The 139776-nt window shown below is 45.5% G+C and overlaps 1 long non-coding RNA gene across 1 annotated transcript; it reads left to right on the top strand.

The window, feature by feature from the left end:
• The first annotated feature begins 19860 nt into the window (after positions 1–19860).
• On the top strand, positions 19861–118110 carry LOC148138772 (uncharacterized). The gene is made up of 9 exons (XR_015753776.1): positions 19861–20008; positions 20958–21074; positions 49406–49532; positions 57089–57223; positions 73378–73489; positions 82941–83075; positions 97864–97972; positions 105574–105698; positions 117451–118110. It is a non-coding gene; the product is annotated as an uncharacterized LOC148138772 (long non-coding RNA).
• The last annotated feature ends 21666 nt before the right edge of the window (positions 118111–139776 follow it).

Here is a 139776-nt window from a genome sequence, read left to right as displayed (position 1 = left end):
TCCATCCCCCATCACGAAGGACTCAAAGCACTCCGCTTCTTCCTTTCCCGCCGTACCACCCAGTACTCTTCCACCGACACCCTCCTTCGACTGACCGAACTGGTCCTCACCCTGAACAACTTTTCTTTCCAATCCTCCCACTTTCTCCAAACAAAAGGAGTAGCCATGGGCACCCGCATGGGCCCCAGCTATGCCTGCCTCTTCGTAGGGTATGTGGAACAATCCATCTTCCGCAACTACACTGGCCCCACCCCCCATCTTTTCCTTCGCTACATTGATGACTGTATCGGCGCTACCTCGTGCTCCCACGAGGAGGTTGAACAGTTCATCCACGACACTGACACCTTCCACCCCGACCTCAAATTCACCTGGACAGTCTCGGACTCCTCCCTCCCCTTCCTAGACCTTTCTGTTTCTATCTCAGGCGACCGAATCAACACGGACATCTACTACAAACCAACCGACTCCCACAGCTACCTGGACTACACCTCCTCCCATCCTGCCCCCTGTAAAAACGCCATCCCATTCTCCCAATTCCATCGTCTCCGCCGCATCTGCTCCCAGGAGGACCAGTTCAAAATACGTACAACACAGATGGCCTCCTTCTTCAAGGACCGCAATTTCCCCCCTGACGTGGTCGACGGTGCCCTCCACCGCAACTCCTCCAATTCCCGCTCCTCCGCCCTTGAGCCCCGCCCCTCCAACCGCCACCAGGACAGAACCCCACTGGTCCTCACCTACCACCCCACCAATCTCCATGTACAGCGCATCATCCGCCGTCACTTCCGCCACCTCCAAACAGACCCCAGCACCAAGGATATATTTCCCTCCCCTCCCCTATCAGCTTTCCGTAGAGACCACTCCCTCCGCGACTCCCTTGTCAGATCCACACCCCCCACCGACCCAACCTCCACTCCCGGCACCTTCCCTTGCAACCGCAGGAGGTGCAACACTTGCGCCCACACCTCCCCCCTCACTTCTCTCCAAGGCCCCAAAGGAAACTTCCATATCCGCCACAGATTCACCTGCACCTCCACCCACATCATCTACTGCATCCGCTGCAGCCGGTGTGGCCTCTTCTATATTGGGGAGACAGGCCGCCTACTTGCGGAGCGATTCAGAGAGCACCTCTGGGCCACCCGGACGAACCAACCCAACCACCCTGTAGCACAGCATTTCAACTCCCCCTCCCACTCCACCGAGGATATGCAGGTTATTGGACTCATCCACCGCCAAACCACAACAACGCGACGGTCGGAGGAGGAGCGTCTTATCTTCCGACTGGGAACCCTCCAACCACAGGGGATGAACTTGGACTTCACCAGTTTCTTCATCCCCCCTCCCCCCACCTTGTCTCAGCCGAATCCCTCCAGCCCGGCACCGCCTTCCTGACCTGCAGTCTTCTTCTTGACCTCTCCGCCTCCATCCTACTCCGACCTATCACCCTCACCTTGACCTCTTTCCACCTATCACATTTCCAAAGCCCCTCCTCCAAGTCCCTCCTCCCTACCTTTTATCTTCTCCTGCTGAACACTCTCTGCTCATTCCTGAAGAAGGGCCTGTGCCCGAAACGTCGAATCTCCTGTTCCCTGGATGCTGCCTGACCTGCTGTGCTGTTCCAGCAATAAAGTTTCAACCTCAAGGAATCGGAGCAGGAGTAGGGCATTCATTCCCTTCAGCTTGTTCCCCCATTCTATCAGATCATGGCTTGGCCAACCCAGCCCTCAACACCTCTTTTATGCTTGATCTGCATAGCCCTCAACTGCTCAATATTTCAAAAATCTATCTGCCCTTTTTTAAAATAATTTGTGATTGAATCATAGATTCCCTACAGTGTGGAAACAAACAGGCCCTTCAGCCCAACAAGCCAGAACAACCCTCCAAAGAGGAACCCAACCATTCCCTCCCACATTTAATTTTCACAAAAGTTTGGGCGAGAAAATTCTAGCCATTCACTGAGAGAAAAAATTCTGTACTTTTTCTAAAATGAATGTTCCCTTATGTAATGTCCCCTGGTTTGAGACTTCACTGGTGCTAGAAGATCTAGTCAACATCCACCCTGTCAAACTCATCAGAATCTTGTTTCCATAAGATCACCCCTGCATATCTATTCTTGATAGGTGAACCCTTTTGTCCTCAAAGCAGCTAAGTGAATCTTATTTTGAATAGTCTCTGATGTTGGTTTATCCTTTATTAAATATGGGAGCTAACATTGTATACAGTACTTCAAGTGAGGAATCAACAACAGCCAGTGTGGTTAACCAATCCTCAGTCCATGCTAATACATTACCCTGATACCATGAGCTCCTAAATTGTGCAATTAACTTTTATGTAGCACCTTATCATTTGCATTTTTAAAATCCAAATACAGAACATCATTGGATTACCCTTTATCAGCCCTGCTTGTTATCTCCTCAATGAACTGTCGTAAATTTGTCAAATATAGTTTCTCTTTCACAAAACCCAGTCTACCATGTTTAATGATAAGCTTTTCTAAATGTCCTGCAATTTCTTACTTTAATATTCTGTAGATTCTTTCAGTAGATTTGCTAAGTATGATTCCTCTCTCTTAAATCCATGCGGACTCTGTCCAATCCTGTCACTGTTCAGTAAGAAACTTGACTGTACTCCAATATAGTTAGTAAATGTATCTGTATTTATTTTTAAAAATTGATTACTTATAAATGCTGGACCCATGCAATATCAATGAATTAGTGACTCTGAATTGGGGTTAGAATTTTTTTTTGTTAATTCCTTTTTGTACTGTGTTATGCAGACAGCACCAAGTGATCACTCTTAATTGTGAGTAACGTTAAAAATAATAGGTTAAAAATGACATCCGAAAATGCTGCCTCATTATTGTGCAATGACGATTTTGCATTCAATAGTTTGCAGATAAAATTGAACAGATTTTTGTTGCAATTTGGCCAGACTGCAGGTTACACCAAAGTGGCAACCCTGTTGTCAAATTCTTACTTGAAACTGCCCAAGGCGATACTGATGGGACTTCACTTTGCCATTCTTGTTCACCAGCTTTATTTCCAGGTTTAATTCTATAATCATTCTAGAGCTTGTAATTTTAGACAACTTCTCCTTTAGGTGCATATGTAAATATCATACTGAAATGTTGCACTGAATGGTATCAATTCTGAAATTAGTCTCTAATCTGATAGTAACATACTCTGACCCTTCTACATATGTATTGGCATAAGTCTATGCCAGTTATTTTTCTGTAGCCTGTGATTCCTGATGAAGGGCTTATGCCTGAAACATCAAGTCTCCTGCTTCTCGGATGTTGCCTGACCTGCTGTGCTTTTCCAGCATGACAGTTTTCATCTCTGATGTCCAGCTTCTTTGAGTAGATTAAACCAAGAATAAGTTTTGTTGATCACAGTGCAATAGGAACCAATTCATGAAATTCAGATATCTCACATTTACCTTAACTATGTGAAGGCTAAGACATTACTAAATTATTGTCAGTAATTGAAATTGTGCTGACAAACTTGTGCAGTATCAGTGCCTCACCTTGAGAGTGTTCCCAGATAACACTCAGCTGCAGTATTTTGTTTTGTGCTCAGCTATATGTTGTTCTCACTTGTTTCTTTGTGAAAGATTACAAAATTAACTTGGATGAATGAATTTATGATTTCTTAAACCAATGTTGGGAGAAAAAAAATGTCAGTATTTCAAGTGCTGATAAAGTAAAATAAACTGATAATCAGTAGAAAGGGTTTAAGATGGATATGGAACAAATGCTGGCAAATGGGACTAGATTAATTTAGGATATCTGGTCAGCATGGGCAAGTTGGACTGAAGGGTCTGATTTTGTGTTGTACAACTGTGACTTCATTCTCTCAGTTATTCAAGAAGTTGAATACTTTGAGGAGGAAAAGGAGAATTTATGCAGAGAATGCACTTGAAATGATGATTGAGGTATATCAAACTCACATTGTTTCATGACCTTTTCCTCTGGGTTCTTCAATGAACAAACTTGTTTTATTATCTGAATAACTATGTATCATGTGATTTGTTTCACACAAAATATTTCGTCAGGATCTGGTGAACTATTAAGAAGTGTTCATGTTTAAAATTTAGGCAGCGTGATTGTTAAGCAAGAAAAGGTTAGCATTTTACTCCCACTGAATCATTGCTCTATATAAGGTAACAAGCTTTTTATCTGTTCTGGGCACTGAATATATGGAAGTCAATTTTGAAGGAAAAAATCCTCGTCAGTAATGTTCCCACATTTGTGGAGTAATTGCTTCTGGTCACTCTTCAGGCGATAGAGGCTCGGAAAGAAATGAGTTGGCCAAAGTTAGCCACATCATTTCGATGGACTATGCTCATTGGGGTAACTTGCAGGATCTGTAGAAGGAACATGTGTTTCAGAGTGTATGCAATAAACCTGAACATTGTTATTTTTTCACAGAGCTTGAGACCCGACTGGAGCAGCAATGAAGCTCGTATTGTTTTTTAAATTTCCGAGTTTGCCAAATTATTGTTGGTAAATGCAGGTGACTTTATCAAAACACATTTCACATGCCCCAGCCAGGAATTTGGTCCCAATTCTGTCAGTCCATCCATTCATATGGATAACAGGTATTTTAAATGTGAACACTCCATTTAACTATTTGAATTGAATAATTCAGTGGTTACGTCCTCTTGGATTGTTAATTACTCAATGTGATTTTTTTGTCCCCCCTGAATTTGCCAAGCACTGGGCAGTTCTGGAATATTCCAAATATTTACAATAAATGCATTCACACTATTGAAGGCAACCTGGCAGATTTGAATACCATTCAGGTAGTCAACAACAATGCATAAGTAACTTTATGAATTGCTTACTGTACACCAACAACGCAAGCCAAGTATTAGTGAAACCACAGATTGTTTCCCATGGATTCCCAAATCTAAACAGTGCATTCCAGATGTTCTCACTATCACCATCTGGGAGCAGTCTCCCAAAGTGCTCCCAGAATTTAGAATGCGCATACACTGCCCTCCAAAGCTAAATCTGTTGTCACAGGCTTCACTCTTATTGTATACAATGACATTTATTGTCCAGTTCTTTAATGTGACAATGATTTTACAAACAATTTATAAAATACTTTAAATCCTGAAGAAATGTGATGTCAGCCCTTTGTAAAAGTGAATTGAAAGTGTGATGTTTGCTTGACCTTTGGCTCTATGTATCAGGCCAAACTGAAGCTTTAGCAAGATGTGGGATGTTTCCCACACTCTTTGTTGAAAAAAAGCAAAGATTATGCTCTGAGATTTAAATGTTCAATCAGGTTTAATAAAAATCCTTCCAAAAATTGAGAGTTTGACTTCAGCTCCTTTTAAGAGACATGCTCTTGGCCTTCAATTTTATGACATGTGATCATTCTTTGGTAAAGGTGGCTGTGTGCAACACTGCAGGATGTTGTGCTGAAGTGCCTCATTGGGTGGATGAGCTTTATTACTGGTGTAACTTGGCTAATTTTGAGATGGAATATTATTTTGAGTTAAATCTTGTTTTTAAACTGAGGCGTGCTTGTGTAACTCAAGTGTGGAAACTATGCTCATGTTTGCTATGAACCTTTCACTTTTGGAGATTAGTATTTTTCTGATCTGTTTGTAAATAAAGTTCAATATAGAAAGCACAATGCTGGAGAACCGCAGGCCCTGCAGCATCTTTGAGGGGGAAAACATTGTAAGCTCCAAGTCTCATGACCATTTGTCCGTTCAGACGAAGAGTCACTGAAATTGAAATGTAACATTTTTTCTCTTCACCGATGCCCTCAGAACGGCTAAGTTTCTCCAGCACTTTGTTTCTGGGGTTCAGATCTCCAGCACCTGCAGTTTATTGTTTTGTTATCGATCCTATGATTTGACTTGGGGAGCGAGAGGCAGCAACTGTGATCAACGAGGATAAAACTCCCCAACCATGAAAAAAAAGCATAGTTCTTTATACTTTGCAAAACACGATTGTAAATAAGAAATGCAATTAAGCTACGTGCAAGAAGGCAAACCACCTGCCTTGTCTCAAACTTGCTACTCATCTTTGAGGACTAATCTGTCAGAATTGTGTTTGCTCGCTTCCTTTAAGATCACAGTGCACAAATGTCCCAGTTCCAATTCCTGGGCCGGGCCCAGTTACCACATTGCAGTGGGGTGGGGAGCTTTGTGTCAGCCCAAAGTTTTTGTTAATAACAAATTGCAGATTGAAGTTGACGGTTTTGACAATATTGTGTCATCAAACTTGGAGGAAATCCTTCCGAATGTATTGATTAACTGGACTGAGCCTGTTTACATGCAGCCCTGTTAGTAGTGCTGTAATATTCTAAGTTAAGAATCACACAACACCAGGTTATAGTCCGACAGGTTTAATTGGAAGCACACTAGCTATCGGAGCGACGCTTCTTCATCAGGTGATTGTGGAGGGCACCATTCTAAGGCATAGAATTTATAGCAAAACTTTAGTGTGATGTCACTGAAATTATCCATTGAAAAATACCTTGATTGTCTGTTGAGTCTTTCATCTGTTCGAATACCACGATAGTTTCACTTCTTTCATGAGTAAATCACAAAACATTTTTTTAAAAGTTGCATTCCTGACAATGGCCCATCAAATCACTCATTGTATTAATCACTGCACAGTCTCAACGAAGGAATGAAACTGGATGGACCACATTACAGCTACCAATGCACTGGAAAATACAACAACACAATCTTTACCCTGCATCTTCTGTCTCACTGTGGGCCAAAACAGCAGCAGAACTGGACTCCAGCCCAATCTGAAATCTCATGGCCTGGTATATTCCCCATTCAACCATTAACATCAAGCCAAAGGATCAACCTTAGTTCAATGGAGAGTTCCGCAGGGCATGCCAGGAGCAATACCAGGCATACCTAAAAATGTGGTGCCAACCTGGTGAAGCTACCCAACCTACATGCCAAACAGCACAAGCAACACCAAATAGAACTATGTGATCCAACAACCAATGGATCAGATCTGAGCTCTGCAGTTCTGCCACACCTAGTCAGGAATGGTGATGGACAATTAAACAACTCACTGCAGGAAGCATCACAGATATCCCCACCCTTAATGATGGAGGGGTCTCACACATCCATGCAACAGACAAGATAACAGCATTTGCAGCAATCTTCTGCCAGCAGTGCCAAGTGGATGAGGCTTCTACATTGATCCCTGACATCACAGACGTGAATCAACTTGGTTGAAAACTTATTTCAAATCAGACCAAGAAATGGAGAAGTAGTGTAAAGGCTGTCGGCCCTACCAACATTGTGGCAACAATACTGATGGCTGTGCTCCAGAACTTGCTGCCCACCAAGACAAGTCCAGCACTGGCACCTACTGACATTGTGGAATATTTCCCAGGGATGTTCAACACAAAAACGCAGGACAGAGCCAACCCAGCCAATTTCCCTCCATCAGTCGACACTCGCTCAGCAGTGAAGTGATGGAAGGTGTCATCAACAGTACTGTCACGCAACTGCTCAGCAATAACCTTCTGTGACACCCAGTTTGGGTTCTGCCAGGGCCACTCAGTTCCTGATCTTGTTGCAGACTTGATTCACAAACTGACAAACAGCTGAATTCCAGAGGTGAGGTGAGGGTGATAGCCCAGTCCCACTCCAAGACCACTATTTCGACTTCAGTGATATCACCTGACCTCACCACAGTCTCAGCTCATTTACTGAAACTCTCATTCATTCATTTTGTTAACTCTAGATTTCATTATCTAAACCCACTCCTGGCCAGCATCCCACAATCACCCTCCCTATAATCTCCAGAATATTTAAAACTCTACCGCCCAAGTGCTCACTTGTACCAGAACTTGCTGATCCATCAAAAGGCTCCCATTTATAAGCAACAACAATTTACTTTCACATCCTTGACTTAATTCCTGGCTGTAATCATTCCTATCTTCCTGCAACACACACCCTTTCATATCTCAATAACTCATTTTAGTTTAGACTCCCAATGATGTGTTTATTATTGTGTTCAGCTGTGTGACTGTTTCTATAGATTCCAAGGCAACATGGTCTGGAATTCCCACCCTCTAAGATCTGCTTTCTTCCTTTAAGGCATTCCTGAAAAATTGCTTATTTGGCAATGGTTTTGGTCACTGGACATAATATTCTCCAGCTGTGGCCTTATGTCAAAAGTTTTCAATATTTTTGTGAAATTAAAAACATGTTGATTTGTACCAATATCTTCTACATTTCACTATCGCTGAGTGAATAATCTGTAATGTCTCTTACCCAACCACGTTGTGGGAGCGCCTTCACCATTCAACTGCAGCTGTACAAGGAAGTCAAACATCACCCTCTCCACAGGCAACAGGGCTTTGGCAATGATCACTGGTATCTGTGGAAGGAGAAATACACATCATGTTTCTGGGAGTGCAATATGAATTATAGGGAGTGAAAACGGTGCAGAATTTGACTCAGAAATGGAAGAAAAATCCACTCACTATTGGCAAAAATTCTTGACTGTCAAAGATATTGTGGAAAAAATAACCTGATAATGGAGCAGCATACGGTCAGGAGTCGGTCAGCAGTGGACAATCCATTTACAAAAAGATCTGTGAACGTAGGAGTAAAATACTAAACATGGCAAAAATACACATGTCAGACTGAGGAAGCTAGATAATGAACAAGTGGACATCAAGGAGCCCAGAGGTGAATCAGAGCAGTGTTCACTTTTATGATCCCACAGTCAGAGATGTCTAGCACAAAAACAGACTCTTCAGTCCAACCCATCTATGCAAACCAGATATTCTAACCTAAACTATTCCCATTTGCCAGCACTTGACCGACATCCGTCTGAACCCTTCCTATTAAATGCCTTTTAAATGTTACAATTTTAGTTGCCCTTCAGGCTCCTTTTGAATTTTCCCCTCTCACCCTAAACCTATATCCTCTATTTCTGGGCTCCACCACCACAGGGTAAACACCTTGTCTATTTACGCTATCCATGCCCCTCACGATTTTATAAACCTCTTCAACATCACACCTCAGCCTATGACATCCAGGGAAAATGGCCCCAGCCTATTATGCCTCTCCCTGCAACTCAAATCCTCCAACCCTGGCAACATCCTTAAAAAAATCAATTCTCAAACCTTTCATGTTTCAGTGCCTCTTTCTGATAAGAGGGAGACCAGAATTGCACACAATATTCCAAAAGTGGCCTAACCAATGTCCTGTACAGCTCCATTATTCAATGCTCTGACCAACAAAGGGAAGAATCCCAAACAATTTCTTCACTATCCTATCTACCTGTGACTCTACTTTCAAGGAACTGTGAACATGCATTCCAAGGTCTCTTTGTTCAGCAATACACTCCAAGACCTTACAATTCAGTGTGAGTTCTGCTCTGATTTGCTTTTCTAAAATGCAGCACCTCACATTTATCTAAATTAAACCCTATCTGCCACTCCGCAGCCCATTGGCCCATCTGATCAATATCCCATTGTATTCTGAGACAACCTTTATGACTGTCCACAATACCTCCAATTTTGGTGTCATCTGCAAACTTACGAACCGTACCGGCTCTGTTCACATCCAAATCATTTAAATGGATGAAGAAACAAATCCAGAAAAAAAACCATCAATTTCTCTGGGTTTGAATGTGCTCTGTGTCAATCCTGCCTATGACTCTCGACCAGGGAGGGCTGCACATTCACAACGCTCAACTTTGCCCCCGACAAAGCTGGCGGCCGCACACGTGTCCAGTGAATCTTTGCCCCGAATAAATATGGCGGCGATCACACGATGAGGTTATTTTCCAGTTTACTGCAAAAACGGGACTGTAAGTTTCAAATTTGTATTGTGGGATATAAATGAATTAATGTTATTTCTGCAAGTATAAATTCTGATACAGAATAGGAATGAGAAAATACATATTCAGCAAAAAGAAAGCATGAGACATGAATACAGAACAATGGTGGATATATGGGCAAACAGGAAAGCATCTGTTTCCCCTCCTCAAGACACAGGAACTAACCCTAATCAAAGAGGTCAAAGTGGCCTCTGGATGGAAATAGATGCTGATAGAAGAAAAGATATGCCTAATCAATAACCTACGGTAGACTGACGTCAAACACCCTTATGGGAGTCAGAGATAAGAGTTTGTCACGGACAAGACAGGATAAACAGAAGTTTTGTGATCAGTCTTAAGGAAATGAGTGACGTAAGCGAAGCAGGGAACAGACAATGGAATAAGGAAAAATATGGGGATTCAAACTGTATAAATTTCGAGAGTTTGTTGGATTTAGTGTGCATTTTGTCATTACCTTACCTGGTAATGAGACAAAGCACCCACCTATAGGTGTATAAATAAATGGCGGATTCAGATATTTGTCTCGGACTGAAATTATTAAAGTGAGTGAGCTTTTGTTTCTCACAGTATCTTCCGACGTGCACCAAATGTTTGTAAAATCTCTTAGCACATACCAACACCATTTCCCTCCCACTTCCTGCTGTTTATTTCTTTCCTTCCCAACAGTTCTCCATCCACACGCCCGCACATCCGCGCCCACCGTGAGGATGATCACGTGGTATAGTCTAGTCCCGTCCCTCATTTACTCTGATTGGTCGGAGGACCAAATGCCCCGCCAGGTCCTCCAGCTCTGCCCCTGCCTTTCCATTGGTCTTCCACTGACATCAACCACCAGGGGCCCATTGTTGCCTGGAGCATGCGCACTGCTTCGTGGCTTTTTTGCTGTTTATCATTACAAGAGTGAGATACAAAGTTAAAAATCACACAACCACCTGATGTAGAAGCTGCAAAGCGAGTGCTTCCAAATAAACCTGTTGGACTATAACCTGGTGTTCTGTGAATTTTAATTTTGTCCATCCTAATCCAACACCAGCACCTGAAAGTCAAGAGTGTGGGAGGAATGCAAAATATAACAACAAAAGAACTAGGAACAGGAGAAGGCCACCCTGCCCTTTGAGCTTGCTCTGCCATTCATTAAGATCATGGCTGATCATTTCGTGGGCGCACAACCATTTACCAACGTTCTCACCATATCCCTTAATTAATTAGTTATTTCTTTTAAAAAAAAAGTTACCTCAGCTTTAAAAATGTTTATTGAACTAGCATCAACTATGTCCCTGGGCAATGAATTCCATAGAGGTCAAGAAGTTGCTTCTCAATTCAGTCCTAAATTTGCTGCCTGTAATCTTGAGGTGATGCCCTCTTGTCCTGGGGCTTCATCTGCCAGTGGAAACATTCTCTCTACTTCTGTTTTATCCATTCCATTCATTATTTTATATGTTTCCCATTCTTCTGATTTCCAATGAATATAATCCCAATCTACTCAGTCTCTGTTAAGCCAACCCCCTCAACTCCGGAATCAACCTAGTTAACCTCCTCTGCACCCCCTCTAGTGCCAGTACATCCTTGAGCAAGTGAGGAGACAGAAACTACATGCAATACTCCAGGTGTGGCCTCATCAACACCCAATACAGCTGGAACATAACCTCTGCTTCTAAACACAATCCCTTCAGCAATGAAGGCCAAAATTCCATTTGCTTTCTGAATTGATTGTTGTACCTGGTGACCAACCTTCATGCAGAAGGTTACTCAGGTGACCCCTGCATAGCAAATGATGCAACTTTTAAAAAAGAGATTATTACTTCAATTTTAAATGTTACTCCAACCAAACAGTAGGACTTTACATTTATGAACATTCTATTCCAAATGCCAGACCATTGCCACTCACTCAATGTATTTATGTTCCTCTGCAAAGTTTCACAGTCCTCCGCACACTTTGTTCTGCTACTCATCTTAGTGTCATATGCAAACTTTGACACCCTACATGTGGTCGCCAACTCCAAATCATCTGTATCAATTCTAAATAATCGCAGTCCCAACACTGATCCCTGAGGCACACTATTAGTCACTGATTGCCAGTCAGAATAGTACTCATTTATCCTCACACTTTGCTTCCTGTTAGTTAACCAATCTTCTATCCATGCTAATACTCTACTCCTAACGCCATGCACCTTTATATTATGCAACAGCCTCTTGCACAGCTCCTTGTTGAAGGCCTTTTGGAATACCGGGTACACCAAATCCACTGGGTCCCCGTTGTCCACCTTGCTCGAAATTTCTTCATAGAATTCCAAAAGATTTGTGAAGCATGACCTGACCTACATGAACCCATGCTCTGTCTGTCCAATGGGACCATTTCTATTAAGATTCCCTGCTATTTCTTCCTTGATAATAGACCCAAGCATCTTTCCCACTACAGAGAATAAGCTAACTTGTGTATAATTCCCCACCTTTTGTCCACCTCCTTTTTAAAAAAGTGGCGTCACTTTTGCTGCGTTCCAATCTGCTGGGACTGCCACAGAGTCCAGTAAATTTTGGAAAATTACTGCATTTGCTATTTCTCCTGGCATCTCCTTTAGGGATGCATCCTGGGATGCATTCCTTCAGGGTCAGAAGACTTTTCTGTCATTATCTCAATTAACTCCAACAGTCCAACACTCGCTGTTCCGTAATAATGATAGTTTCCTAATCCTCACCTATCTTTGACTCTTTGCTAATTATTGGCAATATATTAGTTTCCTCCACTGTGATATCCCATAATTAAATGTTCCTTCTTATTTTCCAAAGGATCAACATTTACTTTAGCCACTCTTTTCTCATTCAGTATAACATTTTGCTATCTGTCTTTATAGTCTGTGCTAGTTTATTTTTCTCATGTTCTACCTTACTTTTCTTTATAGCTCTTCTGTGGCTTTCTGTTGACCTTTAAAGTTTTCCCAGTTCTAGTTTCAGGCTGTTTTTGGCCACTTTGCATGCCTTCTCTTTCAATTTGATCACTATCCTTAGATACCCATCGCAGAGTATGCCTTTTCTTACAGTCCTTCTTTTTCACTGGAATACACCATGGCTGAGCACTTTGTAAAGTGCCTTTGAAAATCTTCTACTGCTCATCAACTGTCCCACCATAAAACCTTTGTTTCCAGTCTACTTTATCCAGGTTCTCCCTCATTCTATTGTAGTTCCCCGTGTTGAAGCACAGGACCCAGGTATTAGATTTTATCTTCACACTCTCCATATGTATTCTAAATTCAACCATACAGTAATCACTTCTTTCAAGAGGATCCCTAACTCTGAGGTCATTAATTATTCCTGTCTCATTACACAGGGCCAGATGCTGGATAGATTGCTCCCTTGTCAGTTCTATTTCATACTGTTCAAGAAAACTATCATGGATACACTTAATAAACTCAAGGCTACCCTGACTGAGCTGGTTCGATCAATCTACATGTAGATTACAATCACCCATAATAATAGCCGTACCATTTTTACAGGCAATAGATATTTCTTTGTTTATTGCCCATCCCAATGTGATGTTATTATTTGGTGGCCTGCACACTACGCCTATCAGTGACTTGTTAGAATTTTGAATGCATCATTCCTGTTTCTCCTAATGTACAGCAATAACAACAACTACTTGCATTGTATGGAATCTTTCACAATGGCAAATCTCCGAAGGTGCTTCATGGATGATCAAAACGTTGATTAAAGAGAATGATTTTAAAATACATCTTAAAGGAGGATAGAGAAGGTTAGGGAGGGTATTCTACAGACTTCTGCTCTTGATAGCACCATTCGTGGAGTGATGCAGGTGAGGTGGGTTGGAAAGGGAATGTGCAAAGGGGAAATGGAGGAGCATAGGCAGTGCATAAGGTCTTAAGGACAGAGGAGGTTCCAGACTGAGTCTGTCTGTCAGAGAGTATGGCTGCCTCATGGAGTTTGAAGCTCTGCAATGGGTCCATGCATGTCATCTTAGTCGAGGAGAGTATAACGGTGGCTGAGAGAACTTTTGATGAGGACTAGTCTCCTGAGATAGTATGGGCTGAGGTTAGAAACAGAAGAGGAGAGGTTACACTGCTTGGAGGTTTTTTTTTTATAGGCCTCCGCAGAGTTCCAGGGAGGTGGAAGAGAGGATTAGCAAAATTATTCTGGATAGGAGTGAAAGTTACATGGTGGTCATTATGGGGGACTTTAAATGCCCCAAAATTGACTGGAAATGCTATAACTCTAGTACGTTGGATGAATCAGTTTTTATCCAATGTGTACAGGAGGGTTTCTCACACAGTATGTTGAAGGGACGACAAGAGGGGAGGCCACATTGGATCTGGTCCTTGGTAATGAACCAGACTAGGTTTTTGATTTAGTTGTAGGTGAGCACTTTGGAGAGAGTGACTATAATTCAGTTAAGTTTAGTTTAGCGATGGAAAGGAATAAGTACATGCCAAAGGTCAAGAGTTATTGATGGGGCAACGGCAATTATAATGCTATTAGGCAAGAATTAGATGCACAGAATGGGGTAGCAAAATGCAGGGGATGCAGAGAATGGAAATGTGGAGCTGGTTTAAGGAACAGATATTGCGTTTCCTTGATAGGTATGTCCCTGTCAGGCAGGAGGAAGTGATAAGGTAAGGGAACCTTGGTTTACTGCGGAAACTGCATCTCTTGTTACGAAGAAGAAAGAGGTTTAGGTGGTGATGAGGCAAGATGGTTCAGATGAGGCGATGGAGAATTACAGATCAGCTAAGAAGGATTTAAAGAGTGAGATAAAAAGAGCAAAGAGTGGACATGAGCAGTCTTCAACAAATAGAATAAAGGAGAACCCTAAAGCTTTCAATAGGTATGTGAGGAATAAAAAGATGATTAGGGTAGGAATAGGGCTAATCACAGACAGAATGGGAGGATGAGTGTTGACCCTGTGGAGATCGGAGTGATGCTAAATGAACATTTCTCATTGGTTTTCACTCAAGAAAAGGAGAATATTGTAGAGGAGGAGAATGAGGTATGAGATATTAGACGAGAAAGGATCGAGGTTAGTTACGAACAGGTGTTATCAATGCTGGAAGGAGTGAAAATAGACAAGTCCCCTGGGCTGGATGGGATTTATCCGAAGATTTTATGGGAAGCTAGGGAGAAGGTAGCATAGCCTTTGGCTTGGATATTTGAGTTGTCATTGTCTGCAGATTTGGTACCAGAGCACTGGAAGATTGCAAATGTTGTGCCCTTGTTCAAGAAGGGCAATGACCCAGGAAATTATACACCAGTGAACATTACTTCTATTGTAGGAAAGGTTTAGGAAAGGATTAAGAGATAAGATTTATAATCATCTGGCGAACATCAATTTGATTTCAGATAGTCAACTTGGTTTTGTCAAGGGCAGGTCATGTCTCACAAACCTCATTGAGTTTTTTGAGAAGGTCACCAAGCTTGTAGTTGAGGGTAGGGCATTTGACGTGGTACACATGGACAAAAGTAAAGTCTTTGACAAGGTTCCACATGGTAGGTTGTTGGAGAAAATGCAGAGGCATAGAATTGAGGGTGATTTAGCAGTTTGGATTAGAAACTTGCTTTCTGAAAGAAGGCAGCGAGTGGTGGTTGATGGAAAATATTCAGCCTGGAGTCCAGTTACTAGTCACGTGCCACCAGAATCTGTTTTGGGACCACTGCAGGTATAGGTGAATGGATTAGGAAATTTGCAGACGACATTAAAGTCAGTGTAGTGGTGGACAGTGTGGAAGAATGTTAAAGGTTGCAAGGGGATTTGGATAAACAGCAGAACTGGGCTGAGAGGTGGCAAATAGAGTTCAATGCAACTAAATGTGAGGTGATGCACTTTGAGAAGAATAACAGGAAGGCTGAATACTGGGTCAATGGAAAAATTATTGGTAGTGTGGTGTGCAGAGGGTCCACGTACATAGATCCCTGAAAGTTGCCACCCAGGTTGATAGTGCTGTTAAGAAGGCAAACGGTGTGTTAGGTTTCATTCGTGGAGGGATTGAGTTCCGAAGTTGAAATACCATACGGCAACTATACAAAACGCTGGTGCAGCCACACTTGGAATATTGTGTTCAGTTCTGGTGCCCATATTTCCGGAAGGATCTGGAAACATTGGAAAAGGTGCAGAGGAGATTTACCAGAACGTTGCCTGGTCTGGAGAGAAGGTCTTGTGAGGAAAGGCTGAGAGACTTGAAACTCTTCTCATTGGCAAGAATAAGGCTAGAGGGGATTTGATAGAGACATACAAGATGATCAGAGGATTAGAAAGGTAGACAATGGAAGTATTTTTCCTAGGATGATGACGTCAGCGTGGGAGGAATGGGGGTGGACCCCTGCTCATGACTCCACCTCCATTCCCCCCACTCCAGTTACAGGCTCTGCCCCACTCCCAGCTCCACACACACACCAGATCCCAGCTCCCAGCCCTGCTGAGTTTTCACCATCCCTCCAGACCTTCCCCTCACTGAGGATGAACGATCAGTTCTCAGCAAAGGCCTCACCTTCATCCCCCTCCATTGACGCATCAATGAATTTAATACACGCTGTGACGTCGAACAATTCTTCCGTTGCCTCCATCTCCGAGCTTACTTTCACAATCAGGACTCCTCCCCACCTTCCGAGGACCCCTTCGCCCACCTCCAACACACTGCATCCACCTGGACACCCCGCGCTGGCCTATTACCTGCCCTCGACGTCTTCATTTCCAACTGCCGATGGGACATTAACCACATCAACCTGTCTACCCCCTCTCCCACTCCAATCTCTCATCCTCACAAAGCGCAGCCCTCCAATCCCTCTGCTCCAATCCCAACCTCACCATTATACCAGCAGATAAAGGGGGCGCAGTGGTAGTCTGGCGCACTGACCTCTATACCACTGAAACCAAACACCAACTCGAGGACACCTCTTCCTACTGCCCCCTCGACCATGACCCCACCCCCCCATCACCAAACCATCACCTCCCAGACCATACAGAACCTCATCACCTCAGGAGATCTCCCACCCACAGCTTCCAACCTCACAGTCCGGGAACCCCGCACTGCCCGGTTCTACCTCCTTCCCAAGATCCACAAGCCTGACCACCCTGGCCGACCCATTGTCTCAGCATGCTCCTGCCCCACTGAACTCATCTCCACCTACCATGACACTGTCCTATCCCCCCAGTCCAGGAACTCCCCACATATGTTTGAGACACCACCCACACCTTCCACCTCCTCCAATACATCCGTTTCCCCGGCCCCCAATGCCTCATCTTCACCATGGATATCCAATCCCTCTACACCTCCATCCGCCATGACCAGGGCCTCCAAGCCCTCTGTTTCTTCATCTCCCGACATCCCCAACAGTACCCTTCCACCGACACTCTCATTTGTCTGGCTGAACTGGTCCTCACCCTTAACAATTTCTTCTTCGAATCCTCCCACTTCCTCCAGACCAAAGGGGTAGCTATGGGAACACGTATGGGCCCCAGCTATGCCTGTCTCTTTGTTGGCTATGTAGGACAGTCGATCTTCCGTAATTACACCGGCACCACTCCCCACCTCTTCCTCCGCTACATTGATGACTGCATTGGCGCCACCTCGTGCTCCCGCGATGAGGTTGAGCAATTCATCAACTTCACCAAAACATTCCACCCTGACCTTAAATTTACCTGGACCATCTCTGACACCACCCTCCCCTTCCTGGACCTCTCCATCTCCATTAATGATGACCGACTTGACACTGACATTTTCTACAAACCCATCGACTCCCACAGCTACCTGGATTACACCACTTCCCACCCTACCTCTTGCAAAAATGCCATCCTGTATTCCCAATTCCCCCACCGCTGCCGTATCTGCTCCCAGGAGGATCAGTTCCACCACAGAACACACCAGGTGGCCTCCTTCTTTAGAGACCGCAATTTCCCTTCCCACATGGTTAAAGATACCCTCCAATGCATCTCATCCACATCCCGCACCTCCGCACTCAGACTCCACCCCTCCAACCGTAACAAGGACAGAACGCCACTGGTGCTCACCTTCCACCCCACTAACCTTCGCATAAACCAAATCATCCGCCGACATTTCCGCCACCTCCAAACAGACCCCACCACCAGGGATATATATTCCCTCCCCACCCCTTTCTGCCTTCCGCAAAGACCGTTCCCTCTGTGACTACCTGGTCAGGTCCATGCCCCCCCACAACCCACTCTCCCAACCTGGCACCTTCCCCTGCCACCGCAGGAATTGCAAAACCTGCGCCCACACCTCCTCCCTCACCTCTGTCCAAGGCCCTAAATGAGCCTTCCATCAAAGTTTTACCTGCACATCCACTAATATCATTTACTGTATCCGTTGCTCCCAATGTGGTCTCCTCTACATTGGGGAGATTGGATACCTCCTAGCAGACCGCTTTCGGGAACATCTCCAGGACACCAGCACCAATCAACCCCACTGCCCTGTGGCCCAACATTTCAACTCTCCCTCCCACTCTGCGAGGACATGGAGACCCTGGGCCTCCTTCACCGCTGCTCCCTCACACCAGACGCCTGGAGGAAGAACGCCTCATCTTCCGCCCTGCAACACTTCAACCCCAGGGCATCAATGTGGACTTCAACAGTTTCCTCATTTCCCCTTCCCCCACCTCATCCCAGTTCCAAACTTCCAGCTCAGCACTGTCCCCTGTGACTTGTCCTACCTGCCTATCTTCTTTTCCACCTATCCACTCCATCCTCCGACTGCCCCCGACCTATCACCTTCATCTCCTCCCCCACTCACCTATTGTACTCTATGCTACTTTCTCCCCACCCCCACCCTCCTCTAGCTTATCTCTCCAAGCTTCAGGCTCTCTGCCTTTATTCCTGATGAAGGGCTTTTGCCCGAAACGTCGATTTTACTACTCCTCGGATGCAGCCTGAACTGCTGTGCTCTTTCAGCACCACTAATCCAGAATCTGTACCCCATCACATCACTTTGCCCCACAATCGTGGTATCTGGCTGTGCACAAGGAGGAGTGGCACGGTTTGTACTGGGATGCCCTGGGGCCCTGAAACACATGGTAAAGACTAAAATCACCAGAGCATTGAGAGCCCCACCACATTGTGTGCATGTTCTATTGTTTTTACTTAATAAAGTTGTTATTACACACACCTGAACAAGCTGTGAAATAAACTCAGGCCTCTCGATCCAAGATTCGGGATATTTTCACCACATCACAAGGCATCGACTCCAACTTCCCTTGTCCCTTAGCCTGCTGAGTCGCGCCTGAATCAACTCCGCAATTGGGAGGAAGGGGCGGAACAGGAGGACCGAGCAGCGGCCGGTCGTCTAACCAGAATGAGTGAGGAGCGGGGCCAAAGCATTCTCGGGGAGTGAACGCTTCAGGATTGGTCAGAAAGCAAACTATTTTGCAAGATTGATCATTCTAACGACATAGTGGAGCATTAAACCTCTCCTATGAATCAATGTGAGATTTTTAAGAAATAGTTGAGATGTAAATCTGATAACGTACATTAGGTAGATTTATACAATCCTTAGATAAACACATGGGTGATTTTGCAATAGCGTAGGGGACGAGCTGAGAATAATTCACAGGTCGGCGTGAGTAATTCACAGAGAGAAAGTGAGGGCTGCAGATCAGAGCTGAAAATATGTTGCTGGAAAAGCGCAGCAGGTCAGGCAGCATCCAAGGAACAGGAGAATCGACGTTTCGGGCATAAGCCCTTCTTCAGGAATAATTCACAGGTCGGTTTACACAACTCGAGTAAGAAACTTATTTTCAAACTCCCAGAACGATTGGTAATTTACATACCTTGCTAGTATGGTTAAGTTGGACCGAATAATCTATTTGCATAGTAATCATCTCAATGACTGTAACTCGACAGAGCAATTGTTAATGACTAATATTTCACCCATGATCCTGTGCAGATATGAATATTCTCTATAAACTCACCGGTAATCTCAGACGCACGCGCAGTTTGGTTTCTATGTGGAGCATGCGCAGTGTCACATTGATCAGAGGAGAGTGAGAGAGACATGGAGCTGCTTTCTCCGGCAGCGGCTGCGACCGGCTTCAGAGAGCGGCGCTCAGAGCCGGTGTGTGGGAGCCTCGCTGGAGAAAGGAGCGGAGAGAATTCACAAGTCCGGGATAAAGGTTAAAAATAACTCGGAAAAGACCCTCCAGGCCCGGGTAAGGAGGCGGCGGTCTCTGATCAGGGAAGCGGCCCAGGATTACGGCCGCCATTTGTTTGAGGGAAGAGGGAGCGCTCAGGGCCGCCATCTTGAGAAGGTCAAGGTGCAGGAGGGCGGGGCTCTCGGGGTCTGTAGAACAATCAGAGGAAAGGGAAGACCCATTGTTACTGATTAATCCCACGGACACAGCGTCACTGGGCGGTCCCGCAGGAATATCCTCTCTCAGTCCTGCTGGGATGGTTCACCCAGTCAGAACCAGCAGCTCTCCTCCTCTCTCAGCTCCCCTTCTGTCCTTCCTGCAGCATCTGTCCCCTGGAACATTGAGCTGCCTGTCCTGTCCCTCCCTCAGCTGTTGTTTCTGTAATATCTGTGATATCCTAGTCCCACCTTAGATTACTTCACTAAAGACAGGAATGCACCCGATGGATTTTTCTGAACATCAGCAATTGTTTAATATTCACTTGCAGGTTTTTAATTACATCTTTTTTGAAGCACTTAATTCACATTCAATCATTTGCAATGGCTGGATTTCAACCTGTGTCCAGAGAACATTTGCTGAGTTTCTGGATAAATTGCCTCACAATAATGCCATTAGGCCATCACTTCACCTGCTCACAGGTTGTGTATTCCAGTGCAACATGAATCAAAACCCTTTCTTCCCGCACAATTATTTGATCCTGAACTCTGGTGATATCACTCAGTATCTCTCCATGTGGGATCCCTCACTGTATGCATCTAATTGCTGCCTCTGTCAGTGTCTCTCACTCTTGCAGCTACTCCAGATCCTGAGCAAACAGAATTCTCTGCTTCAGAGAGATGAGGCAGCACAGGCCAGGAATGGAGACTGGAATTTTCCAGATCTCTGTGGGCTCACTGCCATTATACATGTGTAACACTCACAGCATCAGTCTAATTTCCCATTCTGCTTATTTATGTGTCTTCTACAGGTACTCAGGGAGTTCCTGACTCAATAGACTTGCCAACTGCTGGTTGGGACGATGGTTGGTCAGCCAGAGAGACGAAGGTCAGGGAGGTCGGGAGTCTTTAATAAGTCTTGCTGCCAGGTAAGATCACTCACAGTGCACAGAGCAGAGAGCAATGAGAGGGCTCCAAACATCAGCTAACAAGACATGACAGAGACATAGAGCTGGAGGGGAAGCACAGTACAGGCACACCCCAGGCTCAGTCACCACCCCTACTTTAAGTTTTGTTGTACTGAGACAGCATCGGGAGTTCCCAGTTTTCAATCCAGGCGTGTGCTGTCTTGATGACCACCAGGACAACAGAGGGCAATGCAGGCATCACATGAGATAGTGGTAATGCTGCCTGGGATCTTTCTGTTCTCTATTCCCTCTCCAACATTGTATCTATGGGTCATCTTGTGGACCAGTGTCTTCAATCATTCTAACTCCTATAACAGTTCCTATCTCTGTCATCTCCTCCCCTCTTACCAATTAATTGACATATTTGAAACCTCCAGTCCAGACGACCATCCATATCGCTGTAACTTGCTTCAGTCTCTACAACATGCCTTGTCTCGATAGTCTCCTCCTCCAACAACTGGAGACATCGGGTCTGTTTCTGTGCTGCATGACTCTTTGTTTGAGGTTTCCTAAACGGAATGAGTTGCATTTGCCTGTGTTTGGCCCATTACCCCTTCCAACCTTCTCCTCTCCATGTACCTGCCCAAGTATCTTTTCCATGTTGTAATTGTACTTGTTTTTACCATTTCCTCTGGCAGTTCATTCTGTCTATGCACCATCCTCTGTGGAAAATGTTGCCCCTCAGCTCCCTCTTTAAATCCTTGCTCTCTCACCTCACGTTTATGCCTCGAGCTTTGGACTCACCTACCCTTGGCTTTTCACCTTACTTAGGCCCTACATGGTTTCATAAACCTTTGTAAGGCCACCCCGTGGCCTCCTCTGCCCAGTAGAAATATTGACAATAATGTTACAAATATCTCCAACTCATGTACTCAATGCTCTGACCAATGAAGACAAGTGTGCCAAATGCTGCTTTCCCCACACTGTCACCCTGTGATGCCATTCCAAAACAGTGTAACTGCACCCCTTGGTCTCTCTCTGTTCGACAACACTGTCCAGGGCCAAACCATTACCTGTGCTAGTCCTCCCTGGTTTGTCTTAACTAAATCCAACACCTGAATTAAACTCCGTCTTTCATTACTTGGCCCACTGGCCCAGTTGATTAACATCCCCTTTGATAACTACATTCCCTGCCCACTCTTCCACTAATTTTGGTATCCGCAAACATACTAACAGTGACTCCTATATTTTTACCCTGATCCTCTATATAAATGATGCACATCAGTGGCCCCAGCACCAATCCTTACAGCACACTGCTGGTCAGAGGCCTCCAATCTGAACAACAACCCTCTACCTCCTCCTATCAAAACCACTGTGTATCCAGTTGGCTCGCTCTCCCTGATCCCATGTGATCTCACCTTGTACCAGTGATCTCACCAGTGTGATCCCATGTGATCTCACCAGTGTACCCTGCTCAACCCTGTCAAAGGCCTTGCTGAACCCAGGAATAACGTATATTGCTCTGCTTCCATCTATTATCTTGGTTACATCTTCAACAAACTCAGGCAAGTTTGTGAGACATGTTTTCCCGCGCACAAAGCCACTCTAACTGTGTGTAATCAATCCTGTCTTTCCAAATGCATATAAATCCTACGTCTCAGAATGATCTTCAATACCTTACCCATCCTTGATTTCTGTCTCCTCAGTCTGCAGTTCCTTGGCTTCCCCTTGCAGTCTTTCTTAAATAAGGCCACAACATTATTTTCATAGTCAGACAGTCATACAGCACGGAAACTGACTGTTCGGTTGATGCCCGACCATAATCTTAAACTAACCTCATCCCTCCTGCCTGTTCCTGGATCACATCCCTTCAAACCTTTCCTATTCCTGTACTAATACTTCAAGCATTGTAATTGTACACACATTCAGCCCCTCTTTGGGAATTTCATTCCACACACAAAAGGCACTCTGTAACAGTTGGCTCCTTATGTTTTCTGATTTTAAATCTCTCCCTTCTAACCTTAAGAAATGCAGCCCCTCGTTCTAAAATGACCTGCTGTTGGGAAAAGACAAGTCACATTAACTCTATCTATACCCCTCATTATAGATTTCTATACGCTCACCTCTCAACCTCCAGACTATACAACCTTCCTTTATAACTGAAACCTTCTATACCCATCGCCATCCTGGTAAATGTGATCTGAACCCTCTCCAGCTTCCTAGAACTGGGCAGAGTATACCAATGTCCTGTACAATCTACACACGACTTCCCAAACTCCTAAACTCGAATGACTGAGCAATGAAGGCAAGTGCCATTTATAACCATCCTGTCTCTCCTTGTGGCAAACTTCAAAGAACTACGTACCTGAACCCCAAGGCGTACAACACTACTGAAGACCCGACCATTAATTGTGAAAGCTCGACCCTTGTTTGTTGTAACCTAAATGCATTACCTCACATTTACCCGAATTGAACTCCATCTGCAGTTTTTCAGCCATTCATGCATTTCATCCAGCTCCCTTTATAATCTCAGAAAACCTCCATCACTGCCCAGAATGCCGCAAATATCACTGCTCAGGCCTCTACAATTTCTTCCCCGGCTTCCCACAATGTTCTGAGATACACTTGATCAGGTCCTGGGGATTTATCTACCTCTATGTTTTGAAACTTCCAACACCGCCTCTTCTATAATGTGGACTCATTTCAAAATATGGAGTCATCGAGGTGTACAGCACGGAAACTGACCCTTTGGTCCAAGTCCTCCATGACGTTTTTCATCCCATTTGCCAGAACTTTGCTAATATCCCTCTAAAATCCTGCTATTTATATACACACCCAGATGCCTGCTAAATATATTTCTGTCAGCCTCCACCATTTCTTCTGGCAGTTTATATCATACATATACCAACCTCTGCAGGAACCAGCTGTCCCTTTGGTCCCTTCTAAATCTTTTCCTCTCACCTTAAAGCTATGTCTTGTAGGTTTGGACTCACCCCCCCACCCCCCCCACAACCGGAGAAAGTCCTTATCTATTGACCCTATCCATGCTTATCATGATTTTAAGAAACCTTTATAAGATAACTCCTCAGCGTCCCATGTTAAAGTGAAAATAATCCCAGCCTATTCAGCTTTTCCCTGTAGCGCAAACCCTCCAATCCTGGCAACAACCTTATTCATTTCTTCTGAACCTTTTCAAGTTCCACAACATCCTTCCGATGGCATTGAGACCAGAATTACCCACAATATTCCAATAGGGTTCTGGCCAAACACTGTTTATTTCCCTGAGCACCCCAGGCCTTATCCACAGTAAGCTCCAAAGTGAAATATTTGTTTAGGATCATGTAGTTTCACACATCGTTGGATTTGTTGATCATTAAGGATATCGGTTTTGTCCCTAGCTCTTCTTTTGCTCTTAATACACTTGTAGAATATCTTTGGATTCTCCTTAACTTTATCTGCCAAAGTTATTTCATGTCCCCTTTCTGCATTCCTGATTTCCATCCAAAGAGTATTCCTACAGCCCCTATGCTCCTCAGGGATTCCCTTGATCCAGCTGGCTATACCTGACATAGAACATAGAACATAGAACAATACAGCACAGAACAGGCCCTTCGGCCCACGATGTTGTGCCGAACTTCTAACCTAGATTAAGTACCCATCCATGTACCTATCCAAATGCCGCTTAAAGGTCGCCAATGATTCCGACTCTACCACTCCCACGGGCAGCGCATTCCATGCCCCCACCACTCTCTGGGTAAAGAACCCACCCCTGACATCTCCCCTATACCTTCCACCCTTCACCTTAAATTTATGTCCCCTTGTAACACTCTGTTGTACCCGGGGAAAAAGTTTCTGACTGTCTACTCTATCTATTCCTCTGATCATCTTATAAACCTCTATCAAGTCACCCCTCATCCTTCGCCGTTCCAACGAGAAAAGGCCGAGAACTCTCAACCTATCCTCGTACGACTTCCTCTCCATTCCAGGCAACATCCTGGTAAATCTTCTCTGCACCCTCTCCAAAGCTTCCACATCTTTCCTAAAGTGAGGCGACCAGAACTGCACACAGTACTCCAACTGTGGCCTAACCAAAGTCCTGTACAGCTGCACCATCACTTCACGACTCTTGAATTCAATCCCTATGCTAATGAACGATAATACTCCATAGGCCTTCTTACAAACTCTATCCACCTGAGTGGCAACCTTCAAAGATCTATGTACATAGACCCCAAGATCCCTCTGTTCCTCCACCTGACTAAGAACCCTACCATTAACCCTGTATTTCGCATTCTTATTTGTTCTTCCAAAATGGACAACCTCACACTTGGCAGGGTTGAACTCCATCTGCCACTCCTCAGCCCAGCTCTGCATCATATCTAAGTCCCTCTGCAGCCGACAACAGCCCTCCTCACTGTCCACAACTCCACCTATCTTCGTATCATCTGCAAATTTACTGACCCACCCTTCGACTCCCTCATCTAAGTCATTAATAAAAATTACAAACAGCAGAGGACCCAGAACTGATCCCTGCGGAACTCCACTTGTAACTGGGCTCCAGGATGAATATTTAACATCTACCACCACTCTCTGCCTTCGACCGGTTAGCCAGTTTTCTATCCAATTGGCCAAATTTCCCTCTATCCCATGCCTCCTGACTTTCCGCATAAGCCTACCATGGGGAACCTTATCAAATGCCTTACTAAAATCCATGTACACTACATCCACTGCTCTTCCCTCATCCACATGCTTGGTCACCTCCTCGAAGAATTCAATAAGACTTGTAAGGCAAGACCTACCCTTCACAAATCCGTGCTGGCTGTCCCCCCTTTTCCTTGACCAGAGTCTCAGTCGGCAGCCAGTGTTTCCGAAAGCTGTCAGCATTGAGCTGCACACAAACAGGAACATGCTGGAGCTGAACGGACCTTTTATCTCACATTTAAAATATTCCCAATTGTCAGAATTCCCTTTACCTGCAAATAGACTCTCTAATCAACTTTAAAAAAAGTTCATGTCTAATACTATCAAGATTTGTCTTGCCACATTTTATAACTTTAACTTTTGGACCAGGCCTGTCTTTCAGCAAAGCTATTTTCAAACTAATAGAATTGCGGTCACTTTGCCAAAGTGCTCCCTCACTAACACCTCAGTCCTATTCCCTACCTTGTTTCCCAAGGGGAGGTCAGGTTTCACTCCTTTCTCCAGTTGGGCCATTTACATATTGACTGAGACATTGTCAAAGGCCTTACCGAACGCCATGGTAACCACATCATCTGCACTGCTCTCATAAATATTTTTAGATAACTTTTCAAAAAAACTCAATTGAATTCATCTGACAGGATTTTCCTTTCCAAAATCTGTCCTGAATCTATTCCTTCCTTTTCAATGTTGATACATCTTGTCCCTGAGAATTGTTCCCAATTTTTACCCAATATCCCTGTGGCCAGCAAAGTATTAAAGAGATCCAAAAGGGCCCCAGCAATCTCCTCCGTTACCTCCCACTGCAGCCTGCAATACATTTCATTGGGCACTGGGAATTTCTCCTCCTTTATGCCTGTGAAAGCATTTAATACCTCCTTATTGATCTTAACATGTTCTCGAGTCTCACCATCCCGACTGAAATCCCCAGCTACAGTGTCTTTCTCCTGTGTGAATACAGATGGGAATCATACATTGAAGACCTCAGCTACTTCCTCTGGCTGCATGCGCAGATCGTCCCTTTGGTTTCCAACAGACCGCACTCTTTAGCTGGGAATCTTCTTCCTCTGACTCTCGTCATAAAATATCTTGTAGCTTTTCCTTACTAGTGTCTGCCAAGGAGGTTTCATGGCCTATTGAGTGCCCCTCATTTTTAAGGACCCCCTTGCACTCTCTATAGTTGTTGAAGGGCTTCACCTGGTTTTATTGCACTGTATTTTCTTTACCAAACTCACAATATCACTTGATCAGTATTCGCTGAACTTGGTGCCTTTGTCATTCACTGTTCATGGTACACGCTGGCCCTGAATTCTCACTGTATCACTTGAAAATACTCCCTCTTTCCAATTGTAGGCTCGACTGCAAATAGTTCCTCTGAGTCTATATTTTTTACATCCTGTCTAATGCTAGTAATAATGATCAGTGATAGTGATAATGAAATGATAAGTAGCATTCCCCAAACTTCTGCATGATCCTTAGCTCTTTCCATCATGACTTCAAAACATACAGAATTATGGTCATTATCCCCAAACACTACCTTATCCTTATCTCTGTCAAAATGTCCAGTACCGACAGCCCACTCTGTCTCTTTAATATCCTCCAGCCCTTAGCAATTGCCCCATCTGTGTACCTTCCTCAAGCCTTTCCATCATATGATATCACTGAAAACTTCTCCAGACCCCACAGCATCCTCCATCCTATCCTGCAGCACCTCACTCCCATGAACCTTCTACCATCCCTATAAACCTCCTTATCTGTATAAACCCCTCCAGCTCCCACAGCCATTCCTGCCCATCCTCCCTTTGTGTAAATTATGAAGCCACGTGACCGTTCCCCAGATCTGTAACCTTGGCCAATCTCTGCAATCTTATCTATCTCTGTGACCTCCTCCCATCACTACTAGCCTTCTTAACTCTGTAACCTCCTGCAGTCACTAAAATCATCCGTGAATGTGTACCATCCTATTGAGGACTGTCACCTCTTCCAGTCCCACCAACTCTCTCTACCTGTAACCTTGGCCAGTCTGCAGAGTCCTTACTAACTCTGCAACCCTCAGTATTGATAACTTCATCCAGTCTCGATAACTGAGAAGAGAGGAATGAGAAGGCTGCAAACCTCTGTTAAGAAGACATGACATCGATACAGATCTGGAGGGGGAATACAGTACAGGCCCACCACACCCACAATCCCCACCCCTACTTTTAAGTTCTGTTGTACTAAAACTTGCTACACCCCAACACTGCACCTATGGCATGTCTTGTGGACCGGTGTCTTCAATAATTTTTAACTCCGATAACAGTTCATATCTCTGTAACCTCCTCCTATCCCAATAGTCACTCCACGTATTTGAAACGTACTGCATTCCAGATTATTATCCCTATCGCTGTAACTTGCTTCAGTGTCAACAACATGCCTTATCTCGGTTGTCTCCAGTTATTGGAGGAGGAGACTGATTCTTGCAGCACGAAAATAGTTCCTTCGATCCAACTAGTCCATGTTGACCAGAGTCCCTGACCGAGTCGCGTTTTCCTGCATTTGACCCAAAACCCTTCAAACCTTCTCCTCTCCATGTTTCTGCCCAAATCTTTTTTACATGTTGTTATTGTACTTTTCTCTACCACCTCGCCATCCTCTGTGTGAAAAATTTTCTCCTCCAATCCCTTTTAAGTCTTTCCCCTCTCGCCTTATATTTATTCCCTCCAGAACATAGAACATGGCAGCACAGTACAGGCCCTTCGGCTCTCGATGTTGCGCCAACCTGTGGAACCAATGTGAAGCCCAAGTAGCCAACACTATTCCATTGTCGTCCATGTGACTATCCAATGACCATTTAAATGCTCTTAAGGTTAGCAGATCAACTCCTGTTGCAGGCAGTTTGTTCCATGCCCCTACTACTCTGAGTAAAGAAACTATCTCTGACATCTGTCATATATCTTTCACCCCTCAATTTAAAGCTATCCCCCCTCAAATTGCCACCTGAGGGAAAAGGCTCTCACTGCCCAATCCATTTCACTTTCTGATTATCTTAATGTCTCAATTAATTCATCTCAAACGTCTTCTCTCGAACAAAAACAGCTTCCAAGTTCCTCATATCACATTCCCTCCATTATCAGGTAACATCCTAGTAAATCTCCACTGAACCCTTTCCAAATCTTACACATCGTTCCTCTAATGGGGTGACCTATCTGCTCTGTAATTTCCTGGCCTATCCCTGCTGCCGTTCTTGAACAAAGGAACCACATTTGCTATCCTCCCGTCATTCGGCATTTCATCCGTGGTCAGCAATGTATTAAATATATCCACCAGGGCCCCAGCAATGTCCTCCCTTACCTCCCAAAGCAGATTGGGATACATTTCATTCAGAGGGAAGGGAGACTTGGAGCCTTCAAGAAATCCTGCAGCGAGATAGGACCACTCACAGTGAACAGAGCAGAGAGCATTTCAGCGATCGATCTTTGGTATGGAGGACATGACATAGATACAGAGTTGAAGGGTGAACACAGAGTGTGATGGTCCCAGGTTCAATCCCCACTCTCTTGTTTACTTTCATCTTTGCTGTATTGAGCCTTCCTATGTCAATATAGGAAGTTAACAGTTATCAATCCAGGCCTGTCCTGTCTTAGTGAGGATCAGTACAACAGAGGGGAAAGCAGGCTTCCCCCAAGTAGATGATTTCAAATCCTGGGATCTTTCTGTTCTATATTTCCCCCGATCACGCTGACTTTTGTCATGGGATGGAGTCATTCAGCAAGGAAACATAGCTTTCGGTCCAACTCATTTGTGCCAGGGCCTTGAATGCTTGTAATTCCCAGAAAAGTTCTTATTTCTGTAACCTTAACCCTGCCCACAATCCCACTATTAATTTGATCCCTACTCCAATACTGATGATTCTTCCTATTTGTAAATTGCTCCAGCCTTGATAACATGCCGAATCTCAATAATCTCATCCTGCACTCAGTCCAATCATCACTATTTCTGTAGTCTTTCACAATAACTACAGTCCACCCTGTCAGTGTCAAATCCTTTTCAGACCCTTTTCCAGTCGCAACAAAACTCCACATCTCTGTTTGCTCCTCCGTGCACCTCTAATGCTCTCACTTTGTGTAGTCAGTACTGTGTGTGAATAACCCTTGGCATGTGGATGGTCAATACTGTGTGAGAATAATCCTGTGGCCAGAGGATGGTCAATACTGTGTGAGAATAATCCTGTGGTCTGCGGTTGGTCAATTCTGTGTGTAAATAATCCCGGGGCCTGAGGATAGTCAATCTGTGTGGGAATAATCCTGCGGCTTGAGAATGTTCAATACTGTGTGTGAATAATCCTGTTGCCTGAGAAAGATCAATACTATGTGAGAATAATTACGTGGCCTGAGGATGATCAATTCTGTGTGTGAATAATCCTTTGGCCTGAGAATGGTCCATACTGTGTGAGAATAATCCTGTGGCCGCATGCTGGTCAAAACTGTGTGTGCATAATCGTGTGGGCTCAATGTTGAATATTGTGTGTGAATACCCCTGTGGCTTGAGATTGGTCAACACAGTTTGTGAATGATCCTCTGGCCTGTGAATAGTCAATACTGTGTGTGAATAACCCTTGGCCTGAGGATGGTCAATACTGTGTGCGAAGAACCATTGGCCAGAGGATGGTCAAAACTTTGTGTAATAAATCCTGTTGCCTGAGGTAGTTCAGTACTGTGTGTGAATAATCCTGTACACTGTGAATACTCAACACAGAGTGTGAATAATCCTGTGGCCTGAGGGCAGTCAATATTGTGTGTAAATAACCCTATGGCCTGTGAATCGTAAATACTGTGTGTGAATAACCATTGGCCTGAGGATGGTCAATACTGTGTGTGAATAATCCTTTGGACTGTAAATGGTCAATGCACAGTGTGAATAATCCTGGCCTGTGGATGGTCAATGCAGTGTGATAATAATCCTGTGGCCTATGCATGGTCAATATTGATTGTAAATAAGCATTTGGCCTGAGGATGACCAATACTGTGTGTGAATAAGACAGTGGCCTGTGAATGGTCAATACTGTGTGTGAATAATCCTGTGGCCTGTGGATCGTCAATACAGTGTGTGAATAATCCTTTGGCCTGAGGATGGACAATACTGTGTGTGAATAAGACAGTGGCCTGTGAATGGTCAATACTGTGTGTGAATAATCCTGTGGCCTGTGAATGGTCAACACTGTGTGAAAATAATCCTGTGGCCTGAGGATGATCAATACTGTGTGGGAATAACCCTTTGGCCTGTGAATGGTCAATGCAGTGTGTGAATAATCCTGTGCACTGTGAATGTTCACTACCATGTGTATGCTCAATACCGTGTGTGAATAATCCTGTGGACTGAGGCCAGTCAATACTGTGTGTCACTAATCCTGTGGCCTGTGAATCATAAATACTGTGTGAATAAGTCTTTGCATAAAGATGGGCAATACTGTGTGTGAATAATAATGTGGACTGTGGATTGTCAATGCTGTGTGATAATAATCCTGTGAGCCGTGGATGGTCAATACTATGTGTTAATAATCCAGTGGCCTGAGGGTAGTCAATACTGTGTGCAAATAATCATGTGGATTGAGAATGGCCAATACTGTGTTGGAATAACCCTTTGGCCTAAGAATAGTCAATACTGTGTGAGAATAATCCAGTGGTCTGAGGATTGTGAATACTGTGTGTGAGTAATCCTGTGACCTGTGTACTGCCAACACTGTGTGTAAATAGTTCTGTGGCCAGAGGATGATCAATACTGTGTTGAATAATCCTCTGGCCTGATGCTGGTCAATAATGTGTGTGAATAATCCTGTGGCCTGAGAAAGATCAATAGTGTGCGGGAATAATCCAGTGGCCTGAAGATGTTCAATGCTGTATGTGAATAATCCTCTGGCCGGAGGATAGTGAATACAATGTGTGAAAAATGGTCAGTAAAGTGTGGGAATAATCCTGTGGCCTGACGATGGTCAATACTTGTGTGAACAATCCTGTGGCTTGAGGATAGTCAATACTAATCATGTGCCCTGTGAATGGTCAAGACAGTGTGTTCGTTAATCCTGTGGCCATATGCTGGTCAATACTGTGTGGGAATAATCCTGTGCCCTGTGACTGGTCAAGACAGTGTGTTCGTTAATCCTGTGTCCGTATGTTGGTCAATACTGTGTGGGAATAATCCTGCTGGCTGAGAATATTGAATATTGTGTGTGAATACTCCTGTGGCCTGAGGTTGGTCAATACAGTGTGTGAATGATACTGTGGCCTGAGCATGATCAATACTGTGTGTGATAATCCTCTGGCCTGTGAATGGTCAATACTGTGTGTGACTAATCCTTGGCATGAGCATGATCAATACGATGTGTGAACAATCCTGTGGCTGTGAATGGTTAATACTGTGTCGGAATAATCCTGTGGCTTGAGGATGTTCAATACTGTGTCAGAGTAATCCTGTGGCCTGAGGATTGACAATACTGTGTGGGAATAATCCTGTGACCTGTTAATTGGTAAAGAGAATGTATTCATTAATCCTGTGGCCTCGGGTTGGTCAATACAGTGTGTGAATGATCTTATGGCCTTAGGATGATCAATACTGTGTGCGAATAATCCTCTGGCCTGTGAATGGTCAATACTGTGTGTGAATAACCCTTGACCTGAGGATGATCAATACTGTGTGTGAGTAATCCTGTGGACGGAGGATGGTCAATACTGTATGGGAATAATCCTGTGGCCTGATGATGTTCAATACTTTGTGAATACCCCTGTGGCCTGAGGATGGATAAAACTGTGTGGTAATAATCCTGTGACCTGTAAATGATCAAGATAGTGTGTGCATTAATCCTGTGGCCGTAGGCTGGTCTATACTTTGTGAATAATCCTGCTGGCTGAGACTATTGAATATTGTGTGTGAATACTCCTGTGGCCTGAGGCTGGTCAATACTATGTGTGAATAATACTCTGGCATGTGAATGGTCATTAGTGTGTGACTATACCTTGGCCTGAGTATGATCAATACTGTGTGAGAATGATCCTGTGGCCTGAGCATGGTCAATAGAGTGTCAGAATAACCCTGTGGCTTGAGGATGTTTAATATAGTGTGTGCATAATCCTCTGGGCTGAGAAAGGTCAATAATGTGTGAGAATAATCCTGTGGCCTGAGGATGTTCAATACTGTGTGTGAAAAGTCCTGTTGCAAGAGGATGGTCAGTACAGGTTGGGAATAATCCTGTGCCCTGAGGATGTTCAAAACTGTATGTGAGTAATCCTGTGGTCTGAGAATGGTCAATACTGCGTGGGAATAATCCTCTGACCTGTAAATGGTCAAGACAGTGTGTTCATTAATCCTGTGGCCATATGCCGGTCAATGCTGTGTGTGAATAATCCTGTTGGCTGAGAATGTTGAATATTGTATGTGAATAATCCTGTGGCCTGAGGTTGGGCAATACAGTGTGCGAATGATCCTGTGGCCTAAGGATCGTCAATACTGTGTGTGAACACTCCTCTGGCCTGAGGATCTTCAATACTGTGTGGGAGTAATCCTGTGGCCTGAGGTTGGTCGATATTATGTGTGAATAATCCTGTGGCCTGAGGATCTTCAATACTGTGTGGGAGTAATCCTGTGGCCTGAGGTTGGTCGATATTATGTGTGAATAATCCTGTGGCCCAAGTGTGGTCATATTCTGTGTGTGAAAAATCCTGTGGACTGAGGATGGTCAATATTGTGTGTGAATAATCCTTTGGACAGTGAATGGTCAATACCATGTGTGCATAATCCTCTGGCCTCTGAATCGTCAGTACTGTGCGTGAGTAATCCTGTCGACTGAGGATGGTCAGTACTGTGTTTGAATAATCCTGAGGCCTCAGGATGTAGAATACTGTGTGTGAATAATCCTCTAGCCTGTGAATGGTCAATGCTGTGTATGAGTAATGCTGTGGACTGTAAATGGTCAATACCGTGTGTGAAGAATCCTATGGTTTTAGGATGGTCCATAATGCATGTGAGTAATCCTGTGGACTGAGGATGGTCAATATAGTGTGTGAATATTCCTATGCACTGTGAATGCTCAATACTGTGTGTGAATAATCCTGTGGCCTGACGTTGGCCAGTTCAGTGTGTGTATAAGTCTGTGTACTGAGAATGATCAATACTGTGTGTGAATAATCCTGTAGCCTGAGAATGATCAATACAGTGTGGGCATAATTCTTTGGCCTGAGAATGGTGAAAAGCGTGTGTAATTAATCCTGTTGCCTGCAGTTGGTCAGTAGTCTGTGTGAACTAGCCTGTGGCCTGTGTCTGTTCAATGCAGTGTGTGAATAATCCTGTCAACTGAGGATGGTCAATATTGTGTGTGAATAATCCTTTGGAATGTGAATTGTCAATACAGTGTGTCAATAATCCTGTGGCCCATGAGTCGTCAATACTGTGTGTGAATAATCCTTTGTCTAAAGATGGGCAATACTTGTGTGAATAATCCTGTGGCCGTACGCTGGTCAACACTGTGTGTGAGTAATCCCGTGGACTGAGGATGGTCAGTAGAGTGTGTGAATGATTCTGTGCACTGTGAATGCTCAATACGTCGTGTGAATAACCCAAAGGCTTGAACGTGGTCAATACTGTGTGGGAATAATCCTGTGGCCTGAGGTTGGTCAATACAGTTAGTGTATAATCCTGTGGGTTAGGGTGATCTATACGGTGTGTGGTAAATCCTGTGGACTGAGAATGATCAACACTGTGGCTAAGTAATCCTGTGGAATGAGGGTGGTCAGTATTGTGTGAGAATAATCCTTTGGAATGTGAATGGTCAATACAGTGTGTGAATAATCCTGTGCACTGTGAATGCTGAATACTGTGTGTGATTAAGCATTTGTCTAAAGATTGTCAATACTGTGTGTGAATGATAATGTGGCCTGTGGATGGTAAATGCTGTGTGTTAATAATCCAGTGGCCTGTGGATGGTCAATACTGTTTGTTAATAATCTGTGGCCTGCGGATGGTCAATTCTGTGTGGGAGTAATCCTGTGGCCTGAAGATGATCAATGATGTGTGTGAAAACTCGTGTGGTCTGAGGATGGTCAATACTGTGTGTGAAAAATGCTGTGGACTGTGAACGGTCAATACTGTGGGAGAGTAATCCTGTGGATGGAGGATTGTCAATACTGTGTGTGAATGATCCTGTGGAATACGAATTGTTAATACAGTGTGTGAATAACCCTTGGCCAAAGAATGGTCAATACTGTGTGTGAATAATCCTTTGAATTGTGAATGGCAAATACACTGTATGAATAATCCTGCGGCCTGAGGATGGTAAATACTGTGTGAATAATCCTGGGGCCTGTGAATTGTCAATACTGTGTCTGAATAGTCCTTTGCCGAAGGATGGGCAATATGGGCAATACTGTGTGTGAATAATAATATGGCCTGTGGATGTTCAATGCTGTGTGATAATAAACCTGTGGGCTGTGGATGGTCAATACTAAGTGTTAATAATCTGTGACCTGTGCATGGTCAACACTGGGTGCAAATAATACTGTGGCCTGTGGATGGACAATACTGTGTGTGAATAATGCTGTGGCCTGAGGATGGTCAATGCTGGATGTGAATAATCCTGTGACCTGCAAATGGTCAATACAGTTTGTTCATTAATTCTGTGTCCGTATGCTAGGCAATACTGTGTGGGAATAATCCTGTCGGTTGAGAATGTTGAATATTGTGTGTGAGTACTCATGTGGCCTGAGGATGGTCAATACTGTGTGTGAATAATCCTGTGGCCTGAGGATGTTTAATACTGTGTAGGACTAATCCTGTGGCTTGAGGATTTTCAATACTGTGTGTGAATAATCCATGGCCTGAGGATGGTCAATACTGTGTGTGAATTAACCTGTGGCCTGAGAATTGCGAATACAGTGTGGGAATAATCCTGTGCACTGTGAATGCTTAATACTGTGTGTGAATAATCCTGTGTACTGAGGGCAGTCAATACTGTGTCGGAATAATCCAATGGCCCGTGAATCATAAATACTGTATGTGAATAACCCTTGGCCTAAGGATGGTCAATTCTGTGTGTGAATAATCCTTTGGACTGTGAATGGTCAATACACTGTATGCATAATCCCGCAGCCTGAGGATGGTCAATAATGTGTTTGAATAATCCTGTGGCCTGTGAATTGTCAATACTGTGTGTCAATAGCCCCTTGCCTAAGGATAGTCGATACTGTGTGAATAATAATGTGGCCTGTGGATGGTCAATGCTGTGTGATAATAATCCTGTGGGCTGTGGATGGTCAATACTATGTGTTAATAATCTGTGACGTGTGCAATGTCAATATTGTTTGCAAATATTACTGTGGCCTGTGAATGGTCAAGACTGTGTGAACAATCTTGTGATTTGAGAATGGTCAATACTGTGTGTGAATAACCCTTGGCCTGAGGTTGGTCAATACTGTGTGTGAACAATCGTGTTGCCTGAGGTTATTCAATACTGTGTGTGAATAATCCTGTGGCCTGAGAATGGTCAATACTGTGTGAAATTAATCCTGTTGCCTGAGGATGATCAGTACTGTGTAGGAATAATCCTGTGGCTTGAGGGTTATCAATACTGAGTATGAATAATCCATGGCCTGAGGATGGTCAATCCTGTGTGGGAATAATCCTGTGACCTGTAAATGGTCAAGACAGTGTGTTCATTAATTCTGTGGCCGTAGGCTGGTCAATATTGAGTGTGAATAATCATGCGACCTGAGGATTGTCAATACTATGTGGGAACAATCCTGTGACTTGTAAATGGTCAAGACAAAGTGTTCATTAATCCTGTGCCATGTGCTTGTCAATACCGTGTGTGAATAATCCTGTGCCCTGTGAATGATCAATACTGTGTGGGAATAACCGTTGGGCTGAAGGATAGTCAATACTGTGTGTGTTAAATATCCTGCTGCCCAAGGATGTTCAATACAGTGAGTGAATAATCCTGTGGCCTGAGAATGGTCCATACTCTGTGGGAATAATCCTGTAGCCTGAAGATGGTCAATACAGTGTGTGAATAATCCTGTGGCCTGAGTGTGGTCATATTCTGTGTGGGGAAATTCCTGTTGACTGAGGACGGTCAATGCTGTGTGGGAATAATCCTGTGGCCTGTGGATGTTCAAGACTCTGTGGGAATCATCCTGTGGCCTGAGGTTGGTCAATACGGTGTGTGAATAGTCCTCTGGCCTGAGAATCATCAATACTATGTGTGAAAACTCCTGTGGACGGAGAATTGTGAATACAGTGTGTAAATAATCCTGTGCACTGTGAATGCTCAATAAAGTGTGTGAATAATCCTATGGCCCGTGAATCGTAAATACTGTGTGTGAATAACCCTTGGCCTAAGGATGGTCAATACTGTGTGTGAATAATCCTTTGGACTGTGAGTGGTCAATACACTGTGTGAATAATGCTGTGGCCTATGAATCATCAATATTGTGTGTGAATAATCCTGTGGCCTGAGGATTGTCAATACTGTGTGTGAATAATCCATGGCCTGAGGATGGTCAATACTATGTGTAAATAATCCTGTTCCTTGAGGATGGTCAATACTGTGTGGCAATAATTGTGCTTAGGCCTTAGGGCGGCACGGTGGCACAGTGGTTAGCACTGCTGCCTCACAGCGCCAGAGACCCGGGTTCAATTCCCGCCTCAGGCGACTAACTGTGTGGAGTCTGCACATTCTCCCCGTGTCTGCGTGGGTTTCCTCCGGGTGCTCCGGTTTCCTCCCACAGTCCAAAGATGTGCAGGTTAGGTGAATTGGCCATGCTAAATTGTCCGTAGTGTTAGGTAAGGGGTAAAGGTAGGGGTATGGGTGGGTTGCGCTTCGGCAGGGCGGTGTGGACTTGTTGGGCCGAAGGGCCTGTTTCCACACTGTAAGTAATCTAATCTAATCTAATCTAATCTAATCTAAAAATCCTGTGACCTGTAAATGGTCAAGAAAGAGTGTTCATTAATCCTGTGGCCGTGTGCTAGTCAATGCTGTGCGTGAATAATCCTGCGCTCTTTGAATGGTCAATACTGTGTGAGAATATTGCTGTGGCCTGAGACGTGTCAATCCTGCGTGGAAATAATCGTGTGACGTGTAAATGACCAAGACAGTGCGTTCATTAATGCTGTGGCCGTATGGTGGTCAATACTGTGTGTGAATAATCCTGTGGACTGAGAATGGTCAATATTGTGTGGGAATAACCGTTGGGCCGAAGAATAGTCAATACTGTGTGTGTTAAATATGCTGCTGCCTGAGGATGTTCAACACAGCGAGTGAATAATCCTGAGGATGGTCAATACAGTGTGTGAAAACTTATGTTGCCTGAGGATGGTCCATACTATGTGCTGAAAATCCTGTGGAATTTGACTGGTCAATACTGTGTATCAATAATCTGTGGACTGTGCATGTTCAATACTGTTTGTTAATAAAACTGTGGCCTGTGGATGGTCAATACTGTGTGTAAATAATCCTATGGCCTGAGGACGGTCAATACTGTGTGTGAGTAATCCTGTGGTCTAAAAATGGTCAATATTGTGTGAAAATAATCCTGTGGCCTGAGAATGGTCAATACTGTGTGTTAATAATACTGTGGCCTGAGGTTGGTCAATAATGTGTGTGAAAAATGCTGTGGATTGTGAATGGTCAATACTGTGTGTGAGTAAGCCTGTGGCCTGAGGATGTTCAATACTGTGTGTGAAAATAATCCTGTGGACTGAGAATGGTCAATACTGTGTGTGAATTAACCAGTGGCCTGAGGTTAGTCAATACTGTGTGTGAATAAACCTGTGGCCTGAGGTTAGTCAATACTGTGTGTGAATAATCCTCTGGCCTGTGAATCATCAATACTGTGTTTGACTAATCCTTAGACTGAGTATGAACAATACTATGTGTGAACAATCCTGTGGACTGTGAATGGTCAATAGTGTACGAGGTAAAAACAATGACTGCAGATGCTGGAAACCAGATTCTGGATCCGTGGTGCTGGAAGAACACAGCAATTCAGGCAGCATCTGAGGACAGGCAAAATCGACGTTTCGGGCAAAAGCCCTTCATCAGTGTGTCAGAGTAATCCTGAACTTGAGGATGTTCAATACTGTGAGAGAATAATCCTGTGCCCTGTGGATTGTCAGTACTGAGTGGCAATATTCCTGTGACCTGTTAATTGGTAAAGAGAATGTGTTCATTAAACCTGTGGCCTCAGGTTGGTCAATACAGTGTGTGAATGATCTTTTGTCCTTAGGATGGTCAATACTGTGTGTGAATGATCTTATGGTCTTAGGATGGTTAATACTGTGTATGAATAACCCTTGACCTGAGGATGATCAATACTGTGTGTGAGTAATCCTGTGGACGGAGGATGGTCTATACTGTGCGTGAATAATAATGTGGCCTGAGGGCAGTCAATACTGTGTGAATAATGCTATGGGCTGTGAATCGTCAGTACTGTGTGTGTATAACCCTTTGCCTAAGGATGGTCAATATTGTGAGTGAATAATCCTGTGGGCAGCGAATAGTCAATGCTGTGTGAGAATAATCCTGTGGCCTGTGGATGGTCAATGCTGTGTGATAATAATTCTTTGTGATGTGGATGGTCAATACTGTGCATCAATAATCTGTGGCCTGTGTATGTTCAATACTGTTTGTACTGAATGGTCAAGGCAATGTGTTTATTAATCCTGTGGCCGTATGTTCGTCAATACTGTGTGGGGAAAACACTGTGGGCTGGGAATGTTGAATATTGTGTATGAATACTCCTGTGGCCTCTGCACTGTCAACACAGTGTGTAAATAATCCTGTGGCCTGAGGCTGCTCAATAATGCGTGTGAATAAATTTGCTACCCGAGGATTGTCAATACTGTGTGTGAATAATCCTGTGGACTGTGAATGGTCAATACTGTGTGTGAGTAATCCTGTAGACGTAGAATTGTCAATAATGTGTATGAATTAACCTGTGGCCTGAGAATTGTGAATACAGTGTGGGAATAATCCTGTGCACTGTGAATGCTCAATACCGTGTGTGAATAATCCTGTGGCCTGATAATGGTCAATACAGAGTGAGAATAATCCTGGTACCTGTGGATGGTCAATACTGTGTAGGAAAAGTCCTGTGGCTTGAGGATTGTCAATACTGTGTGTGAATGATCCAATGGCCTGAGGATGGTGATACTTTGTGTAAATATTCCTCTTCCATGAGGGTGGTCAATACTGTGTGGGAATAATCCTGTGACCTGTAAATGATCAAGACAGTGTGTTCATTACTCCTGTGGCCGTAGGCTGGTCAATACTGTGTGTGAATAATCATGTAGCCTGAGGAATGTGAATTCTATGTTGGAATAATCCTGTGACCTGCAAAAAGTGAAGACTGAGTGTTCATTAATCCTGTGGCCGTGTGCTAGTCAATACTGTGTGTGAATAATCCTGTGCCCTGTGAATGGTCAATACTGTGTGTGAACATTGCTTTGGCCTGAGAATCATCAATACTGCGTGGAAATAATTCTGTGATGTGTAAATGATCAAGACAGTGCGTTCATTAATCCTGTGGCCGTATGGTGGTCAAGACTGTGTGTGAATAACCGTTGGGCCGAAGGATAGTCAATACTGTGTGTGTTAAATATCCTGCTGCCCAAGGATGTTCAATACAGTAAGTGAATAATCCTGTGGCCTGAGAATGGTCCATACATTGTGTGAAAAATTATGTTGCCTGAGGACAGCCATACTGTGTATGAATAATCCTGTGGCCTTAGAATAGTCAATACTGTGTGTGAATAACCTTTGGCCTGAGGATGGTCAATACTGTGTGTGAATAATCCTTTTGACAATGAATGATCAATACCATGTATGCATAATGATCTGGCCTGTGAATCGCCAATACTGTGTGTGAACAATCCTGTAATTTGAGAATTGTCAATACTGTGAGTGAATATTCCTGTAGCCTGATGATGGTCAATACAGTGTGAAAATAATCATTTGCCCTGAGGGTGGTCAATAGCGTTTGTGACGACTCCTGTGGCCTGAGGATGGTCAATACTGGGTACGAATATTTATGTGACCTGTAAATGGTCAAGACAGTGTGTTCATTAATCCTGTGGCCGTATGCTGGTCAATACTATGTGTGAATAATCCTGTGGCCTCAGGATGTTCAATACTGTGTGTGAACAATCTGTGGCTTGAAGATAGTCAGTATTGTGTGGAAGTAATTCTGTGACCATGTAAATGGTTGAGACAGTGTGTTCATTAATCCTGTGGCCGTGTTCCAATCAATACAGTGTGTGAATAATGCTGTGGGCTGGGAATATTGAATATTGTGTGTGAATACTCGTGTGTCCTGAGGATGGTCAGTACTGTGTGTGGATAATCCAGTGGCCTGAGGATTGTGAATACAGTGTGAGAGTAATCCTGTGGCCTGTGAATGTTCAATACCGTGTGTGAAAAATCATGTGGCCTCAGAATGTTCAATACTGCGTGCGAATTATCCTGTGGCCTGAGGATTGTGAATACAGTGTCTGAGTAATCCTGTGGCCTGTGAATTGTGAATACTGTGTGAGTAAACCTGCGGTCTGTATACTGGCAATACTGTGTGTAAATAATCCTATGGTCTGAGGATGATTAATACAGTGTGTGAATAATCCTGTGGCCGTAGGCTGGTCAATACTGTGTGTGAATAATGATGTGGTCTGAGAATTGTCAATACTATGTGGGAATAATCCTGTGACCTGCAAATGTTGAAGACAGAGTGTTCATTAATCCTGTGGCCGTGTGCTAGTCAATGCTGTGCGTGAATAATCCTGTGCTCTTTGAATGGTCAATGCTGTGTGTGAATAATCCTGTGGACTGAGAATGGTCAATACTGTGTGGGAATAATCCTGTGACGTGTACATGACCAAGACAGTGTGTTCATTAATACTGTGGCCGTATGGTGGTCAATACTGTGCGCGAATAATCCTGTGAACTGAGAATGTTCAATACAGTATGTGAATAATCTAGTGGCCTGAGGATTGCCAATACTGTGTGTGAATAATCCTGTGGCTTTAGAATGGTCAATAATGTATGGGAATAATCCTGTGGGCCTGAGAATGGTCAATGCTGTGAGTTAATAATCATGTGGCCTGAGAGTAGTCAATAAAGTGTGGGGAATAATCCAGTGGCCTAAGGATAGTCAATACTGTGTGTGAATAAGGCTGTAGCCTGTGAATGGTCAATACTGTTGTGAATAATCTTGTGGCCGGAGGATGGTTAATACAGTGTGTGAATAATCTTGTGGTCTGATGATGGTCAATACTGAATAATCCTGTGCCCTGAGGATGTTCAATATTGTGTGTGAATAATCCTGTGTCCTGTGATGGTCAATACTGTGTGTGAATTATCCTTGGACAGTGAATGGTCAATACCATGTGAGAATAGTCCTCTGGCCCGTGAATGGTCAATACTGTGTGTGAATAACCCTTGGTCTGAGGATGGTCAATACTGTGTGTGAGCAATCCTGTGGCCTGAGAATGGTCAAAACTATGTGCGATTAATCCTGTTGACTGGGGCTGTTCAATGCTCTGTGTGAACAACAGTCTGTTAACAGTCAATGCTGTGTGTAAATAATGCTGTGAACTGTGAATGATGAATACTGTGTGCGAATAATCCTGCGGCGCGAGGCTGGTCAATATTATTTGTGAACAATCCTGTGGCCTGAGGATGGCCAACACTCTGTGGGAATTATCCCGTGGCCTGAAGATGGTCGGTTCTGTATGGGAATAATCCTTTGGTCTGAGGAAGGTCAAAACTGTGTGTGAATAATCCTGTGCCCGGTGAATGCTGAATACTGTGTGTGAAGAACCCTTGGATGGTCATTACTGTGTGTGAACAATCCTGTGATCTGAGGGTAGTGAGTACTGTCTGTGAACAATCCTGTAGCCTGAGAATGGTCAAAACTGTGTATGAATGAAACTGAGACCTGTAAATGGTCAAGACAGTGTGTTCATTAATCCTGTGGCCTAATGGTGGTCAATACTGTGTTTGAGTAATCCTGTGACCTGAGAATGTTTAATTTTTTTTGAGTATCCCTGTGTACTGAGGATGGTCAATACTGTGTGTAAATAATCCTGGGAACTATGAATGCTCAATACTGTGGGGGAATAATCTTGTGGCCTGAGAATGGTCAATGCTGTGTGTGAATAATCTTGTGGCCTGATGATGGTCAATACTTTGTGAATAATTATGTTGCGTGAGGATGGTCAGTACAGTGTGTGAGTAATCCTGCGGCCTGATGATGGTCAATACCTTGTGAAAATAATCCTGTCGCCTGAGGATCGTCAATACTGTGTGTGAAAAATCCTGTGGCCTGAGGATCGTCAATACTGTGTGTGAAAAATCCTGTGGCTTGAGGTAAGTCAATACTGTATATGAATACTCCTGTGTCCTGATAATGGTCAATACCGTGTGTGAATAATCCTGGTACCTGAGGATGGTCAATAATGTGTGTCACTAATCCTGTGGCCTGTGAATCGTCAATATTGTGTGTGAATAATCCTCCGGCCTGTGAAGTGTCAATATGGTGTGTGAATAATCCTGTGGCATGAGGATGGTCATAACAGTGTGTTCATTACTCCTGGGTCTGTAGGCTGGTCAATACTGTGTGAATTACCCTTGGCCTGAGGATGGTCAATACTTTGTGTGAATAATCCTGTGACCTGTAAACTGACAAGGCAGTAGGTTCAAAACTCCTGTGGAAGTAGGTTGGTCAATACAGTGTGTGAATAATCCTGAGGCCTGAGGATGGAGAATACTTTTATGAATAATTCTGTGGACTGTGGATTGTCAATACTGTGTTTAAATAATCCTGGGAACTATGAATGCTCAATACTGTTTATGAATACTCCTGTGGCCTGAGGTTGGTCAATACTGTGAGTGAATAATCTTGTGGCTGGAGGCTGGTCAATAATGTGTGAAAATAATCCTGTGGCCTGCGGACTGTCAATACTGTGTGTGAATAATCCTGTGACATTAGGGTGGTCTATACTGTGTGTGAATAATTCTTTGCGTGTGGATGGTCAATATTGCGTGTGAATAATCCTGTTGCCTGAGGATGTTCAATAATGTGTGGGAATAATCCTGTGGTCTGTGAACGGTCAATACTGTGTGTGAATTATCCTTGGACAGTGAATGGTCAATACCACGTGTGAATAATCCTCTGGCCTGTGAATCATCAATACTGTGTGTGAATAACTCTTGGCCTGAGGATGGTCAATACTGTGTGTGAACAATCCTGTGGCCTGAGGATGGTCAAAACTATGTGATTAATCCTGTTGTCTGTGGTTGTTCAATACTGTGGATGAAAAATCCTGTGGCCTGTGAATGGTCATTTCTGTTTGTTAATAATACTGTGGCCTGAGGATGGTCAATACTGTGTGTGAATAATCCTGTGCACTGTGACTGCGCAATACTCTGTATGAATAAACCTGTGGCCTGAGAGTAGTCAATAAATTGTGGGAATAATCCAGTGGCCTAAGGATAGTCAATACTGTGTGTGAATAAGGCTGTGGCCTGTGAATGGTCAATACTGTGTGTTAATAATCTGTGGCCTGTGGATGGTCAATACTGTTGTGAATAATCTTGTGGCCGGAGGCTGGCTAATACAGTGTGTGAATAATCTTGAGGTCTGATAATGGTCAATACCGTGAATAATCCTGTGCCCTGAGGATATTCAATATTGTGTGTGAATAGACCTGTGGTCTGTGATGGTCAATACTGTGTGTGAATTATCCTTGGACAGTGAATGGTCAATACCACGTGTGAATAATCCTCTGGCCTGTGAATCGTCAATACTGTGTGTGAATAACCCTTGGCCTGAGGATGGTCAATACTGTGTGTGAACAATCCTGTGGCCTGAGGGTGGTCAAAACTGTGTGCGAAAAATCCTGTGGCCTGTGAACCGTCAATACTGTTTGTTAATAATAGTGTGGCCTGTGGATGGACTATACAAAGTGTTGAATAATCCTGTGCACTGTGAATGCTCAATACTGTGTGTGAATAGTCCTGTGGCCTGAACATGGTCAATACTATGTGTGAATAATCCTGTGCACTGTGAATGCTCAATAATGTGTGTGAATAATACTGTGGACTGTGGATGGACAATACTGTGTGTGAATAATCCTGTTGCCTGAGGATAGTGAGTCCTGTCTGTGAATAATTCTGTGACCTGTAAGTGGTCAAAAAGTTTGTCCATTAATCCTCTGGCCGGAGGATGATCAATACTATGTGTGATTAATCCTGTGTCCTAAGAATGTTGAATATTGTTTGTGAATATTCCTGTGGCCGGAGGTTGGTCAATAATGTGTGTGACTAATCCTGTGGCGTGTGAATCATTAGTACTGTGTGTGAATAACCCTTGCCCTGAGGATGATCAAAACTGTGAGTGAGTAATCCTGTGGCCTCAGAATGATCAATACGATGTGTGATTAATCCTGTTGCCTGAGGTTGTTCAATCCTGCGTGAGAATAATCCTGTTACCTGTGAATGGTCAATGCTTGTGTGAATAATCTTGTGGGCTGTGAATGGTCATTCCTGTGAGTGAATAATCCTGTGGTCTTCGGATGGTCAATACTGTATGTGAGTAATCCTATGGACTGAGGATGGTCAACACGGTGTGCAATTAATCCTTTGGACTGTCAATGGTCAATACTTTGTGTGAATAATCCTGTGGCCTGAGGATGGTCAATATTGTCTGTGAATAATCGTCTGGATTGATGATGGTCAATGATGTGTATGAATAATCCTGTAGCCTGTGAATCGTCAATAGTGTGTGGGAATAAACCTTTGCCTAAGGATAGTCAATACGGAGTGTGAATAATTCTGTGCACTGTGACCACTCAATATTCTGCATGAATAAACATGTGGCCTGAGTGTAGTCAATACTGTGTGGGAATAATCCAGTGGCCTGAGGATAGTCAATTCTGTGCGGGAATAAGGCTGTGGCCATTGAATGGTGTGGTGAAACGGTTAAAAATTATGTCCCAATACATGTGTGAATCTAACCGGAATGGAGGTGTTGCTTAGTCCCGTGTGAATCTTATTACACACCTCCCCGTGTGAATCTTCTTATCTGTATGTAACCAGAATGGAATGTGTTTTTTAGCCTTGCTCTGCTGTTCACATGAATGTTTATATCTGGAAAAGAGTATATCAGCTGGAAAAGTCTCCAGTTCGGTGAGTCTGCTCCGGGGTTACGTTTAACCGCCGAGCGTGGGTTGTTGGCAACCGCTCTACGAGAACTGACGGCTCCCAGTTCCGGTAACATGTAGAGTGAGTATAAGCCAGACCCGGGAGTCTGCTCCGGGGCTACGTTTAACCGCCGAGCGTGGGTTGTTGGCAACCGCTCTACGAGTACTGACGGCTCCCAGTTCCGGTAACATGTAGAGTGAGTATAAGCCAGACCCGTTGTAAGTATGAGACCTGGTTGTGGCGACGCTGCGGGGAATAAAATGCTCATATTCTAGCAGACTCGCCTCTTGGTCGTTTGTTCTGTGTCAGACTACTCTCCTACGAACCTGACCTTGAGAATTTTTTAAAACAAATGGTCACTACTGTGTGTTAATAATCTGTGGCCTGTGCATACTCAATACTGTTTGTTAATAATACTGTATCCTGTGAATGGTCAATACTGTGTGTGAATAATCCTGTGGCCTGAGGGTAGTCAATACTGTGTGTGGGTAAACCTGTGACCTGTAACTGTTCAAGACAGTGTGTTCAAAAATCCTGTGGCCATAGGCTGGTCAATACAGTGTGTGAGAAAACCTGTGACCCGAGGATGGTTAATACTGTGTGTGGATAATCCTGTAGCCTGATAATGATCAATACTGTGTGTGAATAATCCTGTTGCTTGAGGATGTTCAATAATGTGTGTGACTAATCCGGTGGCCTGATGATAGTCAATGCTGTGTGGTAATAAGCCTGTGGCCTGAAAATAGTCAATACTGTGTGGGAATAACCCTGTGCCTTGAGGATATTCAATACTATGTGTGAATAATCCTGAGACCTATGAATGGGCAATACTGTGTGTAAATAATCCTGCAGCCTGAGAATGGTCAATACTGTGTGTTAATAAACTTGTGGCCTGTGAATCGTCAATACTGTGTGTGAGTAATAATGTGGCCTGTGGATGGTCAATGCTGTGTGTTAATAATCTGTGGTCTCTGCATGGCCATTTCTGTTTGTTAATTATACTGTGGCCTGTGCATGGTCAATAGAGTATGAATAATCCTGTGCGCTGTGAATACTGAAAACTGTGTGTGAATAATCCTGTGGCCTGAGGATGGTCAATACTATCTGTGAATAATCCTGTGTCCTGAGGACGGTCAATACAGTGTGTGAATTATCCTCTGGCCTGTAATTCGTAAATACTTTATGTCAATGCTCCTGTGGGCTGAGGATGGTCAATACTGTGTGTGAGTAATCCTATGGCCTGAGGATGGTCAATAGTGTGTACGAAAAATCCTGTGGCCACTGACGTGGATGTGGTTGTGGACTCCCTCCAATGTCACTCCCTACCTCTGCAAACCCCTCCAGCTGCAGCAATCTGTATTGGCTTTGTAACACCGTTCAGGCCCTGGCCACTTTCACCACCTCCAGCATCTTCATCTCTCCCTGTTCCTGTCACGTCATTAAACCCTGACAATGATTCCCGTTCCACCTGCCCCCCTCCTGCGAGCAGACCCTTTGTGATCCCTTTACAACTTACTCTTAAAGCACGCTCTCACTTCTGGATTTTAAGCACTTTTTGCTGATCTGGTTTGCCTCATAATCGAAGATGATCCGTTTTGTCCTGAGTGAGGGACAGGAGTGAGTTTCGTGTTGAGGTTTTGTCTGTTTCGATGGAATGTACTTTTTTTGAGTGATTTACACTGTTCCTTCAAATGTTTTCCACTGTTCATTTACAGACACATGTTCCAGTCTGTTTAGCCTGTTTACCTTGGTGACTTCTCCTGTCAAATTTACGCAATTGGCTATTTTTGTTTTTCATTGTAATTTGTCCTTTCTGTGATTCACTCTAAAACTTTATATTTCTTTAAACTGCAATTTATCACAATTTCCCAGAGGATCTCTCCAGGTGACATTACTCATTCTCTAAGTTTCATCACACAACCATCGATCTCACATAGTTATGTCCCTAGCTAGTTACACAATGTGTTATTCAAAGAAACACTGAAAATAAAATATCTGTACTCCCCTTCCACTATCACTGTTGTCAGTGTGATTGTCCCAAATTATGCAAATATTGATGTTTCCCAAAATTATCACAATATCTTTGTTAAAAAATTCCAATTAATTCCTGTTTAATGCAATGATGTGCAATGAAATGTGGTTCAGTGGCTAAAACTGTTCTACTTTTTCTGTCCTTGGCAAGTAGTAGCCAGAATTTACATTCCGAATCTACTTCTTGATCTGCGGCCAAATGCTTTCTCTGTAATGCCTTTGTTATCCATTATAGTTCTCATTGCGCATTTTGCCTGAGTTTCTGCAAGGTTGTGAGCTATTTAATACTTATGTTCACTTTTTGTTCGCCCTGTAACCACGTCTCCCTGGTGTCTAAATTTCTTTTATCTCTGTGTCAAAAAACAAAGACCTTATTGAAGAGACCTTGTCCATGCAAAAAAAAAAAGACATAATTTACTCTTTCCCACAATGTCCTGTCACATACCTATTCGCTGATGTACAGGTTAAGTTAAACTCTGTCCCTTTCGGTTCCTTTCTGAATGTCTTCAGCCAAATTCCGATGCTTCACATTTTCTCTTTGGATTTGGAAAGCTCCTTTCACCTGAACACTGTCCCTGCATCCTCTCTGTCAGTTTAAAGCGCTGTCCGTAAACCTACCGACATGATTGGCCAGGACACTGCTCCCAGCACGGTTCCAGTGGGTCCATCCTAATGTATTATTTTTTTAAAAATCAGGTATGGGATATGGGTGTCTCTGGCTGACCAGCCTTTCTTGCCCAGCCCTAGCTGCCATTGAGCTGAGTAACTTGCTCAGCCATTTCAGAAGCAAACACTTTGCTGTGGTTATGTAGTGCAGACCATGTTAGGATGGGCAGATGTCCATCTCGGAAGGACAAGTGTTTGGGTTTTTTGGACATCAGCAATGGTGTCATACTTACATGTGGATTGTTAATTGCTATTTTTAAAATTATTGATTTCAAATTCCACCAGTTCTGATGGTGGGATTCAAACCTTTCTCCCCTGTACATTAGCTGAGGTTTTGGATACGTGCTGTAATAATATCACTCCGCCATCACTTCACCTGCTCAATGGTTGCCCATCCCTGAACACTGACACCAGTGCATCATGTAGCTAAACCCGTTCTTCCGACACATTTGTTTGATCTTGATAACTTGCTGCACTCTGGTGATATCACTCAGTCTCACTCCATGTGGTATCCCTCACTGTGTGGGTCTAATTGCTGCCTCTGTCAGTGTCTCTCGCTCAGGATCTCCAGATCCTGAGCCAACAGAATTCTCCACTCCCGAGAGACGCAGCAGCACAGGCCAGGGATGGAAACTGAGATTTTCCAGATCTCTGTGGGACATCGTGCCATTTTCCATGTGTAACCCTCACAGCATCAGTCTAATTTCCCATTCTGTCCATCTCTTTGTCTCCTACACGTACTCAGGAAGGTCCTGACTCAATAGACTTCCCAACTACTGGGTGTCTCGTCAATCATCACATTGAAGATGGTTGGTCAGCCAGAGAGACAAAGGACAGGGAGATCTGGAGCCTTCAATAAATCCTGCAGCAAGGTAAGATCACTCACAGTGCACAGAGCAGAGAGCAATGAGAGGGCTCCAAACATCGGCTAACTAGACATGACATGGATATAGTGCCAGAGGGGAGCACAATACAGACATACCCCAGGCTCAATCACTGCCCATAATGTAAGGTCTGTTGTACTAAGACTAACCACACTGCAACACTGAATCCATGTCATATCTTGGTGACCAATGTCTTCAATAATATTTTAAATCCTATAACAGTTGCTATTTTTGTAACCTCCTCCCTTCCTTATAGTCACTTCACTAATTTGAAACGTACTGCATTCCAGCCTACCATCCCGATCGCTGTAACCTGCTTCAGTGTCTACAACATGTCTTATCTCGGTAGCCTCCTCCTCTTTAACTGGATACAGAGTCGTGTAGCACGGAAACAGGACCTTCACTCCAACTCATCAATGCTGACCATGATTCTTATACTAAACGTGTCGCATTTGCCTGCGTTTGGCCCTTATCTCTTCAAACCTTCTCCTCTCCATGTATCTCCCCAAATGTCTTTTCCATGTTGTAATTGTACACATTTCTCCTATTTCCTCTGGCGGCCCGTTCCATCTATGCACCATCCTCTGTGGAAAATGTTGCCGCTCAGCTCCCTCTTTAAATCCTTGCTCTCTCACCTCCTGTTTATACCCTCTAGCTTTGGACTCACCTACCCTTGGCTTTACACCTTACTGAGGCCCTGCATGGTTTTATAAACCTTTATAAGGTCAATCCGTAGCCTCCTCTGCCTAAGGCAAATATTTAGGACAATGTTACAAATGTCTCCAATTCATATCAAAGCTCTGGACAATGAAGGAAAGTGCATCAAATACTGCTTTCACCACCCTGTCCAACTGCCATGTCACTTCCAAGGAACAATGTAACTGCACCCCTTGGTCTCTCTCTGTTCGACAACACTGTCCAGGGCCAAACCATTAACTGTGTTAGTCCTCCCTGGTTTGTCTCAACAAAACCCAACACCATACGTCAACTGCATCTTTCATTCCTTGGTCCACTGGCCCCATTGTTCAAGAGCCCCTTTGATAACCATATTCACTGCACACGACGCTATTAATTTGATCATCTGCAAACTTACTAACAATGACTCCTATATTCTCAATCAAATCGTTTCTGTAGATGATACATATCAGTGGACCTAGCCCCGATCCTTATAGCACACCGCTGGTCACAGGCCTCCAGTCTGAACAACAATCCCCTTCCACCACCCTCTGTCTCCAACTGTCAAGCCAATTTTGTATCCAGTTGGCTAGCTCTCCCTGATCCCATGTGATCTAACCTTCTGAACCAGTATATCATGCTGAACCCTGTCAAAGGTCCTGCTGACTTTAGTGTAGACAATGTATGGTCACCACTTCAACAAAAGCAAACAAGTCAGTGAGACCTAACTTTGTACGCATAAAACTGTGCTGACTAGCTTTCATCAATCCTTGCCTTTGTAAATGGATGTAACTCCTGCCTGGCAGAATCACTTCCACAACCTACCCATCACTGACAACTAGTCTTTAGTTCCCTAGCATTCCATCACAGCGTTTCTCAAAAAATGGACCAAAACTATATTCTTGTCATAGTTGTACAGCATGGAAACAGACCCTTTCGTTGGTAGAAAACATAATCTCAAACTAAACCCATCCCAGCTGCCTGTTGCTGGCCCATATCCCTCCAAATATTTCCTATTCACGTACTTATCAAAATGTCTGAAAAACGTTGTAATTGTACCCATATCCACCCCTTCCTCAAGAACTTCATTCCACACTCAAACCGCCCTCTGTGTTACAATTTGACCCTTATGTCATTCTTTTGAACATCTCTCTCCTCTAACCTGAAAAATGTGGCCCCTTGTCTTGAGACTCCCCCATCCTGGGGAAAATGCAGCTACCGTTAACTCTATCTATATCTCTCATTATCTTATAAACTTCTATAAGGTCACCTCTCAATCTCCAGGCTCCTGTGAAAAAAGACTCAGCCTATCCTGCCGTTTTTCAGAACTCAAGCCTTCCATACCCAGCAACAACATCCTGGTAAATCTTTTCTGAACCTCCTGCAGCTTAATAATATCCTCCCTATAACTGGGCGACGAGAACTGGACAGAGTGTTGCAGAAGAGGCCTCACCAATATCGGTACAATCTCAACATGACGTCCCAAATCCTACACTCAATGGACTGAGCAATAGTCAGGCATGCCAAGCACTGCCTTATCCATCCTGTGATGCAAGCTCCAAGAATTATGTACCTGAACCCGGAGGTCCCTCTGCTCTAAAACACTAACTGAGGCCCGAACATTACTTGTATAAGCTCTACCTTTGTTTGTTTTACCAAATTTATTACGTTGCATTTATTCAAATTAAATTCCTTCTACAGTTTTTCAGCCCATTCACTCATCAAGATCCCTTTGTAATCTTAGAAAACCTCCTACACTGTCAATTATTCCACCCTCCAATCTTCCAGCCCATCTCACATGGCTGTCAATGGTACAAATACCTTTGCTCGGGGCTCCTCAATTTCTTCCCGAGCATCACCTGTCTTACAGTTGATCAGGTCCTGGGGCTTTCCATAACTTTGTGTTTTAAAGCTTCCAGCACCACCTCTTCTACAACATGCACTCTTTTCAAGTCACAGAGATCTACAGCATGGAAACAAACTCTTCGGTCCCACTCGTGCATGCTGACCAGAAGATCTAAACAAATCCATCTCATTTACCAGCATTTGGCCCATGTACCACTAAACCATTACATTTCATATTCCCATCCAGATACCTTTTAAATGTTGTCATAGTATCAGTATCTGTTACATTCTCTCTCCATTCATTTCATACACGCATCACCTTATGCATGAAAAAACTGTCCCTTCGGTCCCTTTTAAACCTTTCCCCTCTAAACTTAAACTTATGCCCTCTAGGTTTGGACTACCCAACCCCTGGGAAAAGACCTTGAATGTTTACCCTATCCATACCCCTCATGTTTATATAAACTTCTGTCAGGTCACCCCTCAGTCTCCAATGCTCCTGGGAAAATATTCAGCAACAACTCTGGCAACATCTTGTCAATTTTCTCTGAGCACTTTCTAGTTTCACAGCATCATTCCTAGAGCAGGGAGACTGGAATTGCAGAGAACTCCAACTGTGGTCTAACGTATTCCTCTTGTTCCCTGAGTTCCCAGTCTTAGTCCACAGTAAGTTCTGGAGTGAAAAAAATGCTTAGGGTCTTAGCAAATATCCTTCAGTTCCACACATCAATTACCTCATTTGATCTTTAAAGGCCACAATTTTGTCTCGAGTTACTCTTTTACTCTTAATATATTTATACAATCACTTTTGGATTCTCCTTATGCTTCTCTGCCGAGGCTATTTCTTGTACCCTTTCTGCATTCCTGATTTCCACCCACAGTGTATTCCTACAGCCCCTGTGATCCTCAGGGATTCCCTTGATCCAGCTGGCTATACCTGACATGTGCCTCATTTTCCTTGAACAGACCCTCAATAGACAGCCAGTGTTTCCGAGTGCTGTCAGCATTGAGCTGCACACAAACAGGAACATGCTGGCGCTGATCGTTCAATTTATATTTTAAAATATTCTCACTTGCCAGACTTCCCTTTCACTGTAAATAGACTTTGCAATCACCTTTTGAAAGTTCCTGGCTAAAACATTCAAGATTAGTCTAGCCCCATTTTATAACTTGAAATTGTAGACCACGCCTGTCCTTTTACATCGCCATTTTCAAACTAGTAGAACTGTGGTCACTTTGACAAAATGCTTTCCCACTAACGCCTCAGTCCCTTTCCCTACCTTGATTCCCAAGGGGAGGTCAGGTTTTGCCGTTTCTCATTGGGAGATATTTTGGAACACAATTACCAAATTCCTCCCTTGCAAACACTGGCAGTCCCAGTCTAGGTTTGGAAAGTTCAAAAGCCCCTACCACAACAGCCCTATTATTATGATTGATATTTAAGATCTCCCCACATATTTGTTCCTCAGTCTGCCACTCATTATTAGGCGTCAGCAGTACGGTTGTGTCAAAGTGATGACCCATTCTTATTTCTCAGTTCCACTAACATAGCTTCACTGGGCAATCCCACAGGAATATCCTCTCTAAGTACTGCTGTGATGATTCATGCAATCAAACACCATCACCACGCGTACTCTCTTGCCTCCCCTTTGATGCTTCCTGCAGTTCCTCTACCTTGAAACAATGAGTTGCCAGTCCTGCCCCTCCCTCAGCTGTGTTTCTGTGATAACTATAATCTCCCAGTCTGATGTTCCAGTCCATGCCCCGAGTTCATCTTCCTTAGCTGTCAGGCCCCTTGCATTGAAATACATGTAGTTCAATAACCAGTTTTCCCCCATTCCCTGCAATGTTCTTGCCTGCCTTGTCTTTTGAAATCGCTCTCTTTAACTTGTGTACCAGCCTCAAATCTTCTTTCCGGCCTTATGACTGTTTAAGGTCCAACACCCTGCCAGACTAGGTTATATCCTCTCAAGCAGCTCTAGCAATTCACCCCACCAGGATATGGGTCCCTCTCTTGCACCCAGTTGAGATGCCTTTCCCACCCTGACTCCTTGTGCTGACACCTTCAGGGATCTATGGACTTGTCCACCAACGTCCCTGTATTTCTCAGTACTCCTCATGGTCCTACCATTCATTATGTCTGTCTTTCGCTTATTGTACCTCCCCCAGAGTATTACCTCACTTCAATCAGAACTAAACTCTGCGTAGATTATCATCCGATCGACATCGGACTGCAGACGGAGACCATCCTCCTCACTGTGAACAACACCCTCACCTTTCATGTCATCTGCAAACCTACTCTTGATACCTTCTGCTTTCACTTCAAAGTTACTATTTGACAGAATACCCAGCAATGGTTCCTGTACAGATCCCTGTGGTACATCCACTGGTGAAAGTATGCTATCCACCAATTTTGTATCCAATTTGCCAACTTGCCTTGGAACCCAGTCCTTTTGGACCAGCCTTCGATGTTGGATCTTGTTAAGGACTTATTCAAGTCCATGTAAACCACATCATTTGCACAGCCCTCATCAATATACTTAAGCACCATTTCAAAAAAACTGAACTGAATTCCTCAGACAGTATCTTCCTCTGCCAAATCCGTGATGACTAAACCGAGTTGATCCTTACCTTTGCAAGTGTTGATTCATCCCCTCAATTGTTTCCAATAATTTCCCTCCCCCTGCTCTCTGACTATCTGCTCTGTTATTACCTGGCCTACCCCTGCTGCCCTTCTTGAACAAAGGAACCACATTTTCTAGCCTCCAGTCATTCAGCACTTCACCTGTGGCCAGCAAAGCATTAAATATATCCGCCAGGGCCCCAGCAATCTCTGGGTAATTAGCATGGGGTCAAAGAACGCTGGTCTAGGCAGTGACACCCACATCCCATGAAAGAATAAATAAAAATACATATGTCCCTCCTTACCTCTGACACACCTCACAGCTGCAGCAATCCTTACTGACTTTGTAACACCATTCAGATCCTGACCACTCTCTGTAACACTCTCACCACCTCCAGCACCGTCACCTCTCCCTGTTCCTATCGTGTCATTAAACCCTGACAATGATTTCCCCTTCTCACTGCCCTCCCCCTGCTCGCAGACCCTTTACAATCCCTTCAAAATTTACTCCTAAAACACTCTCTCATTTCAGGATTTTAAGAACTTTGTGGTGTCTTCTCAGCCTGATAATCTAATATGATCCATTTTGTCCTGAGTGAGGGACCGGTGGGGATTTCTTGCTGAGGTTTGGTCTGTTTCAGTGGAATGACCTATTGAGTGTTTTACACTGTTCCTTCAAATGTTTTCCACTGTTCATTTACAGACACATGTTTCAGTCTGTTCAGCCTGTTTACCTTGGTCAGTTCTCCTCTCAAACTCATGTAATTGTCTATTTTTGTTTCTAGTTGTAGTTTGTCCTTTCTGTGATTCACTTTAAAACTTTATATTTCTTTAAACTGCACTTTATCACAATTTCCCGGAGGATTTCTCCAAGTGACATTACTCATTCACGAAGTGTCATCACACAACTGTCGCTCTGCGATAGTTATGTCCCGAGCTAGTTGCACAATGTGTTAATCAAAGAAACACTGAAAAAAAATTCTCTGTACTCCTCTTCCAAGATCACTGTTGTCAGTGTGATTGTCTCAGATTATGCGAATATTGACGTTTCACTAAATTTTCACAGTGCCTTTACTAAAAATTCCATTGAATTCCTGCTTATTGCAGTGATGGGCAATGAAATACTGTTCCGTGGTCTAAAACTGTTCTGCTGCTTGTGTCCCTGGCAAGTAATAGCCAGAATTTACATTCAGACTGACTCTACTTCATGTTCTGAGACCAAATGCTTTCTCTGTAAGGCCTTTGTTATCCATTATTGTTAGCGTTGCCCATTTTGCCTGTGTTTGCACAAGGTTGGGAACCATTGAATATTTGTTCCACCTTTTATTCACCTTGTAACCACGATTCCCTGGTGTCTACATGTCTTTAATCTCTGTGTCACAAATCCATCTACCTTGATGCAGAGACTTCGTCCATTAAAATAAAACATAATTTACTCTTTCCCACAATTTCCTGTCACAAATCGATTTGCTGATGTACAGTTTTAGTTAAACTTTGTCCCATCTGTTCCTTTCTGTTTTCTTCGGTCACATTCCCATGCTGCTCTGATGCTTCCCCTTTTCTCTTTGGATTTGGAAAGCTCCTTTCACCTGAACCCTGTCCCTGCGTCCTCTCTGTCAGTTTAAAGCCCTGTCCATATACCTACCGACGTGATTTGCCAGCACACTGGTCCCAGCACGGTTCCAGTGGAACAATTTTTTTAAAAATCAGGTATGGGATGTGGATGTCTCTGGCTGACTAGCCTTTGAGCTAAGCAGCTGGCTCGCCCATTTCAGAGGGCAATTGACAGGCAAACACTTTGCTGTGGGTATGTCCTGCAGACCACGTGAGAGTGAACTGTTGTCTTTCTCTGAAGGTCAAGTGTTTGGATTTTTATCAATACTTATTTATGGATTGTTAATTCCAATTTTTAAAAAAGTATATTCATTTAAAATTCCACCATTTCAAATGTTGGTATTCAAACCTGCTTCCCCTGAACATTCGCGGAGGTTTGGGATACATGCTCTAGCAATAATACCACTAGGCCATCACTTCGCCTACTCACTGGTTGCTCATTCCTGACCAATTATAGCAGTGCATCATGAAGCAAAACCCGTTCTTCCGACACAATTGTGTGATCCTGCCATCTTCCTGCACTCTAGTGCTATCACTCAGCCTCTCTCCATGTGGTATCCTTCACTGTGAGGGTCTAATTGCTGCCTCTGTCAGCGCCTCTCACTTTTGCATCGACTGCAGATCTTGAGCCAACAGAATTCTCCACTCCAGAGAGACGCAGCAGCACAGGCCATAGATGGAGACTGGGATTTTCCAGATATCTGTGGAATTCAATGCCATTCTCCAATTGTAACCCTGACTGCATCAGTCTAATTTTCCATTCTGTCTATCTCTCTGTCTCTTGTAGGTACTCAGGAAGTTCCTGACTCAATAGACTTCCCAACTGCTGGGTGTTTCGTCCATCGCCACATTGAAGATGGTCGGTCAGCCAGAGAGACAAAGTGCAGGGAGATCTGGAGCCTTCAGTAAATCCTGCAGTGAGGTAAGATCGTTCACAGTGCACAGAGCACAGGGCAATGTGAGGGCTCCAAACATCAGCAAACAAGACATGACATGGATATAGTGCTTGAGGGGGAACACAGTACAGACATACCCAGGCTCAATCATGACCCCGACTGTAAGTTTTGTCACAGTTATCAATCCAGGCCTGGGGTTGTCACAGTTATCAATCCAGGCCTGTGATGTCTTAGCGAGCATCAGTACAACAGAGGGGAAAGCAGGCCTCCCATGAGTGGGTAGTAATGTTTACTGGGAACTTTCTGTACTGTGCTATCCCTCCAACACTGTACCTGTGTCACGTGTTGTGGACCAAATATCTGACATCTCCCGCATATCTGTTGCTCAAATTCCTGCTGACTGCTGAGGACCTGTAGTAGTCATATCTAACTGACGACACATTCTCATTTCTCAATTGCACTATTACAGCTTCACTGAGTGATCGCCAGGAATATCCTGTCTAAGTTCTGCAGTGATGTTTTCACTGATCAAAACATCCGCTCCTCTTCCTCCTCAAATGCCTCTCCTTCTCTTCTTCCTGTAGCATCTGTACCCCAGAACATTAAGTTGCTTGGCCTATCCTTCCCTCAGCTGTACCTCTGTAATTCCTGTGTTATCCCTGTCCCATGTTCCTATCCATGCCGTGAATTCATCTGCCTTTCCTGTCAGGCATTTTATATCAAAGTAAATGCAGCTTAATACATCAGTTTTCCCACATCGCCTGCTATGCTCTTGCCTGCCTTATCAATTGAAATTACTCTCTTAAAATTCTGATCCAGCCTCAACCTTCAGACTGTAGTCTGAGACTGTCCCCCTCATTGTGGACAACACCCTCACCTTTCATGTCATCTGCAAACCTACTAATGATACGTTCTGCTTTCACATCCAACTCATTAATGTACATAATAAACAGCAATGGTTGCTGCACAGATCCCTGTGGTACACCCGCTGGGAAAAGGCTTTCAATCACAAAACCAATCCTGCACCAATTTTGGATCCAATTTGCCAACTTGCTTTGGATCCCATGGGCTCTTCCCTTTTGGATGAGCCCTCCATGTGGGACCTTGTCAAAGACCTTAATGAACTCCATGGAACCCACATCATCTGCCCTACCCTCACCAATATTTTTAATTGTAATTTCAAAGAAAAATTAGATGAGTTCATCAGACAGGATCTTCTCCTACCAAATCCATACTGAGTATCCTTAATCGATCCCTACCTTTCCAATTATTGATTCAAATTGACCCTCACAATTGTTTCCAATAATTTCCCTCGCACTGATGTTGGGCTATACACTCTAAATACCTGGCCTATCCCTGCTGCTCTTCTTGAATTTCACCTATGGCCAGCAAAGTATTAAATTTCTCTGCCAGGACCCCAGCAATCTGCTCCGTTACCTTCCACAGCAGCCTGAGACACATTTCATTGGGCACTGGGGATTTCCCCACCTTTTTATGCCTGTGAAAACATTTAATACCTCCTCCTTATTGATCTTAATATGTTGTGGGACCACACCATTCCACTTAAATCCCCGGCTACAATGTCTTTCTCCTGTGTGAATACAGATGGGAAGTACTCATTGAAGACCTCACCTACTTCCTCTGGCTCCATGTACAGATTATCCCTTTGGTTTCTAATAGGTCCCACTCTTTCCCCAGTAATCCACTTACTCTAACAAGCTGATAAAATACCTTGTGGCTTTTCCTCAATCATATCTGCTAAATATATTTCTTGTCTATTGTTTGCCTTTTAGTTTTGACAATCCTCTTTCACTCACTGAAATTTTGAAGAGCTTCATCTGTTTTTATTGTATTGTACTACCTTTATGAAACTCACAATATCACTGAATCAGTGTTTGCTGGACATGTGGCCTTTACTATTCACTCGACAGGAACACGCTGGCCCTGAATTCTCACTGTATCACTTTAAAATACTCCCACTTTCCGAATATAGATCCAACTGCAGGTTGGTCGTCACAGTCTCTGTCTAATGATACTGATAGGAGATACTGATACTATTGATATTGATAGGTGACTGCGTTGTTAGAGGGACAAGCAGGAGACTGTGTGGCTGCAGAAGTGACCCCAGGATGGTCTGCTCCCTCCCGGGTACCAGGGTCAAGAATGTCTCTGAGCAGTTGCAGAACATTTTGAAGGGGGAGCATGAAGAGTCAGAGGTCATTGTGCAATTGGTAAACATGCCATAGTTAAACAAAGAGATGGGGTCATGTGAAATGTGCACAGGTAGTTTGAATGGAGTAGATTTGGTACATTATAGAAACAGGCCCTTTGGCCCAACAAGTCCACACCGACACACCAAAGAGTAACTCACCCAGATGCATTCCCCTCCCCTATATTTACCCTTGACTAACGCACCTGACACTATGGGCAATTTTGCGTGGGCAATTCACCTAACCTGTACATCTTTGGATTTTGGGAGGAAACCGGAGCACCCGGAGGAATCCCACGCAGTTTGGTAAGAAGTTAAAAAGCAAGACCTCAGGGGGAGGGATCTCCCGATTACTCCCAGTATTGTGTGCCAGTGAGGATAGAAATAGAAAGATAGGCCAGATGGATATGTGATTGAGGAGCTGCTGTAGTGGGCAGGCTTGTGAGTTCTTGGATCATTGGGACTTCTTCTGGGGTAGAGGTTACAGGTTGGACTTGAAGGAGAGGGGCACCAGCATCTCTGTGGGGTGATTTGTTCACATTACCCGGGAGGGTTTAAACTAGTTTGGCAGGGGGTAGGGACTCTGAATAAGAGAGACCATCGACTTGTCAGGGGAAAATACATCAGCCGTCGAGAACAAGTTTTCTATTCAGGATATCCAGGGACACAGTCAAGGCAGGTAAAAGACTTCTGGTTTAAAGGGCATTTATATGAACGCATGAGGCCTGACTGGTAAGGCAGATAGGCTCAGAGCATGGATTAGCTCTGAGGACTGGGATATTATATCCATATCAGAAACATGGCTGAGAGAAGGGCAGGACTGGCTGCTCAGTGTTCCAGGATAAAGAAACTACAGGAGTGATAGAAGGGCAAGTATGTGAGGGGGTGAAGAGGGAGATTTGTCATTTTGATAGGGGAAGACATGGCCACAGTGTTCAGAGAGGATACTCTTAAGTGGTCATCAAATGAGATCACATGGTTAGAAGTTAGAAAGAAGAAGGGGGGGGGGGGGTCACTTTGTTGGGACTGTGATTGTAGACCCAACAGATACCAGAGGAGCAGATGTGTCGAGAGATTGCAGATAACTATAGGAATAATAGAGAAGTATTGGCTGGAGATTTTAATATTCCCTGTATTGACTGGACCAGCCAGAGTATAAAAGACCTGGAAGGAGAGCAATTTTTCAAATGTGTCCAAGAAAGATTCCTAAATCAATATGCAGAGGGCCCTACTCTACTCAAGCAGGTGCAATACGACCTCCCCTCAGAAAACGAGGTCGGGCAAGTGACTGAAGTGTCGTTCAGAGAGCACTTTGTTTCCGTGCCCACAACTGTCTTCATTTTAACATAGTTATGGAAAAAGATTAGCAGGTCCACAGATTGAAGAGGAATACTGGAACAGGGCCAGGTTTGGGGCCATTCTGCAGGATCTGGCAGATGTCAATGCAGTGAATTTAAAATTTCACAACACCCAGCTATAATCCAACTCGCTTTGGAAGCGCTGGTGATCACTGTAACAGATGAAAGGCTGAAACTAAATTTGTTTGATATTATATTCCATGACACTGCCATCCTTTTGTTATAAATTCTGTGACTTAGGATTGTGCTCCACAACCACCTGATGAAGAAGCAGTGCTCTGAAAGCTAGTGCTTTCAAATAAACGGGTTGGACTGGAACCGAGTGTTGGGTGATTTTTAAATTTGTCCACCTCCAGTCCAACACCGGCACCTCCATATTATGATTCCAATCGATCGAGTGAGTACGTTTGAAGGAAAAGGAAAAACTGGCAAATGGAAGCTTTGCAAAGTGTGATATCAAGAATCCAGGACCAGTGTGCTCCATTGGGATAAAGAGAAAAGCTGGCAGGTTTAGGAATCCTTGGCTGATGAGGGATAATAAGGCTCTGGTCTTCAAATGAAGACTGCATTCAGTATCTACATAAACTCTTCTATTCTTAAAGACACGATCAATCTGTGGAGACCCTACAATCCTCTCAGTCCCTGTAGCACTCCCAATCTGCAGAAGTCATTCCAATGCCTGTGACTCTTCCGATCCAGTTCCTACAAGACCCTCTATCTATGTGATATCTTGCCATTGCCAGCACCCACCCTGTCAATGTAAGCTCCTCCAGTGTCTCCATCCATCTACTCATTCCCATAATATTCTCCAGCTCTTGCATGTGTAAACATCACCCTCCCCTGCAACCCTTCCCACTCTGACCAAACTGGAGGAGGTTACTAATGCTCCCTAATCTGTGAAACTGTCTCCAACCAAAATTGCTGTCTTTATCACTTGGAAAATCTTTATGATTCCACACTTTCCATGTCTAAATAACCTGCAGAACCTAAGCCTTCCAGGATCTATAAACATCTTCAGTCACGACTATCCTTCATATGTCTGTTTGTGGGTCTGTACAACCCACTTTATCTCTGTAATCTGCTCCATTCACCTGAAACATTCCTGTCTGTGTAAAACACCCCATCCTACCAATGTTCTTATCCTTGTAAACTGATCCATCCCTCCCAACCTCCCCAGCTCCATGAAACCACTGTAGGCCCGACAGCTCGCCACGTTTCTGTAACCTCCTGTGGCTCTATGCTCCTCCCTGTGAAACCACCACCAGTCCCCACAACCCTCTGTCTCTGTTACCTCATACAACCTTAGCAACGCCTCCTCTTTGTGTCTCTTCATTCAGACCCCATCCTCTACAGCTTCCCGAAATCTCTTCCTGCCATCATAACCCTCGCTATTTAGAACATAGAATAGGACAGCCCAGTACAAGCCCTTCAGCCCTTGATATTGTGCTGACCTTTTATCCTACTCTGAAGAATAAACTAACCTACATTCCCTACATTTTGCTAAAATCGCTGTGCCTATGCAAGAGTTGCTCAGATGTCTGTAATGTGTCTGAATCTACTACCACGGCTGGCAGTCCATTCCACGCACCCACCACACTCTGTAAATAACGTACCTCTGATATCTAAGCTAAATCTTCCGCCAATTACCTTAAAAATATTTCCCCTTGTGATAGCCATTTTGCCATGGGAAGTTGTCTCTTGTTAACCGATCGATGCCTCTCATTACTTTGTACACATCTATCATGTCGCCATTCTTCCTTGTTCACTCCGATCTGAAAAGCCCGAGCTTCCACAACCTACCTTCAATGGGCATGCCCTGCAGTCCAGGCAACATCTTGCTAAGTATCCTCTGTCCTGTCTTCAAAGCTTCCACATCCTTCCTATAATGAGGTGAACAGAACTGTTCACAGTATTCCAAGTGTGGTGTAACTGGGGCTCTATAGAGCTGCAGCAAAACCCTGGATCTCTTGAACTCAAACCCCCGCTAATGAAAGCCAACACACCATACTCCTTCTTAACACCCTCTCAACTTGAGTAGTAACTTCAGGGACACACTGTTCGTGCACACTGCGAAGTATCCTGCCTTTAACCATGTAAAGTTTTTTTTTCTGCAGAATCCTCCAATCTGAAACCAACCCTATCTTTGTAGCTTCCTCCAGTCCCTGCAACACTCATAAACTGTGAAACCTCCTCATGCCCCTATATTCCTAATGCCTGCGAAATGCTCCAGTCCGATAGTCCTCCCTAACTCTGTAAATGCCACCGGCCTCCAGTGCCCTTCTGAGCAACATTGCAGAGGAAGGAAGAGTTGTAGAGCCCGGGCCATGTTACAGAAATAGGAAGGGCTGCAGAACCTGGAGGATGGTACAAACATGGGAAGGGACGTGGGTCCTGTAGGAGTGTCGAGGGAGCGGGATTCATAGAGCCTGCAAGATGGAACCAAGAATGGATTACGGAAACTGAAGGATGTTATGATTTGAACCACAGATCATTTTTGATTGGACCATTCAGCCCCTCTTAGAGTCAAAGAGATGTACAGCATGGAAACAGACCCTTCGGTCCAACACGTCCATGCTGACCAGATATCCCAACCCAATCTAATCCCACCTACCAGCATCTGGCCCATATTCTTGCAAACCCTTCCTATTCATATACCCATCCACATGCCTTTGTATCAGCCTCCACCACTTACTCTGGCAGCTCATTCCATACACGTAGCACCCTCTGCGGGAAAAAGAATGCTCCTTAAGTCTTTTTTATATCTTTCCCCTCTAAGCATAAACCTATGCCCTCCAGTTCTGGACTGCCACATTGAAGGGTAAAGACTTTGTCTCTTTACCCTCTCCATGCCCCTCATGATTTTATAAACCTCTATAAGGTCACCCCTCATAATTTTGTAAATCTCTATAAGGTCACCCCTCAGCCTCGAGGCTCCGGGCAAAACAGCCCCAGCCTGTTCAACCTCTCTCTATCGCTCAACCGCTCCAATCCTGGCAACATCCTTGTAAATCTTTTCTGAACCCTTTCAAGTTTCACAACATCCTTCCAATAGGAAGGTCACCAGAATTGCACACAATATTCAAAAACTGACCTAACCAATGTCCTGTACAGCCACAACATGACCTCCCAACTCCTGTACTCAATACTCTGACCAATAAAAGAAAGCATATCAAATGCCTTCTTCACTATCCTACCTATCTGCATCTCTGCTTTCAAGGAGCTATGAACCTGCACTCCAATTTCCCTATGTTCAGCAACACTCTGTTAGGCCTTACCATTAAGTGTATAAGTCCAGCAAAGATTTGCTTTTGCAAAATGCACCACCTCGCATTTATCTGAATTAATCTCCACCTGCCATTTCTCAGCCCATTGGCCCATCTGATCAAGATCCCATTGTAATCGGATGTAACCTCTTTCACTGACCACTACACCTCCAATTTTGTTGTTAACTGAACATTTACAAACTATATCTCTTATGCTCACTTCCAAATCATTTATGTAAGCAATGCAAAGTATTGGACCCAGCACCGATCCTTGTGGCACTCCACTGGTCACAGGCCTCCAGTTTGAAAACCAACCCTCCCCCACCAGCCTCTGTCTACCTTTGAGGCAGTTCTGTACCAGTTGGCTAATTCTCCCTGTATTCCGTGAGATCTAACCTTGCTAACCAGTCTCCCATGGGGAACCTTGTTGAACGCCTGACTGAAGTCCATATAGATCACATCCACTGCTCTGCCCTCATCAATCCTCTATGTTACTTCTTCAAAAATCTCAATCAAGTTTGAGAGACATGATTTCTCACTCACAAAGCAATGTTGAATATCCCTAATCAGTCCTTGCCTTTCCAAATACATGTACATCCTGTCCCTTACGATTCCCTCCAACAACTTGCCCACCGATGTCAGGCTCAACAGTCTATAGTTTCCTGGATTTTCTTTACTGCCTTCCTTCAATAGTAGCAACACGATAGCCAACCTCCAGTCTTCTGGTTCTGATGTCCTGTTTCTCGAGATCTTTACCGGAATGTGTGAGCACAGCTTCAAATTGCCAGGCTGTGAGATGTGAATTCCGTTCTGAATCTATTTGCCCATTCTGTCTGTGTGCCTAACACTGACCTGGTGGTGCTCTGGTAGAAAGCACTCTCCGTAACATCCAGACCTATGTTACTGACCAGAGCTCACCTCATCAAAGCCTTCATTTGGAATGTTCTTTATTTTAACATTTTTAAATGGCAGTTTTGTGAGATGCAGGCGTTGAGGAGTTGTCATTTTTGAAAGAATGAAACTTTTGTCATTGACCCTGACCCATGCAACGGGGATTCGTGGATTCTGTTGTTCTCTGCAGACTATCACTCAGAGGGTTGCATCACCAGGGAATCTGAGTGCAGATGGTCTTTGCCTGGAAAAGTGTGAATTTACCAGTTTATGTCAGCTAGGACACAATGTTTCTGGAAATGTCCAACTGTGTAAATACTTCACCGACTGGTTCAGGGGTGAGTGAACTGGGCTCTGAGCACCAGGAACTGGGAAACCTCATGCTGTTTGTATGTGGAGCTTGGCACCAGACTGGGTGAGAGCAGCTCCCTGAGTAAATGACAGGTACGTAGCTTGGGATCCTCCTGCTGTGTTTGACCTTGTACCATTTCGTTATCTCCCTCTCATGAATGAGCGTGTCCTGACAGTCCTGACACTATCCACTCCCTGTAAACCCTTCTTGCTGTTGAACATCTCCCTTCTCTCTCACTCCCTCCAGCCCTTCCAACCTGGCCTTCGTCTCATATCTCCTGCAGTCCCAAACCACCTTGCTCTTTGTTATCGCATTGCTTTCCTTTGACCTGTGTGGGAACAAACCTGAAGTGGGTTTGGGCCATTGGAAGAAAAAGATCAGTGCCCATTCTTTGTCTTTGTCAAACAGAGTCTCGTTGTCTGCCTCTCTCCCATAAGGAGAAGGAAGCATCCTTTCAGCATCCACCCTGTCCATTCCCCTGAGGGTCTGTACATTTTAATGAGGAAGACAGTCGTCCTGATGACCCTCAGTGGCACAGCACCGAAGTGACATGTTTATGTTCTATAATTTTTGCGACCACTTCCTTTTGCTCGACCCCTCTATCATTCTGAAGCCTCCCCCAGTCTGGACAGTGCTCCAAACCACTAATTACTGAGAATGCTCCAACCCTCTATCTCTGTAAACTCCTCACACTCCTACAATCCTCCTTGTCTGTGAGAACCCCTCCAGCTTCTACAGTCCAGCCAAATTATTGTATCTCCTACAGCCCTCACCATCTCCGTGTGCTCCAGTCACTACATTTCTGCATGCATCTGTAAAACCCTCCAAATCTACCTATCTTTCTAAAGTCCAATAGTTCCAAAAACCATCCCTCTACATGGAACTTCCACCAGAGACCACTGGCCACCATATCTCTGTAATCCCCTACGCATTTCTCTATCTCTGTTCTCAGCTTCAGTCCCTATAACTCTACTTTCATGTACAACATCATCAAGTCCCTGCAATCCTCCCGAACTGTGGAACCTCCAAAAGACTTTACAATTCTATCTCGGTCTCTAACTGCCTGCAGTGATTAGAAACTTCGGCAATTAAAGTCAGAGAATCATAGAGATGTACAGCATGGAAACACACCCTTTGGTCCAACTTGTCCATGACAATCCAGTCGCACCAATCAGCACCTGACCCATCTCCCTCTAAACCCTTCCTACTTATGTACCCATACAGTTGCAATTGTACTAGCCTTCACCACTTCTTCTGGCAGCTCATTCCAAATACATATCACCCTCTGTGTGAAAAAGTTGCTCCTTAGGTCTCTTTTATATCTTTCCCCTCTCACCTGAAACCTATGTCCTCTAGTTCTGGACACCCGACCCCAGGGAAAATACTTTGCCGATTTATCCTATCCATGCCCCTCATGATTTTATAAACCTCTATAAGGTCACCCCTCAACCTCTGACGCTCCAGGGAAAGCAGCCCCACCGCGTTCAGCCTCTCCCTGTAGCTCAAATCCTCCAACCATGGCAAAATCCTTGTAAATCTTTTCTGAACCCATTCAAGTTTCACAACATCCTTCCGATAGGAAGGAGACCAGAATTGCATGCGGTATTCCAAAAGTGGCCTAAAAATGTCCTGTACAGCCGCAACATGACCTCCCAACTCCTGTGCTCAATACTCTGACCAATAAAGGAATGCACACCAAGTGCCTTATTTGCTATCTTATCTACCTGTGACTCTACTTTCAAGGACCTCTGTATTTCATTTGAAAAATTGGATAAACAGATGGAGTGGCCTGAGGTCTTGTGGGTAAAGCTAGTTCAGTCTAAGCTGTTCAGACAGAGCCAGTGAGGTATTTGCAGCCCTGTCTCATGCGTGGTCAAGAGATGATGCACATATCAAACAGGGTATTCTAAGCGCTTATGGATTAGTACCAGAAGCGTATCGACAGCGGTTCAGAAACATAAAGAACGAACCAGGACAGACTTATGTGGAGTTATAAAGTATTAAACATTTCTGCAACATCTCCAGTCTCCATGCGTTTCTCTGTCATGGTGAGCTGCTCCAACCCTCCACAAGCTTTTCTGACTGTGTACACAATCAAGTTGATACAACCCTTCTGATTTCTGTCATGTCCTGCAGACTGGTTTTTTGTGAATTTTGCCGATCACTAATACTCTCCCTATCTGTGTAAATGCCTCCAGTCTCTACAATCCCCTTTACTTTGCAGCCCCCACCAGACTTGAAAGTCATCGCTATCTGTGAAAGCTCCTTCAGGTCTGTATCCTCCACCGTGCTGAAACCCGCTCTCAGCATTGCAACCCCCATTATTTCCTAACGTTGTTGAGTCTCTAAAGCCATCCCTATCAGTTTAATCTCCTCCACTGCATACAACACTCTGTGTAATCTCTTCAATTCCTTCAGTTCCTATATACCTATGTATTGGTGTGACTGCTTTGTGGCCATTGTATCCTCGTTTATATCTTCAAAAGGCTCTGCTCGCTGTAGCACATCCTATGCTCATAAGTGAATCTGGTCTCTCACAAGCCTCTCTATGTCTCTCTCGTCCAGTCTCTACAAGCTTCCCTATCCCTGTCGTAACTTGCAGCATGCACAGCACTCACTCTCTCTGAAGTACATTCCAGAGCATAAAATCATCTGTCCTTTCCAGTTTATTCAGTCCACAACTTCCTCCCTATCCGTGCAACATTCTCCAGTCTATATCATCTTCTATGTGCTTGCAACATTCTCCAGTCCTTACCACCCTCTCTTTCCCTGTAATATTTTCCAGTCCAAACCATCCTCCCTATTACTGTGATATTCTCCAGATCCCACAACTGTTGCTAAATGTACCACATCCTGGAATCATGCAAATGTTTCTATACCCTGGTCAGTATAGTCCATGTAACGATCCACAACCCTATACACGTCCCTATCTCTGGAATCTAATCAAAGACGCTTTATCTCTCTAACTTCCTTCAATCAATAAACTGTTTTCTCCTGTGAACGTTTGCTAGTAACTGTAGCTATGTTTAACCCTGCAAACATCGTCACACTCCCAAGCATCTCTCCAACTCTGTGACCTCTATCCATCCCTCAAAGGCCCTCTCTCGGTGACACACGCCATGCATTTGCAAGAAGGCAGATGGAATGATAGCATTAACTGAAGAGAACAGATATGATCGAAATGTTGTTATGGAGATGTGGCTGCAGAATGACCATGACAGCAATGTGATTATTGAAGGGTTGTAGGGATTTAGGCAGGATCAATAAAACACCAAACAAGGTCCCGTTTTGTTGTGAAGAAAGAACGCAGTCAGTGCATTAGTGAGACAGCCAATTTAATCTGGGAATCAAAATATAGTCATGTTGAATGGGCAACCTTCAAATAGCAAGGGAAATCTGGAAGATCAAATCACAAACCATGGAATCAATGGTCATTGGTAAGTTGGATACAATATTTTCTTGGTGATAGTAGACAGAGGCATGTGGAGTGGTGAATTTCTGATTGGACATCTGTGGCCAATGGTGTTTCACAAGGATCAGTGCTGCGATGTCTGTGTGTAATTTATCTCTGTGAATAAGATGGAAAGGTCAGCAGTTTGATTAGTAATTTTGCAGACAACATTTGGAGAGGCATGTAATGATTAGGGGTAGTTCGGGGAATTGGGGATAGTGAGGAAGAGTATTAAAGGTTGCAGTGGTGTGTAGATCAGCTGGAACGCTGGGCAGAGAAATGGCAAATCGAATTTCATCGGGACAAGTGTGAAGTGATGCATTTATGAAGTCAAATGGAAGAGAGAATTACACCAATTGACTAATTGGAAACATTGATAAAACAGGCGACCTTGGATGCAAATCCATAGCTCCCTGAAAATAACAACACAGCAGAATGTGTGGTAAAGGAGGAGTATGGTATGCTTCCTTTCATTTGGTTACAGAATTGAGTACAGACGTTTGCATGTCATGTTGTGACTGAATGAAACTTCATTCGGCAATGTTTGGTATGTTGTGTGTAGGTTCTCATCGACACACTACAGGAAGGATGTGGAGGCTTTGGGGAGCGTGCAACAGAGGGTTACCAGAATGTTGTCTGGATGAGAATGTGTTCACTGTCAGGAGTTTAGACACAGTTGGATTGTCTTGCAAGAGTATCGGCGGCTGAGGGGTGACCTGGTACAGATATATAGCATTAGGAAAGGCATGGATAGTGTGGATAATTGGAATCCTTCTTCCAATGTTGAAATCTCAAATACTAGGGCGCCTCGGTGTAAGGTGAGCATGAGAAGTTTTAAGTGAGATGAATGAGGCCAGCGTTCTTGACAGAGAGAGTGGAAGCTGATCAGGAGGTGGGAGAAGTGGCAATTAGAGCAAAGTTTTGAAGTGGCATTTAGACAGACAGATGAACAGGCGGAGAATAGAGGGATATTGCCCATGTGCAGGCAGATGGGATTAGTTAAGAATAGCAACATGGTCAGCACAGCCATGGTGGGCCGAAGGGCCTATTACTCTGCTGTACTGTTCTATTTTCTAACTTCATGGCATCGACCCTGTCAAAGCCCTTCAGAATCCTGGATGTTTCATTCAATTTCTCTCCCATTCTTCAAAACCCCAATAGGTTCAATGTCAATCTACTCCACCTCTTCTCATTGGAACATCCCGCCATCTCCAGGATCAGCCAAGTGAACCTTCCCTGGTCTGCCTCCAATAAAAGAATATCTTTCCTTAGGGCACGCATACTGTTCATTATAATCTAGGTGTGGTCTGACTTGTACCTTGCATCGTTTTAACTAGACCTCCCTATATTTAGACTCCATTCCCTCTGTAATAAATGGCAGCATTTGATCTGCCTTCTCTATTACCTGCTGACCCTGTAAACTACCTGTTTCAGAATGATCCACAAAGATTCCCAAAATCCTTTGTGCAGTCAGTCTGAAACCAAACGGTGTTAGCCTGACAGCAAGTCGGGAACATGCTGGAATGTGTTATAAAGGATATCACAAAAAATGATAACTGTACGCTTAGAAACAATGGGAGACGCATGATTTTATATAAGGGGAATATTTTTAAATTTGTTGCATTCTATATTTTTGTGTGACCGTAAATGGCAGAATAGTTAAATCTGGGGGAGGCTAGTAGCGCTAGGGGGATATTTGAAATTTCAGAAGCATTTTGACAAGTTTCAACAAGGGCTAAAAATTAGATCAGGAGAGAATAGGGCCCCTGAAAGGTCAATGAGGCTGTCTGTGTGGAATCACTGCTGATGGGTGAGATACTGAACAAGTATTTTGCGTTATCATTTACTTTGGAGAAAGGGATGGAAGCTCGGGATCTTGGGAAAATACATAGTGATGTCTTGAACAGAGTTTACATTGGAGAACAGGAGGTGCTGGATGTCTAAAAATGCAAAACGTTAAATAAAACCTTGGGACATGATCAGATGTATCCCAGTGCCAACTGAGAAGCTAGCGAGGAAACTATCAGGTCCCTTGCAGAGATGTTTGTGTCATCGACAGCCACTACAGACCAGTGAGACTGATGGTAGAGGTGGGTAAGTTGTTGGAGGAGATTCTGAGAGAAAGGACCATCATGCATTTGGAAAAGCAAGGACAGATTAACGATCATCAGCATGGCTTTGTGTATGGGAAATCATGCCTCAAACCTGAGTGTAGAGGTAGACAAGTGACAGATCAAAGCAGAGCAGGAAATGATTTCCACATTAACTTTAGCAAGGCCTTTGACAATGGTCTGCATGGCAGACTGGTTAATAAGTTAGATCACGCATAACCAGGGAGCACTCACCAACTGGATACAAAACAGGTTTGACTGTAGGAGACAGAGCATGTTCATAGAGGGTTGCTGTTCAAACTACAGGCCTGTGACCAACGGTGTGACATGGGGTTAGGTGCTGGGTCACTGTTGTGCATCATTTATATAAACAGTTTGGATGAGAATACAGGAGTCATGGTTAGCAAGTGTGTGAGTGACACTGAAATCAGTGGTATAGTGGACAGTGAAGAGGGTTATCCAAGAGTACAATGGGATTAACAGTACTGCTGGGCCAGTGAGGCTAGGAATAGCAGGTAGAGAAATGCACAGTGTTGCATTCTGGTAAAGCAGACCAGGGCTGGACTTGTACAGTTAATGTTCGGGCCCTGGGTAGTGTTGCCAATCAGTGACCCAGGGATACAGGTACACAGTTCTTTTGAAAGTAGCATCGCAGGTAGACAGGCTGATGAAGCCGGCGTTTGGGATAGTTACCCTTCATTGGTCAGAGCATTGAAAGTAGGAGTTGGGATGTCAGATTGTATCTGTACCGGACATTTATGAGGTCACCATATAAACATTGTTGATTATCTGGAAAAACTCATCTTGTTTACATATGTCCTTTAGGGAAGTACATCTGACATTCTTGCCTGCTCTGGCCTACATATGACTCCAGACCCACAGCAATATAGCTGACTCTGAGCTGCCTCTGGGCAATTAGCAGGAGGGCAATGTATGCTGGTCCATCCGGTGACATCCTCAGGCCGTGAATGAATCAATGAAAATACATATGTCCATCCCTACCTCTGCAAATAGCTTTAGTTGCAGCAATCCGTACTGACTTTGTAACATTATTCAGGCCTTTGTCCCTTCTGTAACACTCTCACAACCTCCAGCACCTTCAATTCTCTCTGTTCCTATATTCTGATTAAACGCTGACGTTTCCACTTCCTACTGCACTCCTTCTCGGAGACTCCCGAGCGATCTCTTTAACAAATGCGTCCACATTTCTAAACTTTGGCTTCTGCAGAATTGATAGGTTTTTTTCATCTCTTAATCAAATCTGGTAACTCCTGGGAATTACTGGGTCATGACCATCCGAGGTGGAGGAAGAGCATTAGGACGGTGTCGAGTACCTCGAGACTTGCTGTTGGGAAAAAGGGGAGTCCAGGAGAAAACAGCACAAGGAGCGTGCTGCCACACCAACGTCCCACCCACCCCCTTCCCAAGGCAACCTGTTACCCCAAGGCCACATCGGTCTGTACAGCCACCTACAGGCTCCACCTGAGAGTGGGAGAGAGTCAGCCTCGTCTGTGACCTATCACCAATGAGATGAAGAGATAGGAAGGCTAAATTCCCTCCCAATTATCCCAGCGCCTTTGTTACAAATTCCAATAACTCCCTGTTAATGCAGTGTCTAATAATGTAATGTTGTAAAGGGGCTTTAACACTGTCCTTCCACTTTTGTGTTCTGACCCTTATTATCCAGAATTTGGTTTCCTACTGCTTGATAATCTGAGGCCACATATTTTGCTGGTAATACCATTGTGATTTCAACTGTGGGAGTTCCCCATCCTGCTTCCCATTCTGTCTGGCTTTCCACAATGTTGTCTGACCTCGAATATCAATGACTCACCTTTTTGTTCACTCTGTGAAAATGTCACCCTGATTGTGATTAGACAGATATCACAGTCACATGTGCATGTAATTTATTGCAAATACTTCATGCATTCAAATTAAGAAACAGCAATTTACTTTTTTATCACAATTTCTGTCACAAACCTATTTGCTGATGTACAATTTCAGTTAAACGCAGCCCCTTCCTGTTTCTTTCTGTTTGTCTTTAGCCACATCGCATGGTGTTCCAATATTTCGACCTTTCTCTCCCCCATCTGTGTCAGTTTAAAGCAATCTGCATTATCATGGTCATATGATTGACAAGGACATTGGCCCTAGCACCGTACCAGTGGAGCCCATCCCAATATAATGGTTGACTCCTCCTTGAGTACTGGTAGCAGTTCCTACTGCATCAGAACCACGTCTTCTGACACCATTATGTAATCCTGACAACTTCCTGTACTCTGGTGATATCACTTCAGTCTCTCTCCATGTGGTGCCCCTCGCTGTGTCGGTCTATTTGCTGCCTCTGTCAGTGTTGCTCCCTCTTACAGCTCGTCTGAGATCCTGAGTCAACAAAATTGTCCATTCCAGAGAGATGCAGCAGGGCAGGCCAGGGACGGAGACTGGGATTTTTGTGGTCTCCGGTGGACTCTGTGCCACTCTGCACAAGTTATCCTCACTGCATCAATCTAATTTCCCATTCTGTCCATTTCTCGGCCTCATGCAGGTAATCAGGATATTACTAATTCCTGTCTCATCCATCACCTAATTGAAGACGCTTGGTCAGCCAGAGAGAGATGGAGAGGGAGATCTGGAACCTTCAGTAAATCCTGCAGCCGGTAAGATCACTCACAGTAAACAGCACAGTAAACAGTAGTAGGGGACTATATTCAGACCTGGAAGACAGGACTAAGATACAGAACTGGGCAAGGAACAGCAACATTCTAGGCTTCATTTGCATTACCTTGTTAGGGTCCTGCTCTTACCTGTGCTGTACTGGTCCTCAATGCGTCAGCACAGGAATCGCAGGCACCAATCCTGGCCCATGTTGTATCAGTTATCTCTGTAATATCCTCCAGTCCTGATAATCTTTTCTCTGTTTGGAATCTCCTCTAGTCCACACCATTCTCTCTGTCACTGTCAGGTTCTCTAACCCCTAACGCCCTAATGCCAGTAATTTCCTTCATCCCTGCAAACCCCGAAAGTCCTGTATATCCCTGTAAGCTCCTCATACCAATACCACCCTTCATATCAATATATTTGTCTTTAACCTTTCAATCGGTCCCTACCTAGGTAATCTTCTCCAGCTCCTACGACCCTTCCTTAGCTGTGAAAGATTTGTAATCTCTTTATCATTCTCCAATTATTCGAGCTGAATTGTTTTAAATTTCACCCTTGTTCCTGACCCCACACCCCTCCCGATCAGAGGAACCTCTTTCAGTTTGTGCAACCCTCCCCATTTGTGTAACTGTCTCCAACCCAGTAACCTGGCATTCTCCATTGCCTTCTTATCTCTGTAGTCTCCAGAAGCTAGAAACTGCCTTATATCTGTAAGCTTCTTCTGTCACCACAACCTTCCATATCTCTGTCAGTATATACAATACTACCCTACTGAAACACACTGCTGTCTGTGCCGCTCAGTCTGCCCCCCTCTCCCTAAATCCATCCCTATCCTTATCTCCAGAATCTAATCCAGCTCCCTCTATCTCTGTAAATTCCTCCAATCCCCAAACCCCTGTGTCCCACTGACATTCTTGACCAGATGTAACTCAGTTTAATTCAAACATCCTCGAGGCCCTGTAAGCCTCCCTATCTCTGTAACCTCTACCCATCCGTTCAACTCCCCACTACTGAGGATTGACTCCCTGTTTTTGCCATAAGGCAGATGGAATGACAGTGAACAGATATGATGGAACTGTCATTCCGGAGATGTAGATGCAGAATGACCGTTGATGGGAAGGGAATATTGAAGAGTTGTTAGGATAGAGTCATAGAGTCAATGAGATGTACAGCATGGAAACAGATCCTTCAGTCCAACCCATCCATGCCAACCAGATATCCCAACCCAATCTAGCCCCAAGAGGCAAACTAGGCAAAAAATCAACAAGTTGCGAAGAAAGGATGAGGTTAATGCATTAATGAGATAGCCACATGGAACTGAAGATCAAAATTTGTAGTGTATTTGGATGGAGCTGAGAATAAACAAGAAGCAGCAACCATTAGCAGGAATTCCTTTATAGGCACCAGACAGTGATGGGAATGTCAATATGGTTACAGTCAGGACACTGAATGTACTTGTAGCAAGGGCAGTACAGTAACTGTGTGTGACAGTGGTCTCCATCCCGACTGGATAACTATTGAGTATCAGGGCTGGAATGGATGGAATCCTGGATTGGATACGAGATGGTTTTCTATAACATCATATCAAGGAGCCATCAACAAAATTGTCTACTGTAGATCAAATGCTGTGTAATAATAAGCATCTAAAATTCCCATTATAAAGGAGTTTTGTGAGCAGAGACCCATAATGTTATGCAGGACATATTGAGTTTGAGTTCGGACCATGAGATGTAGGAGTAGAATGAGGCCATTTGGCCCATTGAGGATACTCTGCCCTTCAATCAGATCATGGGTGACCTGATGATCTTTAACTCTACTTTCCTGCCTTCTCCACAAAACCCTTGTTTCCCTGATTCATTTAAACCTCACCATCTCTACTGTAACTATTCTTAATGACCCAGCCACGGCAGCCCCCTGCAGTCAGGAATTCCCACAGTCACTACCCTCTGAATGAAGACATTCCTCCTCCTCTCCATCTTCAATGGGTGAGCCTTTGCTGGGGTTTTCTGCCCTCTGGTTACAGATTCTCACACAATTGAAATGAAAAGAAGTGACAAATATGATTATTGCAGATGACATGAAAATTGGTGGAGTTGGGGTGAATGAGCAAGCAGATCCAAGGTTGCAGGAGGTTACTATCAGTTGGAAAGATGTGGAGAGAAATGGCAAAATGAGTTTAATCTGGACAAATGTGAGGTCATGTCAAAGTCAAGAAGAAAGTTAGGCTACTGAGGGACATTGATTAACAAAAGGATCTTGCTGCAAGTCAGTAACTTCCTGAAAATGGCAACAGAAGTGTTTCAGATGGGAAGGAAAGCAAATAGAATACTGGCCTTCATCGGTGACAACGTTGGGTATAGTGGTTTGCATCTGATGCTGTAATTGTACAAAACGTTTGTTTGGCCACATTTGGAGGACTGTGTGCAGTTCTCATCTTCACACAATAGGAAGGATGGGGAAGCTTTGGAGAGGGTGTAAAAGCGGTTAATCAGCACGTTGCCTGTGTTGGGCTTTTTAAGTGTTTTTTGGTGTAAGAGGAAATTTAAACAAAGTTGGATTGTTTTGCGAGATTATCAGAGGGTGACAGGTGACCAGGTACAGGAACAAACATTAGGATGAGGAACAGATAATATGGATAGTCAGAATCTCTTTTCCAATGTGTCAGTTTTAAATACTAGAGCGCATAGGTTTAAGGTGAGAAGAGAAAGTTTATACGCGATGTGTGAGGCAAGTTTATTTTTTACATAGAGAGTGGAAGTTATCGAGGGAGGTCGTGGAAGCAAAAATGTGAGCAAAGTTTGAAGTGGCATTTAGACAGAAACATGAACAGGCAGAGAATAGAGGGATATGGACCATGTGCAGATGGGATGATTTAGAATAGCATCATGGACAGCACAGACGTGGTGGGCCGAAGGGCCTGTTGCTGTGCTCTACTGTTCTATTTTCTAACTTCCCAGCATCTGCCCGATCAGAGCCCCTCAGAATCTTGCATGTTTCAGTCCATTTCTTTCTCATTATCTAAACTTCAGTGGGTTCAACCTCAATCTACTCCACCTCTTCTCATTAGAAAATCCCTCCATTCCCAAGATCAGCCGAGTGACCCTTCCCTGACCAGCCTCCAATGCGACAATATCTTTCCTTTGGGCACTCACACTGTTCATAATATTCCAGGTGTGGTCTGACTGGTACCTTGCGTCATTTTAGCAAGATTTCCCTAGTTTTTAACTCCATTTCCTCTGTAATAAATGGCAGCATTTGATTTACCTTCTCTATTGCCTGCTGACCCTGTAAGCTAGCTTTTTTCAGATTGATAAACAAGAACTCCCACAACCTGCTTCCAGTCTGAAACCAAACAGTGTTAGCCTCACTGTAAGTCAAGAGCGTGCTGAAATGAGTGAGAAAGGATATGTCAATAAAACATAACTTGACCCTTAGAAACACATTTTATAAAGGAGAATGTGTTTTTGAGCCTGTTGGATTTAATTTGTTGGTGTGAGTATAAATGGCAGCATTGTAAGTGTGTCGGAGGGGTGTATTCGTATGGGGGGTATGGTGTATTTGATTTTTCAGAAGCCTTTACGCAAGTTTCAATAAGGGCTAATGAGTAACTTGGTAGAGAATAGGGCCTCTTAAATATCAATAAGGTCACCTATGTGTGGAACCTGAGGAGAAGGGTGACGTATTGGACAAAACAATCTTGTCAGTATTTACTGTGGAGAAAAACATGGAAGCTCAGGAACTTGGGGAAAAATATAAAGATGTCTTAGAAAGAATCCTCAACAGAGAAGAGAAAGTGCTGGAATCTTAAAACAAATAAAGCTAGATTCATCCTCAGTAGCTCATTAGGTCTATGCTAGAAGATTGTGGGAAGCTAGGGAAGAGATTGCAGTGTCCCGAACAGAGATATTTATATTATCAACAGACACAGTGAGGTACTGGAAGACTGGAGGGAGGATAATGTTGTTCCATCACTTAAGGGTTGCAGGGAAAAGCCAGGAAATTACAGCCCAGTGAGCCCAGTGATGGGGAAGTTGTTGGAGGAGATTTTGAGAAAGGAGCTACGTATACTTGGAAAGACAAGGGCTGATTAGAGATGGTCAGCATGGCTTTGTGAGTGGAAAACTGTGTTTCACAAACTGGATTGACTCTTTGAGGATGTGGCCAAGAGATAGATAGTCAACGTTGGCCACATGGACTTCAGCAAAGCATTTAACAGGGTTTGAAGGGATGTAGAACATCTAGTCAAGAGGAAGAAGGAAGCTTATTTAAGGTTGAGGAAGCAAGCGTCAGACAGGTTCCTAGAGGGTAACATGGAGCAGCACGACGGCACAGTGGTTAGCACTGCTACCTCATAGCACCACGGACTCCGTTTCGATTTCAGCCTCAGGTGACTGTCTGTGCGGAGTTTGCACCTTCTCCCCGTGTCTGCGTGGGTTTCCCCTAGGTATTCCAGTTTCACCCACAGCTCAAGGATGTGCATGTCAGGTGACTCAGCCATGCTAAATTACCCATAGTGTTCCCGGATGTGTAGGTTTGGTGCATTAGTCGGGGCAAATGGAGAGAATAAGGTTGGGAGAATGGTTCTGGTTGGGGTACAGTTTGAAGGGTTGATATGCAGGTATTGGGCCAAATGGCCTGTTTCTACACTGTAGGGGTTCTCTGAAGGTCGCCAGGAAGGAACTGAGAAATGGACTTAGGACAGCTAGAAGGGGGCATGAAAAAGCATTCTTGGGAAGGATTAAGAAAAACCATAAGGCATTCTCTACTTATGTGAGGAACAAGAGCATGGCCAGAGTGAGGGTAGGGCTGATCAGGATAGTGGAGGGAACTTGTGTCTGAAGTTGGAGGAGGTAGGGGATTTCCTTAATGCATACTGTGCTTCAGTATTCACTCCTGAGAGGGACCTTTGTTATTTGTGAGGACAGCGTGAAACAGGCTGATTATATGTGAACAGATTGATGTTAAGAAAGAGGATGTGCTGAATATTGTGTAAAACATAAGGATAGATAAGTCTATTGGACCAGACGGGATGTGCCCAAAGTTACTACATGAAGTGAGGGAAGAGATTGCTGTGCACTTGGCAATGACCTTTGTGCCCTCACCGACCACTGGAGTTGTACCAGATGGTTGGAGGGCGGCAAATGTTATTCCCTTGTTCAGGAAAGGGAATATGGAAAATGCTGGGAATTTCAGACCTGTCAGTCTTATGTCTGTGGTGTGCAGATTATTGGAGAGGACTCTGAGACAGGATTTATAATTCCTTGCAAAACCATAGTTTGATTCGAGGTAGTCAGCATGGCTTTGTAAGGGGCAGGTCATGCCTTACAAATCTTATTGAGTCCTTTGGCGATGTGATAAAACACCTTTATGGCTCATTCAGAAAGTAGGTGACATGGGATACAGGGAAACCTGACTGTCTGGATACAGAATTCTTGGCTCGTAGAAGATCGAGGGTAATGATGAATGGAAAGCATTTATCCTGGAGCTCAGTGACCAGTGGTTTTCTGCAGGGAGATGTTACAGGACCTCTGCTCTTTGTGGTTTTATAAATGACTTGGATGTGTGAGTGGAAAAGTGGGTTAGTAAGTTCGGCAATGACACGAAGGTTGGTGGAATGGCTGATAGTGTGGAGGGCTATTGTAGGTTGCAACTGGGCAATGACAGGATGCAGAGCTGGGCTGAGAAGTGGCAAATGGAGTTGAATCTGCAAAAATGTGAAGTCATTCATTTTGGAAGACTGAATATGAATGCATAATGCAGGGTTAAAGGTAGGATCCTTGGCAGTGTGGAGGTTCCAAGTCCACAGATCCCTCAAAGTTGCCACCCAAGCGGATAGGCTTGTTAAGCAGGAATATATTGTGCTGGATTTCATTAGCTGGGGGATTGAGTTTTAAAGCCGTGAAGTTATGATGCAGCTCTACAGAGCCCTGGTTAGATCCCACTTGTATTATTGTGTTTAGTTCAGGTTCCTTCATTACATAATGGATGTGGAAGCTTCAGAGACGGTAAAGAGGAGATTTACCAGGATGCTGCCTGTACTGGAGAGCATGTCTTATGAAGAAAGCTTGAGGGAGCTAGGGCTTTTCTCATTGGAGAGAAGAAGGCTGAGGGGTGACTTGGTAGAGGTGAACACGATGATGAGAGGCAAAGAGAGACTGAATAGTGAGAGACATTTTTTACCCTGACATAAATAGCTATTACAAGGGGGTATAATTTTCAGGTGATTCTCGGATGGTTAAGGGGAGATTTCAGAAGTAGGTTCGTTACATATAGAGTGGTGGGTGAGTGGAATGCACTGCCAGCGGTGGCAGTAAAATTAGATGCATTCAGGACATTTAATATACTTCTGGATAGGCACATGGATGATAATAAAATGAAGGGTACGTAGGTTAGTTTGATCATACAGTCAGATAAAGGGCTGGCATAGCATCATGGCCTAAGGGTCTTGTGCTGTACTGTTCTGTGCCTGTGTGGTAAACTGGGTAATAAGCTCAGATCAATGTAAAAGAATATGGCATTCAGGAGGACCGAGGGAACTGGATACAAAATTGGGCTTGATGGTGGGAGACAGAGGGTGATGAGAGACATGTTGTTTTTCTGACTGGAGGCATGTGACCAGCGGTGGAGTGGGTCCCTGTTGTTTGTCATTTGGATAAATGGTTTGGATGGGAATATTGGTTTCCTGGTAAGTAAGTTTTCTGGGTTGCACTGAAATTGCTGGTAAAGTGGACAGTGAAGAATGTTATCTGTGGTTCAACAGGATGAACAGTACACTGGGATAGTGGGCTGAAGAAAAGCAGATGGAGTTTAATTATATATCTGTGAGGTGTTCCATTTTGGTGAAACAAATCAGGGTGGTACTTGTACAGTTAATGTTTGGGCCCTGGGTAGTGTTTTCAGTCAGAGATCCAGTGACCCAGGTACACAGTTCTTTGAATGTGGTGTCACAGGTAGACAGGCTGGTGAAGCAGGCGTTTGGAGTGGTGACCTTCATTCGGGAGAGCATTGAAAGTAGGACAAGGATGTCATGTTGTATCTGTACAAGATATTGGCAAAACCACCATGAAACCATTGTTGATCAGCAGGATGAACTCTATTAGTTCATTTACCTCATTTAGGGAAGGACATTTGACACTCTAACTTGGTTTGGCATACACGTGACTCCAGACCCACAACAATTTGACTGACTCTGAGCTATCCTCTGGGCAATTAGCAGTGGGGACAACGATTGATGGTCCAATCAGTGGCACCCACATCCCATGAATGAATAAATAAAAATACTTATGTCCCTCCCGACCTCTGCAAACCCCTCCAGCTGCAGCAATCCGTTCAGGCCCTGACCACTCTCTGTAACACTCTCACCACCTCCAATCCCTTCAATTCTCCCTGTTCCTATCGGTTAAATATGCCCTGACAATGTTTCCCCTTCCCAACGCCCTCCCCCTGCTAGCAGACCCGCTGCAATCCCTTTTAAACATACTCCAAAAACACACTCTCACTTCAGGATTTTAAGCACTTTGTGGTGATCTTCTCAGCCTCATAATCTAGTATGATCCCTTTTGTCCTGAGTGAGGGACCAGTGGGGATTTCTTGTTGAAGTTATGTCTGTTTCAATGGAATGCCCTTTATTTGAATGATTTACACTGTTCCTTCAAATATTTTCCACTGTCCATTTACGGTCACATATTTCAGTCTGTTTAACCTGTTTACCTTCGTCAGTTCTCCTTTAAAACTCATGTAATTGGCTGTTTTTGTTTCTAGTTGTAGCTTGTCCTTTCTGTGATTCACTTTAAAACTATATATTTCTTTAAACTGCACTTTCTCACAATTTCCCAGAGGATCTCTCCAGGTGACATTACTCATTCACTAAGTTTCATCACACAACGGTCGATCTGAGATAGTTACATCCCTAGCCAGTTGCACAATGTGTTATTCAAAGAAACACTGAAAAAAAATCTCTGAACTCCTCTTTCAATATCGCTCTTGTCAGTGTGAATGTCCCAGATTTTGGGAATATTGAAATTTCCCAAAATTATCACAATGCTTTTATTAAAAATTCTAATTGATTCCTGTTTATTGCAGTGATGAACAATGAAATGCTGTTCGATGGCTAAAACTGTTCTGCTCCTTGAGTCCTTGGCAAGTAGTGGCCAGAGTTTACATTCAGACTGACTCTACTTCATGTTCTGAGACCAAATGCTTTCTCTGTAATGCCTTTATTACCCATTATTGTTAGCATTGCCCATTTTGCCTGAATTTCCACAAGGTTGTGAACCATTGAATATTTATGTTCCACCTTTTGTTCGTTCTGGAACCATGTCTCACTGCTGTCTAAATCTCTTTTATCTCTGTGTCACAAATCCATCTACCCCATTGCAGAGACTTTTTCCATTCCAAACAAAACATAACTTACTCTTTCCCACAATTTCCTGTCACAAACCGATTCACTGATGTACAGTTTTAACTAAACTTTTTCCCATCCTGTTCCTTTCTGCTTGTCTTCAGGCATATCCCCATGCTGTTCCGATGCTTCACCTTTTCTATTTGGATTTGGAGAGCTCCTTTCACCTGAACCATGTCCCTGCATCCTCTCTGTCAGTTTAAAGCCCTGTCCGTAAACTTACCGACATGATTGGCCAGGACACTGGTCACATCATTGTTCCAGTGGGGCCCAGTGCAACGGGATTGTTTTTATTAACTCATGGGATGTTGGTATCTCTGTCTGACCTGCCTTTCTTTCCCAGCCCTAGCTGCCCTTGAACTGAGTAACTTGCTCGGCCATTTCAGAGGGTCATTGAGAGACAAACACTTTGCTGTGGGTATTTTGTGCAGACCACGTGAGGATAGGCAGATGTCCTTCTCGAAATGACAAGTGTTTGTATTTTTTGTACATTAGCAATTGTCTCATATTTATTTATGGATTATTAATTATTATCTTTAAAAGTATTGTTTTCAAATTCCCCCATTTCTGGTGGTGGGATTCAAACATGTCTCCCCGAACATTAGCTGAGGTTTGGGATACATGCTCTAGCAATAATGCCACTAGGCCTTCACTTTGCCTGCTCACTGGTTGTTCATTCCTAACCGGTTATACCATCTTGAAGCAGAACCCCTTCTTCCCACACAATTGATTGATTCTGAGACATTCTGACATGATTGTTTGAGCCTGATACCTTCCAGCACTCTGGTGATATCACACAGTATCTCTCTCCATGTGGTATCGCTCACTGTGTGGGTCTAATTGCTGCCTCTGTCAATTCCCCTCGCTCTTATAGTTACTCCAGATCCTGAGTCAACAGAATTCTCCACTCCAGAGAGACGCAGCAGCAGAGGCCAGGGATGGAGTCTGGGATTTTCCAGATCTCTGTTTTACTCAGGACCATTCTCCATGTGTAACTCTCACTACATTAGTATAAATTCCAATTCTGTTTATTTGTCTGTCTCCTGGAGGTACTCAGGAAGGTCCTGACTCAACACATTTCACAGCTGCTGGGTGTCTCGTCCATCACCACATTGAAGATGGTTTGTCAGCGAGAGAGACCATGGGCAGGGAGATCTGGAGCCTTCAATAAATCCTGCAGTGAGGTAAGATCACTCACAGTGCATAGAGCAGAGAGCAATGAGAGGGCTCCATATATCAGCTAACAAGACATGACATAGATACAGTGCTGGAGGGGGAGCAGAGTACATACAAACCTCAGGCTCAATCACCACCCCTGCTGTAAGTTTTGTTGTACTGAGACAGTATCGGGAGTGTCACAGTTACCAATCCAGGCCTGTGCTGTCTTAGTGAGCATCAGTACAACAGAGGGGAAAGCAGGCTTCCCAAGAGAGGATGGGAATGCTGCCTGGGATTTCTCTTCTGTATTTCCCTCTCCAAAATTGTATCTATGGCATGTCGCATGGACCGGTGTCTTCAATAATTTTTAACTCCTATAACGGTTCCTAACCCTGTAACCTCCTCCCTTCCCTATAGTCCTTCCACATGTTTGAAATGAACTGCATTCCAGCCTACCATCCCAATCTCTGTAACTTGCTTCAGTGTCTAGTGTGCCTTATCTCGGTAGTCTCCTCCTCCAATGGCAGAGTCATGCAGCACGGAAACAGAACCTTTGCTTTGATCCAACTAGTCGATGCTGAACACGGTTCCTGAACGAGTCGCCTTTCCCTGCAATTGGCCCGTATCCCTTCAAACCTTCCCCTCTCCATGTATCCACCCAAATGTCTTTTCCATGTTGTCATTGTGCTTCTCGCCATCACTTCCCCCGGCAGCTCATTCAATTTGTGCACCATGCTCTCTGTGAAAAATGTTCTCCTCTGATCACTCTTAGGTCTTCCCTCTCCCACCTCATATTTCTGCCCTCCAGTTATGGACTCCCCTACCCCGGGGTAGAGACCTTCACTATTCACCTTACCCGTACCCTTCATGGTTTATAAACCTTTATAAGGTCACCCCTCAGCCACCTACGCCCAATGGAAATACGAAGGACAATGCCACTGCCACTACTTTGCTATAATGTTCTGGGATACAGTTGTTCAAGACCTAGGGCTTTTTCTACATTTGTGTTCTAAGACATCCAGCACCACCTCTCCTGTAATGGGGACTCTTTACAAGACATCACTGTTTCTTTCCCTTTGTTTTCTAGTCTTTGTCCACAGTACATTCTGACATAAAATATTCATTTCGGGTCTCGCGCATCTCCTGTGGTTCCACACCTGAGGGGCCTTATTGTCTCTCTCGTTGCTTTTTTGTAATTGTATGCTGCAGAATTTCCTTGCATTCTCCTTATCCTTATCTGCCAAAGCTATCGAATTCCCACTGTTTTGCTTTCCAGCTTATCCACCCTATCCTTGTAAGTCAAACCCTTCAGTATCAGTAACATCTTCGCCAGTCTTTGCTCTGTGTACAGTTTCAGAAAATGCTTCCTAAATCGGGAGAATCAGGATTCTACACAGTACTCCAACTGGGGACCCAGGAATGTCTTGTAAAGCCGTATCATGATGTACCAACTCAATGCTCTGACCCATGAGGGAAAGTGTGCCTAATCTGCTTTCACCATCCTGTCCACCTGTGATGCCACTTAGAAGGAACAATGTCACTGCACCCCTTGGTCTCTCTGTGTGTTCGACAGCATTGAACGGGGGCCCTACCATTAACAGTGTTGGTCGTCCCTGTTTTGTCTTAACAAAATCCATTAATTAAAATCAATCTTTCATTCCTTGACCAACTTGTCCAGTTGATCAAGAGCCTCTTTGATAACTGTCTTCACTCCCCACTGTAATACTTATTTTGCTTACGAACAATGATTCCTATATTCTCGTTTATGTAAATAATGCACATGTGGCCCCAGCACCAATCCTCTGGCACACCGCTGGTCAGAGCCTCCAGTCCACACAACAACCCTCTCCCACTACCCTCTGTCTCCTACTGTCAAGCCCATGTTGTGTCCGGTTGTCTCGCTCTCCCTGATCCCATGTGATCTAACCTTACTAACGAGTACACCAGGCTAAACCCTGCCTAAGGCCTTGCTGAAGTCAGCATAGACAATGTCTACTGCTCTGTCTTCATCTATCTTGTTAATTACCTCTTCAACAAACTCAGTCAAGTCTGCGAGACACTACTTTGTATGCACTAAGCTGTGCTGACTATCCCTAATCAATACTTGCCTTTCCAAATGCATGTAACTCCTGTCCTGCAGAATCACTTCCAACAACATTCGCACCACTGACATCAAGCTAACTAGTGTTTAGGTCCCTGGCTTCCCCTCGCAGCCTTTCTTAAATACTGGCACAGCATTAGTGACCCTCGAGTCTCCCAGCTCATTACCTGTAGCTGTCTTTGATAGAAATATCTCTTTAAGGGACCCCGCAATTTCTTCCCTAACCACCCGCCCTATGTCATGGGATACACCTGATTAGTTCCGAGAGAGTTGCCTAATTTTTATGCGTTTTAAAACGTTCAGCACTTCCTGTTCGCCAATGTGGACTCTTGTGAAGACATCACTGTTTATTTCCCTGACTTCCCCAGAGTTTCTCCACAGTAAGTTCCGATGTGAAATGTATGTTCAAACTGATAAAAGTGTGGTAATTTTGCCAAAGTGCTCCCCTACAGACACTTCAGTCCCTTTCCCGACTTTTGTTTCCCAAGGGGAGATCAGGTTTTATCCCTTTCTGCAGTCAGGCCATTTCCATATTGACTGAGACAGTTTTCTTGAACATACTGAACAAATTCCTCCGATCCAAGCTGTATACATTATGGCAGTCCCAGTCAAGGTATGGAAAGTTAAAATCCCTGACCATTACGACCCTATTATTCTTAGACATCTGAGATCTCCTGATACATTTGCTGCTCTATTTCCCATTGACTATTGGAGGCCTGTAATACAGTCATATCAAAGTGATGACTCATTCTTATTTCTCAGTTCCACTAAGAGAATTTCACTGGGCGATCCCCAGGCACATCCTCTCTAAGTGCTGCAGTGATTTTTTTCACTAATCAAGAACTCCACTCTCCCTCCATTTTTGTTTCCTGTTCTGTCTTTCCTCTAGCATCTGTCTCTGGAACATTGAGCTGCCGGTCCTGTCCCTCCCTCAGCTGTTGTTCTGTAATACCTGTGAATTTTCAGTCCCATGTTCCCATCCATGCCATGCGCTCATCTGCCTTATCTGTCAGGCCTTTTACATCAAAGTAAGTGAAGTTTAATTGATCGGTTTTCCCTCATTGTCTGCTCTGCTCTTGCCTGCCTTATCGATTGAAATGACTCTTTGAAATTCAGTCCCCACCTCCACCTTCAGACTGTAGACTGAGACCATCCCCATCACTGTGGACAACACCCTCACCCTTCATGTCATCTGTAAACCTTCTGCCATCACATCCAACTCATTAATGTACATAATAAACAGCGATGGTTCCTGCACAGATCCCTGTGGTACATTCGATGGTGAAAGGCTTCTAATCACAGAAACAACCCTCCACCAGTTTTGATTCCAATTTGCCAACTTACCTTGGATCCCATGGGCTCTTCCCTTTTGGACCAGCCCTCCATGTGGGACCTTGTCAAAGGCCTTAATGAATTCCATGGAACCCACAACATCTGCACTGCCCTCATCAACATTTTCAATCATAATTTCAAAGAAAACTCAGCTGAATTCATCAGACAGGATCTTCCTTTACCAAATCCGTGCTGACTATCCCTAATTGTTTCTTGCCTTTCCAGGTATTGCTTCAAATTGTCCCTCAGAATTGTTCCCAATAATTTCCCTCCCCCTGCTGTCAGACTATCTGCTCTGTAATTAGCTGTCCTATCCTTTGGGTCCAGTGACCACAACTATCTTCGTTTTAACATTGTTATGGATCAGACAGGTTGACAGATTAAGGTGTGAAACTGGAGCAGGGCCAGATTTGGGGCCATTAGGCAAGATCGAGCAGAGGTAGATTGGGGGAATTAAAAATCACACAACACCAGGTTATAGTCCAACAGGTTTATTTTGAAGCACTAGCTTTCGAAGAGCAGGTGATCATCCTAAAAGATGAAAGGCTTAAACTAAATGTGTTTGATATTACATTCCATGACACTACTATCATGTTGCTATAAATTCTGAGCCTTATGATTGTGCTCCACAACTACATGATGAAGTAGCGCTCCAAAACCTAGTGCCTCCAGATAAACCTGCTGGACTCTAAGCTGGTGTTGTGTGATTTTTAACTTTGTACACCCCAGTCCAACACCGGCTCCTCTACATTATTACTACCATCGATTGGGCAAGTCTGTTTGAAGGAAAAGGAATGACTGGCAAATGGGAAGCTTTTAAAAGTGTGATCTCAAGAATCCAGGGCCAATGTGTCCCTGTTAGAGTGAAGGGAAAATCTGGCAGGTTCAGGGATCCCTGGCTGATGAGGGATATTGTGGCTCTGTTCGGGAAAAAGAAAACAGCATACATAGAGTTTAAGCTATTCGTATCTTCTTCCAGTCCGAAAGACATGATCAATCTGTGGAGCCGGTACAATCCTCTTCGGTCCCTGCAGCACTCCTGTTCTGTAGAACTCACTGCAATGCCTGTGACTATCTGATCCAGTTCGGAAAAGACTCACTATCTGTGTAACATCCTCTGTTGCCTATCACCCATCCTGTCAATGTCAGGTCTTCCAATCTGTCCATCATCTACTCATCTCCCTAACCTTCTCCATCTCTTACACCCCTATCTGTGTAAATGTCACCTTCCCCTACAAACTTTCCCACTTTGACCAAACTGCAGGAGTTACTAATGCTGCCTTATCTGTGAAACTGTCTCCAACCAAAAAGGATGTCCTTATCTCCCGGTAAAATTGTCATACACCACACCCTCTATACCTAAATAACTTGCAGAACCTAAGCCTTTCAATAACTATAAACATCTTCAGTCACGACTGTCCTCCACATATCTGTTTGTTCTTCTAATCTATAAAACCGTCTAGATTTCTGTAATCTGCTCCATACACATAAAACACTCTTGTCTGTGCAAACCACCCCATCCTACCATCATCCTTATGCCTGTAACTGCTGCATCCCTCCCCACCTCCCCATCTCCATGAACTCCTGTAGACCTTACAGCTCTCCACATTTCTGTAACACCATGTGGCTCTATGCTCCTCCCTCCCTGTGAAACCACCTCTAGTCCCCACACCCCTCCCAGTCTGGGTCATCTGCTCCAGATCAGACTATTGCTGACAATCCTAGCAATCCATCCTATTTGTGTGTCTTCATTCATATCCCATCTCTCCAGCTTTTTGAAACCTCTGTGTGCCATTGTGAGTCTCCCTATTTAGAATATAGAGCAGTACAGCACAGTGCAGGCCCTTCGGCCTTCGACGTTGCACTGACCTTTTATCCGACTCTCAGATTAAACTAAACTACAGACCCTACATTTTACTATCATCCATGTGCCTATCTAAGTGTTGCTTAAATGTCCCTCATGTATTGGACTCCACTACAAATGTTGGCGGTGCATTCCATGCATCTGCCACTCTATGTGTAAAAAAAAACACTCACATCTCCCGTAAAACTTTCTCCAATCACCTTCCATTTATGTCCTCTCGTTATAGCCATTTGAGCAATGGGAAAAGTATCTGGTTATCCTCTCTATCGAGGCCTCAAATCATCTTGTTCACTTCTATCAAGTCACTTCTCATCCTTTTTCAATCCAATGAGAAAAGCCCTAATTCCCTCAACTTTTCTTCATTAGATTTCCACTCCTGATAAATCTCCTCTGCACCCTCTCTAAAGCTTCCACATCTTTCTGATAATGAGGCAACCAGAACTGAACACAATATACCAAATCTTCTCTAACCAGGGCTCGATAGAACTGCAGCATAACTTCGTGGAACTTAAACTCAATCCCCCTGCTAATGAAAGCCAACACACCAAACACCTTCTGAACAAGGCAATCAACTTGAGTGATAACATTGAGGGATCTATGGACATGGACTTCAAGATTCTTCTGTTCCTCCACACTGTCAAGAATCCCGCCTTTCACTCTGTAAAGGCTGTCTGTGGAATCCTGCAATCTTAAACCCTCCCTATCTTGGTAACTTCCTCTGATCCCTACAACTCTCGTAAACAGTGAAACCTCTTCAAGTCTCGACAATCCTCCTTCGCTCTGTAACCTCCTTTATTAGCATCAACCCTCAAAAGTCCTGAAGCCTCTTTTTTTTTTAACCACAGCAGTATTCCTAATATCTGCAACACTCTCCCATCCTGATATCATTCACTGTCTCTGTAACCCCCATCACCCACCAGTCCCCTCTGGGGAACATTGCAGAGGAAGGAAGGGTTGTAGAGTCCGGGTCATGTTACGGAGGTAGGAAGGGCCGAAGAACCTGGAGGATGGTACAAATGTAGGAAGAGACGTGAATCCTGCAGGAGGCTAGAGGGAGCTGGATTCATAGAACCTGCAAGATGGGACCAAGAATGGGTTGTGGAACCTGAAGGATATAACAATTTGAATGACTGACTCTTTTTGATCGGACTATTGGGCTGATCTCGCTGTCCTATTTATGCAGATATTTATCATAATGGCTGTGCACAGCTTCAGATTCCCAGGCTGGGAGATGTGGGCTCAGATGTGAATCTATTTGCCCATTCTGTCTGTGTGCCTGACACTGACCTGGTGGTGCTCAGGTAGAAAGCACTCTCCGTATATCTAAGTGACCAGAGCTCATCACATCAAAGCCTTTGTTTGAAATGTTCTTTATTTTTTTTTCATTATTTTCAAGTGGCAATTCCGCGAGATGCAGTAATTGGGGAGTTTCCATTTTGAGAGAATGAAACCTTTACCATTGGAAATTGGGAAGCCTTCCAAAATGAGATAACGGCAGTCCAGAGACAGTGTACAGTATTCCTGTTAGGGTGAAAGGAAAGGCTTGTAAGGTGTAAGGAATGCTGGATGATTAGAAAATTTGAGGTTTTAGTTCAGAAAAAGAAGTCAACATATGTCAGATACAGACAGGAGATCTCCCGACATATTTGTTCCTCAGTCTGCCACAGGTTATTCAGGGTCCGTACACTCGGATCAAATTGATGACCCATTCTTATTTCACAGTTCCACTAACACAGTAGCCGATCATATAGGAATGTCCTCTCTAAGTATTGCTGTGATGTTTCATGCACTCAAAACCCACCACCACGCGTCCTTCCTCTCTTGTCAACCCTTCTATGCTTCCTGTGGTCTCTCTATCTTGAAACAATGATTTGTTGTTCCTGTGCCTCCCTCAGCAGTGTTTCTGTAATGATTTGATTAGATTAGTTTACTTACAGTGTGGAAACAGGCTCTTTGGTCCAAAAAGTCTACACTGACTGTCCGAAGAGCAACCCACCCAGACCCTTTCCCCTACATTTACACCTTCACCTAACATTATGAGCAATTTAGCATGGCCAATTCACCTAAACTGCACATCTTTGTGACTGTGGGAGGAAACCAGAGCACCCGGAGGAAACCCACGCAGACATGGGGAGAATGTGCATATTCCACACAGATAGTAGCACAATGATAACTATAATCTCCCAGTCCCATATTCCCATCCATCCCCGCGTTAATCTTCCTTAGCTGTCAGGCCCCTTGCATTGAAATAAATGCAGGTTAATCATCAGTTGTTCCCTATTCCCTGCTTTGTTCTTGCCTGCCTTGTCTGTTGAAATTCCTCTCTTTAACTTGTGTACCAGGCTCAATCTTCTTTCTGTCTTTATGACAGTTTAAGGTCCACTAGTTTATACACTCTCTCAAGCCGCTCCACTAATTTGCCCACCAGAATGTTGGTCCACATCCCACCCCAGGTCAGGTCCATTCCCCACCCTGTCTCCCTGTGCTGATACCTTCAGGGATCTATGGACTTGTCCACCAAGCTCCCTGTGTTCCTCAGTACTCCACAAGGACCTACCGTTCATTATGTCTGTCCGTCGCTTATCATTCCTACCACAGGGTATTATCTCATTTCGATCACTACTAAACCCTGCTCAAATTATCATCTGAAAGACATTGAACTGTAGACTGAGATCAACCGCCGCACTGTGGACAAAACCTCACCTTTCATGTCATTTGCGAGCCTTTTAATGGTTAATTCTGCATTCACATCAGAGTTGTTAATGCACATAATAACCAGCAATGGTTCCTGCACAGATCCCTGTGGTACACCCAATGGTGAATGAATTTCAAACACGAAGCAGTCTGTCCATCAATTGTGGATCCAATTTACCAACTTGCCTTGGAACCCAATGGCTCCTTACTTTTGGATCAGCCTTCCGTGTGTGAACTTGTCAAAGTCCTTATCCAATTCCATGTAACATCTGCACTGCCCTCATCAATACTTTTAGACACCATTCCAAAAAACTCCACTGAATTTCTCAGACAGTATCTTCCTCTCCCAAATCCGTGAGGATTGAGCCGAGATGATCCTTACCTTTGTAAGTGTTGATTCATCCTCAGAATTGTTTCCAATAATTTCCCTCCGCCTGTTATCAGACTATCTGCCCTGTAATTACCTGGCCTATCCCTGCTGCCCTTCCTAAACAAAGGAACTACATTAGCTATCCTCCAGTCATTCGGCACTTCACATGTGGCCAGAAAACTATTAAATATATCCACCAGGGCCCCAGAAAACTCCTCCCTTACCTCCCATAACAGCATGGGATGCATTTTATTGGGCACTGGGGATTTCTCCAGCTTTATGCCTATGAAAACATTTAATACCTCCTCCGTATTGATCTTAACATGTTCTCGAAACTCACCATCCCAAATAAAATCCCTGGCTCCTGTGTGAATACAGATGAGAATTATTCATTGAAGACCTCACCTACTTCCTATGGCTTCATGCACAGATTGTCTCTTTGGTTTCTAACAGGCCTCACTATTTCTTCAGTAATCCTCTTATTCTAAACATACTGATAAAATACCTTGTGACTTTTCCTTAATAGTATCTGACAAGGATATTTTATGGTCATTGTGTGTCCCTCATTTCTAAGGATATCCTTGCAGTCCCTATACTTTTGAATGGCTTCACCTGGTTTTATCGCACTGTGTTTTCTTTATCCATCTCACGATGTCGCTTGATCAGTGTTCACTGGATTTGCTGCCTTTACTATTCCCTCGTCAGGAACACACTGGCCCTGAATTCTCACTGTATCACTTTAACATACTCCCACTTTCCAAATATGGACAAACTGCAGATAGTCTTCCCAGTGTATGTTTGCCAGATCCTCTCTAATGAAAGTGATACTGATAGGAGATTCAGTTGTGAGCGTGACTGACAGGAGACTGTGTGGCTGCAAAAGAGACCCCAGGATGGTGTGCTTTCTCCTGGGAACCAGGGTCAAGGATGTCTCTGAGCGGTTACTGAACATTCTGAAGGGGAGGATGAATAGCCAGAGGTCATTGTGCACATTGGTCCACATGACAGAGGTAGACAATTTGATGGGGTCCTGTGAAATGAGTATCAGGAGTTAGGTAAGAAGTTAAAAAGCAGGACCTCAAGGGAAGTGATCTCCAGATTGCTCCCAGTGCCACCTGCCCCAGTGAGGATAGAAATAGAAAGATAGGCCAGATAAGTGTGTGGCTGAGGAGCTGGGGGGGGGGTGGGGGGGGGGTGCAGGTGTGAGGGTAAGGTTTGGATCATTGCGATCTCTTTTGAGGTAGAGATGACCTATACAAGATGACGGGTTTGACTTGAACCAGAGGGACGCCTGTATCCCGGCGGGGAGATTTGTTAGTGTTATTCGGGGAGGGGTTTAAAAAGGTTTGGCAGGGACTCTCAATAAGGGAGGGCCTATCGACCAGTCAGAGGAAAAATGCATCAGCCATCGAGAACAAGTTTGCTATTCAGGATATCCAGGGGCACAGTCAAGGGAGGGAAAAGACTTTTGGTTTAACATGCATTTATTTCAATGCACGAGGCCGGACTGGTAAGGAAGACGAGCTCAGAGCATGGATTTGCTCTGGGGACTGGGATATTATAACCATAACAGAAACATGGCTGAGAGAAGGGCAGGACTGGCAGCTCAGTGTTCCAGGATACAGAAGCTACAGGTGTGACAGAAGGACAAGTAAGTGAGGAGGGGGAGCTGCCCTTTTGATGAGGGAGGTCAGAACAACAGCGCATCGAGAGGATACTCTTTAAGAGTCATCAAATGAGGCCATATGTTGAGACGTTAGAAACAAAAAGGGGATGGGCACAGTGTTCAAGATTCCCAAATAGCCAGCGGATACTAGAGGAGCAGATGTGTAGAGAGATTGCAGGTACCGAATGAAATAATAATGTAGTATTGGTTGGAGATGTTAACTTCCCCTGGATGGACTGGGCCACCCACAGAGTAAAAGGCCCGTAAGGAGTGCAATTTGTCAAATGTGTCCAAGAAATTTTCTTAAATCAAGATGTAACTGGAACAATGCCGAACTCTACTCAGGCGGGTGCAACACTGGACCTCCCCTCAGACAACGTGGTCAGGCAAGTGACTGAATAGTCAGTCAGAGAGCACTTTGGGTCCAGTGACCACAACTGTCCTGGTTTTAACATAGTTATGGAAAAAGATCAAACAGGTTAACAGATGTGAAACTGGAGCAGGGACAATTTTGGGGCTAGTTGGCAGAATCGAGCCGAGGTTGATTGGGTGAATTAAAAATCGCACAACAACAGGTTTAAATCCAACAGGTTTATTTTGAAGCACCAACTTTCGAAGCTCAGGTGATCATCCTAAAAGGTGAAAGGCTGAAACTAAATGTGTTTGGTATTACATTCCATGACACTGCAATCCTGTTGCTATAAATTCTGTGCCTTATGATTGTCCTCCACAACCACCTGATGAACACACAGCGCTCTGAAACCTAGTGCCTCCGAATAAACCTGCTTGACTGGAACCTGGTGTTGTGTGATTTTAAACATTGTCCACCCCAGTCCAACACCGGCTCCTCCACATTATGATTACCATCAATTGGGTGAGTCTGTTTGAAGGAAAAGGAATGACTGACAAATGGGAGGCTTTTAAAAGTGTGATCTCAGGAATCCAAGGCCAGTGTGTTTGAGTGAAGGGAAAATCTGGCAGGTTCAGAGATCCCTGGCTGATGAGAGATCTTGAGGCTCTGTTCAGGAAAAAGAAAGCAGCATACATTGACTTTAAGCTATTTGTATCTTTTTCCCGTCCGAAAGATACAATCAATCTGTGGAGACCGTACAATCCTCTCGGGTCCGTGCAGCACTCCTGATCTGTAGAACTCACTCCAATGACTGTGACTATCTGATTCACTTCCGAAAAGACTCACTATATATGTAACATCATCCCGTGGCTATCTCCCACCCTGTCAATGCAAGCTGTTCCAGTCTCTCCATCAGTCCACTCATCTCCATGACCTTCTCCAGCTGTTACACCCCTATCTGTGGAAACGTCACCCTCCCCGACAACCCTTCCCAATTTGACAAAACTGCAGGAGGTTACTAATGCTCCCTTATCCATGAAACTGTCTCTAACCAAAATTACTGTCCTTTCCTCCTGGTAAAAATGTCTGACTCCACATCCTCTATATCTAAATAACCTGCAGAACTTTATTCTTTCTTTAACTATAAACATCTTTAGTTGCGACTGCCCTCCACATAGCTGTGTATTCTTCTAATCTATAAAACCGTCTTGATTTCCATAATCTGCTCCATTCACCAAAACCACTGCTGTCTGTGTGAAACTCCCCATCCTACCAACATCCTTCACCTGTAAACTGCTCCATCCCTTCCAATCTCCCCATCTCCATGAACACCTGTAGGCCCTACTTTCGAGGAGCTATGAACCTGTATTCCAAGGATACTTTGTTCAGCAACACTCCCTTGGACCTTACCATGATCTGATCAGGTGTACCCTCGAACTCTGTGGCAAGCTAGGGAAGTGATTGCTGGGCCCCTTGCTGAAATATTTGTATCATCGATAGTCCCTGGTGAGATGCCAGTAGACTGGAGGTTGGCTAATATGGTGCCACTATTTAAACAAGATGGTAAGGAAAAGCCAGGGAACTACAGACAGGTTCGCCTGACGTCAGTGGTGGGCATGTTCAAGGAAGGAATCATGATTTGCATGTATTTGGAAAGGCAGTGTCTAATTAGGGATAGTCAGCATTGCGTTGTGCGTGGGAAATCATGTCTCAAGAAATTAAATTGAAGTTTTTGAAGAAATAACAAAAAGGATTGATGAGAGCAGAGCAGTCAATGTGAGCGGTATGGACTTCACCAGTTTCCACATGGGAAACTGGTGAGCAAGGTTAAATCTCAGGGAATACATTTGGTTCCAGAACTGGTTCGAAGCTAGAAGACAGAGGGTGGTGGTGGTGTTTTTCAGACTGGAGGCCTGTAACCAGTGGAGTGCCACAAGGATCGGTGTTGGATCCACTATTTTTGTTATTGATATAAATGATTTGGATGTGAACATAGGAAGTGTAGTTAGTAAGTTTGCAGATGACACCAAACTTAGAGGTGTTATGATAGCGAAGAATGTTACCTCAGATTACAATGTGATCTGGATCGGGTGAGTCAATGGGCTGAGGTGTGGTAGATGGAGTTTAATTTAGATAAATGTGAGGTGCTGCATTTTGAGAAAGTGAATCCCAGCAGGACTTATGCACTTAATGGTATGTTCCTAGGGAGTGTTGCTGAACAAAGTAACTTTGGAGTGCAGGTTCATAGCTCCTTGAAAGTGGAGTTTCAGGTAGATAGGATAGTGAGGAAGGTGTTTGGTATGCTTGCGTTTACTGATCAGAGCATTGAGTAGAGGAGTTAGGAGGTCACGCTCTGGCTGTACAGGACATTGGATAAGTCACTTTTGGAATATTGCGTGCAATACTTGTCTCCTTCCTATCGGAAGGATGTTGTGTAAATTTAAAGGTTTCAAAAAAGATTTACAAAGATGTTGCCAGGATTGGAATATTTGAGCTACAGCGAGAGGTTAAATGGGCTGGGTATTTGAGGCTGATGGGTGACCATACAGAGATTTATAAAATCATGAGAGGCATGGATAGGTTTAACAAAGAAGGGCTTTTCCCTGAGGTAGTGGAGTCCACAACTGAACAGCCTAGCATCAGGGTGAGAGGGGAAAGATACAAAAGGCAGAGGGTGATGCATGTACGGAATGAACTGCTAGAGGAAGTGGTGGAGACTAGTACAATTATTGCATTTAAAAGGCATCTGGATGGATATACGAACAGGAAGGGTTGAGGGGGTTTTGGGCCAAGTGTTGGCAAATAAGACGATATTATGTTAGGATTTGTGAGTGGCGTGTACGAGTTGGACACGGAAGGCCCTGTTTCTGTGCTGTACATCTCTATGACTGTAAATGTTTTCCACTGTCCATTACCAGCCACACACTTCACTGTTTCCCCTGTTTACCTTGGTCAGTTCCCCTCTCAAATACATATCAATGGCTGTGGTTGTGATTGTAGGGTGTGCTTTATGGTCACTTTAAAATTCTTCATCTCTTTGAATTCCACTATACTACAATTTCCCAGACGATATCTCAGTGTGACATTACTCCTTCACTCAGCTTCGGAGAGGAGTTCGGAGAATATCATTTTAGACAAAGATTGAAGTCTCCCAAAATTATCACAGTGTCTTTGCATTACACAGGAATTCATTGGAATGTGTAACAGTGTTGAGAAATGAAATATTGTTAGGCATCCTAACAACTGTTCTTCTGCTTGTGGTTTTGACATATATTACTCATAATCTGCATTCAGGCTGATTCAGCCGCATCATCTGAGGCCAAATGCTTTCTCTGTAATGCCTTTGTTCCCCATTACTGTCAGGGTTACCCATCCTGCACTCCCTGAGACCCCTCAAGGATGGGTACAATAGAATATTTATGTTCCACCTTTTGTTTCTCCTGTAACCACATCTTTTTTGTGACTGAATATTATTTAATCTGTGTCATCACAAGTCTATTACCTTATTGCAGCTGCTTCGTCCATTTCAAAGAAAGAATATTGAAACTAAATTTTTCCCAGAATTTCCTGTCGCAGCCTAATTCACTGATGTACAGTTATAGTTGAACTCTGTCTCTTCCTGTTCCTTTCTGCTTGTTTTCAGCCACATTCCCATGTTGTTCCGATACTTCACCTTTTCTGTTCGGATTTGGAAAGCTCCTTTCACCTGAACCTTGTCCCTGCATTCTCTCTGTCAGTTTAAAGTCCTGTCCATAATCCTACCAACATGATTGACCAGGACACAGCTCCCAGCACGGTTGTTTTTAATTCACTCGTGAGATGTTGCTGTCTCTTTCTGGCCAGCATTTCATGCCCACCCCACGAGCTGCACTTGAGCTGAGTTGCTTGCCAGGTCATTTCAGGGGGCAGTGGAGAGTCAACCTCGTTGCTCTGCGTCTGGAGTCACATGTAGGCCAGACCTGCTGTCGATAACCGATTTCCTTCCTTAAAGATTATTAAGCAGTTAGATGGGTTTAGCTGACTCCGGCATTAAATTCTGGATGAACAGTCGGGTGAGAATAACCTGAGGTCATCACCTGTCCCACTCGTAGTTCACCCGTCACTGAGTTCTGATCCCCGTGCTCCATGAATCGAAACCCTTTCACCATGACCGTTGTTTGATCATGACACCTTCCTGCACTCTGGTGATAGCACTCAGTATCTGTCCATGTGGTATCCCTCACTGTGTGGGTCTAATTGCTGCCTCTGTCAGCTTCTCTCACTCTTGCAGCTGGTCTGAGATCCTGAGCCAAAATAATCCTCTGATCAACAATAGCACAGACCAGGGACAGAGACTGGGTTTTTTGTGATCTCTGCTGGACTCAGTGATAATCTACATGAGTCATCCTCACTGCATCATCTAATTTTCCATTCTGTCTATTTCTCTCTCATGCAGGTAATCAGGATGTTACTAAATCCTGTTTCCATCACCTCATTGAAGATGCTTGGTCAGCCAGAGAGAGATGGAAAGCGAGGTCTGGAGTCTTCAGTAAATCCTGCAGCCGGTAAGATCACTCACAGTAAACAGTCAATGGAGGGGTTTGTGGCCTTCTGTGTTCAGACACGGAAGACAAGGAACAGCAACATTCTAGGCTTCATTCCCACCATCTTGTAATGGTCCTGCTTTCACCTTTGCTGTACTGGTCCTCACTGAGACAGCACAGAAGTCCCAAGCATCAATCCTGGCCCATGTTGTAGTAGTAATCTCTGTAATATCCTCCAGTCCCGATAATCCTTCCTCTGTTTGGAAGCTTCTCTCGTCCACACAATGCCCTCTGTTTCTGTCAGTTTCTCCAATCCCTAACATCCAATCCCTAAACGTCTCCAGTGGATACTAAATTCCTTCATCCCTGTAAACCCCATAGTCCTGTCGGTCCCTGTAAGCCCCTCCTAACAACACCATTCTCTATGTCGATGTATTTGCCTTTAACCTCTCCATCCGTCCCGACCTGGGTAAACTTCTCCAGCTCCTACAACCCTTCCTTTTCTGTGAAAAAAATTGTAACTTCCTTATCGTTCTCCAAACCTTCAATCTTAATCTATATAAACTTCACCCTGTCTCCACCAACCCGCCTGACCACAGGAACCTCTTCCAATTTGTGCAACCCTCCCCATCTGTGTAACTGTCTCCAACCCAGTAACCTGGCATTCTCCATTGCCTTCCTATCTATGTAGCCTCCCTGAATCTAGAAGCCTTCTTATAACTGTAAACGTGTTCAGTCGCTATAACCTTCCATATCTCTGTTAGTACACACAATACTCTTCTCCCTGAAACACCACCTGTCTGTGCCTCTCAGACTGCCTGCCTCTCCCTCTATCCATCACTATCCCTATCTCCAGAAGCTAATCCAGCTCCATCGATCCGTATAAATCCCTCCAATCCCCAAACCCCTTTGTCCCACTGACATTCTTGACCAGATGTTACTCTGTTTAACTCTGACATCCTCCAGCCCCTGTAAGCCTCCCTATCTCTGTAACCTGTACCATCTGTTCAACCTCACACTACTGAGGAATGACTCCCTGCATTCGACATAAGGCAGATGGAATGACAGAGAGCAGATATGATGGAACTGTCATTCTGGAGATGTAAAAACAGAATGATAATCGCTGGGAAGGAAATATTGAAGGTTTGTTGGGATCGAGGCAGGCTAGGCAAAAAGCCAACAAGGGAAGAAAGGGTGAGGTTAATGCCTTAATGAAATTGCGACGTGGAACTGAAATCCAAAATTTGGAGGCTATTGGATGGAGCTGGGAATAAACAAGCAGCAACAATCATTGGCCGGAATTCTTTTATAGGGACCAACCAGTGGTGGGAATGCAAATGTGGTTACAGTCAGAACACTGAATATACTTACATCAAGGGTTGTACAGTAACTGTGTGTGACAGTGGTCTCCATCCCCACGTGATAACTAATAAGTGTCAGTGCTGTATTAGATAGCATCCTGGATTGTGTACGAGATTGTTTACGATAACATCATTGAACAAGCAGAGAATATAGGGATATGGACCATGTCGGGGCAGATGGCATGTGTTGAGAATATCATCATGGTCGGCACAGCCATGGTGGGCCGAAGGGCCTATTGCTGTGCTGTACTTTCTAATTTCCTACTTCCCAGCATCTACTCGATCAAAGCTCTTCCGAATCTTGAATCTTACATTCAATTTTTCTCTCATGTTTTCTAAACATCAGTTGGTTTCAAACTCAGTCTCATCCACCTCTTATTGGAAAATTCATCCATTTCCAGGATCAGCCAAGCGACCCTTCTCTGACCTGCCTCCAATAGAAGAATATCATTCCTTCGGGCACTCACACTTTTCATAGTATTCTGGGTGTTGTCTGACTCGTATCTTGCATAGTTTTAGCAAGACCTTCCTATTTTTAGACTCCATTCCCTTTCTAATAAGTGGCAGCATTTGATTTGCCTTCTCTATGACCTGCTAACCCTGTAAGTTACCTTTTTCAGATTGATAAACAAGAACTCGCACAATCCTTTCTGCTGTCAGTCTGAAACCAAACAGTGTTTGCCTGACAGTAAGTGAGGAGCATGCTGAAATGAGTGAGAAAGGACATCTCAATAAAAAATAACTGGACCCTTAGCTCATTAGGTTTATCCTCGAATATTATGGGAAGTTAGGGAAGAGATTGCGGTGTCTCTAACAGAGATATTTATATTATCAACAGACACAGTGAGTTACCGGAAGACTGGAAGGTGGCTAATGCTGTTCCATCACTTTAGGGCTGCAGGGAAAAGCCAGGAGTGAGCCCAGTGCTGGGTAAGTTGTTGGAGGAGATTCTGAGAGATATTTGGAAAGGCAAGGGGTGATTAGAGATAGTCAGCATGGTTTTGTGAGTGGGAAACCGTGTTTCACAAACCGGATTGACTCTTCGAGGAGGTGGCCAAGAGATAGATAAAGGCAGAGAGTCAACGTTGTCCACATGGACTTCAGCAAAGCATTTGACAAGGTTCCAACGTGTAGAACATCTAGTCGAGAGGAAGAAGGAAGCTTACATAAGGTTGAGGACGCAAGGATCGTTAGACCTCTATAGGGTTATATGGGGGCGGCACAATGCCTGAGTGGTTAGCACGGCTGCCTTATAGCACCCGGGACCCGATTTCAATTCCAGCCCCAGGCGACTGTCCGTGTGGAGTTTGTACATTCTCCCCGTGTCTGCGTGGGGTTCCCCCAGGGGCTCCAGTTTCCACCCACAGCCCAAATCAGCCATACTAAATTACCCATAGTGTTCAGGGATGTGTAGTATTGACACGTTAGTTAAGGTAAATGGAGAGAAATAGGGTGGGGGAACGGTTTTGGGTGGGATGTTCATCAGTGGGTCAGTATAGAGTGGTTGGGCCAAATGGCCTGTTTCCACAATCTGGGGACTCTGAAGGTAGCCAGGAAGGAACTGAAGAATGGACTTAGGACTGCCCGAAGGGGGCATGAAATAGCTTTGTTGGGAAGGATTTAGGAAAACCGTAAGGCATTCTCCACTTATGTGAGGAACAAGAGGATGGCCAGAGTGAGGGTTGGGCCGGTCAGGGATAGTGGAGGGAACTTGTGCCTGGAGCTACAGAAGGTAGGGGAGGTCCTTAATGCATACTGTGCTTCAGGATTCACTACTGAGAGGGGCCTTGTCATTTGTGAGGACAGCATGAAAAGAACTGATATATGTGAACAGGTTGATGTTAAGAAGGAGGATGTGCTGTATATTTTCTAAACATAAGGATAGGTATATACCAGATAGGATGTACCCAAAGTTACTGCAGAAATCAAGGGAATGGATTGCTGTGCCTTTGGCGATGACCTTTGCAGCCTCACTGTCCACCGGAGTTGTACCAGATGATTGGAGGGTGTCAAATGTTACTCCCTTGTTCAAGAAAGGGAATGGGGATAATCCTGGTAATTACAAACCTCATGTTCTTATGTCTATGGTGTGCAGATTATTGGAGAGGATTTATGACTCCTTGGAAAACCATAGTTTGATTGGAGATAGTCAGCATGGCTTTGGTAGGGCCAGATCGTGCCTCACAAATCTTATTGAATCCTTTGAGAATGTGATAAAACACATTTATGGCTCATTCAGAAAGTACAGAGGCATGGGATACAGGAAAACTGTCTGTCTGGATACAGAATTCCTGGCTCATAGAAGACAGAGAGGGATGATAGATGGGAAGCATTCAGCCTGACCAGTGGTATTCTGCAGGGACGGGTTCCAGGACCTCTGCTCTTTGTGATTTTTTTTTAAAATGACTTGGATGTGGGTGTGGAAGAGTGGGTTAGTAATTTTGCCAATGACATGGAGGTTGGTGGAGTGGTGGATAGTGTGGAGGTCTGTTGTTGGTTGCAGCAGGATATTGACAGGATGCAGAGCTGGACTGAGAAGTGGTAGATGGAGTTCAATCAGGAAAATTGTGAAATGATTCATTGTGGAAGATCAAACTTGAATGGGTTAAATGCAGAATATTTGGTTGTGTTGTGGAACAGAGGGATCTTGGGTTCCACGTCTATCGATCCCTCAAAGTTGCCACCCAAGCTTACAGGGTTGTTAAGAAGGTATATGTTGTGTTGGCTTTCATTAGCTGGGGGATTTAGTTTTAAAGCTGTGAGGTTATGCTGCAGATCGATAGAGCCCTGGTTAGACCCCACTTGGAATATATTGTTCAGTTCTGGTCCCCTCATTACAGGAAGGCAGTGGAAGCTTTAGGGAGGGTAAATTGGAGATTTACCAGGATGATGCCTGTGCTGGAGGGCATGTCTTATGAAGAAAGTTTGAGGGAGGTAAGGCTTTTCTCATTGGTGTGAAGAAGGGTGAGAGGCGACTTGGTAGAGGTGAACAACATGATGTGAGGCAGAGAGAGTGTGGATAATGAGACACTTCTTTATACCATAGCATAAATGGCTATTATGAGCAGGCATAATTTTAAGGTGTTTGGTGGATGGTTAAGGAGAGATAGGCTCTTTACAAAAAAGCTGTTAGGTGGGTGGAATGCACTGCCAGCAGTGGTAGGAGAGTCATATACATTCGGGACATTTAATACATTCTTGGATAGACACTGGATGGCAGTAAAATGAAGGGTTTGTAGGTTAGTTTGACCTTACCGCAGAATAAAAGTTGGCATGGCATCATGGCTTAGGGGTCTTGTGCTGTACTGTTCTGTGTTCTACGTTCCGTATGGTAAACTGAGTAATAAGCTCAGGTCAATCTAAAAGGATATGGCATTCAGGAGGAGCTAGTCAACTAGATACAAAATTTGCTTGATGGTAGGAGGCAGAAGGCGGTGGCAGACATGTTGTTTTTCTGACTGGAGATATGGGACCAGCGGTGTAGTGGCTGCAGAGTTGTTGTAATGTGGATAAATGGTTTGGATGGGAGTATTGGTTTCCTGGTAAGTTTTTTTGGGTGGTACTGAAATTGGTGGTAAAGTGGACAGTGAAGGAGGTTATCTGATTCAACAGGATGAACAGTACTGCTGGGATAGTGGGTGAAGAATAGCAAATGGAGTTTAATTAGATAAATGTGAAGTGTTCCATTTTGGTGAAACAAACCAGGGTGGGACTTGTACAGTTAATGTGCGGGCCCTGGGTAGTGTTGTCAATCAGTGACCCAGGGATGCAGGTACACAGTTCTTTGAAAGTGGTGTCACAGGTAGACAGGCTGGTGAAGCAGGACTTTGGGGTGGTTACCTTGACTGGGCAGAGCATTGAGAGTAGGAGTTGGGATGTCATGTTGTGGCTGTACAAGACATCGGTGAGGCCACAATAAAAGCATTGTTGATCAGTCTGAAGAACTCATCTCGTTCACTTACCTCCTTGAGGGAAGGACATCTGACATTCTAACCTGGTCTGGCTGACATGTGCATCCAGTCCACAGCAATATGGCTGCCTCTTAACTGCCCTCTGGACAATTAGCTGTGGGGCAAAGAATGCTGGTCTAATCAATGACACCCTCGTCCCATGAATAAATAAATAAAAATGTATATGCTCCTCACTACCTCTGCAAACACTTCCAGCTGCAGCATTCCATACTGGCTTTGTAATACCGTTCAGGCCCTGACCACTCTCTGTAACACTCTCACCACCTTCAGCAACTTCATTTCTCCCTGTTCCTGTAGTGTCATTAGCTCCTGACAATGATTCCCCTTCCCACTGCTCTCCTCATGTTAGCAGCCCCTTTGCAATACCTTTAACACTTACTGGTTAAACTCTCTCTGATTTCAGGATTTTAAGTAGTTTGTAGTGATCTTGTAAGCCTCATAATCTAATATTGTCCTGAGTGAGGGACTGGTGGGAATTTCTTGCTGAGGATTTTCTCTTTCAATAGGATGTCGTTTTGTTGAGTGTTTTTTACACTGTTCCTTCAAATGTTTTCCACTGTTCATGTTCAGGCAAATATTTCAGTCTGTTTAGCTTGTTTACCTTGGTCAGTTCTCCTCTCAAACTCATGTAATTGGTTGTTTTTGTTTCTAGTTGTATCTTGTCCTATTTGTGATTCACTTTAAAACTTTATATTTCTTTAAACTGCACTTTCTCACAATTTCCCAGAGGATCTCTCCAGGTAACATTACTCATTCACTAAGTTTCATGACACAACGGTCGCTCTGAGATAGTTACGTCCCTAGCCAGTTGCACAATGTATTATTCAAAGAAACACTGAAAAAAAATTCTACAATCTCCTCTTCGAATATCACTCTTGTCAGTGTGATTGTCAAGGTTATATGAATATTGAAGTTGCACTGAATTATCACAATGCTCTTATTAAAAATTCCAATGAGTTCCTGCTTAATGCAGTGATAAGCCATGAAATGCTGTTCGGTGGTCTAAAACTGTTCTGCTGCTTGTGTCTTTGGCAAGTAGTAGCCAGAATTTACATTCAGACTGACTCTACTTCATGATCTGAGACCAAATGCTTTCCCTGTAATACCTTTGTTATCCATTATTATTCGTGTTGCCCATTTTGACTGAGTTTCCGCAAGCTTGTGAACCATTGAATATTTATGTTACAACTTTTGTTCGCCCTATGACCACGAGTCCCTGGTGTCTAAATCTCTGTGTCACAAATCAGTCTATCTTATCGCAGACAATTTGTCCATTCCAATAAAAAACATCATTTACTCTTTCCCAAAATCTCCTGTCACAAATCGATAAACTGATGTACAGATTTAGTTCAACTCTGTCCCATCCTGTTCCTTTCTGCTTGACTTCAGCCACATTCCCACGCTGTTCCAATGCATCACCTTTTCTCTTTGGATTTGGAAAGTTCCTTTCACCTGAACCCTGTCCCTGCATAATCTCTGTCAGTTTAAAGCCCTGTCCATAAACATACTGACATGATTGTCCAGGACACTGCTCCCTGCATGGTTCCAGTGGGACCATCCAAATGGATTTTTTAAAAAAATCTGGTATGCGGTGTGGGTGTCTCTGGCTGACCAGCCTTTCTTGCCCAGCCCTAGCTGCACTAAAGCTGATTAACTTGCTTGTCCATATCAGAGGGTAATTAAGAGGCAAACACTTTGCTGTGGGTACGTCGTGCAGACTATGGGAGGATGGGCAGATGTCCATCTCGAAAGGAGAAGTGTTTGAATTTATTGTACATCAGTAATGGTATGTATTGACTGTCAATTACTATTTTAAAAATAATTTATTTCAAATTCCATCATTTCAGCTGGTGAGGTTCAAACCTGCCTCCCCTGAACATTAGCTGAGGTTTTGGATACATGCTCTAGCAATAACACCACTTCGCCTGCTCACAAGCTATTCATCCCTGAGCACTGATACCATAGCATCATGGAGCTAAACCTGTTTTTCCTTCATGATTGTTTGATCCTGAGACTTTTCTGCACTCTGGTGATATCACTCAGTATCTCTCCATGTGGTATTCCTCATTGTGGGGGTCCAATTTCTGCCTCTGTCAGTGTATCTCACTCTTACAGCTACTCCAGATCTTGAGCCAACAGAATTCTCCTGTCCAGAGAGACACAACAGCACAGGCCAGGAATGGAGACTGGAATTTTCCAGATCTCTGTGGGACTCAGTGCCATTCTCCATGTGTAATCCTCACTACACCAATCTAATTTCCCATCCTGCCTATTTCTCTGTCTCCTGCAGGTAATCAGGAAAAATAGACTTCCCAACTACTGGGTATCTCGTCCATCGCCACATTGAAGATGGTTGGTCAGCCAGAGAGACAAAGGGCAGGGAGATCTGGAGCCTTCAATAAATCCTGCAGTGAGGTAAGATCACTCACAATGCACAGATTGGAGAGCAATAAGAGGGCTCCAAACATCGGCTAACAAGACATCACTTAGATACAGTGCTGGAGGGGGAGCACAGTACAGACACACCCCAGGACAATCACCACCCCTACTGTAAATTTTGTTGTACTGAGACAGCATCGGAATGTCACAGTTATCCGTCCAGGCTGTGATGTCTTAGTGAACATCAGTATAACAGAGGGGAAAGCAGGCTTCCCATGTGGGTGGCATGGTGGCACAGTGGTTAGCACTGCTGCCTCACAGCGCCTGAGACCCGGGTTCAATTCCCGCCTCAGGCAACTGACTGTGTGGAGTTTGCACGTTCTCCCCGTGTCTGCGTGGGTTTCCTCCGGGTGCTCCGGTTTCCTCCCACAGTCCAAAGATGTGCAGGTCAGGTGAATTGGCCATGCTAAATTGCCCGTAGTGTTAGGCAAGGGGTAAATGTAGGGGTATGGGTGGGTTGCGCTTCGGCGGGTCGGTGTGGACTTGTTGGGCCGAAGGGCCTGTTTCCACACTGTAATGTAATCTAATCTAATGTGTGTGTGGGAATGCTGCCTGGAATCTTTCTTTTCTGTGTTCCTCCTCCAACACTGTATATATACCATGTCTCATGGACCAGTGTCTTCAATAATTTTTAACTCCTATAACAGTTCCTGTCCCTGTAACCTCCTCTCTTCCCGATTGTCCCTCCACATATTAGAAATATACTGCATTCTAGACTACCATTTCCATCACTGTAACTTACTTCAGTGCCTACAACATGCCTTATCTCAGTCGTCTCCTCCTCCAACAACTGGAGAAAGAGCCATGCAGAACAGAAACGGTTCCTTCGATCCAACTAGTCCATGCTGACCACAGTTCCTGAACGAGTCACATTTGCCTGCGTTTGGTCCCTATCCCATCAAACCTTCTCCTTTCCATGTACCTGCCCAAATGTCTTTTCCATGGTGTAATTGTACTTTTCTTTACCACTCACTTCAGCAGCAGCTCATTCAGTATGTGCACCATTCTCTGTGTGGAAATGTGCTCCTCTGGTCGCTTTTAAGTATTTCCTCTCCCACCTCATATATTTGCCCTCTCATTATGGATTCCCCTACCCTGCTGTAGAGACCTTCACTGTTAAATCTACGTATACCTCTCATGTTTTTATAAACCTTTATAAGGTCACCCCTCAGCCACCTACACCCAATGGAAATGCGAAGGATAATGATACAAATATCTCTGCCACGGTCCCCACTACGACTTTGCCACAATGTTCTGGGATACACTTGTTCAGAACCTAGAGCTTTCTCTTCCTTTGTGTGCTAAGACCTCCAGCACCATCTCTTCTGTAATGGGGACTCTTTTCAAGACATCACTATTTATTTCCTTTTGTTTCCTAATCTTTGTCCACGGTACGTTCTGACATGAAATATTGATTTTAGGTCGCGCCCATTTCCTGTGGTTCCAGGCATGGATGGTCTTATTGATCTTTGAGGGGCCCTATTGTCTCTCTAGTAGCCTTTTTGTACTTGTATTCTGTAGAATCTCTTTGGATTCTCCTTAACCTTATCTGCCAAATCTATCTCATTCCACCCATGTTGCTTTCCAGCTTATCCAGCCTCTCTGTTTCTGTCAAACGCTCCAGTATCAGTAACATCTTTGTCAATCTTTGCTCCATTTACAGTTTCAGAATATGCTTACTAAAGCAGGAGGATCAGAATTCTACAACTGTAGTCCCAGCAATGTCTGAAACAGCCGTATCATGATGTACCAACTCATGTACTCAATGCTCTGACCCATGAGGGCCAGTGTGCCAAATGTTGCTTTCCCCATCCTGTCCACCTGTGACACCACTTCCAAGGAACAATGTAAATGCAGCCCTTGGTCTCTCTCTGTTAGACAACACTGTCTTGAGCTCTGCCATTAATTGTGTTAGTCATCCCTGGTTTATCTTAACAAAATCCAATACCTGAATTCTGCTCCATCTTTCATTTCTTGACCCACTGGCTCAATTGGTTAAGAGCACCTTTGATAACTGTATTCACTGCCCACTATAACACTTATTTTACTATCCACAAACTTACTAACAATAATTTATATATCTTGTTTATGTCAATAGTGCACATGCGTGACCCCAGCACCAATGCTTATGACACACCACTGTTCAGAGGCCCCCAGTCTGCACAACAACCCTCTCCCACTACCCTCTGTCTCCTACTGTCAAGTCCATTTTGTGTCCGTTTGTCTTGCTATCCCTAATCCCATGTGATCTAACCTTACGTACCAGTGCACCACGCTAACCCTGTCTAAGGCCTTGCTGAAGTCAGGATAGACAACGTCTACAGCTCTGCCTTCATCCATCTTCTTGGTCACCTCTTCAACAAACTCTATCATGTTTGAGAGACACGACTTTGTACGCACAATGCTGTGCTGACTCTCCCTAATCAAGCGTTGCCTTTCCAAATGCATGCAAGTCCTGTCCTGCGGAATTGCTCCCAACAACATTTGCACCACTGACATCAAGCTAATTGGTGTTTATGTCCCTAGCTTTCCGTCGCAGCCTTTCCTAAATACTGGCACAACATTAGGCAACCTCCAGGCTCCGAGCTCACCACCCGTGGCTGTCAGTGATAGAAATATCATTGGGGTAAGTTAGGGAAGAAACTTACAATGTCCTGGGATATACTTGATTGGTTCCCAGGGAGTTGTCTAATTTTTATGTGTTTGAAAACCTTCAGCACCTCCTGTTCTCCAATGTGGACTCGTTTGAAAATATCACTGTTTATTTCCCTGCTTCCCCACTGTGTTTTCCACAGTAAGTTCTGACGTGAAGTGTTTGTTTTGGATCTCACACATTTCCTGTGGGTTCACACATAGATGACTTTAAGGGGTCACATTCTGTCCCGAGTTAATCTTCTATTGTTAATATACTTTTAGAATCTCTTTGGATTTTCCTGAACCTTCTATGCCAAAGCTCTGTCAGTTCCCCTTTAGGCCCTCATGGTTTCCCTATTAAGGGTATTACTACACCCACAATGTTCTTCAAGGGATTGACTTAATCCAGCTGGCTATATAGGACATGTGCCCCCTTTTGTCTTGACCAGAACCTCAATATCCCCAGTCATCCAGTGTATCCCACTTGTGTCAGCATTGTTCTTCACACTAACAGGAATATGCTGGCACTGAAATATTAATTTATCTCTCTTTTGAAAGAGTCCCACTTGCCCGACGTTCCTTTACTTGCAAATAGCCTCCACGAATCAACTTCTGGACAGTCTTACCTAATACCTTCTGGACTGGTGCAAGGCCAGTTTTGATCTATAACTTGTGGACGAGGCCTGTCCTTTTCCATCGCTATTTTCAAACTAGTAGAATTGTGGTGACTTTGCAAAAGTGCTGCCCCACAAACTCTTCAGCCCCTTTCTCTCCCTTGTTTCCCGAAGGTTTTATCCTTTTCTCCAGTCGGGCCAGTTACATACTGATTGAGACAGTTTTCTTGAACACACTGAACAAATCCCTCCCTTCCAAACTGTGAACAGACAGTCCCCCAGTCTAGGTTTGGAAAGTTAAAATCCCCGACCATTACAACCCTATCCTTCTTACAGATATCTGAGATCTCCGACATATTTGCTGCTCAATTTCCCGCTGACTACTGCGGGCTTGTAGTACAGTCATATCAAACTGATTATTCATTCTTATTTCTCAGTTCCATAACAGCTTTACTGGGCAATCCCCAGGAATATCCTCTCTCAGTGCTGCAGTGATGTTTTCACTGATCAAAAACTCCACTCCCCCTCCTCCCTTGTCTTCCCTTCTATCCTTCCTGTTGAATCTGTCCTCTGGAATAATGATCTGCAACCCCTGTCCCTCCCTCAGCTGTGTTTCTGTAATTCCTGTGATTTCCCAGAGCCATGTTTGTATCCATGCCGTGCATTCATCTGCCTTGCCTGTCAGGCATTTTACATCAAAGTAAATGCAATTTAATTCATCAGTTTTCCTTCATTGCCGGCTGTACTCGAGCCTGGTTATCAATTGAAATTACTCTGTTGAAATTCTGTCCCAGCCTCAACCTTCAGACTGTAGCCTGAGACCGTCCCCCTCACTGTGGACAACACCCTCACCTTTCATGTCATCTGCAAACCTAATAATGATACCTTCTGTTTTCATATCCGAGTGATTGATGCCCCTAAGGAACAGCAATAGCTCCTGCACAGATCTCTGTGGTACACTATCTGGGCAAAGGCTTTCAATCATAAAACCAACCCTCCAACAATTGTGGATCTAATTTGCCAACTTGCCTTGGATCCCGTGGGCTCTTCCCTTTTGGACCAGCCTTCCATGTGGGACCTTGTCAAAGGCCTTAATGAATTTCATGGAACCCACATCATCTGCACTGCACTCATCAATATTTTCAGACACCATTTCAAAAACCTGAACTGATTTCACCAGACAAGGTCTTCCTGTATCAAATCCGTGCTGACTAACCCTAATCAATCCCTGCCTTTCCAGTTATGAATTCAAACTATCCCTGAGAATTGTTTCCAATAATTTCCCTTCCCCTGCTGTCAGACTATCTGCTCTGTAATTACCTGGCCTGTCCCTGCTGCTCTTGAATAAAGGAACCACATTAGCGATCCTCCAGTCATTCGGCACTTCACCTGTGGCCAGCAAAGTATTAAATATATCCGCCAGGGCCCCAGCAATCTCCTTCCTTACCTCCTATAGCAGCCTGGGGTACATTTCATTGGGCTCTGGGGATTTCTCCACCCATTTATGCCTATGAAAACATTAAATATCCCCTCCTTATTGATCTTACCATGTTCTAGAACCTCACCATCACGACTAAATCCCCGGCTACATTGCCTTTCTCCTGTGTGAATACAGATGGAAAGTATTCATTGAAGACCTCACCTACTTCCCCTGGCTCCATGTACAGATTGTCCCTTTAGTTTCTAACAGGCCTCACCCTTTCGCTGGGAAGCCTGTTATGCTAACGATGGTGATCAAACACCTCGTGGTTTTTCCTCAGTTGTATCTCCCAAATGTACTTCATGACCATTGTTTGTCCCTCATTTTCGACAATCCGCTTGCCCTCTCTATACTTGTGAATGGCTTCACCTGATTTTATTGAACTGGATTTTCTTTATCAAACTCACGATATCGCTTGATCAGTATTCGCTGGAGTTGCTGCCTTTATTATTCACTCTTCAAGGAACCTAATATCGACCCAACAGCAGGTAGTTCCTCCCTGTCTCTGTTTGCCAGATCCTGTCTAATGATTGCAATACTGATAAGAGACTCAGTTGTGAGGGGGACAGACAGGAGACTGTGTGGCTGCAGAAGAGACCCCCGATGGTGTGCTGCCTCCAGGGTGCCAGGTTCAAGGATGTCTCTGAGCATTTACTGAACATTCTGAAGGGGAGGGTGAACATCCAGAGGTCATTGTGCACATCAGCCCATGTGACAGAGGTAGACAAAGGGATAGGCCCCTGTGAAATAAGTACAGGGAGTTAGGTAAGAAGTTAAAAAAAAAGGATATTGAGGTTAATGATCTCCAGATTACTCCCAGTGCCACGCGCCAGTGAGGATAGAATTGGAAAGATCGGCCAGATGGATGTGTGGCTGAGGCGCTGGTATAGGGGGTAGGGTTTTCAGTTCTTAGGTCATTGGGATCTCTTCTGGGGTAGAGGTGACATGTACCGGGGGATGGTTTGCACTGGAAGCAGAGAGGCACCAGTATCACTGGGAGGAGATTTGCTAGTGTTACCCGGCAGGATATAACTAGTTTGGCAGGGGGTTGAGACTCTGAATAAGACAGGGGCCATCAACTAGTCAGGGGAAAATACATGAGCCAGCGAAAGCAAGTTTCTTATGCAGGACATCCAGGCACAGTATAGGGAGGGAAAAGACTTCTAGTTTAAAAGGCATTAATTTCAACGCACGAGGTCTGACTGGTAAGGCAGACAAGTTCAGACCATGGATTAGCTCTGAGGACTGGGATATTATAGCCATAACTGAAACATGGCTGAGAGAAGGGCAGGACTGGCAGCTCAGTGTTCCAGGATACAGAAACTACAGGCGTGACAGAAGGACAAGTAATTGAGGAGGGGAAGTTGTCCCTTTGATTAGGGAGGACAGAAAAACAGTGCTGAGAGACAATATTGTTAAGTGGTCATCCAATGAGGCCATGTTTTTAAAAGTTAGAAACAAAAAGGGGGTGGTCAGTCTGCTGGGATGGTGTTCGAGTCCCCCAAATAGCCAGCGGGTACGAGAGGAGAAAATGTGTAGTCAGATTGCAGGTACCTATAAAAATAATAGAGTAGTATTGGATGGAGATTTTAACTTCCCATAGATTGACTGGGTGACCCAGAGTGTAAAAGGACCATACGGGGTGGAATTTGTCAAATATGTCTAAGAATGTTTCCTAAATCAAGATGTACAGGGCTCTATGCTACTCAGGCGGGTGCAACACTGGACCTCCCCTCAGAAACCGAGGTCGGGCAAGTGAATGAAGTGTCAGTCAGAGAGCACTTTGGGTCCAGTGACCACAACTGTCTTATTTTTAACATAGTTATGGAAAAAGATCAGACAGGTCCACAGATTAAGGTCTTAAACTGGAACAGGGCCAACATTGGGGCCATTCAGAAGGATCGAGCAAGGGTTGATTGGGTGAAGGTAAAAATCACACAACACCAGGTTAACATCCAGTTGTTTACACAGGAGCCTTGATTATCTGAACGAGATGGGCGGGCAATAGTACATTCAGATAATTGGTTATTCGATTAATCGATCCCATGCCTTTCCTCTGGGGCTCGAAGTTTTTGGTAATGTCTAGTCCCTGTTGAGGTGACAAGGCAGCAGTAAACCATGCATGAGCCCTCACGCCCCGCCAACCCCCGAAAACACCCCTCTGCTCGGCCCCAAACCCTTCCAACACTGCCCCCACCCACACCTCAATATCGCCTCCCACCCGTTCTCAAACCCTTCCAACACCAACCCACGCCAGCCCCCGCCACAAAGACCGCCCACCGCCACCCTCCACTTGCCACCCGACCCGCCCCCAAACCCATCCAACATCACCCTCCGCCTGACTCCAACAGTTCACCCTAACCCCAAACCCATCCAACACCCACCCATGCCGCTCCCTGCCTCCAAAACCGCCCAACGCCACCCTCCACTTGCCACCCACCCCACCCCCAAACCCATCCAACATCACCCTCCACCCGCCTCCAACAGAGCACTCCGCCTGCCCCAAACCCATCCAATATCACCCACCACCCGCCTCCAACAGAGCACTCCGCCTGCCCCAAACCCATCCATCATCACCCTCCGTCCGCCTCCAACAGAGCACCCCGCCCGCCCCCAAACCCATCCATCATCACCCTCCGCCCGCCTCCAACAAGGCACCCCGCCCACCCCCAAACCCATCCATCATCACCCTCCGCCCGCCTCCAACAGAGCACCCTGCCCGTCCCCAGACCCATCCATCATCACCCTCCGCCCGCCTCCAACAAGGCACCCTGCCCGCCCCCAAACCCGTCCATCATCACACTCCGCCCGACTCCAACAGAGCACCTCGCCTGCCCCAAACCCATCCATCGTTACCCTCCGCCCGCCTCCAATAGAGCACCCCGTCCACCCCAAACCCATCCAACATCACCCTCCACCCGCCTCCAATAGAGCACCCCGTCCACCCCAAACCCATCCAACACCACCCTCTGCCCGCCTCCAATAGAGCACCCCGTCCACCCCAAACCCATCCAACATCACCCTCCACCCGCCTCCAACAGAGCACCCCGCCAGCCCCCAAACCCATCCAACATCACCCTCCGCCCGTCTCCAACAGTTCACCCCCAGACGCATCCAACACCGACCCACGCCGCCCCGCCGCCTCCAAAACCGTACAATGTCACCCTCCACTTGCCACCGCACCCACCCCCAAACCCATCCAACATCACCCTCCTCCCGCCTCCAACAGGGCACCCACCCCAAACCCATCCAACATCACCCTCCGCCCGCCTCCAACAGAGCACCCCACCCACCCCCAAACCCATCCAAACTCACCCTCCTCCCGTATCCAACAGGGCACCCCGCCCGCCCCAAACCCATCCAATATCACCCTCCGCCCGCCTCCAACAGTTCACCCCGACCCCCAAACCCATCCAACACCGACCCACGCTGCCCCCGCCTCCAAAACCGTCCAACGCCACCCTCATTTGCCACCCACCCCGCCCCCAAACCCATCCAACATCACCCTCCACCAGCATCCAACAGAGCACCCTGCCCGCCCCCAAACCCATCCAACATCACCCTCTGCCCGCCTCCAACATGGCACCCCGCCCACCCCCAAACCCTCCCTGTGAAACCACCTCCAATCCCCACACCATCCCAGTCTAGGTCATCTGTTTCAGATCAGGACATTGGTGTTTCTGTTACCTCTGGCACTCCGAGCAAATCTTCCTAATTGTGTCTATTCGTTCAGTTCTCATCCTCTTCAGCATCCTGAAACTTCTTCCTGCCATTGTAACCTTTTGATCACCTGTAGTCCCTTCAGATCTCCCTGTATCTTTCCTGACTCCATTGAATACAGCTCATCTCATGTTATAATTCCTCTAACTCATATGTTACTCCCCATCTCTGTGATATTCTTCAGTTCCTGCAATTCTCATTCTGTATCTCCAGAGCTTTCAATCCCCCTGATCGATGTCAGGCTATTGATCCCTTGCAGCATGTTTAACACCTGTAGGAGCCTCCAACTCCTCAATATCTCCTATTGCTGTAACCTCCTCAAATACTACAGTCTTTGTAATATATTCCAGTAACTGCAACCCTGTCGATTTCTGTATCCTCCTCCAGAACAGCACTCCACATCTCTGTGTAACTGATGGGAATGCTACAAACCTGCCTTCATAGTCCTCTCTAGCTCTCTGAACTACTGCAGCCTGAGAACCCTCAGCATCTCTGGCTCCTCCAATCCCTACACTTCTCTCTGGCTGTGTGAACTGAACCAACTCCTTCAACCCTCCCATCTCACTCCTGCAGCTTCAACTATTGTCCATGTCAGTGTAATTCCCAGCACCAACAATCTTCTATAAACTCCTGCAGCTCCAACTACCACCTAAATCTGTGTAATCTCCAGTCCGTCCAATCTTCCCAGTCTCTATAAACTCCTGTAGCTCCAACTACCACCAATATCTCTGTAATCTCCAGACCTGACAACACCCCCGTATCTTTTGTAGCTCCAATGACCACCCCATCTGTGTAATCTCTAGTCCCCCTATATTCCTCCTGATCTCTGTAAATCCTTCAGAACTGATAACCCTGTAACTCTCCTTGACATCTTTCAGCCCGCCAACCATCTGATCTCTAACCACCAACAGTGATTTCAAACCACCCGAACTCTGTAACATCCTCCAGTCTCTCCAACCCAGCTTTTCTCTGTTAGCTTCTCTGGTGTCTGTATTCCCCTTTATCTCCAGTTGCAGATCCTTACTCAGGAGAAAATGTCTCAGTACCTAATCCGTAAGAACACAAGAATCTTTGGTGTATCAATAAATTTGCGTCATTTTCTAAATTTTAACGACTGCAAGTTCAACCTTCTCCACCTCTTCTCATCAATATCCCTCCATTTTGAAGATCAGCCTGGTGAACCTTCTCTGGGCTTCCTCCAATACAAGAACATTTTCCCTCCAGATAGGGGACCAAACCTGATCACAGTATTCTCAGTGTGGGCTGATTGGAGTCCTCTATAGTTATTACAAACCTTCATTATTTTTATTCTCCATTCCCTTTGGAATCAATGCCAGCATTCCATTTACCTTCTCTATATCCTGCTGGCTCTGTATGCCACCTTTCTGAGATTTATACACAAGGATCCCCACGTTACTCCGTGGTGTAGCTTTCTGCCATTGATCTGAAACCAACAGGTGACAGCAATAATCAGAAAAGTGTTGGAATGCATGTAAACGATATGCCAGAAATGATAACTGGACAGTTAAAAACCTATGGAAAAAGCACAGTCCATTTATAGGAGTAGAATTAAGCCATTCGGTCCAACGGGTCTATTCCACTAATCCATTATGGCTGAATTGTTTCTCAACCCCATTCTCTCACTTACTCCCTTGAAACCATTGATCTCCTTACTCATCAAGATCCTGGCTATCTCTGAGTTAGATATGTTAAATCACTTAGCACCCACAGCCCCATGAGGTAGTGAGTTCAACAGATCCATCATCCTCTGGCTGAAAAAATTCCTCCACATCTCTATTCTAAAGGGTATTCCCTTCACTCTGAAGCTGTGCCCTTGGCCTGTAGTCTCTCCTGCTCGTGGAAACCTCTTGCCCCCGTCCACTCCATCCAGGCCTCTCAGTATTCTGTAAGTTTAAATGAGATTCTGCCGCCGCCTCTGAAACTTCGTTAAGTGCAGACCCAGAGACTTCACCTGCTCCTCATATAACACAAATTTCATCCCTGGGATCTTTCTTGGAAACCCATTTCTCGTACCCCTTCACATCCTTTGTCCAGACTCTGAATGAATAACGTGTAGAGTGTAGTCCCAACACTGACCCCTGCGGAGCTCCCCCCATTACCAGTTCCCATCGTGAAAAAGACCCCTTTCTTCACACTCTCTGTCTTGTGCCAATCAGACAAATCCTCTATCCATGTTCAGCATGTTGTTCTGAAACGGAAATTTCATTTCTCACACACACTGCTGGATTTATTTTTCTGTCTGGCTGTAAACAGCAGAGTATCACCATTACCTTCCCATCTGTAATTCCCTGGAGAAGGTGGTGGGGAGCTGGCTTCCTCACCCACTGCAGTCCTTTAGGTGTAGGGACAGACACAGTGCTGGGAGGATGGAGTGTGGCCTGAAGGGCACCTTGGAAATGCTGGTGTTCCCGTGCAGCTGGAGCTCCTGTCCTTCCAGGGTATAGTGGTTCCGGGTTTGGGAAGTGCTGTTGAAAGAGCCTTCCTGAGTGACCTCAGTGCTACTTGTAGATCTTTTATTCCTTCATTCATTCACAGACATGAACTTTGATGGCTGAGTCAGCAGTTCTTGTTGATTTTGTGTTGTTCCTGAGAAGGTGGTGAGCTGCCTTCCTGAGCCACTGCACCACCCGTTGGAACTTCTGATCACCTAAAATCTCTCCCTTTTTAAATTTGTCACCCCTTCAGCTTCTGTAACTCTCCATATAACTTTAATCAATGACAGCACAGATTCCCTTCCTAAATCTCTATAATTACAATGATAGTGTGTGCTAAATTGGCACTTTTCGTCCTCTTTATCCATCTCATGACTTCCAGCCCCTACCATCCCACTATTTGGAATGCTTCCATTCTCTGTACCTCTTCATGTCCTGAGGGACCTTGAACACCACCAGTGCTTGAAAGTTTATATTCCCCCCAGTTACTGCGAGTCTTCTAACTCTATAACATCCAACAGTTTCCAGTACCATACAACACTTGCTGGCTCTCAATTTGCATTTGTGGAAGTCTGCACATCTCTGTAAGCAGCTCAGAAAAAGCCCTTTTTAGAGTCGACAAAGCTCCATCATGAACAAGCCACAATCTTTCTATTTCCTTTGCCTTCTTCTATGGCTTCAACTCTCACTCTATCTTCCAGTAAACCTCTTTAGTTGCTGCAGGTCTCCCGAGCCCCCCAGATAACCTGTTCTATCCCATACAGCTCGCTCAATCACTGTAACACCCTCTGCTCTGTCTAATCCTCCTCGTTCCCACTGTCTTCCAGGCACAACAGCGATCCTGTAAGAGTTCAGTGCAGAACGGGCTGTTATAAATCTCAGCTGAGGCTTGAGGCCTACCATTACCTGAGAGTCACAATGGGAGAGACCCTGAGAGAGAGCAGTAGAATATTAATCAGCAGCGAGGATTGAGGCCAACTGGGACTTGGAGTTGGAGAAACAGCAGAGCAGGAGGCTCGAAATTAACAGCGACTCACAGAGGGAGTGACCATGTGATGGAGCAACATGGAGCCGGAGCTTGAGGGTCACTCACACCGAGGAGGTGAATGCACCAACATGGGACGATATAAATCAGCACTGAGGATCAAGGCCTAGTCTTGCCTGGGATTCACAGAGACGATGATCCTATGAGGGAGCAGACTGGAGGGGGAGCTGGAGGTTTGCACGCCCCTGGCAGTCACAGAGACGGTGACCCTGTGAGGGAGCAGAGTGGAGTGGGAGCTGGAGGATTACACGTATCTGGGAGTCACTGAGAAAACCTTCTGCTGCTGGGACCTGCCTGCATGAAGTTTGAATGAAGTGCAAGAGCCATCACAGAAAAGGCTGTATGTTCATTGGCTGATAAAATACACCGTTATTAGTGACTGTCAGTTAATTGCTGTAAGTCAGCAAATTTATTTTTTAACGTCTGAAATAAAGATTGATCTCAGAAATATGAGGGGGATGTGAAATTCTGAGCCAATATAATAAATTACGCTCAGTAAGCCACAGTGGAATAAGGGACTTAACCATATTATGATGTCCCTGATGTTAACTTAATTCTAAGTAATTAAGTAAGTTACTCTAGACATGTTGCATTTTAAGACATGGCAAGGCATGTTTATCAAATGGAAATGTGTTCTGTTACATTGGGAAGTCAGAGCGCCTGCTCGTGTCCTCGATGAACACTGGGTCGTAGAGCTCAGACAGTGACTAGAGACTCTGTCATGCTGAGAGTTATGGGGATAGCACACACACAGAACAGACCACCCTGCAGACATGACAGCCTGGAATAAGTAAGGGATGGGGTCTAGGCAATCGAAGAGAAACAGCCAGGGAATCCAGGTATAGCCTGACGTCTCCCTCCCAATTCAGTTTCCCATTTCGGAAGCTGATGAAGGTGTAGTCAGACCCATGTTTGTGGCCTCACAAGCAGCCTGACTGTACAGGAGGGGAGGGAGAAGGAATGAGGAGCAATAGTCACAGAGGAGTCAGGAAACTGAATAAGGTGTCAGCGTGTCTGTAATTCCAGGATATTGGGGTTAAGAACGTTACTGTGTCTGCACGACAATCGTCTGGTGGCCAGTGAGCAGTCAAAGGTCATGCCCACGTTGGTAGGGATGGCATGGGTAGGAAGAGTGAAGTGGTCTGTGAATCAGAATTTAGGGAGCTAGGTGGATGGTTAGCAAATGGGAACTCAAATGTATCAATCCCTGGAATACTCGCAGGGCCGTGTACAAGTGAGAACAGGACTCGTAGTTTTAGGTAGATGAGTGTGTGACTGGAACGATAGTGTAGCAGGAAGGGCTTCAGATTCCTGGGTCATTGGGATTAATTCTGGGGAAGGCAGCGACTCTACAAACTGGATGGGCTAACGTGACAGAGCTGGGACTAATTCCTTCTGGGGTGTGTGGGTGGAATTGAAAATAACTTGGCGTGTGTAAGGGATCCAAAAAGGAATAGTGGAGGAGACTACCAGGATTCTCAAAATAATGGGAGATACAGTTGGTTCTAATTTACAACAACAAGTTTATCAGTGGAAGATGGAGTGAGAAAGAAAGCCTTAATTTGAGGTATTCTGCATGGACATGAATACTCGGAATATGGGGAGTTCCAGATGCAGATTGCTGTGAGGAAATCTGATGTACTGATCACCGAGAGCTGGCTCAAAGAATAGCAGGACTGGGTGTTAAATATTGCTGGGGATAAAGGATTCCAAAATGATAGAAGGGAAGGGAAAGGATGAAGGTAGAAGTACTGGTTGAGATTAGCGTTAGTTAAAGAGTCCAAGAGAAAGAGGATCCGTCCAAGGATAGAATAAATTTGGCTGGAGCTACAGAGCAAAAAGTGTACAATTAAACTGTGAGGTACAGTCTGTCAGCCAGCAACCATTGGAAATGATGGAGAGAATAAATATGCAGGGTTATTTGAGAGCGATGATAATACTACAGGTTAGTTATACTGAGAAACTTAATTTATCCAAATATTGACTGGGTTATTGGTGGTGCAGGGTCATGAGGGGCCAGTATCCCTGGATTATATGGAGGAGAGCACACTTCAGGAGTATGTGTCCAGCTCAAGAGAGCATGTACTGTTGGACCTGGTCCTTGGGAAAAAGATGGGGCAAGTGGATCCAGTGTCAGTAGGGGAACGTTTTGGGGGGCAGCGATCATTTTTTTTTTGTAAAGTTCAGAATGATGGTAGAGAATGATATGCAATAATTGAGAGTGAGAAATATTAGTTGACTGAGAGCAGCCTTCAATAAGGCAAGAATAAAGCTGGGAACTTGTCAACAAGGCCAGTGAAATGGTAGCTTTAAATAGCTAGGTCAGATGGAGCTGGGATTGTGGAGATGTGGCTGCAGTGTGACCACGACTGGGAACTGGATAATCAAAGGTTTTCCCCATTTCTACCGGAAGGATAAATAGCCAACACAGTGAAGTAGTATTGTGTATAAAGGATGGGATCAGTATTATTGTGACGTTAATCAATTCACACACTGTCCCTCCCTGTCCTCATCCCTCATCACTGCGTATTGATCCTATCAAATATTGGTAACCTTTGAAAACTTCAGAAAATAGCACAGTATAGAGGAGATGACTCTGTCCACTGTCTGCATTGGTCAAGATGTAATGTTTGTTAAAGTCCTAGTTCTGTCTCCCCGGGCATTGTAGGACTTCAGGTGCAGATTCTGGCCCGTTTTTAAAATGGTTTGAGAATTTCTGCATCTACCCCACTTCCATGTGTGACTCCCAGGCCCCTACCATACTCTGGGTGAAATAACAACTTTCCTCACCACTTCTCTAATATTTCATCCAATTACATTAAAGATTCACCGCTGGTAATTGAGCTCTCTAACAGCAACAAGATGTTGTCTCAGTTTCTACCAATGTCCCTGACAATATGTGCACCCCAATCAAATCTCCTCTCAGCATCCTCCGTTCCAATCTTTCCTCATAACTGCAATTCCTCGTTCACAGGGTGGAGAATCTCCTCTGTACCCTCTCCAGTCCAATTCCATCCTTCCATGTGATGGAGTGACCAGAACTGTACATAGTCCCCAAGCTGTGACTGAACTCATTACTTATACGGTTCCTGCATAAGCTTCCTGCTCTGAAGTTCATTATTTTTTCTGATAGAGGAAATAATGCCATTTGCTACATTAACGAGATTATTGATGCTTCAGCTACCTTCGTTTATCTGCCCACACTGACCATATTCTCATTTTGTTGTACATTCCTCTCTATTGTCGATGTCCCCAAATGCCTTGCCTTGCACTTCTCTGGGTTGTTCGCTCCATTCACCTGGACCCCATACTTTCTGTTTTTAAACAGTCTGCCATGGGCTCTCTCGTTAAATCCAAGTAAGTCACATGCAGTTACAGGTTAGTGCCTCAAACCGACACAGTCAGATTAATTACACACGATCTTCCTTGAATAAATCCAGACCGACTGTCCTGGAGTCCCTGGGACTTCCTCAGTGACTGTTACTCACTGTCTCAGAATTCCAGCCTCGATATTTTCAGTCAGTCCCTTGCTCCACATTAAACAAAGCTGCGGTGTAAGCCATTCTCCAGTCCTCCGGCACCATCCCTGCATCCAGTGAGGATTGGATAATGTGGGTAACTATAAGGAAGCAAATTTTCCCCGGCTTCTTTTAACAGTCCGGACCATTGTGTTACCCCATTTTAAGGATTTGAATGTCCTGTATAATTCTCCGCTCCAAGTTTGTCGCTCCCAATATTTCACACTGCATCCCTATTTTGATTCAGACAGACAGAGGCCTAAACCATCTTATGATTTGGTCAAGTCTCATTTTAGTCCAGGTTCATGGAGAGTTTCTCTCCACAAGGTGAAGTGCATTTTCTCATGATACAATCTGCAATCTGCCTCATTAACTACCCTCCCTGCCCGCGTGGTTATCTTCTCAACTGATACTAACACGATGATTTTTGCCTTCGTCATAACAACTGCCCACTGCCTGGATATCCCAGAATGCACCAGCCTCCCTGTCCTAGGTGCCATTATTAAAATGACAGTACAATCTTAGATTGGCAAGTCAAAACTGGCCTGGACATGGCAGACACGGTAAACCTGGGGCCCCACTTTGTGGCCAAGCCCCTGAGGTTCTGGTGGATTGGATGGTGCAGGAGAAGGACATTATCTTCCTCCAAGACTGGCAGGGAAGGCCACAACACCAGACCCTGCCTGCTTGGTCTGAAGCTGACCCCTGGGTCAGTGAGGTGCCAGCCTTCTGGGTGAATGCCCAACAGTGTAGGAAGAAGGTCAGTGACCTTCTCCCCTTCATCAGGGTAAGTGCAACCATCTGCACTTCGTGCCCTCTCCCTCACCCTCTCTCTGTTACTACACCCACCTCCCACCAAGGTGCATGTTTTCCCATTCTCCCTAAATGCAGCACCTTCTCTCGGTCTCTCTCTAACCTCTTCTCTGTCCCTCTGCCCAACTCTGCCTGGTGTCTGTGCTGCCCACTCACTCACTCAGGACACCTCCCCACCTTTCCCCCAGCTGTCCCAGCACTAACAGCTGTACCAAACCTTTCCATCTCCCTTAATACCTCTTGCTAATTTTCACATTCCAGATGGAACCATCCTACAATAGGAGAGAAAGAGCCCAGAGGATTAAGGGTCTCTCCAACATTCAGCTCCTCACCCCCTCATAGGGGATGTATCCTGACCCTAACAACCACGACAGGCTGACTGACTGTTTCCAAGCTCCCGGACTGGGATCTGAGACTCCCCCTGACTCACTGTGCTGGGCACCGTGACTGACCGTGTCCAAGCTCCCGGACTGGGATCTGAGACTCTCCCTCACTCACTGTGCTGGGCACCGTGACTGACCATGTCCAAGCTCCCGGAGTGGGATCTGAGACTCCCCCTGACTCACAGTGCTGGGCACCGTGACTGACTGTGGACAATGATATCAAGCTTCCTGGTTTGTGTCTGTGCTAAACACCAAGATAATACAGCAGGCGTCTGAGCCTGGTAGCCCTGGCTGAGGGGAAACACTGCTGAGGGCAGGGTAAGGCAAGGCAATAATTCTTTGAGCATTCAAGTCAGCTCAAAGTGAATGTGTACGAACAAGAACTGAGCAGCCCATGAGCTGGGGGTGTATCCCTGCGCACGGTGTCCTTGCAGCAGCATTGAGTGTGTACAAACACGGAGTGAGCAGCCCAGAGGGACAGGCCATGAGCTGGGTGGGTGTCCCTGAGCACAGTGTCCTTGCAGCAGCATTGCAATGAGAGTTGTCAGTGCACCATGAACTGCAGCATAAAGTACACTTGTACTGTCAGTGGGTCGGAGATGTTATGAGATGAAGGGCTTTTGCCCGAAACGTCGATTTTGCTGAAGCTCCTAGGATGCTGCCTGAACTGCTGTGCTCTTCCAGCACCATTGATCCAGAATCTGGTTTCCAACATCTGCAGTCATTGTTTTTACGATGTTATGAGATGGCATGGTGAGGCTGGCATGTGTCAGATGCCAACGTCGGGGATGTGGCATCCGTGCAGCTTCTGTTGGTGCAGTGTCCCCTGAGACGTTGGTGTCCAAGATAGAAGGCCGTAGGAGCGAGGGGTGAGATGGAGTTACCAGTTACCAGCTCGGACTTTCACGTCAAATTCTCCGTATTGAGTTTCCCGACAGTGGAAGGGAGGACATGAACCTGCAAGTTGATGAGGAGAGATCAACAATAATGTGGTTATTGATCATCAGTAATCATTCACTGAGCATCTCGCCACTGCTGCACACAAATCTTGACTTAAGGAAAGAGTCCAGCACAGGAACAGGCCCTTCAGCTCAGCAAGCCTATACTGACACATGATGCCTTTCTAAAGTTAAAACGAAAGTTTTTGCTTCTACACATTCTATGTAATTCTATTCGTTGCTGTCTCTACTCTGTGTCAAGATGCCTCTTAAACTTTGCTATATTAGCTTCTTCCCCTCTTATCAGTGTCTTCCAGTCACTTTCACATTCTATCTGGAAAAGCAAAAAAAAAACTTGCCGAGTATATCTCCTGAACTTTCTCCTTTACCTAAAACCTACGGTCCTGAGTAATTGATATCTCCAATCTGGGAAAAAGTCTTTAACTGTCCTTCTCTCTATGCCTCTGATAATTTTGTAAATATCTATCAGGTAGCCCCATAGCCAATGATGCCCAGCTGCACACAAACCATGTTTGTTCAATTTCTCCTTCTGGCTAATACCATCCAAACCAGACAACATCCTGGTAAAACATTTTCCCCCCTCCAACACTTCCACATCATTCTGCTAGTGTGGCAACCAGTACTGTACACAATTTTCTAAATGTGCCCGGACTAAGTTTCTCCACAGCTGCAATGTGACCTGCTAATTTTCATATTGTACGCTCTGATGCTTGTCTGCAAGTTTGCCATCAGTCTTCTTGATCACCCTATCCACCCGTGTTGCCACTTTCCGGGAACTGTGGAGCTGTACACCTAGGTCCCTTTGGATGTTGATGCAGCCAGTAGTTTTTCCATTCACTTTATACTTCTCTCCAGCATTAGACCTCCGAAAATGCATCACGTCACAATTGTCCAGATAAAGTTACATCTGTGTTTTCTCTGTCCAAGTCTGCAGCTGACCTACATCCTGCTGTATTCTCTGGCAATCATCCTCACAATCTGCAACTCCGCCAATCTATTTACAGATCTCCAGTCACAAAAAACACTGTTCCACCAATACTCTGTCTTCTATGACCAAGGAGTTCTCTATCCATCTTACTAACTGACGGCGGATCCCATTTCACTTCACCTTCTGTATGACCCTGCCATAAGGAATCATATCAAAGGCCTTGTTAATGTCCAAACTGCCAACATCCAGCCCCCTCCCCTCATCAATCGATTGTCTCACTTCCCCAAAATAATCTAGTTTGTAAGGCAGGATATTCCACACAAAACTGTGTTGCCTGTTGCGAGTAAGTCCATACTAGAATACTGTTGGAGCTGCACTCATACAGACAAGTGTTTATTCCATCACATTCCAGACTTGAACCTTGGAGATTAGATCAGATTCCCTGCAGTGTGGAAACAGGCCCTTCAGCCCAACCAGTCCACACCAACCCTCAGAAGAGAAACGCACCCAGACCCATTCCCCTGCACGATATTGAACCCTGACTAATGCACCAAACAATATGGGCAGTTTAGCATAGCCAATTCACTTGGCCTGCACATCCTTGGACTGTGGGAGGAAATCGGAGCACCAGGAGGAAACCCACGCAGACACGGGGTAAATGTGAAAACTCCACACAGACAGTCACCCAAGGCCAGAATTGAATCTTGGACTTAGGTGAGGCAGCAGTGCAAAGCACTGAGTTCTTGATGGTGACTGTACAGTGGGAGGTATGTCGGGCGTGATGGTTACTGTACAGTGGGAGGTATGTCGGGCGTGATGGTTACTGTACAGTGGGAGGTATGTCAGGCCATGATGGTTACTGTACAGTGGGAGGTATGTCGGGCTGTGATGGTTACTGTACAGTGTGAGGTATGGAGGCCGTGATGGTTAATGTACAGTGGGAGGTATGTCGGGCCGTGACGGTTACTGTATAATAGGAGGTATGTCGTGGTCGTGATGGTTACTGTGCATTGCGTGGTATGTCAGGCGGTGATGGTTACTGTACAGTGGGAGATATGTCGGTGTGTAACGGCTACTGCACAGTGGGAGGTATGTCAGGCCGTGATGGTTACTGTACAGTGGGATGTATGTCGTGCCGTGACGGGTATTGAACAGTGGGAGGTATGTCAGGCTGTGACGGTTACTTTACATTGGGAAGTATGTCAGGCCGAGATGGTTACTGTACAGTGGGAGGTATGTACAGCCATGATAGTTACTGTACAGTGGGGGGGTTATGTCAGGCCGTGATGGTTACTGTACAGTGGGAGGTATGTCAGGCCGTGATGTTTACTGTACAGTGGGAGGTATGTACGGCCATGATAGTTATTGTACAGTGGGGGGGGGGGGGGTTATGTCAGGCCGTGATTGTTACTGTACAGTGGGAGTTATGTCGGTCCATGTTGGTTACTGTACAGTGGGAGGTATGTCTGGCCGAGATGGTTACTGTACAGTATGAGGTATGTCGGTGTGTGACGGTTACTGTACAGTAGGAGGTATGTCAGGCCGTGATGGATACTGTAAGGTGGGAGGTACGTCGGGGCCGTGATGGTTACTGTACAGTGCGTGGTATGTCAGGCGGTGATGGTAACTGTACAGTGGGAGGTATGTTGGGCAGTGATGGTTACAGTACAGTGGGAGGTATGTCGGGTCGTGACGGTTACTGTACAGTGTGAGGTATCTCAGGCTGTGATCGTTACTGTACAGTGGGAGGCATGTCGGTGTGTGACGGTTACTGTACAGTGGGAGGTATGTCAGGCAGTGATGGTTACTGTACAGTGGGACGTATGTCCGGCCATGATAGTTACTGTACAGTGGGGGGGGGGGGGGTTATGTCGGTCCGTGATGGTTACTGTACAGTGGGAGGTATGTCCGGCCGTGATGGTTACAGTACAGTGGGAGGTATGTCCGGCCGTGATGGTTACAGTACAGTGGGAGGTATGTCCGGCCGTGATGGTTACTGTCCAGTGGGAGGTATGTCCGGCCGTGATGGTTACTGTCCAGTGGGAGGTATGTCCGGCCGTGATGGTTACTGTCCAGTGGGAGGTATGTCGGTGTGTGACGGTTACTTTACAGTGGGAGGTATGTCGGGCTGTGACGGTTTCTTTACATTGCGGTATGTACAGCCATGATAGTTACTGTACAGTGGGGGGGTTATGTCAGGCCGTGACGGTTAGTATACAGTGGGAGGTATGTCAGGCCGTGATGGTTACTGTACAGTGGGAGGTATGTTGGTCTGTGATGGTTACTGCACGGTGGGAGGTATGTTGGGCCGTGATGGTTACTGTACAGTGGGAGGTATGTCGGGCCGTGATGGTTACTGTACAGTGGGAGGTATGTCGGGCCGTGATGGTTATTGTACAGTGGGAGGCATGTCGGTGTGTAACGGTTACTGTACAGTGAGAGGTATGTCCAGCCGTGATGGTTACTGTACAGTGGAAGGTATGCCGGGGTGTGACGGTTACTGTACATTGGGAGGTATGTCGGGGTGCGATGGTTACTGTACAGTGGGAGGTATGTCAGGTCTTGACGGTTGCTGTACAGTGGGAGGAATGTCTGGCCGTGATGGTTACTGTACAGTGGGAGGTATGTTGGTCTGTGATGGTTACTGTACCGTGGGAGGTATGTCGGGCTGTGATAGTTGCTGTACAGTGAGAGTTATGTCGTGCCGTGATGGTTACTGTACAGTGGAAGGTATGTCGGGTTGTGATGGTTACTGTACAGTGGGAGGCATGTCAGGCCGTAATGGTTACTGTAGAGTGCGAGGTATGTCGCGGCCGTGATGGTTACTGTACAGTGGGAGCTATGTCGGGCCGTGACGGTTACTGTACAGTGGGAGGTATGTCAGGCCGTGATTGTTACTGTACAGTGGGAGGTATGTCGGGCCGTGATGGTTACTGTACAGTGGGAGGTATGTCAGGCCGTGATTGTTACTGTACAGTGGGAGGTATGTCGGGCCGTGATGGTTACTGTACAGTGGGAGGTATGTCGGGCCGTGATGGTTACTGTACAGTGGGAGGTATGTCGGGCCGTGATGGTTACTGTACAGTGGGAAGTATGTCGGTGTGTGATGGTTACAGTACAGTGGGAGGTATGTCAGGCCGTGATGTTTACTGTACAGTGGGATGTATGTCGTGCCGTGACGGGAACTGTACGGTGGGAGGTATGTCGGGGCCGTGATGGTTACAGTACAGTGGGAGGTATGTCGAGCCGTGATGGTTACTGTACACTGCGTGGTCTGTCAGGCGGTGATGGTTACTGTATAGTGGGAGGTATGTCGGTGTGTGATGGTACTGTCCAGTGGGAGGTATGTCGGTGTGTGACGGTTACTTTACATTGAGAAGTAAGCTGGGCTGTGATGTTTACTGTACAGTGGGAGGAATGTCGTGCCGTGACGTTTACTGTACAGTGGGAGGTATGTACAGCCATAATAGTTACTGTACAGTGTGGGGGGGGCGTTATGTCAGGCCGTGATGGTTACTGTACAGTGGGAGTTATGTCGGTTCTTGATGGCTACTGTACAGTGCGTGGTATGTCAGGCGGTGATGTTTACTGTACAGTGGGAGGTATGTCCAGCCGTGATGGTTACTGTACAGTGGGAGGTATGTTGGGCCGTGACGGTTAGTATACAGTGGGAGATATGTCAGGCCGTGATGGTTACTGTACAGTGGGAGGTATGTCGGGCCGTGATGGTTACTGTACAGTGGGAGGTATGTCGGGCCGTGATGGTTAGTGTACAGTGGGAGGTATGTCGGGCTGTGATGGTTACTGCACAGTGGGAGGTATGTCGGGCCATGATGGTTATTGTACAGTGGGAGGCATGTCGGTGTGTAACGGTTACTGTACAGTGGGAGGGATGTCAGGCCGTGATGGTTGCTGTAGAGTGGGAGGTATGTCGTGCCGTGATGGTTACTGTACTGTGGAAGGTATGTCGGCTTGTGATGGTTACTGTACAGCGGGAGCTATGTTGGGCCGTGACGGTTAGTATACAGTGGGAGATATGTCGGGCCGTGACGATTACTGTACAGTGGAGGATATGTCAGGCCGTGATGGTTACTGTACAGTGGGAGGTATGTCGGGCCGTGATGGTTACTGCACAGTGGGAGGTATGTCGGGCCATGATGGTTATTATACAGTGGGAGGCATGTCGGTGTGTAACGGTTACTGTACAGTGGGAGGGATGTCAGGCCGTGATGGTTGCTGTAGAGTGGGAGGTATGTCGTGCCGTGATGGGTACTGTACTGTGGAAGGTATGTCGGCTTGTGATGGTTACTGTACAGTGGGAGGCATGTCAGGCCATAATGGTTACTGTACAGTGGGAGGTATGTCGCGACCGTGATGGTTACTGTACAGCGGGAGGTATGTCAGGCCGTGATGGTTACTGTACAGTGGCGGGTATTCGGTCCGTGATTGTTACTGTACAGTGGGAGGTATGTCCGGCCATGGTGCTTGCTGTACAGTGCGTGGTATGTCAGGCGGTGATGGCTACTGTACAATGGGAGGTATGTCGGGCCATGATGGTTACTGTATAGTAGGAGGTATGTCGGTGTGTGATAGTTACTGTCCAGTGGGAGGTATGACGGTGTGTGACGGTTACTTTACATTGGGAAGTATGCTGGGCTGTGATGGTTACTGTACAGTGGGAGGTATGTCGGGGCCGTGATGGTTACTGTACAGTTGGAGGTATGTCCGGCCGTGATGGTTACTGTTCAGTGTGAGATATGTCGGGCCGTGATGGTTACGGTACAGTGGGAGATATGTCGGGCCGTGATGGTTACTGTACAGTGGGAAGTATGTCAGGCCGTGACGGTTACTGTACAGTGGGAGGTATGTCGGGCCGTGATGGTTACTGTACAGGGCGTGGTATGTCAGGCGGTCATGTTTACTGTACATGGGAGGTATGTCGGGCCGTGATGGTTACTGTACAGTGGGAGGTATGTCAGGCCGTGACGGTTACTGTACAGTGGGAGGTATGTCAGGCCGTGACGGTTACTGTGCAGTGGGAGGTATGTCCGGCCGTGATGGTTACTGTACAGTGGGAAGTATGTCTGGCCATGATGGTTACTGTACAGTGGGAGGTATGTCGGGCCATGACGGTTACGGTACAGTTGGAGGTATGTCGGGCAGTGATGGTTACTGTACAGTGGGAGGTATGTCGGGCCATGACGGTTACAGTACAGTTGGAGGTATGTCGGGCTGTGCTGGTTACTATACAGTGGAAGGCATGTCGGTGTGTGACGGTTACTGTACAGTGCGAGGTATGTCACGCCGTGACGGTTACTGTACAGTGGGAGGTATGCCGGCCCGTGACGGTTACTGTAGAGTGGGAGTTATGTCAGGTCGTGACGGTTTCTGTACAGTGGGAGGTATGTCAGGCTGTGACGGTTACTTTACATTGGGAAGTATGCTGGGCTGTGATGGTTACAGTACAGTGGAAGGTATGTCGGGCCGTGATGGTTACTGTACAGTGGGAGGCATGTCGGTGTGTGACGGTTACTGTAGAGTGGGAGGTATGTCAGGCCGTCATGGTTGCTGTACAGTGGGAGGTATGTCGGGCCGTGATGGTTTGTACAGTGGGAGGTATGTCGGGGTGCGATGGTTACTGTACAGTGGGAGGTATGTCGGTCCGTGTTGGTTACTCTACAGTGAGAGGTATGTCGGGCCGTAATGGTTACTGTACAGTGGGAGGTATGTCTGGCCGTGATGGTTACTGTACAGTGGGAGGCATGTCAAGTCTTGACGGTTGCTGTACAGTGGGAGGTATGTCGGGCACTGACGGTTACTGTACAGTGGGAGGTATGTCGGTGCCGTGATGGTTACTGTACAGTGGGATGTATATCGGGCCCGTGATGGTGACTGTGCAGTGGGAGATATGTCGGGCGGTGACGGTTACTGTACAGTGGGAGGTATGTCGGGCTGTGACGGTTACTTTACATTGGGAAGTACGCTGGGCTGTGTTGGTTACTGTACAGTGGGAGGTATGTCGGGCTGTGACGGTTACTTTACATTGGGAAGTATGCTGGGCTGTGTTGGTTACTGTACAGTGGGAGGTATGTCGGGCCGTGATGGTTTGTACAGTGGGAGGTATGTCGGGGTGTGATGGTTACAGTACAGTGGGAGGTATGTCAGGCCATGATGGTTACTGTACAGTGGGAGGTATGTCAGGCCGTGATGGTTACTGTACAGTGGGAGGTATGTCGGGCCGTGACGGTTACTGTACAGTGGGAGGTATGTCGGGCATTGATGGTTACTATACAGTGGGAGGTATGTGTGGGTATGATGGTTACTGTACAGTGGGAGGTATGTCGGGGTGTGACGGTTACTGTACAGTGGGAGGTATGTCGGTCCGTGTCGGTTACTCTACAGTGAGAGGTATGTCGGGCCGTGATGGTTACTGTAGAGTGGGAGGTATGTCGGGCCGTGACGGTTACTGTACAGTGGGAGGTATGTCGGGCATGGATGGTTACTATACAGTGGGAGGTATGTGTGGGTATGATGGTTACTGTACAGTGGGAGGTATGTCGGTCCGTGTCGGTTACTCTACAGTGAGAGGTATGTCGGGCCGTGATGGTTACTGTACAGTGGGAGGTATGTCGGGCGGTGATGGTGACTGTACAGTGGGAAGTATGTCTGGCCGTGATGGTTACTGTACAGTGAGAGGCATGTCAGGTCTTGACGGTTACTGTACAGTGGGAGCTATGTCGGGCTGTGATGGTTCCTGTACAGTGGGAGGTATGTTGGGCCGTGATGGTTACTATACAGTGGGAGGCATGTCAGGCCGTGACGGTTACTGTACAGTGGGAGGTATGTCAGGCTGTGACGGTTACTTTACATTGGGAAGTATGCTGGGCTGTGTTGGTTACTGTACAGTGGGAGGTATGTCGGGGCCGTGATGGTTACTGTACAGTGGGAGTTATATCGGTCCATGATGGCTACTGTATAATGGGAGGTATGTCGGGCCGTGATGGTTACTGTACAGTGCGTGGTATGTCAGGCGGTGATGGTTTCTGTACAGTGGGAGGTATGTCCAGCCGTGATGGTTACTGTCCAGTGGGAGGTATGTCGGTGTGTGACGGTTACTGTCTAGTGGGAGGAATATCGGGCCGTAATAGTTACTGTGCAATGGGAGGGATGTCGGGCCGTGATGGTTACTGTACTGTGTGAGGTATGTAGGGCCGTGATGGTTACTGTACAGTGAGAGGTATGTCGGTCCGTGATGGCTACTGTATAATGGGAGGTATGTCGGGCCGTGATGCTTACTGTACAGTGCGTGGCATGACAGGCGTTGATGGTTACTGTACAGTGGTAGGTATGTCTGGCATTGATGGTTACTATACAGTGGGAGGTATGTGTGGGTATGATGGTTACTGTACAGTGGGAGGTATGTCGGGGTGTTATGGTTACTGTACATTGGGAGGTATGTCGGGGTGCGATGGTTACTGTACAGTGGGAGGTATGTCGGTATGTGTTGGTTACTCTACAGTGGGAGGTATGTCTGGCCGTGATGGTTACTGTACAGTGAGAGGCATGTCAGGTCTTGACGGTTACTGTACAGTGGGAAGTATGTGTTTCCGTGATGGTTACTGTACAGTGGGAGGTATGTCGGGGCCGTGATGGTTACTGTACAGAGGGAGGTATGTCGGGTATTGATGGTTACTATACAGTGGGAGGTATGTGTGGGTATGATGGTTACTCTCCAGTGGGAGTTATGTCGGGTGTGACGGTTACTGTACAGTGGGAGGTATGTCAGGGTGCGATGGTTACTGTACAGTGGGAGGTATGTCGGTCCGTGTTGGTTACTCTACAGTGGGAGGTATTTCGGGCCATTATAGTTACTGTACAGTGGGAGGTATGTCTGGCCGTGATGGTTACTGTACAGTGGGAGGTATGTCGGGGCCGTGATGGTTACTGTACATTGGGAGGTATGTCGGGGCCGTCATGGTTACTGTACAGTGGGATGTATGTCGGGCCTGTGATTGTGACTGTGCAGTGGGAGGTATGTCTTGCCATGATAGTTACTGTACAGTGGGAGGTATGTCCCGCCGTGATGGTTACTGTACAGTGGGATGTATGTCCCGCCGTGATGGTTACTGTACAGTGGGAGGTATGTCCCGCCGTGATGGTTACTGTACAGTGGGGGGGTTATGTCAGGCCGTCATGGTTACTGTACAGTGGGGATGGTTATGTCAGGCCGTGATGGCTACTGTACAGTGTGAGGTATGTCGGGCTGTGATAGTTACTGTACATTGGGAGGTATGTCGGGCCGTGATGGTTACTGTACAGTGCGTGGTATATCAGCCGGTGATGTTGACTGTACAGTGGGAGGTATGTCGGGCTGTGATGGTTACTGTACAGTGGGAGGCTTGTCGGTGTGTGATGGTTGCTGTACAGTGGGAGTTATGTCGGTCCATGATGGCTACTGCATAATGGGAGGTATGTCGGTCCGTGTCGGTTACTCTACAGTGAGAGGTATGTCGGGCCGTGACGGTTACTGTAGAGTGGGAGGTATGTCTGGCCGTGATGTTTACTGTCCAGTGGGAGGTATGTCGGGGCCGTGATGGTTACTGTACAGTGGAAGTTATGTCAGGCCGGGATGGTTACTGTACATTGGTAGGTATGTCGGGCCGTGACGGTTACTGTACATTGGTAGGTATGTCGGGCCGTGACGGTTACTGTAGAGTGGGAGGTATGTCTGGCCGTGATGTTTACTGTGCAGTGGGAGGTATGTCGGGCCGTGATGGCTACTGTATAATAGGAGGTATGTTGTGGTCGTGATGGTTACTGTGCAATGCGTGGTATGTCAGGCGGTGATGGTTACTGTACAGTGGGAGGTATGTCGGGCCGTGATGCTTACTGTACAGTGGGAGGTATGTCAGGCCGTGATGGTTACTGTATAGTGGGAGGTATGTCGGTGTGTGACGGTTACTGTACAGTGGGAGGTATGTCGGGGCCGTGATGGTTGCAGTACAGTGCGAGGTATGTCACGCCGTGACGGTTACTGTACAGTGGGAGGTATGCCGGCCCGTGACGGTTACTGTAGAGTGGGAGTTATGTCAGGTCGTGATGGTTACTATACAGTGGGAGGTATGTCGGGCCGTGATGGTTACTATACAGTGGGAGGTATGTCGGGGCCGTGATGGTTGCTGTACAGTGGGAGGTATGTCGGGGCCGTGATGGTTACTGTACAGTGGGAGGTATGTCGGGCTGTGATGGTTACTGTACAGTGGGAGGTATGTCGGGCCGTGATGGTTACTGTACAGTGGGAAGTATGTGTGGCCATGATGGTTACTGTACAGTGTGGGGTATGTCGGGCCGTGATGGATACTGTACAGTGGGAGGTATGTCCGGCCATGGTGGTTACTGTACAGTGCGTGGTATGTCAGGCGGTGATGGTTACTGTACAGTGAGAGGTATGTCGGGCCGTGATGGTTAATGTATTGTGGGACGTATGTCTGGCCGAGATGGTTGCTGTACAGTATGAGGTATGTTGGTGTTTGACGGTTACTGTACAGTGGGAGGTATTTCGGGCCGTGATGGTTACTGTACAGTGCATGGTATGTCAGGCGGTGATGGTTACTGTACAGTGGGAGGTATGTCGGGCCATGACGGTTACGGTACAGTTGGAGGTATGTCGGGCTGTGCTGGTTACTATACAGTGGAAGGCATGTCGGTGTGTGACGGTTACTGTAGAGTGGGAGGTATGTCAGACCGTGATGGTTACTGCACAGTGGGAGGTATGTCGGACCGTGATGGCTACGGTACAGTGGGAGTTATGTCGGGCTGTGATGGTTACTGTACAGTGGGAGGTATTTCCAGCCGTGATGGTTACTATACAGTGTGAGGTATGTAGGGCCGTGATGGTTACTGTACAGTGGGAGGTATGTCTGGCCGTGATGGTCACAGTACAGTGGGAGCTATGTCAGGCCGGTGTGGTTACTGTGCAGTGGTAGGTATGTCGGGCCGTGATGGTTACTGTACAGTGGGGGGGTTATGTCAGGCCGTGATGGTTACTGTACAGTGGGAGTTATGTAGGTCCGTGATGGCTACTGTACAGTGCGTGGTATATCAGGCGGTGATGTTTACTGTACAGTGGGAGATATGTCGGGCTGTGATGGTTACTGTACAGTGGGAGGTATGTCGGGCCGTGACGGTTACTGTACAGTGGGAGGTATGTCAGCCCGCGATGGTTACTGTACAGTCGGAGGTATGTCGGGCCGTGTTGGTTACTGTACAGTGGGAGGTATGACGGGCTGTGATGGTTACAGTACAGTGGGAGGCATGTCGGGCCGTGATGGTTACTGTACAGTGGGAGGTATGTCGGGCCGTGATGATTACTGTACAGTGGGGGGCATGTCGGTGTGTGACGGTTACTGTAGAGTGGGAGGTATGTCAGGCCGTCATGGTTGCTGTACAGTGGGAGGTATGTCGGACCGTGATGGTTTGTACAGTGGGAGGTATGTCGGTGTGCGATGGTTACTGTACAGTGGGAGGTATGTCGGTCCGTGTTGGTTACTCTACAGTGAGAGGTATGTCGGGCCGTGATGGTTACTGTACAGTGGGAGGTATGTCTGGCCGTGATGGTTACTGTACAGTGGGAGGCATGTCAAGTCTTGACGGTTGCTGTACAGTGGGAGGTATGTCGGGCACTGATGGTTACTGTACAGTGGGAGGTATGTCGGGGCCGTGATGGTTACTGTACAGTGGGATGTCTGTCGGGCCCATGATGGTGACTGTGCAGTGGGAGATATGTCGGGCGGTGATGGTTCCTGTACTGTGGGAGGAATGTCGGGCCATGATGGTTACTGTACATTGGGACGTATGTCGGTGTGTGATGGGTACAGTAGAGTGGGTGGCATGTCAGGCCGTGACGGTTACTATACAGTGGGAGGTATGTCGTGCTGTGACGGTTACTTTACATTGGGAAGTATGCTGGGCTGTGTTGGTTACTGTACAGTGGGAGGTATGTCGGGCCGTGACGGTTACTGTACAGTGGGAGGTATGTCGGGCGTGATGGTTACTGTACAGTGGGAGGTATGTCGGGCCGTGACGGTTACTGTACAGTGGGAGGTATGTCGGTCCGTGTCGGTTACTCTACAGTGAGAGGTATGTCGGGCCGTGATGGTTACTGTACAGTGGGAGGTATGTCGGGCGGTGATGGTGACTGTGCAGTGGGAGGTATGTCGGGCCATGATGGTTACTGTACAGTGAGAGGCATGTCAGGTCTTGACGGTTACTGTACAGTGGGAGGTATGTCGGGCTGTGACGGTTACTTTACATTGGGAAGTATGCTGGGCTGTGTTGGTTACTGTACAGTGGGAGGTATGTCGGGCCGTGATGGTTACTGTACAGTGGGAGTTATATCGGTCCATGATGGCTACTGTATAATGGGAGGTATGTCGGGCCGTGATGGTTACTGTACAGTGCGTGGTATGTCAGGCGGTGATGGTTACTGTACAGTGGGAGGTATGTCCAGCCGTGATGGTTACTGTCCAGTGGGAGGTATGTCGGTGTGTGATGGTTACTGTCTAGTGGGAGGTATGTCGGTGTGTGACGGTTACTGTCTAGTGGGAGGAATATCGGGCCGTAATGGTTACTGTGCAATGGGAGGGATGTCGGGCCGTGATGTTTACGGTACAGTGGGAGGTATGTCGGGCCGTGATGGTTACAGTACAGTGGGAGCTATGTCAGGCCATGATGGTTACTGTACAGTGGGCGGTATGTCGGACCGTGACGGTTACTGTAGAGTGGGAGGTCTGTGTGGGTATGATGGTTACTGTACAGTGGGAGGTATGTCGGGGTGTTACGGTTACTGTACATTGGGAGGTATGCCGGGGTGCGATGGCTACTGTACAGTGGGAGGTATGTCGGTATGTGTTGGTTACTCTACAGTGGGAAGTATGTCGGGCCGTGATGGTTACTTTACAGTGGGAGGTATGTCTGGCCGTGATGGTTACTGTACAGTGAGAGGCATGTCAGGTCTTGACGGTTACTGTACAGTGGGAGGTATGTGTTTCCGTGATGGTTACTGTACAGTGGGAGGTATGTCGGGGCCGTGATGGTTACTGTACAGTGGAATGTATGTCGGGCCCATGATGGTGACTGTGCAGTGGGAGGTATGTCTGGCCATGATAGTTACTGTACAGTGGGAGGTATGTCCGGCCGTCACGGTTACTTTAGAGGGGGAGGTATGTCGGGCCGTGACGGTTACTGTACAGTGGGAGGTATGTCGGGTATTGATGGTTACTAGACAGTGGGAGGTATGTGTGGGTATGATGGTTACTCTCCAGTGGGAGTTATGTCGGGGTGTGACGGTTACTGTACAGTGGGAGGTATGTCAGGGTGCGATGGTTACTGTACAGTGGGAGGTATGTCGGTCCGTGTTGGTTACTCTACAGTGGGAGGTATGTCGGGCCATTATCGTTACTGTACAGTGGGAGGTATGTCGGGCCTGTGATTGTGACTGTGCAGTGGGAGGTATGTCTGGACGTGATGGTTACTGTACAGTGGGAGGTATGTCCCGCCGTGATGGTTACTGTATAGTGTGAGGTATGTCGGGTAGTGACGGTTACTGTACAGTGGGAGATATGTCGGGCCGTGATGGTTACTGTACAGTGGGAGGTATGTCGGGCCGTGATGGGTACAGTACAGTGGGAGGTATGTCAGGCCGTGATGGTTCCTGTCCAGTGGGAGGTATTCTGGAACAATGGTGCTGGAAGAGCACAGCAATTCAGGCAGCATCCGAGGACAGGCAAAATCGACGTTTCGGGCAAAAGCCCTTCATCAGGAATAAAGGCAGAGAGCCTGAAGCATGGAGAGATAAGCTAGAGGAGGGTGGGGGTGGGAGAGAGTGGCATAGAGTACAATAGGTCAGTGGGGAAGGAGATGAAGGTGATAGGTCAGGGAGGAGAGGGTGGAGTGGATAGGTGGAAAAGGAGCTGGGCAGGTCGGACAAGTCCGGACAGGTCAGGGGATCGAGTTTCTGGAGGTTAGAAGCTAGGATGAGGTGGGGGAAGGGGAAATGAGGAAACTGTTAAAATCCACATTGATGCCCTGGGGTTGAAGTGTTCCGAGGCGGAAGATGAGGCGTTCTTCCTCCAGGCGTCTGGTGGTGAGGGAGCGGCGGTAGAGGAGGCCCAGCACCTCCATATCCTCGGCAGAGTGGGAGGGGGAGTTGAAATGTTGAGCCACTGGGCGATGTGGTTGATTGGTGCGGGTGTCTCGGAGATGTTCCCTAAAGCGCTCTGCTAGGAGGCGCCCAGTCTCCCCAATGTAGAGGAGACCGCATCGGGAGCAACGGATACAATAGATGATATTAGTGGATGTGCAGGTAAAACTTTGATGGATGTGGAAAGCTCCTTTGGGGCCTTGGATGGAGGTGAGGGAGGAGGTGTGGGCGCAGGTTTTACAGTTCCTGCGGTGGCAGGGGAAAGTGCCAGGATGGGAGGGTGGGTCGTAGGGGGGCGTGGACCTGACCAGGTAGTCACGGAGGGAACGGTCTTTGCGGAAGGCGGAGAGGGGTGGGGAGGGAAATATATCCCTGGTGGTGGGGTCTGTTTGGAGGTGGCGGAAATGTCGGCGGATGATTTGGTTTATGCGAAGGTTGGTAGGGTGGAAGGTGAGCACCAGGGGCGTTCTGTCCTTGTTGCGGTTGGAGGGGTTGGGTCTGAGGGCGGAGGTGCGGGATGTGGATGAGATGCGTTGGAGGGCATCTTTAACCACGTGGGAAGGGAAATTGCGGTCTCTAAAGAAGGAGGCCATCTGGTGTGTTCTATGGTGGAACCGCTCCTCTTGGGAGCAGATACGGCGGAGGCGGAGGAATTGGGAATACGGGATGGCATTTTTGCAAGAGGTAGGGTGGGAAGAGGTGTAATCCAGGTAGCTGTGGGAGTCGGTGGGTTTGTAGAAGATGTCAGTGTCAAGTCGGTCGTCACTGATGGAGATGGAGAGGTCCAGGAAGGGGAGGGAGGTGTCAGAGATGGTCCAGGTAAATTTAAGGTCAGGGTGGAATGTGTTGGTGAAGTTGATGAATTGCTCAACCTCCTCGCGGGAGCACGAGGTGGCGCCAATGCAGTCATCAATGTAGCGGAGGAAGAGGTGGGGAGTGGTGCCGGTGTAATTACGGAAGATCAACTGCTCTACGTAGCCAACAAAGAGACAGGCATAGCTGGGGCCCATACGTGTGCCCATGGCTACCCCTTTGGTCTGGAGGAAGTGGGAGGATTCAAAGGAGAAATTGTTAAGGGTGAGGACCAGTTCGGCCAAACGAATGAGAGTGTCGGTGGAGGGGTACTGTTGGGAACGTCTGGAGAGGAAAAAACGGAGGGCTTGGAGGCCCTGGTCATGGCGGATGGAGGTGTAGAGGGATTGGATATCCATGGTGAAGATGAGGTGTTGGGGGCCAGGGAAACGGAAGTCTTGGAGGAGGTGGAGGGCGTGGGTGGTGTCTCGAACGTATGTGGGGAGTTCCTGGACTAGGGGGGATAGGACAGTGTCGAGGTAGGTAGAGATGAGTTCAGTGGGGCAGGAGCATGCTGAGACAATGGGTCGGCCAGGGTGGTCAGGCTTGTGGATCTTGGGAAGGAGGTAGAACCGGGCAGTGCGGGGTTCCCGGACTATGAGGTTGGAAGCTGTGGGTGGGAGATCTCCTGAGGTGATGAGGTTCTGTATGGTCTGGGAGATGATGGTTTGGTGATGGGGGGTGGGGTCATGGTCAAGGGGGCGGTAGGAAGAGGTGTCCTCGAGTTGGCGTTTGGCTTCAGCGATGTAGAGGTCAGTGCGCCAGACTACCACTGCGCCCCCTTTGTCCGCTGGCTTGATGGTGAGGTCAGGATTGGAGCAGAGGGATTGGAGGGCTGCGCGTTGTGAGGGTGAGAGGTTGGAGTGGGGGAGGGGGGTCGACAGGTTGAGGCGGTTAATGTCCCGGCGGCAGTTGGAAATGAAGAGGTCGAGGGCAGGTAATAGGCCAGCGCGGGGTGTCCAGGTGGATGCAGTGTATTGGAGGTGGGCGAAGGGGTCCTCAGAAGGTGGGCGGGAGTCCTGATTGTGAAAGTAAGCTCGGAGGCGGAGGCGACGGAAGAATTGTTCGATGTCACGGCGTGTATTAAATTCATTGATGCGTGGACGGACGGGGACGAAGGTGAGTCCTTTGCTGAGGACTGATCGTTCGTCCTCAGTGAGGGGGAGGTCTGGGGGGATGGTGAAAACTCGGCAGGGCTGGGAGCTGGGAGTTGGTGTGGGTGTAGAGCTGGGAGTGGGGTCGGAGCCAGTACCTGGAGTGGGTGTGATGGTGGGGGGAATGGGGGTAGAGTCATGAGCAGGGGTAGTGTTCCCCTCAGGGTTCTGGGGGGTGGGGATAGTGACAGTGGGGTCTGTGGGGGGCGTGTCAGCAGAATGCAGGTGAGTGGCGTTGGTGGGGGCGGAAGTGGTGGCAAACACGGCAGTAGGGGTGGCGGAAGTCACTGAGGGTGTGGC

This window comes from Chiloscyllium plagiosum, unplaced genomic scaffold (assembly GCF_037043375.1).
Source record: "Chiloscyllium plagiosum isolate Xiang-an unplaced genomic scaffold, Cpla_swu_hap1 HiC_scaffold_39, whole genome shotgun sequence".
Classification (NCBI taxonomy): domain Eukaryota; kingdom Metazoa; phylum Chordata; class Chondrichthyes; order Orectolobiformes; family Hemiscylliidae; genus Chiloscyllium; species Chiloscyllium plagiosum.
This window is presented reverse-complemented; position numbering and strand designations above follow the sequence as displayed.